General features: G+C 34.1%; 9 protein-coding genes and 1 long non-coding RNA gene across 15 annotated transcripts; 7 read left to right on the top strand and 3 right to left on the bottom strand.

Annotated features, from left to right (window-relative positions):
• Positions 1–10,459: 10,459 nt before the first annotated feature.
• LOC108475718 (PLASMODESMATA CALLOSE-BINDING PROTEIN 1-like) lies at positions 10,460–13,890 on the top strand. Its single transcript, XM_017777702.2, has 3 exons — positions 10,460–10,880; positions 10,989–11,022; positions 13,266–13,890. Exons 1-3 carry the CDS (start codon positions 10,568–10,570, stop codon positions 13,513–13,515), a joined length of 597 nt encoding a protein of 198 aa, XP_017633191.1. The 5' UTR covers positions 10,460–10,567; the 3' UTR covers positions 13,516–13,890.
• Positions 13,891–14,531: 641 nt separating this feature from the next.
• LOC108475203 (purple acid phosphatase 15-like) lies at positions 14,532–62,733 on the bottom strand. Its single transcript, XM_053026345.1, has 8 exons — positions 62,393–62,733; positions 23,707–23,779; positions 21,105–21,140; positions 17,180–17,262; positions 15,639–15,972; positions 15,151–15,559; positions 14,783–15,067; positions 14,532–14,675 (listed from the first exon to the last, which is right to left on the bottom strand). Exons 1-8 carry the CDS (start codon positions 62,661–62,663, stop codon positions 14,532–14,534), a joined length of 1,635 nt encoding a protein of 544 aa, XP_052882305.1. The 5' UTR covers positions 62,664–62,733.
• On the top strand, positions 19,174–23,239 carry LOC108484035 (dol-P-Man:Man(6)GlcNAc(2)-PP-Dol alpha-1,2-mannosyltransferase-like). Of its 6 annotated transcripts, none has more exons than XM_053026035.1 (7): positions 19,179–19,356; positions 20,742–20,957; positions 21,112–21,408; positions 21,710–21,824; positions 21,907–22,045; positions 22,549–22,695; positions 22,945–23,239. In XM_053026035.1, the coding sequence occupies exons 3-6, from the start codon at positions 21,248–21,250 to the stop codon at positions 22,560–22,562; spliced, it is 429 nt and encodes a 142-aa protein (XP_052881995.1). In that variant the 5' UTR covers positions 19,179–19,356; positions 20,742–20,957; positions 21,112–21,247; the 3' UTR covers positions 22,563–22,695; positions 22,945–23,239. The 6 variants fall into 6 exon arrangements, with proteins under 6 accessions (XP_052881992.1, XP_052881993.1, XP_052881997.1 ...); XM_053026034.1 differs by having other exon boundaries at positions 19,180–19,356; positions 22,941–23,239; XM_053026032.1 differs by lacking the exon at positions 22,549–22,695 and having other exon boundaries at positions 19,174–19,356.
• A 4,729-nt stretch (positions 62,734–67,462) lies between the features above and the next one.
• LOC108474812 (ER lumen protein-retaining receptor) lies at positions 67,463–71,038 on the top strand. Its single transcript, XM_017776834.2, has 6 exons — positions 67,463–67,797; positions 69,109–69,374; positions 69,547–69,662; positions 70,373–70,446; positions 70,604–70,667; positions 70,748–71,038. Exons 1-6 carry the CDS (start codon positions 67,707–67,709, stop codon positions 70,782–70,784), a joined length of 648 nt encoding a protein of 215 aa, XP_017632323.1. The 5' UTR covers positions 67,463–67,706; the 3' UTR covers positions 70,785–71,038.
• A 9,371-nt stretch (positions 71,039–80,409) lies between these two features.
• LOC108475336 (receptor-like protein 14) lies at positions 80,410–88,570 on the top strand. The gene is made up of 9 exons (XM_053026038.1): positions 80,410–81,096; positions 81,249–81,407; positions 81,603–81,764; positions 81,878–81,949; positions 82,728–82,889; positions 83,112–83,186; positions 83,284–83,439; positions 83,526–83,600; positions 86,324–88,570. The coding sequence occupies exons 1-9, from the start codon at positions 80,691–80,693 to the stop codon at positions 88,456–88,458; spliced, it is 3,402 nt and encodes a 1,133-aa protein (XP_052881998.1). The 5' UTR covers positions 80,410–80,690; the 3' UTR covers positions 88,459–88,570.
• A 507-nt stretch (positions 88,571–89,077) lies between these two features.
• On the bottom strand, positions 89,078–100,387 carry LOC108476005 (vacuolar protein sorting 38). The gene is made up of 6 exons (XM_017778041.2): positions 99,915–100,387; positions 98,209–98,415; positions 97,692–97,872; positions 96,331–96,479; positions 91,112–91,339; positions 89,078–89,539 (listed from the first exon to the last, which is right to left on the bottom strand). Exons 1-6 carry the CDS (start codon positions 100,113–100,115, stop codon positions 89,423–89,425), a joined length of 1,083 nt encoding a protein of 360 aa, XP_017633530.1. The 5' UTR covers positions 100,116–100,387; the 3' UTR covers positions 89,078–89,422.
• Positions 92,547–93,319, top strand: LOC128290452 (uncharacterized). The gene is made up of 2 exons (XR_008280305.1): positions 92,547–92,781; positions 93,095–93,319. It is a non-coding gene; the product is annotated as an uncharacterized LOC128290452 (long non-coding RNA).
• A 2,678-nt stretch (positions 100,388–103,065) lies between the features above and the next one.
• Positions 103,066–106,727, top strand: LOC108475852 (pentatricopeptide repeat-containing protein At1g04840). The gene is made up of 4 exons (XM_017777822.2): positions 103,066–104,424; positions 104,502–105,338; positions 106,011–106,281; positions 106,364–106,727. Exons 1-2 carry the CDS (start codon positions 103,149–103,151, stop codon positions 105,332–105,334), a joined length of 2,109 nt encoding a protein of 702 aa, XP_017633311.2. The 5' UTR covers positions 103,066–103,148; the 3' UTR covers positions 105,335–105,338; positions 106,011–106,281; positions 106,364–106,727.
• A 2,273-nt stretch (positions 106,728–109,000) lies between these two features.
• On the top strand, positions 109,001–114,354 carry LOC108475856 (uncharacterized). The gene is made up of 9 exons (XM_053026039.1): positions 109,001–109,495; positions 109,574–109,666; positions 109,794–109,898; positions 110,291–110,443; positions 111,289–111,387; positions 111,509–111,637; positions 113,037–113,216; positions 113,304–113,420; positions 113,865–114,354. Exons 1-9 carry the CDS (start codon positions 109,169–109,171, stop codon positions 114,027–114,029), a joined length of 1,368 nt encoding a protein of 455 aa, XP_052881999.1. The 5' UTR covers positions 109,001–109,168; the 3' UTR covers positions 114,030–114,354.
• Positions 114,355–114,895: 541 nt separating this feature from the next.
• Positions 114,896–120,696, bottom strand: LOC108475853 (O-fucosyltransferase 1-like). The gene is made up of 10 exons (XM_017777823.2): positions 120,473–120,696; positions 120,235–120,391; positions 119,114–119,192; positions 118,943–119,013; positions 118,708–118,796; positions 118,476–118,599; positions 118,084–118,367; positions 117,451–117,580; positions 116,640–117,342; positions 114,896–115,150 (listed from the first exon to the last, which is right to left on the bottom strand). The coding sequence occupies exons 1-9, from the start codon at positions 120,478–120,480 to the stop codon at positions 116,725–116,727; spliced, it is 1,560 nt and encodes a 519-aa protein (XP_017633312.1). The 5' UTR covers positions 120,481–120,696; the 3' UTR covers positions 114,896–115,150; positions 116,640–116,724.
• Between the last annotated feature and the right edge of the window lie 1,556 nt (positions 120,697–122,252).

Raw genomic sequence — 122,252 nt, forward strand, 5'->3', positions numbered from 1 at the left:
ACCACGCTATACTCGCTATGTTTCAGGAATTTTAGAAACTCCTTAGCCTCTTCCTCCTTTACCGGTTCATTGATGAGTACTTCAGTTTTCTTTTCCCTTTCAGCCTTGACATCTTTCGTCTTTACGGGCTCTACTCTGATATTCCCCCCGTCATAACGTTTCCCACTTCGTGTATGAGAACCTTCATTTTGCGTGCCCCTGGACGCGCTAGCTATACTCTCCCCCTCAGGTATTGTTATATTGCAGTCATAGCTCCATGGCACCCTCCTGTCATCCTTATAAGGGAAAGGATTGGGTTTATGAATGACTATTTTGAGCCTAGTTTGCGACCCCTCCTCATTATTCCCTGGCAAGGAAATAATAATTCTCAGTTGGTTGGTTCTTTGTCGTTCATTCTCCAGCACACATATTTGTCCTTCATAAGAACTACCCTCAGAAATCTGCAACTCTTTGTTAACTATAAGGCCTTGTACCATGACCTTGAACTCTTCACAATTTTGGATCATATGACCCACCTCCTATGGAACTCACAATGGTTCTCTATTCCTTCTCCTCCTTTTCTAGAGGTCAGTATACCTCTCTTCACCATCTCCTCCCATATTACCTTCATAGGTGTCTTCACCTCAGCAATGTCTTCCTTGATTTTTCTTTTCTTTATTTCATCAATGGCATTCACTCCTTGATTGCCATGATTCGGTAACGAGATTTCAGTATCAAGGGTACTATCAAATTTCACAACCCCAATTTTGATGAGCCTCTCCATGACCTTCTTAAACCCAGTGCAGTTTTCAATTTAATGCCCCGATATTCCCGCGTGATATTCACATTTAGCATTTGCATTATACCATTTGGGGTAAAGTGGCTGCAGTGGTTTCAAGTGAAACGGAGCAACGACATGTGCATCGTATAAGCTTTGATAAAGCTCACGATATGTCACAGGGATAGGAGTGAATTACATCCTCTCCGAATTCTGTCTCGTACCCGATTCTTGTCTTTGAGTATTTTGTTGCTCACCCGTAGCTGTTTTAGGTTATCCAACTGTGATTGCCCTGGAATTGAAGCTATTCATGTTGTTTACCTCATCGTCTTTTCTCCTTGGGGCCGATCTTTTAGCCACTTCCCCCTTGATTTTACCGCCTCTCACGGTATTCTCAATCATCTCACCCCCTATAACTATATCCGCGAAACTTTTTGTGGTACTTCCAATCATATGTGTGATGAATGGAACCTTTAAAGTATTAATAAATAACATGGTGGTTTCCTTTTCCAACAATGGTGGTTGTACTTGCATTGCCACCTCTCTCCATCGTTGTGCATATTGCCTAAAACTCTCATTAGGTTTTTTCTCCATGTTTTGAAGTGTGATCCTATCTGGCGTCATATCAGTCACATGGTTATACTGTTGCATGAAAGCCTGTGCAAAATCTCTCCATGAACTGATTCTTGCACGGCTCAACTGATTGTACCACCTAGCTGCCGCTCCCACTAGGCTGTCCTGAAAACAATGGACCAATAGTTGATCGTTGTTCACATAACCAGTCATTCTTCTATAAAACACTGTTATGTGTGCCTCTGGGCAAGTAGTCTCGTTGTACTTTTCAAACTCTGGCATCTTAAATTTATGAGAAAGCACCAAATCTAGAACCAAACTTAAGTCTTTGGCATCAATCCCATGATGATTGCCAGCGCCTTCTAAAACCCTAAACTTCTCCTCTAACCACCTGCAACGATCTTCCAATTGTTTTGAGGATTCAGTGGCCATTCTTTCCTTCTCCATTAAATCCAGATCAGGAGTAATAGGGTTGATCGAGCTATCACCCAAATTATTTCCCAACTGGGATGGGAAATTTATGGGGATTCCAGTATCCACTGGCCCATATTGAGGCCTTACTGTGACAGATGGCCTTCTAGGAGGTACCTCGGTTTGCGGGGGCACATGAGGCGGAGTAAAACCCGGAGGAGGACCTTCATTCTTCTCTTCAGTGATCGCCATGGGAGCTTTTCCTTTATCAGTGGCTCTTAGCACCTGAGCCATTTCAGCCATCATGTTTCTCTGAGCCTCTAGCATCTGCTCCCTCATTTCATTCTGTATTTTGGCCAACTGCTCTTGCATTTGATCTTGCATATCTTTTTTTAATTGCTCGAACTTTTGATCCATGTTCTTAGTTTTAGTACGAATGCCGTAGGGGTGTGTGATTTCCAGATTTTCTTTTCTACCTCTCTCTTTTCTACCTCTCTGGAAAGTAAACTTTAACTAATCAGGGTCTTTCTATAACCTTGAATGCAAATGATGTGATAAAATGTTATGAGATGCAAATGCATGAATGCAAAAAGAATATCGATTCTGGTTCAACTTCATTTAGAAAATTTTATTTAGAAAAAGAATATCTTTACATATAAGAGGATTACAAATACGATTTTGCCCTGAGGCCCAAAGCTTTAACTCTATCTAATAAAAGGGCTAACTTTCGTCCTACATCCGATGATGATGAATACATCAGACTCAATACGTCAGCTCGAATTGCCAAATCTTGCACATACTCAGCAACCTCTCGAATCTGAGCTATGGCTTCACCAATGACATGATCCCTTTTTCTGACCTGTTCTTTAGCCTGATGTAGCTCTCCCCTCAGATAATCCTCTTATGCCTTGAGCTGCTCAAATCGGAGTTCACCGTCATGGAATGCCACCTTCAAATCTTCAACCTTGCTTCTTAGCTCCTTTAACTCGACCGTAGAATTATGGTTTTGGTGCCAACGTAGGGATTTTCCAAGTTCCATTACCTTGGTCTTAAATCCTTTATCCTCTTCCTCTAATGCCAAATTCTGCACCTGCTTTTCTTGGAATTTCTTCTCCCAGTACTCGGCTCTAGCCTTTTCTTCTTAGACCTCCTTCTTCCACTGATTCGAAGATCTTCCTACTCTCGCCCTCCTCAAGGCTACTTGTGCCCTTTTATAATGTTCCCTTAGATCATCTCGATCTTCCTCAATCTTCCTTTTTTCTTTCATCTCTTTCTCGACTTCCATCTTTTGAACATCAACGTCCAAACTCAAGTACATCTTTTCTTCTTCGAGCTTTGCTATCCTCCTCTCAAACTCCAAGCTTTGTCTCTCGAACTCCTGTTTCATAATTTCTAACTCTGAGGGTCTTACTTGCAAATATTCCTCTATTGGTCGAGCTCCTTCCATACTTGGCTTAGGGATATTATCATTAACTCTTCTACCTCTCCATTCTATGTATTTCGGTGTCGTAGCGGAGCTAATAGCTTTTCCTCTCAATCGACAAGTCTTCTTCCAAGCACTAGAAACTTCACTAACTCTCCTCTTGTAATCGACTCCTCTATATACAAACTCACTTTGTGCCAATCCCTGAGTCTCTGGTATGAACTGTCTCAATCTATGCTGCCTCAGTATGAGCAAAGAGGCATAACCAATGGCACCCCAAATCCCCAATAGGGGTACCCAATCAAAATTACCGCATTGGTAAAGAACCTCACCAGGCATCATCCACAGAGCCCTCCACTCGACATCTTTCGACTGAAGGTTCTGAAGTAACGCTATCCAATTCTCTTCTGGAACATCAACTCTCCTGGTTAAAGCTACTATATCTTTCAACGGTGAATAATCCTCAAAGTAAACCCGACAAACCACCCTATCTATCAACCAAAAATGACTGTAGAACCAAGCCAAAAGCAACTGAGCACACCTTATAAATCTGCCAGCACCAGCCCTCCTACATGCACCTAAAGACCTAAATGTTTCCGCCAAAATTACAGGGACAGAAGTGACCTTTTTACTGAGTCGATGAAAAAGATCCGTGGTTGCCTCATCCACATATCCCAAAGCCCTAGGGAAGGCCATCAATCCATATAAACTTAGGGTAAAAACATCTATCTTCTTTGTCTCATCAGGGTGTGTCAAAATCAAATTTTTCAAAGCGCCCCACGAGATGCACTTGCACTCACCTTTTTCTTTAATTCTAGCCGTGACCCACTGCTTGCTCATCCCCGTAATAATCATCAATTTCTTCCAAAAGGTAGGGACACAAGGAGCTCAGGAATAGATCCTATCATTCTAAAACCGGGGACAACGAAGTAAAGCAGTGTACTCTTCCACAGTAGGTACCATGTCTACCTCCCCAAAAGTAAAGCAACTGTACACCGAGTTCCAAAACTGAGCAAGGGCTCTGAATAAGTGCTCGTCTATCTGAACATCAAGCAAGTAAGGTAAGTCTCCATAGTTACCGTAAAATAATTGCTTAGTCTCTTTGCCCCACTGATCCCAAATTGCCTTAAGCTCTTGGAGATTATTCTGCGTGACGCTAATACCAGTGTAATCTGACAACTCTGATATGTATCCCTCAGCTATACTATCTCCCTTTTCTAGTTGAGTTTGCTCAGACCATCTGTGGACGTTAACGTTGCCTTCCACTTTATCAAGAAGTCCGTTCTCCATAATAAAACTTATTAACTTAGAAACTGACCGTGAACCGATATCTTTGTAAATGCAAAATGACATGCAAGCAAAAGAAAAGAGATAGTCAGTATCACATGATATCAATAAATTTCAACGATAACTTATAAGGGTAATGTCTAATTTGGGCTTATATGGTCCTTTGATATGGGGTTGGTTCTAAAGTTTGAGGTACCCGAACCAGCAGATTCCTCTATCCTCACCCATTATAGGCTCATTTGAATCGAGTTCAGTTCAGGGGAATACATTTTCCTATGGCTACATGGAGATGAAAATCTCACGAAACCATAGGTACGGATGTATCCCGAAAGTGATCCACTATCCTGCACGGAGGCGAAAACCTCACAAAGGCGTAGCTTCTCACTCCCACTTAAGGGTGTGACCACAACGGTAATGCAAATGCAATGCGATCAAAATATAACATGCAATAATACAAACACATGTAATGCAAAGAGGATTAAATTTTAAAATTTTTAATTTCCGACATTAAGACAAGAGATAATCAATTACATGGCCTGACTCTCTTAACATCCCCAGTGGAGTCGCCATGCTGTCGAAACCATTTTCAAATCGAGTTTTGGAAAATGGGAATCGATTTTAAAAACGAAGACGGGATCGCCACCAATCTTTTTAGGTGTGATTGGATCACCTTTAAAACATTTTGTTTTAAAATCATTAGTTTTGGTCCACGAAATAAAAGAACGGGTTCGGGAGTCGGTTACGTACAAGAAAGGATTAGCACCCTCGTAACGCCCAAAAATTGGTACCTAATTGATTATCAAATGTCTTTAATGTCGAAAGAAAAAAAATTAAGATGTAGTCCTCTTTAAAATATTTTAACTTTGAAAATTGGGATTCACTAGCGTCAAAGTATTGACATTAAGTTATCCTTTTTGAAATTCCTATCTCAAACAAAGAAAACGCTATATCCAATAAGTTAGGACATATTGCTTTGAAATTCCAAGATAGTGGCTTGCATTTAGAAAACCTCTAAAAAAAACTTAGAAGGGTACTAATTATTCGAATTCAACAAGAAAAGTGGCAACCCAATAAGTTAGGGCACTACTTTCTCGAAATTTCCAAACACCAAGCATTGCCTTATTTGCAAAAAATCTTATTTCGAGGTAACAAATAAATGAATAAAACGAATAAAAAGATAATAACGAATAAGCTAGGAAATATTCGAGATTAAAAAAACTAGTAATAAATAAACAATCATTATTAAGACTAAAGAATGATAGTATAGTGAAGATAATAATAATATTAATAGTAATAATACAAGTAAAAATTTTGGAATGATGTGTAAAATTATATATATGTATGTGAATATATAGATAAGTAAATAATATATATAGTGAGTGAAGAGTAAAAGGTAAAATAAGTGTATTTAAAGAGTAATGGGTAAAAATATAATAATAGTGTAATAGTAGTAATAACGTAATAGTATTAGAAATATACGATATATAATATTGAAGGTAAATACATAATATATACATATTAGAAATAATCATAATATTAGAAACAACTATTAATAATACTACATAAATAGATATATATTAGTAGCATATACATGATATAGTTAAAAATATATAAAGTAAGATAATATGGGAAATAAAAAAATATATAAACGATATAATATTAGGGCATATGCAAAACAATAAAAATACAATATTAAAATATATATATATAAAATGTATACATAATATAATATTAAAATATTTACATGGTATATACATAATAATGTAAAAATAAACTATTAGTAATATTATAAATATATACATATAGTAGTAATAATAATATAAAGGTATTTCATATAAGCAGTATGCACGTGAAAAAAAAAGAAAAGAGAAAAATAATAATTACAAAAGTATGAAATCAAAATAATATGTAGAAAAGTATGAAATCAAAATAATATGTAGAAACATGTTTATTCTAAAAAGAATAACTGAAACTTAATTGAGAGAAGAAACAAAATCCAAAAGATAACTTATAAGTAAAACAAATTATTGAAAGCAATTTTGGGCTAAAATTAATTGCGTATAAATATCCGAGATCTAAAATTAAAAATGCCCCAAATCTTAAAATACCGCGCAAAGGGGGCAAATTGAAACAAAGACAGATCGCAAGGCCAATTTAAAATAATATAAAAAACTTAAATATGACCCGATTGAAGGCTAGCATAAAGGAGGGGACCAATTGCGTAAATTACCCAATTAAAGGTAACATGCATGGTCCCAAGCAAAAAAGCTGATTCCACTCCCCCCATGCTACTTTGTTTTATTATTAATCAAAACCACTCTCCATGCTATTTTGTTTTATTGTTAATTAAAACTACTTCCCCATATTATTTTGTTTTATTGTTAATTAAAACTACTTCCTCATACCATTTTGTTTTATTATTAATTAAAACCATACTTTATTTTCTTTTTTTTATCATAAAAAAACTTTTTTTAAAAAAAAACAACAAAAAAAGAGTTAAAACATCACCCTACCACCCTACATTCATTTTTCAAAATAGAGAGAAGGCTCTCAACTCTCTCAACCCTTCCCCTCCTCCAGTCATCGGACCGGCCATCAACCGTCACGCCGGTTGTCTATCGAGGCCTTTTTTCGCTTCTCTTCTCGAGTAGAGACCGGATTTGGGGTTAAAACGACCCAAAAACCTTCAAAAATTAATGAGAAGCACCCTAGAACTCAAGAATCCATTCGGTTTCCGGCCACCGATCTTGGCGGTGGCTTCCTCGATAAATCCACGATGTTGGAAAACGAACACCGTAAGTTCCTTCCCTCTTTCCCTTTTTATATTTTTTGCAAGTTTTTTTGTTAAAATATTTGTAAAATTGATAAAACGAACGAATAGAAAGAAGATAAAAAAAATAAATAAATAAAAATAAGGACAAACACCTTTTGAACTTGTTTTCTCCTTTTGATTTCTCCCAAAAATCTCTGTAATACAATCCCCTCTAATACAATCTCTTCTCTCCAAAATACCATCCATTCCCCCTGGCACAAGGAACATAGGGCTTTTATATAGCCCAAAATCCAAAGAAAAAATACAAAGAATTTTATTTTTTGGTGTTTTTCTTTGCTGTCCTTTTTTTTGTCTTCTTTTGCAGGTATAGAGTGGTGGAGGCAAGTGGGTGTACTGGTGGCAGACAACTAGTAGTGGCGTAGGTGGCCAAGGTGGGGTGACGACTAGGGTTCATCACCACTTTTCTTTGCTGAAAATTGCTTAGGTTTGGGTAGTTTTAATTTGGGCTGGTTTTGGGTATTGGGTTTGGGTAGGTTTAGTTATTGTAATTGGGTAGTTTTGATTTTTGGGGTGTTTAACATTGTAAATGGACTTGGAATTTGGTTATGTAGATTTTATTTTTTGCTTGTTTGTTTGGGCAAAAAATTGGCCATTACAGAAAATATGTCATGCGACAAGGCCATAGGTTTGCTCATTGCTTCCATTCTCATTTTGGTAACTTGTTTGTTGTTTCCATGGATGAAATTGTAAGGAGGTCCTTTGACTCCCTGTGAATTCAGCATATGTTGTATACGGAGAGGTACCCACAAGTAATCATAAAGGAACTTTATTAAAGCTACGAGGAAGAAACAACATGCGACAAGTTCATCTCTTTATTATGAATTCATATGTTCCTTTAGCTCTGGTTTTTTTTCCTTTTATAAATGTTTTTTTTTTAATTTCTAAATTTGAAAAGATGCCACCGTATCCCATTTCCATTCATTTTGTCGTATTCAAAGGTGAATCTAAGGGGCGGCAGCCCCTAAACATTTTAAGAATTTTAGCTGTTTTCTATTTTCAATTGTATTCGGCTACAAATTTGTTTATAGTTTGGATTACTCTTCCATCTAAAATATAAAATTAATATAAAAATAATATTTTAATGGATATGAATTTATGAGATAATTTTGATAGCGTTAAATATTCTTAAAAATTAAAATTACTGTTTTAATTAAAATAAAGTATTTAAATTAACTAACAATATTATAAAATTGAGATATTAAATTACATAAAAAATAAAAGTATAGAGATTAATTCTCAAATTCAAGCATAGCATAGGGGCTAAGTTTTTTTATACACTATTCTTAACTATATTTTATAACCAAGTTAAAGATTTTTTTCTCAAAGTTTCACTAGTACATATTTGGTACAGTCGTAAATACAATACAAATATAAATATATATCCGACTAATTTCTATGTAAAATTTAATGATAGATAAAGGGTGTATGTTAAGTATCAAATTGGATAAAAAATTAGATACCAAAATGGAAAAATTAGTATACTTCAAAGGTCAAATAATGAATTAAACCAATTATTTAATTTGAAAATATAGATTAAATCTATAATTGTATGCATAATACATGATTAATAATTAAATTTGACCTAACAAATTGTATTGTTACTGTTTGAGCCAGAATTAAATTTTCAAAATTTTAAAATCAAATTAAAATATAAAAATTTAATCTTAATTTTTTGGCCTCTAGTACTTAAAAATTAAATGGTAACAATTGCCGGCAATAATTAATGTAAATGAGTTGGTCCCTGTTTTCTTTTCGTTCTTTGGAAGATCTGCTACATATATACATATACTAAATTTATCATCATTATAAAAATTAAATATTTATATTATTTTTACTTTTCAATAATAATATTTATAAAATATTACATACTAATTTTAATAATTTAATATAATATATTTTAATTAATACACTTGAATAATCCTTACTGCTAATAATTGGAGGATATAATATTGAGCGTGAGGATCATACTCCATTTTGCTTCATCATTAAAGAAATTAATACAAATCTGAACATTTTATAAAATATAATTTGAATACCTTTATTTGATTAAAAATTCAAATAATCTTTTGAAAGCTAAAACAGAGATTTATAGGTAAATTACGTTCAAGGTCATTAAACTATTAGTAAGTTTATATTTTGGTCGTTCAACTTCAAACAATTACAAATTGGTCATTTAAGTATTCAAAAGTTTTTATTTAAGTCACTAGGCTGTTAAAATCGCTACTACATATGACATTTTCTATTCGCACCACCTGTACTAATTGAAAGCTCTCCTTCTCATTGTCTTCTACAATTCATTTTTTTTTCATGAAACAATTTTGAATGTCATGAATTTCTGAACCAAAATCTAAAAAACTTTCTTCTCTGATCTCTGAAATTGACCATCAAATCAACTTTAATTTAAGGTATGTTCTACTTATCGATGGATACTAATCCACCATACAAATCATTGAATCACCATTTAGAGCTCACTAGTTGGACTTTAAAAAGAAACTTAATAGCTTAGTTACTTAAATAAAAACTTCAGAATAGTTCAATGACTTCAATGAAAATTTTCGAATAATATAATGATATTTTTTAGCTTTTTAAAATTAAGCGACAGAAAATATAAATTTACTAATAATTTAATAACTTTGAGTGCAATTTAGCCAATCTTATTTAGATAATAGTAAAATGGGCCCTAAAATACTAACAACAAAATTTTCATTTAATACCCGATGAAGAAAGCCCAAAACAATTGGAGATGGTGCCTTTAAGACTAATCTGATTGGACAAACGCTTCGAACCAATCAGTTTCAAGCTCAAGGGTTTTTAAAAATGAGTTTTAAGATCCAAATTAAAACCCATGTAAACTGTGTAATAATCCGAATAAATTTTTTTTGATTTTGGATAAATGGTGAGGTGGGTTGATTTTTAAAGCTTCATTTTATGATTTTATAAAATGTTTGGACATTTGAAATTTTAAAGTAATTGAAATTTTTGTTATATATGTATACTGGTAATATAGTCTAATCGTATTATACATCAAGGCAGATAAAAGAGTGTTAAGATAATGATTAAATTGTTCTAAATTTTTTTTTAGAGAGATTAATTTATTTAATATCGAAATTGAGGATGACGGAAGAAGTATTATTACCTATATAAACAGAATAAATACAAAAGAAAAGCTGAAAAGAAACAGAAAGAGGCCCTCCCTCCAATCCCTCTATTTCTCCTTTCTCTCTCCATACTCCTCCTTTTTTAATTTTTTTCTCTTTTGCTTTACCAACTTAAACTCATATCCATGGCAATACCAGTCTTAAAGCTAGTATTGTTGCTCCTCCCATTGCTAATAAACGTCTTCTCGTTTGTTCAAGGCCAAACCTGGTGTGTGGCTCGAAGTGATGCCAGTAGCCAAGCTCTACAAAATGCACTAGACTATGCATGTGCCTCTGGTGCAGACTGCACCCCTATACAATCAAATGGCCTTTGTTTCCTTCCAAATACAATCCAAGCTCATGCTTCCTATGCTTATAATAGCTACTATCAACGTAGGGCAAAGGCACCTGGTTCTTGTGACTTTGCTGGCACTGCCACTGTTGCTAAAACTGATCCCAGTTTTGTTCTTTAAAACCCTTCAATTGTGTTTCTGTCTTCTTCTTTTTGTCATTTTTGAGTGGTTTTTAGAACTGGGTTTTCGATTATTTTGTTGTTCTGTTTTGCAGGTTATGGATCTTGCATGTACCCATCTCCTCAAAGGTATGCTTATGCATGTTTCTTTTTCTTGAATTATTAAAAAAAAAAAAGGAATTATCTTTAAATATTTTATGTGCAAAAATGAGGGTTCCACTATTTTGAACATTAGTACATTTCCTCCTTTTCCTTTTTTCCTTTTCTTTAATTGGTGTGGCTTTAGAAAGAATTTTGTCTAATTTCTTGTGGTTCACGCACTCTTTTGATAGTAAATGGTAGCTGATATTTACATTGGTTTAATAATGCTCTTAGTACCTATACTTTTTTCACTTTTGAAATTTAGTCTATTACTTTTTTGTTAAGAATTTAATCTCTCTTTATTCTTTTAATTTAATAATTGAAATTTAGTTGTTAACATAGTAAAAAAACCAATATAAGAAAATAAAGGATTAAATTTCTAGTATTAAAAGTAGAGCTATTTCATGATTATATTGATTTAAATTATTGTATTAAATATATCATATTTATGAATGGATGTTAAATTTATTCTAGCGAATTTCGTAGATTTAGTGTATTTGGAGGAGAGTAGTACTATGAAGAATGATCTTAAGATGTTCAAAGGCAGATTTAGGGGGGTTGGTAGGGCCCGGCTCCCCTAAAATGTTCTATTTTGACCTTTTAAATTTTTAAAAAATTTAAATTAGTGGAGTTAAAATTGCACTTTTACTCCCTTAAAAATGATAAAAATTTATTTAATACTTTAAAAATTATAAAGATATAGACAATTTAATTTCGACCCTATATAACTTTTTCCCGGCTTCGCCCTTGAAGAAGTTTTTATGTTGCACCCAATTTATGTTCAATGTTTATTGGGTCGAGTGAGAAGAAGTTCGATATTCTTTAAATGAAATTTTGAGTTCTATTCTTATAAATATAGAAAATTATGTTCAAAGGAATTACACCTTGAAAGAGTGTATAACCTTACTTTATTTTAGATTTAATTGAAAAGTAAACTACATTCAAGATTACTTAACTATTAGTAAAATTACATTTTGGTCAGTCAACTTTAAAAAATTATAAAATGGTCACTAAACTACTCAAAAATTTTCATTTAAGTTAGTGGGTTGTTAACATTACTATTGTATGGCTTTCTTTGTCTGCATTGCTTGCACCAATAAAAAACTTTCATTTTCCTTCTCTTTTACAGTTTAATTTGTTTATGAAATAACTTTTAACGTCACGAATCTATAAACCAAAATCCAAACAGTTTTCTTCTCCATTCTCCGATCTCCGACACTAACCGTCAGATCAACTTGGATCTACTCATCGGCGGGTATTTATCCACCGTACCGGTCACTAAATCGTTACTTGAAGTTTACTAGTTGAACCTCTTTTTTATTTAAAAAAAAAAACTTAACAGCTCAGTAAATTAAATAAAATCTTTTAAATAGTTTAGTTGCTTCAATGAAAATTTTTAAATAATTTATTGCTCATTTAATAACTTTTTGAAGCTGGGTGTAATTTATTATTGAAACCCTTGTGGCTTGTAAGAGGATCAAAGACAGAAAAACAAAAAGGCGCAAAATAAGATATTGTTTAAACCCTAATTAACAAACATGAATCAACTTTGCATAGTCCTTTGATTCTCAAGGGGGTGCGAGCCTTTCATGGTGATGTTGTAATTGAGTAGATGTCTGACAAGTGTTTCTCGGCGAGATCTCTGATCGTCCATTTTCGTGTCCTACATGCAGTGGTCACTTTGTGAAGGTTTACACCTTTAACGTTTCCAGGCTTATTTATGTCTGTTGGTCACTTCTTTGCTTGTAATGTTTTCCTACTGTCTTGTTTAGGTGGGACTTTTTCAACCGTTGGATGGGTACTCTTTTCTTGAAAGACATCCAACAGTCAAAAAACACTCGTAAATATTTGGATACCGGAGTTATACATGGGTAGTTCAAGATCAATTTGAGTTAAGATTTAGATGAAAATTCCATTTGTCTGCCTTGATTTACTTACTAAAATAATTTTTTTTAATTTTTTAATTTTTATATTTTTAAATAAAATCGAGTTCAAACAAATCGAAACAGAGAATATAAAAATAGAGTCGAAATTGAATCGAGCAAAAACTTGTCCCGTCTCACCTTGTTGTCATCTCTATCCATGGGCGCATTGCTGGGCTCCAGCAAAAGCTAATAGCTCCTTATGCCTATTATTTGAAAATTACCAACCAAATTGGATTCCATCATTATTTGTAGTTTTTGTCACTGTTATTTTATTGATTTTAACAGCTCAAGTTATGAAATTTCCAGCACATCCAGAGGGACAGCTATGCCGAAACCAGGGTCGTGGAACAATCCGAATGTGCCAACTACGACAACCACACCAATCAATGGCGGAGGTGGCGGTCCGGGGCTCAATTACCCTGGATTCAGCCCTCCATTTCTCTCTAGAGCTTCATTTGATAGTACAGTCAACACAAGCTCAATGTCTATCATGCTCTTACTTGTTCTATCATTTATTTTGCATCCAATATGGAGCTTTTTAAACCTTGATGCATGACCCCAAGGATAGGAAGAGGCGTTTTTGTTAGAAGTTGAAGCCCTAGCTATTTATGGAAGGATGCTGGTGGTATCGATCATTTAGTTGTCTACTTTATGGAGACATTGTTGGTTAATCTAGAGATCGCATTTAGCATAATGAGGAGCTTAAGCTAATGTCACGGCCGCACGATAGTGGAGCTAAAGTCTTCTTTACCAGCAATCGAAATCTCTCTATTAGACTACAACCATCTTAGCTCTCTCACAAATTCATTTCAATATTTGTGTTACTTGGAGTACTGATCGAGAATAATGGTATGTAAGCAAGCATATATTATTTTTCAAATTATGTCTTGTAATAATGTTATTAAAAAAATATTTATTTATTATTAACAAATGTGATTATTAAGTTTATTACGGTGTTAGCCATAACCGATCCGCTATTCAATTAAGACTGATTTGATCTCTTTTATTTCGGTAAGTATATAGTTAGCCAAACTATATAGTTCGTCTGTATGAGTATTCTCACCACCATGCAGACGAACTCATACTCAAGAGACGCACACTAACCCTAAAATCAGATACGTGTTGGCCTGCATAAAATTCTACTTAATTTTAGTACACCAAATCAAGAGACTTGTGTCTTATAAATAAGAAATTGGCCTCCATGAGAAAGGAACTCTCACAACAACACTCAACAAAATATTTATTTCTTTTAAGATTTTAAGTACTACATGCATAGTTACATCAAACTTATTTCATTTAACTAAAATTACGAACCTGTAAATCATATCACAATGGAATGATCCTTTTGAATCCTTAATTATTTGCTTTGCCAAAATACATGCATACATACATACGTACATAATCCATTTGTGATTTATCAGCTGTTTGATTTTGGTGTTTAATATGTATTTATAGCTTTGAAAGATATTTATTGGTATAAAAGAAATCATAGTCTGAGGACAGATGCCGAGATTCAAACCTAAACTTACTTGCCATCACTTTTTAATGGTGACTGCATATGAATCAACTTAATTAAGCTTTGGAGTTTACTTTAATTACGTCGGGTTCAACAGGGCATCTATCAGGTTGCCTAACTATATAAACCACATCACCAGTGGTCCCATAAGCATCTTGATTGCGGTACCATATCCACAGTGCATGAGTCTCATTTTTCACCTGCAAAACACTTGCTGTTAATGTTTTTTTTTTTTAATTAAAGTATCCTTTATGTCGGTTTTACTATCCATAGAAACTAGTCTTAATGAGATATCTGCATAATATACCTTGAGGATTCCATGTCCAAAGCTGCTTTCTCTATATGCACTATAATCAGGCTGCCTATCCCAGCAGAATTTACCACTTGCCGGCCCTGATGTGAAGTTAAATGCACAGAACCCACCCATAAATTTATCCGGAGTTGTCGATGGTTTGGGGCAATTTCCGGGTTCATCAGCATGTGTAATCGCCATTTTCTCTCGGTTGCCACCATCACCAATCGTAATATGAACAGGACCGCAAGGATCCAAGTTGTAGTTATACACTCGGTTCGACCTCTCGTAGGCATGAACCTATTGATTATCACCAAATGAACACGACCATCAGCTCTTCGACTGAATGTAATTGAATTAATTCATTATAAAGCACGACTTACATGTCCATTGAAGACTATATCAACTCCGTATTTGTATAATAAATCTTCCACTGCTACCCTCATACATTCAGCTTCTCTATAATGTGCAGTATATGTACTGTACCATGGAGGATGCCATGTTGCAACCAACCATGAAGTCACTTTTCTATCAACTTTTGCAAGGTCCTTCTTCAACCACTGGTATTGATCCCCTGATTTGTTATAGTCAGCGTAGCCACCGAGCATCACGAAATGAATGCCGCCTGCATTAAAAGAATAATAGAATGTCGACGATGATCCGCTCTCCTCCGATGGAAATGCGAATCGAGCACTATAAGCCGCAAATGTCTTCTTCTCAATCTGTTCTTCTATTTCATGGTTCCCTTCTATCATCATCAAGGGAACCTTAGACACCAAAGGCTGCATAAACCTGCACATTTATAACAAATACTATCGTAATGTCATGTTGTGACCGCTATTTAAATCCATGAAAAATCGTTAAAATTTACCTTCCCCAATAGTCACAACGAGGCTGATACGTTTCGTGAATAGGAGTATCGGAGAAAGCGCAAGAGTAGCAATCGGCACCGGTGCCATTGGTGAGATACAAGTTGGCATAGCTTGCATCGCCGATTAACAGCACCAGGTTCGGGTGATTGCTCATAAGGTGATCAATTGTTGAAGTTGTGTTATACGTGAGCCCCAAGTCTCCGATGATTGCAATTCTTCCCGGATAACTCCTTGGACCGGAGGCCGGCATTGTTCGGAAATAATGAACATCGCTCATTGCTGGGATTGAAGGGTCTCCACATTGATAGTAATATAAGGTGTTGGGTTTTAAACCTGCAAAAATTTCAGTTCCATTTGGAGTTGTTAAGGGTGTGAGAATTATTATTGGGTAATTATGGGATACATTTCTAAGAAGTTTAGACTCCACAATCATACAAGTATGAAATTTATTTATATAATTAATTTTAATATTTTATTACACTCTATAATACACTTGTCAAATTCTCAAACTATTTATGTAATTTAAAAACTCCACTGATAGTATATTAAATAATTTTCTATTATTATTTACTTTATGATTATATGGTACCGTTGGATATATCATTTTGTTTTGCTATAGGTAAGTATTGGTATTAGTGTGTATGGTATATCTTCCTGATAATTTGGTTCTTGGTCTATTAATTTTGGGTTTATTTTAGTTGGATTTATTTTGGTTCTCGATCTATTAATTTTGAATTTTAAATTTATCTTGATAAAATATACTTTATTTTATGACTTTAGATATTATTTTGTAAAGATTTTAAAAATAAAAAATTAATTTTTCAAATAAATTAATAACTCTTATATGATAATATTTTGAAATAATATAAAATTTGAATTATTATCACTATTTAAATATATTTTTATTTTTAAATTATAAAATAATTATAAATAAAAATTAGTTCAATTTCTCTATTTCTTTCTCAATCCTACCAATATTGTTTGGTACATATCGGTATAAGTTGGTATTAGTTGAAATAGAAGGAAACACACTAATGTTTTAATAAGAACGGAACTTAATCTACTTGGTACCAATCTAAAATCAAGATGATTAAGGCTGGAGTTAGGATTTTTTTTTTAGGGGAGCGGAGCTTGTTAAGTTAAAGTGTCATTTATCTTGCATTAACTTACGATTTCATTATTTTTGAAAGAACTAAATATAAATAATTTTATTTTTGGAGGAGTTAAAGTGCAATTTCACCATACATTAATTTTTTTTTGTGAATTACGAAGGCAAAACCCTAACAATAATGTGACTAGAGTGACTTGTACTTAAACCACACCTAAAGCGGTGGACACCCTGACTATCAAGCCAACACACGGGATTATTTCTACCCCTTTAAATTCACCCTTAAAAATGATATATATCGACTAATATTACTAATACCGAAACAGAATTGACTACAATATTGTAAATTAAAAAAGTTAGTATTAATGCGAAAAAAATGGTAAGAAAACAAATTAGCAGAAGATAAATAAGAGAAGAGATGGTGAGAAATACCAGTGAGGCGAACATGGTGAATAATTCCAGAGGTATAATTTTGGAGGCCTTTAAATGGATAAAGTTGGCTATAAACTAATGAACACTACAGGAAAATAGGGCTTTAGCGGCGTTTTTAGTGGCGTTTGGAGAAAAAACGCCGCAAATATTATACATTAGCGACGTTTGCAATAAAACGCCGCAAAAAACTGAGCAATAGCGGCGCTTTTGATCCAAACGCCGCTAAAAATAGAGTAATAGTGGCGTTTTCAGTAAAAACACCGCTAAAAACTGAACAATAGCGGCGCTTTTAAAAAAACGCCGCTATAGGTCGAGCTTTTAGCGGCGCTTTTTGAAAAACGCCGCTGGTGCTCAGTTTTTAGTAGCGCTTTTGGAAAAACGCCACTATAGATCGAGGTTTTAGCGGCGCTTTTGGGAAAACGCCGCTATAGATCGAGGTTTTAGTGGCGCTTTTGAAAAAACGCCGCCATAGATCAAGGTCAAAAACGCCGCTATAGATCGAGGTTTTAGCGGCGCTTTTGGGAAAACGCCGCAAAAAATTAATTTAGTTTATGGGTTATGGGTTAGTGTTTAGGGCCTAGAGTTTGGGGTTTAGAGGTAAATATGGTAAACTACTTAACTTGCGTATCTTAGATTTTTTTTATAATATAAATCTAAATAAGATAAATATAAATTATTATTTTAAATATATATATATATATATATATCAAAATGGGTAAAATCCCAAAAGTATACATGAACAATGGTTTAGTGTGCAATGGGTTAAATCCCAAAAGCATAAATTCTGAACACAATTATTGATATAACGTCATTTTATATGACTAATTATTTTTTAATTTATATGTTAAATATTTTCTTATATAATTGTAAAAGAGATAGTATTAATTTTAAAATATTGAATTAATTATCATTATAGTTTAGGGTTTATGGTATATGGTTAATGGTTTAATGTTTATGAGTTACTATTTTAAGCTTTATAGATTATGGGTTTAGGGATTATGGTTTATGGGTTAAGGGTTAGGGTTTAAGTTTTAGAGGGATTGGGGTTTAAGGTTTAGGGGTTAAGGGTTTATGTTTTATGATTTAAGGTTTAGGGGTTAGAGGTCGTGGATTTAGGGTTTAGATTAATTAGTAATTTTTAATTTATATATTAAATAATTTATTATATAATTGTAAAAAGATAATATTAATTTTGATATATTAAAATTATGATTATAGTTTAAATTATTTAAGAGATAATAGATAAACTTTATATATATTAAATGGTTTAGGATTTAAGGTTTACTTAAGATTTGTTAAATGATAAAATTTTTACAATCAATTAATACTTTTATATATAAATATTTAATCTAAACCATTTGATATATTTAAATATTAGATTTAAAAAATTGATAAATAAATAAAAAAGTAATGATTGATATGGGTAGGTAACTATCTATTTTGGATAGGACCAGATTATAACAAATAAAATGAAATACAAAACTAAAATCATTCCACATCAAATTCTAGCAAAATAGTTATATTTAAGTTAAGAAGAAATATCTCTAACGAAATGGAGATTAGATCGGAAAAGAATAATATAAAATCATGATTAACGTCTCAATCTTTAATAGAAATTTGATATGTGAGAGATTGATTGCTTACATTGGATAATTTTAACTTAATAATTAATTACAGCCATTTAATTATTTGTTTTCTTATTAAAATACACAATATTTATTTTCAGAATACTTGATTTTTTATCTATAAAAACTAATTTATAAAAAATAGTAATAATAAATATTTTATAAAATTATTTAACTAATATTTTTAGCAGATAAAATAAAAACCTTTTAATAGTGCAAAACGACATCGTTTTATTTAAAATAAAATAATTTGTAAAACGCCACAAAAAATTAACAATAACAACGTTTTTAACCAAAAACGCCACAAAAAACTAACAATAACAGCATTTTTAATAAAAACGCCACAAAAAAATCATTTCACTTAAAACATAAAGCGCGGTTTTATCCCCAAATTTCCCCCTCTGAAACCCCTAAATTTTCACTTAAAACATTTTTCGTTAGACAGAAGTGAGGAGAGACTGTGTGTGGAAATATAGAGTCAGAGAGGCATGGAGACTGCCATACGTGGTAGATTATCTCTCTCACCTAACACCGTCTTTAATCCTAAACCAGGTTCTTCCTTCTCTCCACTTTCTTCTTTTTTGGGTTTTCAATTTTGGGTTATACGTGAAGTTTGTAATTTTTCTTGATTTATTACTGAATAAACCATAAAACGCATCTGGGTATCGCAGCCACTTCGTTTAGCTGACTATTATTGCTTATGTTCTGCTTAGTTCCTCCGAATTATTCATCCAATAATCCAAGCTATAGATGCAGAAGTGCTTTGATTAACGATTCGGATTAAAAAGGATGGAGCTTTATGCGGATTCATTTTTGGGATGGCTACTCTTTCTCAGAGAGTTTTATTACGTTGAGATTGTGGTTTGTGAAGAATGCTTAGGAATAAGAAATATATACGAACATACATATTTTAATTACAAAATTCCTTTTGCTGGTATTATTTGACATTGTACTTTTTTAGAGGGCTAGAGCTTTGTAGGGACTTGCTGGTTTAGGAATGAAGATGGCAACTGTTATAAAATAACTCACTTTCATTCATGCTATTGAGGATGTTTCTTTTTTCTTAAAAGGGCAATTATTGATGTATGGTCTGCTTAGTTTTTTTGCTAGCTGTTGGTGGGAAAGAGATCTAGATTCTCAGCCTTTTAGCTCACTCATCATTAGCCGGAGACATTTTTCTTGTTGTTGTATAAAAAAGGTTGCAATGGCTATACAATTTATTTTGTAGTTTAACTTTGTTAATTTCTATTTCTGTTAAGGGCGCTTGCATGTTGAAAGCGGTCAATTGTTCACTTTCATGTCTGGCTGTTGAAAGCATGAAGTAGATGAATCGAGAGCTTTATTCTTTGTTTATTTTAAATTTGATCCCTTCTTTTTTATTTAAAATTAAAATTCCATTAATAACACCACTAGAGAACATCTGTTAAATCGGATTAGGTGGATCTGTTAAATCGGATTAGGTGGCATTTAAAAAAATAAATTTGATAACCTGACCAATTTGAAGCTTTGCGGAAACAATGAAAATAAATAAAGCTGCTGCTGTCATGATTGGTCTATGAATGGTAAAATATATGACTAGTAAAATAAAAAATAAAAAAAAGTATCGGTTTTCACTTTTTGCTTTTCTAGAATGAATTGAGAATGAACTATGTGATTATATTGCAAATCAGTTACTCCATTAAATGTAAACTTCAATTTAACTAATCCAAAAATGGTCTTGGCCAGCACAAGTGAGTGGTTTTTTCCGTCTTCCTTTGTCAATCTCCAGAATGATGATATATAAGTGTTTGTCATGCTTTTCCTTGTTGGTTGTAGGCTTTCAGCTGCTTCTAACAAAGTAATCAATAAATGTGCTTTTAAGCTATATGAGAATGCCTAACAAATTCTGTCTTTCTCTCAAATTGCTATATTTTATCACTGCGATAATTTTTTTCCAGGTTTTCTTCCTAGTTCATTCTCTATGTATGCTATGAGCCTCTCATCAGGGTTATTTCTACTTGAGAAACCTGCATGGGTTGTTGCTGTTGCAGCTGTGGGTGTAATCCTATTGGCCATTTTCAATCTTGGCATTTCTTCCACTGACCTTCTACTCTTTAGATAAACAATTCAAACAAGCATTTCTTTCTGGTGCTGTCACCTCAATAGCTCTTCTTGTAAGTAAATTTAATCATTCCATTTGGTTATTATATCTGGATATATTGTTTTGATATCTTAACTTAGAGTTTGACATTAACATATTTGTAATTGGTTTATATTTAGTTTTTCCATTTGTTGTTTAATTGTGAATAATTGAAGTTTGTTCTCCAGGCACTCTCCATACTCGTTGATCACTGCTACTACCAACGATGGACATCATCTGTTTTTAATCTCTTAGTATATAATGTATTAGGAGGTGGCGAGAGCCATTTGTATGGGACTGAGGGGCCACTTTTTTATATAAGGAATGGGTTTAACAACTTCAACTTCTGTTTCATCCTTGCTTTGCTTTTCCTGGGAATTCTGCCAAATTGCAAGAAAAAAGTATGCCCCTGACTTGTTTATTGTAATCTCTCCTCTTTATATATGTCTAGCATTTATGTCTCTGCAGCCGCACAAAGAAGAAAGGTACAATTAATCTTTATCCTAAATGTCTTTAGGAAATTTTGTTTATATTTTGTTTCCTACTTTTCCCTGACATAAAATAGATAAATTAATAAAGAGCATTCCAATATATGACTTTTAGAAGTTTCAAGGAGGGTTCAGAAATTGTTTTGGTCCAAAACTTTGGGCTAATTTGAATGGCATGTTTTGCAAGGAACAAAACAGAGCACATTTGTCATTGTCTCTTTACGTGTCCTGAACAATCTTTAATATCGGTCTTGCCTGCTTGATCTGTAACAGTCCATTATATTTAATTGTCATGCAGATTCCTTTATCCCATATACCCTCTTGTTTGTGTTGCTGCTTCTGCTGTCATTGAGAGTTTTACTGATCTTTTCCGAGACAAATATAATCCCTACGATAATTCTATTATAGTTATGGTGGGCATCTTCTACACCAATTTAATTCTGTATGCCTACAGCACTAAGCTCTCATTCAAATGGTATTGGCATTTTTACGCAGATGGCCAAATTTCTTAGACCTGTGGCCCTGAGCCTCATATTATGTGCCTCACATTCACATACATTCTCATTGATCAATGGCTATGCTGCTCCAATGGAGGTTTACAAGATCTTGGAGCACCATGATGATGCAGGAACTGGTAATGGATAATCTCTTATATGATGCACTGTCCCTTGTTTCATTTTATTATTAGTGAACCTACAAAGAAAAATGAATTTTCTTTTTGACAGCAATGTAGCATTGACATATTTTTATGCATAACATGTTTTATTTATATGACTCACGATTTGGAGCCATCATTTGTTGCAATTGTCATGTTAGATAGATAGAACCTAGACTATCTTACCATGCTCTTATTATTTCCTACTCAGGATAAATCCTCTACAGAAAGTTTAAAGGTTAACTTCCAAAAGGAAGTCAGACTAGAAATACAAAGCAAACATTTTTGTTGTTTGAAAATCTTAAATCGATGTATCTTTTAAAAATTTCATGCTTCAATAAATTATGAATATTCTCAATGATTATATAGGTTAGAATGAGTAAAGACCTAGAAGAATATAAAATGATATGTCTATAATCAATGACAGGAATTGTAGGAAAATATGGTTTCATTTATGGACTTATGTCTGAATTGTGTTCCAGTGCTTGAAAATTAAGTGCAAGTTGATGTGAATGACAATGTCCTGGAGATCATATGGGAAGATAATAATTAAAACATGGAGGTTACAGGGATGATAAGGAGAAGGAAGAGTTGGACTTTAAGGGTAAAAATGTGTCAAATCTAGTGAGGTTCGTCATGACATCTCCTTTAACCTTCATTTGACCCTTTGTCTTTTTCATATATGCTACTTATTTTCTTTTTGGGGCCTTTACAAGTCCATCAACATGAAACTGGACTTATGCCTGTCACTTATTTATAGTGACAGTAGAATTTACGATTAGCCTAGCATCAGTTTTTTTATTATGGGTTTACTTTTTACTGATTTCACTTTCATTACAGTAGATGGTATAGCTAATTTCCTTGTTTTGCTCAGTCAGGTGACCGAGATTCCGTTTAACAATTTTCTTTATTGCTGGAACAACTCTTAACCAAGATCAAGATCAAAGTACTTCACTAAGTTATATATGCAGGCATTGCAATGAGAGGTGATGATGATTTGGCATTATATTTTCACCAGGATGAATTTTGTTTTAGAAATTGTAATACTTTGTGTGTCTCTCTCTGTGTGTGTTTTTTTATGTATTAAATTACATATTGAATCAATGTTTATGTATTAAATTTAAATTTATTAATTTTTATATTTAGTTTTGAAGTTTAAATTTTAATGGAAAATTTAATTTAATTAATTTTTATTTATCCTTAAAAGTATATAGTTTAAAGTTCAAATTTCAAAAATTAAACATAATATAAAATTTAACATAAAATAAATATTATTTAATTAAAATAAAATAATTTTTTGAAGTTCATGATTTTTAGCGGCGTTTGTGAGAAAAGCGCGCTAAAGGTCATGGTCTTTAGCGGCGTTATGGAAAAGCGCCGCTAAAGGTCATGGTCTTTAGCGGCGCTTTTCTCACAAACGCCGCTAAAATCATGAGTCTTTAGCGGCGTTTTTTGAAATAAACGCCACAAATTTTTCCGACGCCTGCTATAGAGGCGTTTTTCGCGGCGCTTGTGAAAACGCCACTAATAGTTCTAGTGGCGCTTAAAAACGCCGCTAAAGGCCAAAAAAAACGTCGCTAAAAGTCTGTTCTCCTGTAGTGGAATGCCCCATTGCTGTCTTTGTCATTCCAAATCTCCACCTCCCATATTTTACAACACTTCCCACTGTTTTTGGATCCATTTCTTTTATATTTTCTCCTATTTGAAATTCCCCTGCAATTTCAATTTAACGATTAATGTGAACTGTACTGCAATTACATTTTTAAATAATAAAGATTCTCATGGCTTTAAATTGATACTAAAAGAAAACCCAATTTTATATTCCATTACAATTTTGAAATTTTTATAATTTTTATGGAATATTCAAACAATATGCCCTAAACTATTCCATCACAAAGTCTTAATTTTATACAATTAACTATTGTTATAGTGCCCCCTATCATTTTCCAAATCCCATAATGTCAATTATTGGTGAAAATTGAATTTATATGATAGTTTTTAATACTATATAAAAGAAAATACAAGCACCTATTGTTGTAGGCCAATTTTGGCCCAAATATAACCAAATACCCACCCCAATTTCAGCAGGCCCAACTCCCACATCAAATGACCCAAACAACAAAAAAACCTAAAGCCCACCTAGCCCAACAAACTAAACATTTTCAGCAGCAAAAAACCCTAGCCACCAAGTTTTCAGCCGCCACTCCCTAACCTTGGCCACCACGCCCCCAAGCGTCTGACATTGCTCCACCTTGTCGGCCACCACGCCCCGCACATGCCCATGCCCTTCAAGAAATAGCAGACAAACAAAGCAGAAGCAAGAATGGCAAAAATAATAAAAAAAACATGTAAACGGGTTATAAAACCTGATTCAAAAGCATTGTAAAAGAGGGAGGGATTTTGACAAAGATTGAAAAAGAGAAAACACAAAAATCCCTCCGAACTTCGAATACAAAGAAAAAAATCAATAAAAAGGTTTGCATTTTTTTTTCCTCTCCTTTTTTTTTCTCTTTGTTTTTTTCTCTTCTTTCTATATACACATATATATATATATATATATATATATATATATATATTATTAAGAAAAAAAACAAAAAGTTACCTTTTGAACTTTCGCCACCATGCACGGTGGCCGTGACGATTTATGATGCGACCAACGGCGGTGGCCCGATGGACCTGGATTCCACTGGAGAAGAAAAGGCTTGAGAGGATTTTAAGGGAGGGGAAGAGAGCATGAAAGCTTTTTTGTTTTTTTTAGATTGGGGGTTGAAAATGAAACACAAAAAAAAAATCTTTGTAATGGTGTTGAAACGGAATTTTTTTTGTTTGGTGGTTGGGGTTTGTGCACTTTCCCTAAAAGGGAAATTTATGTGTTTAGTCCTCCTCCCTCGCAACCTCATTCAATTAACTCCCATTTTTTATTTTCCTTTGTTTTTTTTTTAAATTTGGCCCTCAGATCTTGTTTGGTTTTCATTTTGATCCCTAATTAACTATCCAATATTTATATTTTTATACCCCAAATTTTCATTTGTTTTTAACCATGTCCTAAATCTATTTAATTCATTTATTAACCTTTCTTTTTATGTTTCATTTATATGTTATTTCAAATATTTTATATGTTGTTTATTTACATCATTATTGTAAATATTTTATATATACATTTTTTGTACATTTCCTAATATCTTCTTTTATTGTAGATATTATTATTATTATTATTATTATTATTATTATTATTATTATTATTATGCATATATATGGAGTATCTTTTACGTACATATTATTTTATATTATCATTACCAAGTATATCCTTTTCTTATTATTATTAGTACATGATTTGTTTTATTTTCTTTTTTTGGAAATATTATTATTATTATTGTTATTCTAGTTTCTAATATTGCATGTTAATATTTTTCATTAATGATATCATTGTTTGCGTCGTTTATCTATTTTTAAATTCTCACTTTAGAAATATTTTTTTCATGTTTTAATTAATTTCAAAAATAAGGCGATGTACCGATTCAACATTAAGCCATCGATTTCATCGCTATGTTGGGTGAATATCATTGGCTCGTGTTAAAAATGGGACGTCCTTTTAAAAAAATCGAAAAACTTAAAAATTCTTGTGTTTTGAAATAGGATATTTATTTTTGTGATTATTGGTAAGTGATCAAATTTTATTTTTAAAATGCAGATGAGGATAGGTAATTTGTCAAAATTCTAGTGTTGTAAACTTTTCGTGTTTCCAAAATTTTTCGTGTTTTTCTAAAAAAAAAAAATTCAGGTTTCAAAAATTTTCGTGTTTTCAAAATTTTCGTGTTTTAAAGTTTCTCATTTTTCAATTGGATCATGATTAAATATTAAATTGAATTCGTTCTTTGAAATTAAAGACAACGCGTGTTTATGAGATACCAATTTTGGGCGTCGCGAGGTGCTAATACCTTCCTCGCAGTAACGGACTCGAACCCCAATTTTTCTCGGCTTTTAACGTAGACCTAAATTCAGCCTCCCTTTTGTTTTAAAAATGAATCTAATAGGTATCCGATCACACCTAAGAAAAAGGATCGGTGGCGACTCCCTGTTTAACCTAAAATCAAATTTCAAATTCCAAGTTTTTAATCGCCACAATTGGCGACCCGAAACCAAAATTTTTACGTCGCTACAGCTGGCGACTCCACTGGGGACCATTTTTGAGAGTCGAGTTGAATTAAACGCGCGTTGTCAAATTTTTCAAAGTGCCTTGTTCAAATTAACATTTAGTCGTGATCCTCAAATTTTTTGTTTTCAAAAAATCATGCATTTGCATCGTGTTGTATATATTCTAACTTGTTTTATTCGGTTGTTTTTCAACTTTAAATTTTTGTGATTTTAGTTTTGGTTTAGTTTTTAAATAAAACGTAAAGGTTTATGAGTTTCTCCCCACACACCGTGCATATACATCTTTGCATAACATGAGCTCTATACCCGGGCTCTGTCCGTTTAAGTGAAAGTAAACGCTATGCCTTCGTGAGTTAACTCGTCCCTCCGCACAGGCTAGTGAATACTTTCAGGTTACATATGACTTATGCTTTCGTGAGTTAACTTGTCCCTCCGCATAGGCATAAGTAAATGTAATCCCTCGAATTGAACTCGTGAGTCTGTGATGGGTTATGACCGAGGCTTCGTGCTAATCTTAGCAGATGATAGTACGAGCAATTCGAGTACCTGTCTAGAACCAAAACCGCATATAATGAACCATACGAGCCACCCAATTAGAGCCATGCCTAACCTTTGTCCGTTTACTAGTCACCGAAATAAATACACGGGAAAAACACATCTTACCTTCTTTTTCTTTTACATTTACGCTTTCTATGCAAGGGAATCGAGTACATTGGACCAAGGAGCTTAATTTGTTAGATTTTCCACAGTTTTTCTCTGTTCATATGTGTTATGCTAACCAAGGTTGTTTTTCTGTATTTCTATTTTTCATCATGCATCAAAGGCATCTTGTTAGGAAGGTGTTGATTAGAGATTGGTTGCCAAAAATGGGTTTCTGATGGAGGAGTCAATTATATGAATGACCGAAATGTTGTGTAATAGACTCTTTTGATTAAGGAAATGCCTAAATATGGGCTATCTTGAAATTAACACCAAATTTTTGCATATTCATGACTGGCATTCATCTGTCATTTATTCATTCATCCATTCATTGCATATACATATCCCTTAATCATTCACTGAGGCTGAAACCGTATGATCTAAAGTTGTAATACCACAAGACTGGAACCACGTCATCAGTATAAAACGCGCCGACAAGCTAAAGTGATGGAGGCTGAATTCAACGAGAAAATTGAAAGGTTGGAAAGGGCTCAAAAGGAATTACAAGAGCAACTGGCCAAATCGCAACAAGAGACGAGAGACCTAATGGTGAGATCTCGAGAGGAATCACTCGAGCAAAGAGATCAAATGGCCAGGATGATGGAGATGATGTCAGCTCTAGTTAAAGGAAAAGGACCCATGCGGAGCCCTGACATTGAGGAGTCTCGATCAAGAATTCACCATGATTAGGATCCACTCTATCCCCTAGAATTCACTCCACCGCTCGCATATACAACACAGAGAGGGTATACTCAAGGGGAACCCACTGGATTGGAACATCGACCTATGCCACCTGCTCCGCCCACTAATTTGGGGCAAGGAATATTCGCGTCAAACCGAGGGCTAGTCTTGCGATCCATGGTCCCGGATCTGGATGACCCAATGAGATAGCCAAGTTGAAATCGGATAACCATGACGCAAAATATAGGGGTCTAGAGGAAAGACTCAAAGCGATAGAAGGCACTGAAGTCTTCTCCGCACTAGGTGCCAAAGAACTCAGTTTGGTACCTGATCTGATTTTTCCCCCGAAGTTCAAAGTGTCTGATTTTGAGAAGTATGATGGGACAAGATGTCCAAAGGCGCATCTGGTCATGTTTTGCCGAAAAATGACGGGTTATGTGAACGAGGATAAACTACTCATACATTACTTTCAAGATAGTCTAACAGGGTCAGCTCTTCGGTGGTACAATCAACTTAGTAGAGAAAAGATTCGATCCTGGAAGGACTTGGCGTCAGCATTTTGCGAGCAGTACAAGCATATGTCTGACATGGTGCCTCATCGAATGACTCTATAAAGGATGGAAAAGAAACCAGCAGAAACCTTTAGGCAATATGCTCAAAGGTGGAGAGATATCTCGGCTCAAGTGGAACCATCATTGACTAAGACTGAGATAACAGTCCTTTTCATCAATACTCTGAGAGCACCATTCTATGACAAGTTGGTAGGAAGTGCTACGAAAGACTTTGCGAACATTATGATATCCGGGGAACTTATAGAGAATGCCATCAAAAATGGAAGGATGGAATGCCCTGAGAGCTCAAAAGGGTAGCACCCATGAAGAAAAAGAGCCAGAAACCCATGTGGTGGGAATAGGAAGCCACTATACTTCTAATTCGTACCCAAATTCCACATACTTGGGAGTGTTTTGAATAATGGGACAGTGGAAGAGATCTGTGTACTTTTAAAGCTAATCTAGAGTAATATTCAAAACATACTTATTGCCTTAAGACCTAGAGGTGATAAGATTTCTTTTGAGAAATAGGTTTCGGTCCAAGATTTTTATTTCAATGAAATGCATCTTTTTGAGTAAATTTTATTCTATTTATAGATTCTTTTATTATTTATTCTTTTATTTTACATTCATGATCATCTTATACAAATAATCATCCTTAGAATCATTTATTCTCTAGAATTTGCCTTCGCACCTACAGCAGGTCCCCAAATATCAATGTCACGAGCGACGCATTACTAACTCCCTTTGGAGTAAGATATGTGTCTAGAAGGATCTCGGACTTGAAGATGACAGAGATTGTGTCTATCTTACGACTCGTGAAGATGATAGAATGAGACAAAAGACAGACCCTAACTTACAAAGGGTCAGCTGACATTGTGAGCTTAGGAAAGGGATGAAGATCGAAACCTAGCCCACCGCAGAAATAAGGTAAGACTATTGAGTTATTTTCAAGAATTCAAGGATGTTTTCGCACGATCATATTAAGACGCACTTACGAACATCTTGAAAGAGGTCCATAAGGGTGTCTAGAGAACACATGACAATGGTTCTGCAATAGCCAAGCTAATCAATAAGGATCGGATGTTGTTGGTCCACCATGGGAAGGGAATAGCATCAGTTATGACGTCAAGACTCACGTGCTTCTTTCATCTCTTCACAAACTTTTCAATACGTGGGGCATAGATGTCCTGGGGATAATCTCGTCAAAAGCTTCCAATCGACATCATCGTCGTGGCCGTCAATTGCTTCACTAAGAAGATGAATGTAGCTTCATATGTCAATATTATAAAGTCGACAGTCATGAAAATAAAAAGAAAAAAAAACAAAAAACAAAAAGAAAAAAGACAAGAAAAAAACAAAAAAGAAATCAAATGCCAGAAAGAATCATGTTTTAATGCGTAACTGTACAATGTCATATCACAATGCAACAAAGGCTGCGAAAAGAAAAATACAAAAATCAAGAAAAGTTATAGAAGGTGACTGAGACTTGTAAATATTGGCATAAGAAGCTACCTTTTACTCTTTGTGCTTATTAAAGTTGACCAGGACCTTCACTGGGGCATTAGAGGTGTTTCTGTCCAGGGAAATTAAGATTCTTTTTCTCTAAGCTTTGATTGAATCAAGAATTGGATGAAGTAAAATGTCTTCATTAAACTTGACTGCAGAAAAGGGTTTGAAGGTCAAACGTGTATGATGCTGAGTTATGGTGGAAATGGTTCACCCAAAGGAATTTCATAGTTGGAACTTGGTATTGCGGAAGATCCTTTCTATCTGAAAGGATTTCAAAGGAAATGGATGCTTAAGAACTTTATGAGGTAAAGGAGGCTTCCCAGAAAGAACACCGATCCAATCCTAAATTCGGATTCATCGAAATACTTGAAAAGGAGGGCCAAGGTGAAAACCATAAAGGCGCCTTGTGACCTTCATTCAAAAAAAAAAAGAAGAAGAAAATGGAGAGGTCAAGGTGAAAACCCGCAAAGGGCACCTTGAGACCAAAGGGGTTTTGAGTTGAAAACCTGAAAAAGGCAGCTCAAATTTTGTTCAAAGGTGGAGCATATGGTAGTCTTGCTATACTTGAATTGACAGTGAAGAAGTATGCTACGTCTTGGGGCATCGACAAAGTACTTTGAATCCCCTAAACACATGTTGAACTCAAAATGGTCTCAAAGGAGTTTGTACAGAGAAGCTCAGGCTGTGATATTTGGGGCACTTAGCTTTCCATTTTACCCATTTCTGAATTTATCTTATTCTTTTCAAAATGGACTTCCAATAAACTTGCATTTACTCTCATTGTTCAACTTGTTTGTTTCGAGCTATGCTCTTAACCGATTTTCTTCTTGTCCATCAGTTCGATCCTTTTCAAGCATTTCGCATTGAAATAATGATTAATGGACTAATCATACTTTTATAAAAGGAATTTTGCATATTACTCTAAAAGCTTCTAAATAGTACAGGAACCTGAAACCAGTCAGTTGTTCAAGAGCTTACCAAGTGTAAGGGTTGGAAATATTTGAGCTCAAATTGAGTTTATCTCCTCAGATTTTCTGTCAAAAATATCAGTTGATGGAACAAATTACAGATCATATACCCTTGAGTTACAGTAGGATACAGATCCTATAGCCAGAAATTGCAGTGGAATGGTTTAAGGATAGTGCCAACCTTGTATCCCCAAATTACAGTGGAATGGACTCAAGTTACGGTGGGCAAACGGTTGAGCAAAACATGATTATTTCTTCGGATTTTGGGTCAAAATACTAAGCGAGCATTAGGGCGTTGTACTACGTCGATAATAGAGTCTGATGGGCAATGAGTAATGACGCCTTAAAAAAAAAGAGAGAAGAATGTCGAGATGAAAACTTGAAAAGGCGTCTTGATAAACAAAAATTAGGATGAAAACACGAAAGGGCATCCTAATGAAGCGAGTTTGGGCCCAAGGAGTAAAAAGATTCAAGAAACAAGTCAAACAAAGAAGACTACAACATTTGAAGCATTTTCAAGAACTCAAAATTTCTATGCAAGGAGACATACTCAAAAGGATTCTTGATTAAGAAACGTGGAAGAGTTCATGCTCCAAACAAAACAAATGTTGAGTATTACCCGGATGAGAATTTGATAAGTACAAGAGCCTCAAAGCAAGGACAAAGCTCAACCAGGGGCAAAAGAGTGATATCTGAGAAATACAGATTATTCGTGAAGCTTGAGGACGGGTGCGGGTACTGAAGAGAAAGTCAAGAGTCGAAGCAATGAACACAGATCATCAAAAATCATGATGGAAAAGGACATACGACAAACATGCCTAAGGCGTATAGCATAATCATGTAGGCATAAAGGCATTTAAGACAAACATGTGCATATCATGATAACATCATGCGTGACATATACAGGTACTCCAGTAGAACAAGAAGATGTGATGATAGAATTAAAGGAAAAGACACCTAGTTCCACCAGACGACAGGTTTTGATATGTTGATGTTTTATTTCTGTTTTCAAAAATCAACTCATATTGCGAGAGGTGAGTTGAGCCTCAGGGCATGTTGAGGTAATTTCAATTTCTGTTTGTCAAAACTCAACTCATATTGCGAGAAATGAGTCGAGCCTCAAGACACGTTGAGGTATTTTCAATTCATGCTTTTCAAAAAAATCAACTCATATTACGAGAGGTGAGTTGAGCCTCAGGGCACACTGAGGTATTTTCAATTTCCGTTTTTCAATTTATGCTTTTCAAAAATCAACTCATATTGCGAGAGGTGAGTTGAGCCTCAGGATATGCTGAGGTAATTTCAATTTCTGTTTTCTTCAATTTATGTTTTCAAAAATCAGCTTATATTGCGAGAGGTGAGTTGAGCCTCGAGGCACGCTGAGGTATTTTCAATTTTTTGCTTTTCAAAAAAATCAACTCATATTGCGAGAGGTGAGTTGAGCCTCAGGACACGCTGAGGTAATTTCAATTTATGTTTGTCAAAAAAATCAGCTCATATTGCGAGAGGTGAGTTGAGCCTCAGGGCACGCTGAGGTATTTTCAATTTTTGCTTCTGCTTTTCAAAAAAATCAACTCATATTGTGAGAGGTGAGTTGAGCCTCAGGACACGCTGAGGTAATTTCAATTTATGTTTGTCAAAAAAAAAATCAACTCATATTGCGAGAGGTGAGTTGAACCTCAGGGCACGCTGAGGTATTTTTAGTTTATGTTTTAAATTGACTCATATTGCGAGAGGTGAGTTAAGCCTTTTAATTTTTACTTTCCTAAAATCAACTCATATTGCGAGAAGTGAGTTGAGCCTCGGGGCATGCTGAGGTTTGTTTTTAGTTTATGTTTCAAAATCAACTCATATTGCGAAAGGTGAGTTGAGCCTCAGGACACGCTGAGGTAATTTCAATTTCTGTTTGTCAAGAATCAACTCATATTGTGAGAGGTGGGTTGAACCTTTTAATTTCTACTTTATCAAAATCAACTCATATTGCGAGAGATGAGTTGAGCCTCAGGACACGTTGAGGTAATTTCAATTCTGTTTGTCAAAATCAACTCATATTAAGAGAGGTGGGTTGAACCTTTTAATTTTTACTTTTTCAAAATCAACTCATATTGCGAGAGGTGAGTTGAGCCTCAGGACACGCTGAGGTAATTTCAATTTATGTTTGTCAAAAAAATCAACTCATATTGCGAGAGGTGAGATGAGCCTCACGACACGTTGAGGTAATTTCAATTTCTGTTTTCAAAATTTAACTCATATTGCGAGAAATGAGTTGAGCCTCAAGACACGTTGAGGTAATTTCAATTTATGTTTTCAAAATTCAACTCATATTGCGAGAAATGAGTTGAGCCTCAAGACACGTTGAGGTATTTTCAAAATCAACTTTTCAAATTAAGTTTCAAAAAAATTAACTCATATTGCGAGAGGTGAGTTGAACCTTTTAATTTTTATTTTTCAAAAATCAACTCATATTGCGAGAGGTGAGTTGAACCTTTTAATTCCTGTTTTTCAAAAATCAACTCATATTGCGAGAGGTGAGTTGAGCCTTTTAATTTCTGTTTTTCAAAAATCAACTCATATTGCGAGAGGTGAGTTGAGCCTCGGGTCATATGTCGAGTTTTGCGAGAAATGAGTTGAGCTCAGGATCACACACCGAGTAAAGAATAAAGACCGGAGCTGGTTGAAGATGCCAGATTTTGTCTCTTCGAAGTTGCAGTGGAGCTGATCGAAGATATAAGATCTTGCCTTTCTGAAGTTGCAGAAGAAAAGACCACAAACCTCGCTTCCCTGAAGTTGTAGCGGAACATATTGAAAATATCAGATCTCATTTCTCTGAAGTTGCAGAAGAGCAGATCACGACGGATCTTACATCCCTGAAGATGCGAGTAGATTGAAAACACAAGTTTCTATCTCTTTGAAGTCACAGTGGAATGAACCAAAGCTACAAGATGCTCTAGACTAGTAAGAGACTGCTCGGAAAAGAAGAGCGCCAAAGAAGTCAACGATTGGCAAGACCGGGCAAAATTGGCCTTTCATTATGTCTTTGCTCTATTCCCGTTACACGATAATGAGCAAAGAGAGGCAGCTGTTGTAGGCCAATTTTGGCCCAAATACAACCAAATACCCACCCCAATTTCAGCAGGCCCAACTCCCACATCAAATGACCCAAACAACAAAAAAACCTAAAGCCCACCTAGCCCAACAAACTAAACATTTTCAGCAGCAAAAAACCCTAGCCACCAAGTTTTCAGCCGCCACTCCCCAACCTTGGCCACCACGCCCCCAAGCGTCTGACATTGCTCCACCTTGTCGGCCACCACGCCCCGCGCATGCCCATGCCCTTCAAGAAATAGCAGACAAACAAAGCAGAAGCAAGAATGGCAAAAATAATAAAAAAAATATGTAAACGGGTTATAAAACCTGATTCAAAAGCATTGTAAAAGAGGGAGGGATTTTGACAAAGATTGAAAAAGAGAAAACACAAAAATCCCTCCGAACTTCGAATACAAAGAAAAAAATCAATAAAAAGGTTTGTATTTTTTTTTTCCTCTCCTTTTTTTTTCTCTTTGTTTTTTTCTCTTCTTTCTATATACATATATATATATATATATATATATTATTATTATTATTAAGAAAAAAACAAAAAAGTTACCTTTTGAACTTTCGCCACCATGCACGGTGGCGGCGATTTATGGCGATCGACCAACGGCGGTGGCCCAAAGGACCTGGATTCCACCGGAGAAGAAAAGGCTTGAGAGGATTTTAAGGGAGGGAAGAGAGCATGAAAGCTTTTTGTTTTTTTAGATTGGGGTTGAAAATGAAACACAAAAAAAAAAAAATCTTTGTAATGGTGTTGAAACGGAATTTTTTTGTTTGGTGGTTGGGTCTCATGCACTTTCCTAAAAGGAAATTTATGTGTTTAGTCCTCCTCCTCGCAACCTCATTCAATTAACTCCCATTTTTTATTTTCCTTTGTTTTTTTTTTAAATTTGGCCCTCAGATCTTGTTTGGTTTTCATTTTGATCCCTAATTAACTATCCAATATTTATATTTTTATACCCCAAATTTTCATTTGTTTTTAACCATGTCCTAAATCTATTTAATTCATTTATTAACCTTTCTTTTTATGTTTCATTTATATGTTATTTCAAATATTTTATATGTTGTTTATTTACATCATTATTGTAAATATTTTATATATATTTTTTTTGTACATTTCCTAATATCTTCTTTTATTGTAGATATTATTATTATTATTATTATTATTATTATTATTATTATTATTATTATATGCATATATATGGAGTATCTTTTACGTACATATTATTTTATATTATCATTACCAAGTATATCCTTTTCTTCTTATTATTAGTACATGATTTGTTTTTATTTTCTTTTTTGGAAATATTATTATTATTATTGTTATTCTAGTTTCTAATATTGCATGTTAATATTTTTCATTAATGATATCATTGTTTATGCTGTTTATCTATTTTAAATTCTCACTTTAGAAATATTTTTTTCATGTTTTAATTAATTTCAAAAATAAGGCGATGTACCGATTCAACATTAAGCCATCGATTTCATCGCTATGTTGGGTGAATATCATTGGCTCGTGTTAAAAATGGGACGTCCTTTTAAAAAAATCGAAAAACTTAAAAATTCTTGTGTTTTGAAATAGGATATTTATTTTTGTGATTATTGGTAAGTGATCAAATTTTATTTTTTAAAATGCAGATGAGGATAGGTAATTTGTCAAAATTCTAGTGTTGTAAACTTTTCGCGTTTCCAAAATTTTTCGTGTTTTTCTAAAAAAAAAAATTCAGGTTTCAAAAATTTTCGTGTTTTCAAAATTTTCGTGTTTTAAAGTTTCTCATTTTTCAATTGGATCATGATTAAATATTAAATTGAATCCGTTCTTTGAAATTAAAGACAACGCGTGTTTATGAGATACCAATTTTTGGGCGTCGCGAGGGTGCTAATACCTTCCTCGCGCGTAACGGACTCCCGAACCCCAATTTTTCTCTGGCTTTTAACGTAGACCTAAATTCAGCCTCCCTTTTGTTTTAAAAAATGAATCTAATAGGTATCCGATCACACCTAAGAAAAAGGATCGGTGGCGACTCCCTGTTTAACCTAAAATCAAATTTCAAATTCCAAGTTTTTAATCGCCACAATTGGCGACCCGAAACCAAAATTTTTACGTCGCTACACCTATAAATACATTCACATTATCTTTTTATTTGAAAAAAAAAGTCTCTTAAACTATTTTTTTTGGTCGAATCGAATACTTTTACCATTATATCACGTGACACTTTTTGATTAGTAAGAATTATTTTTTAACGGTAGGGATCAACTTTGATTACGAGATAAAATTTAAATATTTGATTTGATTAAAAAATAATTTAAGAGTCTCCTGTTATATAAAACAAATTCATGATTTATCATATCATGTGGGCTAACTTTATTGTCTTTTAGTAATGTAAACTTGGCGAAGAAAGTTCAATTAAGTAGGTATTTAACTTAAAGTATGTGCTTTGAGATTTGAGAAATGTATTATGTGTATTATTTATATATCAAACAAAACATTATATATAAGCTATGGTCTATGGATAATTAATATAGTATACATGCATTATGCATATGCAACATTTTTTTATTGAGGGGGTGGTGATTGGTTTTCAGCTTTTTAGGTAAGAAAAAATGTATCACTATCTTGATTATTGAATTAAATGTTTAGATAAAAAATTGTTGTTTTTGAAAGAAAACAAAAAGGAAAGAAATATTTCTAGAAAATATATTTTATGAAAATTTCACTCAAAATTAACCTTTTATGTGTAACTTTGAAAGGAAAATATGGCTTTTGAGCTGTGACCAACTAATGCATTTTTCCATTTTTGGAAGTCAAGCTATGCTTGTCAGTGGTTTTAATGCAAACAAATTTCTAAACTGTCATTACAAGTAAAAAGATATTGTTTTCTTTGAATACTATTGGGTATATTACATTAATAATTATTTAATTATAAATTTATTGTTATATAATTATGAAAAGTTACAAAATAGTTATTTAATTATTTAATTTTATTTTTTTTGTCATCTAACTATCTTTTTTGGTTTTAATAACCGTTATAGAAGGTTCCTAGGCAATACCAAAATCATTTGGTTTAGCGGGAAAGATGCACCTCAGATTTCCTTAAAGCTTAAAGGGCAAAGTTAGAAAATTATTTTAGGGGTTGTTGTAACCATCTTTTTGAAAAAAAACGGGAATCGACTTGGATTTTGAAAATAAAAGAACGGGAGTCGCCACCGATCCTTTTTGACGAGGTGTGATCGGGTCACCTCATAAAGTGATTGTTTTAATAAATAGTTTGGTTTATTTAAACAACAATTTTGGTCTCGAGAATCAAGAAAAAGGTTCGGAGTCGGTTCGCATACGAGGAAGGATTAGCACCCTCGATCGCCCAAAATTGGTACCTAGTTGATTAATTAGTGTCTTAGTGTCGAAAATTTAAAAAAAAACTTGAAAGAATTTTAAAATACGATCCTTCTTTATAAAAAGCTCAAGTGTTAAAGACTCTCTCGTCTCGAAATGTAAAATGTCACACCCAGTAAGTTAGGACACGACATCTTAAATTTTCGAGAGCGAGCTTGCCTTTTATGAAATTTGTGTATTTTATTAAAAGGGTATTCGATTATTTAGAATGAACGTGAGAAGTCGAAACCCAGTAAGTTAGGGCACGTTTTCTCGAATTCTCAAACACCGAATATTGCCTTTATTTCGAAACAAAATTCTTATTTCGAGATGACAAAATATCATACCCGGTAATTTAGGGCACAACACTTCGCATCTTCGAGAATAAGCATTTTTCAAAACTCGTATAGTGATTTGAAAGAGTATTCCGTTTTTTAGATTAAATGAGAAAAGTCGAAACTCAGTAAGTTAGGGCACGATTATCTCGGATTACCTAATAACGAATTTTGCTTTTATGAAAGAATTATTTTAAGGTATCGAGTAAAGAATATAATAAGATGCATAGTAAAATATGAAAGCGAATTATGATATTAACAGTAACGTGTAATAATAGGTGACAATAACGAGTAGTTGTAAAGGATGAAATAATGGCAAGGCTAGTAACATGCAAATATAAACAAATTCATGAGGAAAATGAAATGATCGAATGCATAATAGAAATAAATAGAACGTGGTAAAATGGAGCTGACAATGATAACTAACGATAATAATAATGACATGAATAATAATAGTATAATGTAAATATGAAGTAATGGGGGAACACGTATATGTAAAAAGCGTAGTACTAGACTAAAAAAAATAATATTTATTGAAAACAGTGATATATATACAATAGTAACTAATAATAATAATACATAAGTACAGACATGCAAGTATTGAAATATATACATAATAATAGAAATAATAATAAAAATATACATGGTATTAAAATATATGTACATGATATAGTTTTAAGAATATACACAACATGCATGGTATTAAAATGGTATTAAAAAACATAATACATACATATAAGTATTGATAAAAAATGCTAATACTAATAATGGTCATAGTAATTACAATAAGGATGATAATAATAATATTAAAGGAAAGTAAACAAAAGTAATCCCAGATATCAATATATATATATATACATATATATACATGTAGTGAAAATACATACTACTATATATAATAATAATAATAATGATAATAATAATAATAGTAATATAGAAATACAAAGAGCAAATATAATAAGAATATTAAATAATGAAAAGCAATGCTATATATAAATATATACATATATACGTGTATGTACATAAAAATATTCACTAATATATAATAATAATAATAATAATAATAATAATAATAATAATAATAATAATAATAATAATAATAATAATAATAATAATAATATTAAAAGCTATTAATAATACTATATAATATAATATATATATATACATACAAGCATCAAATACATTAATAATAATAGAACACTAAAAGATATAATAATAACAACAATAAATGTAATAGAGTGACTAATGTTAAAATTAAAATAGAATAATAAAATAAAAAAATAAAAATAAAAATAAATAAATAAATAAATAAAGAAAAGGGACGAAATTGAATTGGAAATAGAACTTTTGGGACAAATTAAAATATATAAAGGAAAAGGGGATTAAATCGCATGCGCAATCAACCAGGAGGGACTAAAATGGGGAATAACCCATCGTCTCAAAACGCGCAGCTTCAAAAGGACCGAATTGGAGAAGAAATAAAAATTCTGGGCATAAATTAAAAGCCAAGAGAATGAAATTTAAAAGCAGAAAAATGCGGAAGGGCCGATCGCGCAATTAGACCATCAAAAGAAAACACGCGGATCCTCAGACGACGGGTCGGGTCACACGCGGGTCAAACAAAACGACGCCGTTTTGGCGTTCAGACCCTAGGCACAAAAACGGTGCCGTTTTACCCTGTTATAAAAGCCAAGTTTTTTTTTTTAAAAAAATCATTTTCCTCATTCTTTTCCAAAAAAAAGCTAAAAACTCTCCCCCAAATCCTCTCAAACTTCTACTCTCCGGTGGAGCCACGATTCTTGGGACCACCGCCGTCCGTCAGCCGCCGCCGTCTCCTCAATCCTTGACACGATGGCCGAAAATCACCCGTAGGTAGATTTTTCTCCTCTTTTTTTATATTTTTATTTATTAAATATATGTGTTGTTTTCTTAAAAATGGGGATAATATATGTAAGAAAATTCGAAAAGAAAAAAAAAAGAAAATAGACCTTAGGCTTGCTGTTTTGGTTCTCCGATCTCTGATATGGGGTATTCCCTGCTTTTGATGTGGCTAAAATCTCTATTTTTTACTTGAAATCGAATATTGTTTTTTTTTTATTTCTAAAAAATCCCAATGTTACAATGGTTTTGGGTTCAGCCTTTTATAGGCGTTTTTTTTCTACAACTTGTTCTTTGTTTTCTGTCTCTTTCTCCTTTATTGCTGCAGGTAAATGGTGGTGGAGCAGAGGGGGGGAGCATGTGCTGACGGCTAGGGTTTCTTGGAGGAGTTTAGGATAGTGGGTTAGGGTTAGGTGAGGTTTGGGCTTAGTTGGGCTGAGTTATTTGGGTTAGTTTGTAATTGGGTTTAGTGGGTTTTGGGTATTGGGCCCAAAATTGGGCTTGTACAGCTGCCCCTCTTTGCTTGTTGTCGTGTAACGAGAACAGAGCAAAGACTTGAGAAAGACCAATTTTGCCCGGTCTCACTATGTCTGGACTTGTCTAGCACTCCTTTTCCCCAGGTAGCTTCATTCCAATCTTGTTGCTTCACTCTGCTTCACTGCTCTACTGCAGCTTCAAGAAGGCAAGATTTATTTTAATCTGCCCCACTGCAACTCTATGGAGATAAGACATGTGACTTCAATCAATTCCGCTGAAACTTCAAGGAGATTTGCTGTGGCTTTTAGCTGTTCCAACACTATTTCAGGGAGAAGATATTTGATTTTCAGCCTGTTAAGGCTTGTCGTCTTTGATCTGTTTCCCTACTGCTTAGGGTTTTAGATCTGTAAACTCAACCTGTCACCCTACTGCCTAGGGGTTTAAGGTTCTTCATCTTCGATCTACTCCACTACTGCTTAGGGAGATAAGATTCACAATTCGGTCTGTTACCCTACTGCTTAGGGGTTTAGGATCTTATGAACATCAGCTTGTTACCCTACTGCTTAGGGGGTTAAAGCTTGGTGGTTTGAATCTACTTCACTGCATTCGAGGAGGCATGATTCGATGTATTTGATCTGCTCCACTGCAACTTTAGGGAGGTGAGATCTGTGATTTTCAGCCTATTACCCTATCGCTTAGGGGGTTAAGGCCCATCTTCTTTGATCTGTTTCCCTACTGCTTAGGGTGATAAGATCTGCAATTTACCCTGTTACCCTACTGCTTAGGGGTTTGAGGTCTGTAAATTGAGCTTGTTACCCTACTGCTTAGGGGGTTAAAGCTCATTATCCTTGATCTGTTTCCCTACTGCTTAGGGTGATAAGATCTGTAAGTTTAGCCTGTTTCCCTACTGCTTAGGGGGTTAAGGCTTGGTGGTTTGAATCAGCTTCACTGCAACTTCAGGAGGGCAAGATTCACCATCTTTTTATCTGCTTCCCTACTGCTTAGGGTGATAAGATCTTTAAAATTTAGCTTGTTACCCTACTGCTTAGGGGGGTAAAGCTTGTTGTCTTCGATCCATTTCCCTACTGCTTAGGGGGTTAAGATCTGTAAATTCAATCTACTTCACTGCAACTTCAGGAAGACAAGATTCGTGGGATTTGATCTGTTCCACTGCAACTTCAGGGAGACAAGATTCACGGGATTTGATCTGTTCCACTGCAACTTCAGGGAGACAAGATCTGTAATTTTTTAGCTTGTTACCCTACTGCTTAGGGGGTTAAAGCTTGTGAACTTACTAATTTTAGGGATATGACCTGTAGAATCAGTTCCAGGTATCTAGGCTTATGTCAAATGACTAGGATGCCATGGTCAAATCAAATGCTCCTAACTAGATGTGATGGATGTGTCAAATAATTAGGATGGTATGATCGAAATGAATCAAATGCTCTTAATTAAACGTGTTATGAATGAATCAAATAACTAGAATGCTATGATTGAAATGAATCAAATGCTCCTAATTAGATGTGTTATGAGTGATGTATGAATGAAAATGTCTTTTTTGTTTTTGCCTAATTCGGTGTTACTCGTTGTTCATCAACGTATTATTCTGCCTTTCCTTCGACTGGTACCTCTGGCAGAAAACCCCAAGAATAATCACAATCTGGGCTATTCTTCCTCTAACGTTTCTAACCCTTAAATTTGGGTAATGCAAACCAATTAGTCCCGTTTCAGGTGCTTGTATCATTTAGAAGCTTTTCAGAGTAATATGCAAAACTCTTTTGTGAATATTATTAGTCCATTAATCATCATTTCAATGAAAAATTCTCGACAAAGGTTGTCGCATTAGACAAAATAGAATTTTATTTGAGAACAAAACTCAAAATGAATAGGGTAATCAAGATAGTAAATTTGCTAAGATACAAAATGAGAATTAATGAATTAATCGAGATAGCACATTCTGCCAAAAAAATGTAAAATGAATGAGATAAGAATAAGTGTCCCAGATATCGTAGTATGAACTTCTCTGCACAAATTTCTCAAGGACCCTTTGAACTCGGTATGCGTTGAAAGATCAAGAGTATTTTGCCGATGCTCCAAGGTGTAGCATCTCTCCTTCTTGTCAATTCAGAGGAAACAGGACCACTGCATGCCCCCAATCTTCGATTAAAATTTGAATCGCCCATTCCTGGGTTTTCAACTCAAAACCCCTTTGGTCTCAAAACGCCCTTTTACGGGTATTCGCCTTGGCCTCTCCGTTTTTTTTTTTAGGTAAAATACCTCTTGACCGAATCTGAATTCACTGGATTAGGCAAGCTTTTACCATCCATCTCGGTCAAAATCAGAGCCCCTCCAGAGAAAGCCTTCTTTACCACATAAGGTCCCTCCCAATTCGGCATCCATTTTCCTCTGAAGTCCTTTTGTATGGGAATGATCTTTTTCAATACGAGGTCTCCTTCATGGAACTCTCTAGGGCGAACCTTCTTATTGTAAGCCCGCATCATTCTCTTTTGATACATTTGACCATGACGGATAGCCTTTAACCTCTTTTCCTCAATCAAGTTCAACTGGTCGTATCGAGACTGGATCCATTCTACTTCATCTAACTTTAGTTCTGAAAGCACACGTAAAGAGGGAATCTCGACCTCAATAGGTAGAACCGCCTCCATTCCATAAACTAAAGAGAATGGTGTTGCCCTGGTAGATGTTCTGACTGACGTCCGGTAGGCATATAGGGCAAATGGTAACTTCTTGTGCCAATCTTTATAGGTCTCAGTCATTTTTCCTATGATTTTCTTTATATTTTTATTGGCCGCTTCTACTGCACCATTCATCTTTGGGCGATACGGTGACGAGTTATGATGTTTAATCTTGAACTGGCTACAGACCTCTACTATTGTGCTATTATTCAAGTTCAGTACATTGTCCGATATGATTCGCTCAGGCATCCCATATCGACATATGATTTCTTTCTTCAAGAACTTACTAACTGCCGACTTTGTGACGTTGGCGTAAGAAGTAGCCTCTACCCATTTGGTGAAGTAATCTATAACCACAAAGATGAAACGATGTCCATTAGATGCCTTTGGTGAGATTGGCCCAATGACATCCATCCCCCACATGGAGAAAGGCCATGGAGAAGTCATGACGTGAAGGGGTGAAGGAGGTACATGAATTTTATCTCCATAGATTTGGCATTTATGGCACTTTTTGGCATAGTTGATGCAATCTCCTTCCATAGTAGACCAATAATACCCGAATCTCATGATCTGTCTGGCCATGGTGAAACCATTAGTACGCGTCCCACAGACACCTTCATGAACCTCTTCTAGGATTTGCTTAGCCTCGACAGCGTCCACACATCTTAGGAGCACTTGGTCTTTTCTTCTTTTATACAGAATTTCTCCATCCAAGACATAATCACTGGCCAACCTTCTTAATGTCCTCTTGTCATTCTCAGTCGCTTGGTCTGGGTATTCACGACTCTTCACATATCGTAAAATATCCTGATACCAAGGATGGTCGTCTTTCTCTTCTTCTTCTTCGATGTTGCAGCAATGAGCCGGAGCCTCATAAATGCTCGTTTGGATAGGCTTCATATCCTCTTGCTTGTTCACTTTGATCATAGAAGCTAAAGTTGCCAAGGCATCAGCCATCTGGTTTTCATCTCGTGGGAGATAGCAGAAAGTGATATCATCAAACTCCTCGATTAACTCAAGAACCAGTCTTCGATAACTGATCAGTTTGGGATCTCTTGTCTCCCATTCACCTTTAAGCTGATAGATTACTAGCGCAGAATCTCCGTATACCTCTAATACTTTTATTTTACGTTCTATGGCTGCACGGATGCCCATGATGCATGCCTCGTATTCCGCCATGTTGTTTGTGCAGTCAAAATCTAATTTACTGGCGAAAGGATAATAATCTTCGTTTGGGGATACCAAGACTGCCCCGATTCCATTACCTGCAGCATTTGAAGCTCCGTCAAAATTCAGCTTCCAATGGTGGCCTTCTTGAGAGTCTTCTTCTGTGGTTGCAACATACATTAGATCTTCATTCGGGAAATCAAAGCTCAATGGCTCATAATCTTCTAGAGCTCTACTGGCCAGAAAGTCTGCTATTGCACTCCCCTTTACAGCCTTTTGATTCACGTAGACTATGTCGAACTCAGAAAGTAAAATTTGCCAACGAGCCATTCTTCCGTTCAAAGCGTTTGATTCCATCATGTATTTCAAAGGGTCCAGCTTTTGAGATGAGCCAAGTTGTGTGGTACAACATGTATTGCCTCGATCTTGGTCATCGAGATCAAAGCACAACACAACTTCTCGATCGGCGAATATCTCATTTCACATTCAGTGAATTTCTTGCTGAGATAGTATATTGCTTTTTCTTTTCTTCCAGTCTCATCATGTTGGCCTAGCACGCATCCCATGGAATTCTCGAACACCGTCAAGTACAATATCAGTGGTTTATCCGGACAAGGTGGCATCAGTACTGGGGCATTGGATAGGTAATGTTTGACCTTGTCAAAAGTTCTCTGGCACTCCTCATCCCAAACACCTGGATTATGCTTCCTAAGGAGACGAAATATCGGATCACATTTTTCTGTCAGTTGTGAGATGAACCGAGCGATGTAATTCAGCCTTCCTAGGAAACCTCGAACTTCTTTTTGAGTACGTGGTGGAGGTAATTTTTGTATAGCCCTGACTTTATCTGGGTCGATCTCAATTCCTTTTTCAGTGACCACAAATCCCAACAGTTTTCCTAACTGGGCTCCAAATGTACACTTTGTGGGGTTGAGTTTTAGTTGGAACTTCCTTAACCTTAAGAATAGTTTCCTCAGGACCTGCACATGCTCATTTTCTGTTCTGGATTTTGCAATCATGTCATCGACGTAAACTTCGATCTCTTTGTGCATCATATCATGGAATAAAGTTACCATGGCTCTCTGATATGTTGCTCCCGCATTTTTTAGCCCAAATGGCATAACTTTATAACAAAATGTTCCCCACGTGGTTATGAATGTGGTCTTTTCCATGTTTTCCGGATGCATCTTTATCTGGTTGTATCCCGAGAAGCCGTCCATGAACGAGAAAAGTGAGTAACCCGCCGTGTTATCCACTAATGTATCAATGTGAGGCAACGGAAAGTTATCTTTTGGGCTGGCTTTGTTTAGATCCCGATAATCTATGCACATCTGTACCTTCCCATCTTTCTTAGGAACTGGGACTATATTGGCCACCCATTCTGAGTACTTGACCACTTGTAAGAAACCGGCGTTGAACTGCTTCTTGACCTCTTCTTTTATTTTCAGCAAAACATCGGGTCTCATTCTTCGGAGTTTCTATTGAACTGGCTTGCATTCTTCCTTTATAGGGAGTCGATGTATCACGATATCGGTATTCAATCCGGGCATGTCTTTATATGACCAGGCGAAGACATCCTTGAATTCTCGGAGTAACTTGATGAGGTCTCGCTTTGTTTCTGCAGCGATACTAGCTCCAATTTTCACCTCTTCTCCTTCTCCTAAGCTCACAATTTCCACCGACTCTTTGTGAGGTAAGATTTGTTTCTCCTCTTGTTCTACCATTCTTAACAAATCAGGAGATAGGCCACAATTTTGGTCATCTTCAAAATCCTCCGTGTCCTCTATACACAAGTCTTGTTCGAAAGGAATCTCTGAGTCATTGGCAACATCGCTCATATCATTGATATCTGGGGACCTGTTATGGATGAAGAAAGAAATCCAAAGAACAATGAATCTAAGAATATTTTATTTGTACGGTATGATTATGAATGAATTGGAAAGAATAAAAGAATATTCACTCAAGATGATACACAAAAATGCATTTTTCATTGAAATAACGATATTTGGACATATGCCTATTTCATAAAAGGATTCTTACTACCCCTAGGCTTAGAGCAATAAGCTTGTTTTGAACATTACTCTGAGTTAACCCTAAAAGTTACAGGGATCTCCTCCACGGTCCAATTGTTCAAAACGCTTCCAGGGATGTAAGGGCGAATTCCAGCTAAATTTTCTTCGGTTTTCCTTTCAGATATGGCGTTAATGCTCAAACTGTCTAATATTTCTTCGACGGGCTCTTTCCTTGTCGATCTTCCTTTATAGTGAATAGTCCCTCCTGAGACGAATGTTTTGGATAAATGAGGGAAGGTCATCGGCTCCCACTTGACCTCCTCACCGCACAAACGCGCTCTCCTTATCTCTTGCCTTTTCTCCAGCTCTTTCTTCTTTTGCTTCACATCTGGCTTAAATCCTAAGCCAAAGCGGTCTCGTTTTTCCTTCAACGCTGGTACCTCGATCCTTCCTTGGAGGCATCTTCCAAGTCCTTTTCCTGGCAAAGCTCTTTTGCCAACAGTTAATCGTAGGCCCATCCTTGTGGTTTTGGATATTCTAGGTGCTGAGATCTTGTTTCCTTCAATGATGAATGTAGCATTGACAAATTCTAGTGATTGAAAAGAACACTCTATCGCCTCATCGTCTGTACCTACGTACGGTGCATCACTGGTGAGAGATGCAATGATATCTTCCTCCGCGTTTATAGTTACCAACCTACCCTCAGTTACCAACTTCAACTTTTGGTGTAGGGACGACGGCACTGCCCCTGCCGAGTGAATCCATGGTCTCCCCAACAGACAATTGTATGATGGCTTGATGTCCATTACCAAGAAGTCTACCTCGTATGTATTTGGGCCAATCAAGAGAGGTATCTCGATCCTTCCCATCACTTTTCTTTCCGTACCGTCGAATGCTCTCACGACGTTTTGACATGTCTTCATGTGAGAGTTATCCACTGGCAACCTATTTAACGTGGACAAGGGCATGACATTCAATGCCGATCCATTATCAATCAATACCCCCGGTAACGTGTATCCTTTACAGTGAGTGGTAATGTGTAGGGCCTTTGTAGATCCCATGCCTCCCGATGGTATTTCATCATCATTAAAGAAAATAAAATTATCCGCGCTGATGTTATTGACTAGGCGATCGAGTTTGTTGACAGAGATGTCATTCGCAACATATGCTTCATTTAAAACTTTCATCAATGCACTTCGGTGAGTATCTGAACTCAAGAGCAAGGCTAGTACGGATATACGAGCTGGCTGTTTGTGCAATTGCTCCATAACACTGTACTCGCTGTGTTTTAAGAATTTTAAGAATTCCTTAGCCTCCTTTTCAGTTACAGGCTCATTGACGGGTGATTCAGGTCTGGTCGTCTTTTCCTTTTCTTGTTCAATGACCACGGATTTTTCTTTAGCTGATTCTGCCTTTGTGTTCGGAGTATAACGCCTTCCGCTGCGTGTATAGAAACCCTCGTCTTGACCTTTATCAAAAGCGACAACTGGATCCTCCCCTCCCGGGATCGTTACATTGGAGTTGTAATTCCAAGGAACCCTTTTGCTATCCTTATAAGGGAAAGCAATGGGCTTTTGAATTATGACCTTTGGCGCAATTGATATTCTGACTTTACTGACTCTTGGTCGAGATATAATTACGACCGGGTGATTGACCCCTCGGACATTGTTGGTTGGCCCTTATTCTGACGTGCACACATCTTCTCCCTCGGGGCCCCCAGTATGCTCAAAGAATTCAATCTGTTTATTTTCCATCAATATCTGTACCATTGCCCTGAATTCATTGCACTCCTGGATCTCATGACCCTCTTCGTTGTGATATTCGCAGTAGTGTTTTGCTCTTTCGGGCTTCTCCCCTAAACCTTGTGTAAGTAAACCTTCTTCTACCATTTTCTTCCAAACCCACTTCAATGGAGTCTTTACCTCTGATATATCTATCTTGGTTCTCCTCCCTTTATTTTCGACTATCGCGTTTACCCCTTCATCTGAATGACTGGGTAACGGATTTCCCGCCGCATTAGGTCCTGTAGGATCATCGAACTTCACAATGCCCATCTTTATGAACCTTTCGACTAATTTCTTGAAAGCCGTGCAGTTTTCAATTGTGTGTCCCGAGATTCCTGTATGGTATTCGCATTGAGAGTTTGCGTCATACCACTTAGGGAATGGAGGTTGCATGGGTTTTAGGTAAAATGGGGACACTACATGTGCGTCGAACAGGTTCTTGTAAAGCTCATTATACGTCATTGGAATTGGCGTGAATTGAACTCTTTCTGTGTTAGGCCTTGGGTTGGAATCCTGCCTTGTAGGGCCCTGATGGCTAGTAGTCACTGCCCTTGGTTGGCTCACTGTGACTGGCTTGGAATTGTATATGCTTGCATTGTTTACTTCACTTTCTTTCCTTCTAGGAGCCGATCTTTTGGCACTTTCTCCCGCTTCAATTTTCCCACATCTCACCGTGTTTTCTATCATCTCCCCAGACATTACTATGTCCGAGAAGCTTTTAGTAGCACTTCCTAACATGTGGTTAATGAATGGGGCCTTTAGAGTGTTAATAAACAGCATGGTCGTTTCCTTCTCCAAAAGGGGTGGCTGGACTTGCATCGCTATTTCCCTCTACCGTTGTGCATATTGTCTGAAGGTTTCACTCGGCTTCTTTTCCATATTTTGTAGGGTGATTCTGTCAGGTGCTATGTCCGTCACGTGACCGTATTGTTTCATGAAAGCTTGAGCCAAGTCCTTCCATGAACCAATTTGGGCACGGCTGAGCTGGTTATATCACTTGGTCGTAGCTCCGTCGGTATCTGAAACAGTGGATCAACAGCTGATCATTGTTAACATACCCTGTCATCCTTCGGCAGAACATCGTAATATGAGCTTCAGGGCAGCTCGTCCCGTTATACTTTCGAACTCCGGGGTTTTAAATTTTGGTGGGAGCACCAGATCTGGGACCAAGCTTAAGTCCTTGGCATCGATCCCGCTACAATAATCAGCAGCTTCCATTGCTTTAAATTTTTCCTCAAGCCATTTGCACCGACTATCGAGTTGTTTTGCCATATCTACTTTTTCTTTCTCCATTTCTGCCATGTCATCAAGGTCCGGGACAAATAGATTAGCTGGATTATCCCCGGGATTAGAGCCTGATCCCATAGGAATGTTTATTGGTGTCGAGGCATTGGCTTGGTATTGCTGGGGCTTAGTAGTGGCGGATACCATTCGTGGATGCACCTCCGATTGTGGTTGAGTGTTTATCGGAGCAAAGCCCGGAGGATAGATAGGGTCTTCATTATCGTTCCCCATGGTGCTCTACCCCTTCTCGCGTTCTCTAGCCAAAGAATCGTGCTAACCGCCTATTAGATTATTTTGGGATTCTTCCATTTTTTCCTTCATATCTTGTTGTATCTTAGCCAGTTGCTCTTGCATCTGTGCTTGTAATTGCTCTTGCATTTCCCTTTGCATTTGTTCTATTCTTTCTAATCTCTGATCCATTGCTTTGGTTTTATGGCGGGTACAGTAGCTGTGTTCGGTTGGTTGATTCTCGTTGGTTTCCAGATTAACTGAAATAATTTTGTTTAATCAGGGTTTTTTCGCGAACTTTAATGCACATGATGAAATGTAATGCAAATGAATGAATACAAAAAAAAGCGTTGATTCCGATTCAATTTCATTAGAAGAACTTCACTAAAAGAAAAATTTCTTTACATAGAACGGATGATTACATATACGACTTTGCCCTAATGCCCAAAGCCTTAATTTTTCTAAGGAGCCAAGCTAGTTTTTGGCCTCGATCTGACTCTGACTCGTATTTTAAGCTTAATACATCAGCTTGGACTGCCAAGGTTTGCAAGTGATCGGCTACCTCTCGAACCTGAGCCACAGCTTCGCCCATGACATAATCTCTATCTCTAATCTGGTTCTGAGAGTGGTGAAGTTGTTCCCTACAATGGTCGTTGTCTGCCTCAAGCAGTTCCACTCGAATTTTACTATCTCGTAGTGCAGTCTCGAGTTCTTCTACTTTCCTTTTCAACTCTTCGGTCCTGCTCAGACTAGCTTTCAGCTCAATTACCGAATTACAGCTACGATGTTGATGAAGTGATCTTTCCAATTCAACCACCCGGGTACGTAACTTCTCCTTTTCGTTTTGGCTTTCTAACAAACTCTTTTTCAGAGTGCCCTCTCGTATTCGGGCATCTTGAAACATTTTCTCCCAATTGTCGGCTCTAGTCTTTTCCACTTTGATCTCTTGACGCCATTGCTCTGACGTTTTACCTAAACCGGCAGTTCTTATTGACATACGCAGCTTCTTGTAATCGGTTTTCAAACTATCCAAACCTTCCTCGGCCTTGTTCTTTCCTTTCCTTAACTTTTCAGCCTCTAGCTTGTGGATATCGATGTCTAATCCCAATTTCATTTTCTCTTCTTCTAGCTGTTCTATCTTCTTCCCCAACTCTGAGTTCTTTTTCTCAAAGTCTTGTTTAATGATCTCTAACTCAGATGGGATAACCCGTAAATGCTCCTCTATCGGTTGAGTGTTCCCTTGATTTGGCCTAGGGATGTTGTCGTTGACTCTCCTACCCCACCACCATTCATACCCGGGGGTGGTCATCAGGCCTGTGGTAAATCCTTTCATTCTTCGAGCTTGGTTCCATGCATCTGATATCTCACGAACCCTCTTTTTATAATTATTGTCTTTATAGGAGAACTCACATTGTGCCAAACCCTGTGTCATTGGTATAAATTGCCTTGATCGATATTGCCTTAACACCGTCAGTGGAGCGTATCCAACAGCTCCCCATATTTCGGCCTGAGGGACCTAGTCAAAATCGCCGCACTTATATAAGATCTCATCAGGAATCAACCACGGAGCTCTCCATTCAACGTCTTCGGCCCGTAAATTCTGGAGAATAGTTATCCATTTCTCTTCTAAGATGTCATCTCGCCTCGGTGTGGCCACGAATTCCTTTAATGGGGAATAATCCTTAGAGAAGACCCGATAGAAGACCTTCTCCACCTTCCAGAAATGGCTGTGGAACCAGGCTAAAAGAAGCTGAGCACAACCAATAAATCTTCCCTCGCCCGCTCTCCGGCATGCATTCAAGGATCTGAAAGTTTCTGCTAGTATTGCTGGAACAGGTGAAGTACCTTTATCAAGCCGGTCGAATAGATCTGAGACCGCTTCATCTATGTGTCCTAGCGCCTTGGGAAAGATGATCAAACCGTAGAGGCTTAAGGCCAAAACATCAACCTTTTTTTCAATCCGGTGCGCAAGAATCAAGTCTCTCAAATTCCTCCAAGGAATACACTTACTATCCCTTTTTGCTTGATGCGGCTGCAACCCATTGCTCGCTCATCCAGTTACATTCATCAACTTCTTCAAAAGGAGGGATGTTGACAGTCTTGAATAGGCCTGTCGGCTGAATCTTTGGGCAATTAAGTAACGCCATGTATTCCTCCACAAGAGGGTACTAAATCAACTTCTCCAAGGTGAAGCAACCTATGTGAGGTTCCAAAAGCTGCGAGAGCCCAAACAAGTACTTATCCACCTTTACATCGAGCAAATAGGGTAAATCGCCGTAGTTACGGTAAAAGAGTTGCTTGACTTTGCCATTCTAACTATTCCATATATCCTTTAACTCTTGCAGGTTATTTTGAGTCACACTGATGCGAGTGAAATCCCACAACTCTGATTCATATCCCTCGGTCAAACTATCTCCTTTCTCTTGTTGCGTTCTCTCAGACCACACTCGGACGACCGCATTATCCTCCACTCTATCAAGAAATCCTTTTTCCATGCTAAACTCTTCTATTTAGTAATCGAACGTAAATCAACACCCTTTTATGATGAAATGCCATGCGAAAACAATCAAAACACAACAAGTTAGCATTATATACAAAGAATAGAATTCGACACAAATAAGGAGTAAATAAACGCCTAATAGGGTAACCACTAGGGTTCGGTGTAGTTCTACCTAGGGTAAGCTCCTAGGTTTCTCTATATGTGGTTCGGTTCTAGAGTAAAGGTACCTGAACTGGCAGATTCCTCGATCTTCACCCATTATAGGCTCATACAGACCGAGTTCAGTTCAGGGGAATACATTTCCTTATGCCCATGCGGAGGTGAAAACCTCACAAAGACATAAGTACAGATGTATTCCGGAAGCGATCCCCTAGCCCATGCGGAGGTGAAAACCTCACGAAAGCATAGTTTCTCACTCCCACTTAAAAGGTGTGACCACAACGGCCATGCAATGCAATGCGAGAAGATATATGCATAAAAACTTGAAACGATTAAAGAAAATAGGAATAAAATGATGAAAACAGTACGAAAAACGGGTGAAACGCAATGAAGAGATCGTATATCAAAACCAAATTCTCAATTTTTGAAAAAAGACAAAAGTTAATCAACTTGTGGCTTGACTCTCTTATAAAAGTCCCCAGTGGAGTCGCCAAGCTGTCGTAACCATCTTTTTGAAAAAAAACGGGAATCGACTTGGATTTTAAAAATAAAAGAACGGAAGTCGCCACCGATCCTTTTTGACGAGGTGTGATCGGGTCACCTCATAAAGTGATTGTTTTTAATAAATAGTTTGGTTTATTTAAACAACAATTTTGGTCTACGAGAATCAAGAAAAAGGTTCGGGAGTCGGTTACGCACGAGGAAGGATTAGCACCCTCGATACGCCCAAAATTGGTACCTAGTTGATTAATTAGTGTCTTAGTGTCGAAAATTAAAAAAAAACTTGAAAGAATTTTAAAATACGATCCTTCTTTATAAAAAGCTCAAGTGTTAAAGACTCTCTCGTCTCGAAATGTAAAATGTCACACCCAGTAAGTTAGGACACGACATCTTAAATTTTCGAGAGCGAGCTTGCCTTTTATGAAATTTGTGTATTTTATTAAAAGGGTATTCGATTATTTAGAATAAACGTGAGAAGTCGAAACCCAGTAAGTTAAGGCACGTTTTCTCGAATTCTCAAACACCAAATATTGCCTTTATTTCGAAACAAAATTCTTATTTCGAGATGACAAAATATCATACACAGTAATTTAGGGCACAACACTTCGCATCTTGAGAATAAGCATTTTCAAAACTCGTATAGTGATTTGAAAGAGTATTCCGTTTTTAGATTAAATGAGAAAAGTCGAAACCCAGTAAGTTAGGGCACGATTATCTCGGATTACCTAATAACGGATTTTGCTTTTATGAAAGAATTATTTTAAGGTATCGAGTAAAGAATATAATAAGATGCATAGTAAAATATGAAAGCGAATTATGATATTAACAATGAATGTAATAATAGGTGACAATAACGAGTAGTTGTAAAGGATGAAATAATGGCAAGGCTAGTAACATGCAAATATAAACAAATTTATGAGGAAAATGAAATGATCGAATGCATAATAGAAATAAATAGAACGTGGTAAAATGGAGCTGACAATGATAACTAACGATAATAATAATGACATGAATAATAATAGTATAATGTAAATATGAAGTAATGGGGAACACGATATGTAAAAAGCGTAGTACTAGACTAAAAAATAATATTTATTGAAAACAAGGATATATATACAATAGTAACTAATAATAATAATACATAAGTACGTACATGCAAGTATTGAAATATATACATAATAATAGAAATAATAATAAAAATATACATGGTATTAAAATATATGTACATGATATAGTTTTAAGAATATACACAACATACATGGTATTAAAATGGTATTAAAAAACATAATACATACATATAAGTATTGATAAAAAATGCTAATACTAATAATGGTCATAGTAATTACAATAAGGATGATAATAATAATATTAAATGATGCGATCGTTGAGAGCACCAAAATATCCTATTCCACAGTAAAATAATGAAAAGAAATAGTAAAAGGGAAGTAGGGTTGAATCCTCGGGGACCGGATTATACTGAATGCTTGTCTCTCGAAATCTCAGGCGTAATCGTGCCCAAGAAAACTGTGTTCTGAAAAAATAAAAAATAGAATTTAAGAATTGATTTTGGAAGCGAAAATAAAATAAAAGCAGAATTTAAAGTTTATCAAATTATGATTACGAAAATAATAAAAATAATAAAGAGAGTTTTAAGTGAAAAGAAATTCTTATGGGAAAGTTCCGACCTCTGTTGTCTTATTTCTCCTTGGGCTCAATCCTTGGCTTTTGGATGATCCTTCTCGACTCAAGTAAGCCGGTTATAGTGGAAGAGGACGCCTCGACCACCAGCTCCAAAGATTAGATTTACGATTTTAGGGAACTGACTCTAGCCATAATCTATGCTAGATCAACGCTTCTCAATGGCGAATCCCACGCCATTTTGTCTCTTTGGCTCGCCAACCTCGACGCAATAAGTTAACGAACCGACTATGCGTCCTTCCAAAACATACAAAGCGGCCGCCTTTGCATATGCTTGAAAAGCTTACTTAAGGGCCATGGATGGGCGTCGGCCAGTAGTCTTGAGAAGCGATGAATACTTGGCGAGAAGGCTAAGTACGGATTCTAGGCCTCAAGACCCCTTTTTGGGGAAATATTGACAACTTTTGGCTAGAAAGGTTTTTAGTGGTTCATGATAATGGAGGGAAAGCAAATAAATAAAAATATGGAAAAAGAAATTTTATTGAAAAGAAATATGAAAGAACAAAAGACTTTTGGGGGAGAGTGTTTACAGAAAAAGATCCCCAAATAGAGTCACTTCACCCCTTATTTATAGTGCTAGGGAGATAGTCTAATTGAACTTAAATTCTAAAAGATAAATACATTTAATTAAAGATAAACAAAGATAATTAAAATAAAATCCTAAATTTGAATAATCCTAATAATTATCTTAATATTAATTATCCTAATAGAATAAAAGAAAATAGAGTCTTCCAAAATAAAATCTCTTCTATTTGCTTTTAAGTCCTTGTGCCTTCCATGTTCGCACTTTTGGCACCATATTTGTCCCACGTTGCATATTGGCCCATTTAATCTCCAAATTGACGCTTTTTCCTTGAATTTACTTTTAGCCTCCAATTTAGTCCCTAAAAGATAAAAAGACATAAATAGCTCAAATTAGTAGGCTCAAGCTCAAAATAAACACATGATTAATATATAAAAACACGTCATTTTAGAGTATTATCAAATTCCCCTACTTAGCCCATGCTTGCCCTCAAGTATGGTTCCTATCGATTGTGAAAGCTAGATTCTGCCATAAAAGAAATACCACTCCAAAGTTTCATAGAAATTAGTTAAAAACGCATATGAAAAATAAAGAGACCTCTAAGCTTGCTTTAAGTAAAAGCAGAAAAAGTATTCCAATTATTTCACACAAAATTAAGATCGACTTGAGTTATGCCATTTAGGTAAATTACCAAACCTACTAAGACACCTTAATTATTTCCTCCTTTAGTCCACAAAGTGCAACTTTATTAGTACTTATTTTTTTCTTTTTTTTTCTTTTTTTTTCTTTTTTTCTTTTTTTATTTTATTTTTTTAAATTTTATTATTATTTATTTACTTAGGAATATATTAAACCTTTTGACGCTAAGAGAGATGACAACCCAAGCACCCCACCCTAAGCATTTCATTAACATACGCCTAAAATTATTTATTTCAGGTTAGCGGAGTTTTACCCAACACGTCACACAACCTTTTGACGCTAAGTAGAATGACAACCCAAGTACCCTACCCGGTTACTCGATCGATCACGATTTGAGCCATACTCATAACCTCGGCTAGCGGAGTTTTACTTGTCACGTCACACAACCTTTTGACGCTAAGTAGAATGACAACCCAAGCACCCTACCCGTTACTCGATCACCACCACGATCTAAGTCAGTACTCATAACTATGGAAAACATTTATTAAAAATTAAACGATATTTAAAATTCTTGAGAACTCGGAAAGAAAAAAATTTAAGTGTCAAAAATAAGTTTCAATAATCACCTAATAGCCATGAACATTAATTAAGCATGCAATCATTTTAAGTGTTCACTTTATATTAAACTTGATCAATTTTACGAAAAGCAAGATAGAATTAACCCTATTAATCACAATTATTTTTAGCCTAATAAAAATAAAACAGTGGAGATGGAATCAATTATGGGAAAAATCATAACTTCCTTAGAAGGTAAGAATCATGCATAAAAGTCAAACAATATGACAGCGAAAATAGCAGATAATAACAGTAACAACGAAGAATGCCTCCCCCCCACTTAAAACACATAGTCCTCGATGTAAAAGTAAAAGGAAAACAAATAGGTGGAGAAAAAAAAAAGTTTAGAAAAACTCCCCATGTAGTTACCGTCGGTTGGCGCACATGGTGGAGAATAAGATGGCGAAGCGGCAAGAGGTGGAGACGGGGTGAGTGATATGTGCAATGTTGGTTTGGCTTCGGGTTCTCACCATGGTGGCTAAGAAATCGGTGGTGGGTGGTGGAGGAGAAAGGAGTCGGCGGTTATGGAGAAATTTGGGGAAGAAAAAAAAAAGTAAGGTTTGAGGGTTTTATTTGCTGAAAAGGGGTGTTTGGCTACATGTTTTGGGGATTCTAAGGCTGGAATAGAACTGTTTGGTCTGCAGAGATATGGTATTACAATTTGGAATAGAAGCTGCTTGACAACATGGATAGGGTTGTTTTAGCGCACACTTTCATCTTTTTTTTTCTTCAGATTTTCGCTCCATTTCACCTAGATCAAAGAAGAGAAATTTATTAATATTTAACTAAAATAAAATAAAATAAAATAATAAATATTAAATAATAAATAATAAAAGAAAATAAAGGAAAATAATAAATAAAAATAAAATAAAAATAAAATAAAAATAAAGATTGGGTTGCCTCCCAACAAGCGCTTGTTTAACGTCGCTAGCTTGACGCCTCAACTAGTATTGAAATGTTCAAATTTGAATTCTTTTGTTCTTATGAGCTTGGAAATTCTCATTTTTAACACGTCCACCATATTTGGGTTTAATTGTCCTTGCGCCTCTTTCTTTGGTTCTCAGATTTTCCTCCAAGGGCTGATCCCTTTTAAGTTGGCAATGGTCTCATCATTCTCCAAAATGTGCATTTGAGATGTTCAGAAGTGGATTTAATTTCAGATCTGGTGCACACTGCACAACAGAGGTAGAAGTTTAGTATTCATGAGAGCCAATAATTTATTAATGATTCAAAATCATCAAACATCATTTTGGTTTATCTCCATAAGATGACTCAAAAGTTTTTCTCTTGATGAGTCAATTATGTCGACACAGTTTACGTCCAAGACTTCACTTGGGTGACTAATAGTGCCATAAGCGTTAAAGCGCACAATCTCCCGTCAAACTCCATCGTGAGGGTTCCGCTTGTACATCAATCTTAGTATTCGCAGATTACTAAGGAAAGGTCGCCTAACAAGATGTCGAAGACCGAGTGTTATCCTCCTCCATTTTTATCACATAAAAATCTGCAGGGAAGATAAGCCCATTGACTTTGACTAATACGTCCTCGAGGACCCCTTCGGGATGCACAATAGACCTGTCTGCCAACTGAATGGTAACACCTGTCTTTGTCAAAAAACCCGCATTAAGTGATTCATAAATAGAATAAGGCATTACATTTATGGAGGCCCCTAGATCACACATAGCTTTCTTAATTCCCAAATGGCCAATTTTGCATGGAATAGCGAACATACCCCTATCTTTGCATTTAACCGGCATTTTCCGCTGTAGAACTGCGGAAACATTCTCACCAACACTTACCTTTTCATTACCTGTTAGTTTTCGTTTGTTGGTGCAAAGTTCTTTGAGGAACTTGGCATACCGCGAAATCTGTCTAATGGCATCTAACAGTGGTAAGTTGATCTCAACATTCTGAATGTTTCGAGGATCTCTTTGTCTTCCTTACTTTTTCGATTAATCGATTTAATCGTCACAGGAATGGAGGTTGGATTTTTGGCGATGGGGGTTTCGCTCGGATCGTTAAATCGTTTCCGGAGTTTCTGGGCGATTTCTTGACCAAGATTCTTGCCGAGAACGGTTCCGAGATCTTTCCGCCAGAACGCGTTCTTGCATTCGCATTCTACCTCGGGTTTGGTTCTGTTTGTGATGGTAGTTTCCTTTGAGAGTTTAATTTCTCAATTGATGTGGTCAACTCCCTTATGGATGCTTCAGTTTTCTGCTGAAAACCCTTCATTTCTCTTTGGAAATTGAGAGTTTGCTGTTGAAAATCAAGGACATTAGTTGCTAATTTATTGACCAAAGTTTCTAAAGAATTACCTGAATCTTACGACTGTTGTGGGGCTTGATTTTGGTATGGCTGGTTATATCGTGGATTAGCCCTATAACTAAAATTAGGTGGTCCTCCATCCCAGGTTGTAGGTATTGGCGTAAGGGTCGATATCGTCTTTGTGGTGGCCGGAAAATTTCCCACAAAGATCTAAATGGGCCATAGAATCGTCACACGACTAGGGCACGATCGGTCGTATGTTCGGTGTAGCACATATTCCACATACTCGGCTTGGTTTGATTTTTCTCGTAACAAGGAATTCACAATATTAATAAGTCTATCAAGTCTATCTTCAATTGTAGAATTACTTAGCTAGTGAACCCTTCTAGGGGGTTCAGGATTAGCTCGAAATTGCTGGGAATTTGCAGCCATTGTAGAGATTAAGTCCCTTGCTTGTTGTGGAGTCATGTTGACTAACGCTCCTCCACTCGCGGCATCTACCATATTCATCTCCATGGGTTTCAAGCCTTCATAAAAGTACTGGAGCAAAGACTGTTCCGTTATACCGTGTTGTGGGCAACTTGCACACAACTTCTTAAATCGCTCCCAATAGTCGTATAGAGTCTCTGCGTCTTTTTGCCTTATGCCCACGATTTCTCTTCTTAACTCAAATTTCGTGATGCGGGAAAAACCTATTAAGGAATAAACGAGATAGATCACCCAAGTTGTAATGGATCCAAGAGGTAAATAAAATAACCATTCCACGTTTGAATCGCTAAGGAAAAAGGAAAAGTCGCAATTTAATTTGATCCTCGCCACCCCGAGGTTTCATACTCAAACAAACCATATGAAATTCTTTTAAATGCTTGTGGGGTTTTCATTTTGTAACCCACGGAAAGTTGGCGATGAGTGAATTAAGCGACTTTAATTCAAAATCAAGATCCATAGTAGGATACGCGATGCATAGTGGCGGTTGTTACATGTTGCGCTTGACCGATTGCGAATTGTCGAGCCATAAGTTGAGGTGTTAAATTAGGGTTTTCGTCAACCCTAGTGTTCGAAACTTCTTGGGAATCGACTTCTTCTTCTTTACTTTCTAACGTTTGATGGGGTTTTCGTTAACCCTAGACTCTACTTCGTCGTCGATTTTAATTTTTGGCGGTGGATTGCTTTGAGTTCCAACCACCATCGATCGCTTTTTCCTTAGTTTTGTTTCCTTTCGATTAGCTTTCAGCCTTTTCGATTTACGAGTCGAACGCAAGAGTACCGTAGCAGATCTGGTCATAGAAAACAAAGAAAAACAAGATTAGTATGTTGTCGGTCCCCGGCAACGGCGCCAAAATTTGATGCGGTCGTTGAGAGCACCAAAAATATCCTATTCACAGTAAAATAATGAAAAGAAATGGTAAAGGGAAGTAGGGTCGAATCCTCGGGGACCGGATTATCTGAATGCTTGTCTCTCGAAATCTCAGGCGTAATCGTGCCCAAGAAAACCTGTGTTCCTGAAAAAATTAAAAAAAATAGAATTTAAGAATTGATTTTGGAAGCGAAAATTAAATAAAAACAGAATTTAAAGTTTACTAAAATTATGATTACGAAAATAATAAAAATAATAAAGAGAGTTTTAAGTGAAAAGAAATTCTTATGGGAAAGTTCCAGCCTCCGGTTGTCTCATTCCTCCTTGGGCTCAATCCTTGGCTTTTGGATGATCCTTCTCGACTCAAGTAAGCCAGTTATAGTGGAAGATGACGCCTACGACCACCAGCTCCAAAGATTAGATTTACGATTTTTAGGGAACCTGACTCTAGCCAGTAATCTATGTTAGATCAACGCTTCTCAATGGCGAATCCCACGCCATTTTGTCTCTTTGGCTCGCCAACCTCGACGCAGATAAGTTAACGAACCGACTATGCAGTCCTTCCAAAACATACAAAGCGCCTTTTGCATATGCTTTGAAAAGCTTACTTCTTAAGGGCCATGGACGGGCGTCGGCCGTAGTCTTGAGAAGCGATGAATACTTGGCGAGAAGGCTAAGTCACGGATTCTAGGCCTCAAAACCCTTTTGGGGAAATATTGACAACTTTTGGCTAGAAAGGTTTTAGTGGTTCATGATAATGGAGGAAAGCAAATAAATAAAAATATGGAAAAAGAAATTTTATTGAAAAGAAATATGAAAGAACAAAAGACTTTTGGGGAGAGTGTTTACGAAAAAGATCCCCAAATAGAGTCACCTCACCCCCTATTTATAGTGCTAGGGAGATAGTCTAATTGAACTTAAATTCTAAAAAGATAAATACATTTAATTAAAGATAAACAAAGATAATTAAAATAAAATCCTAAATTTGAATAATCCTAATAATTATCTTAATATTAATTATCCTAATAGAATAAAAGAAAATAGAGTCTTCCAAAATAAAACCTCTTCTATTTGCTTTTAAGTCCTTGTGCCTTCTATGTTCGCACTTTTGGCACCATATTTGTCCCACGTTGCATATTGGCCCATTTAATCTCCAAATTGACGCTTTTTCCTTGAATTTACTTTTAGCCTCCAATTTAGTCCCTAAAAGATAAAAAGACATAAATAACTCAAATTAGTAGGCTCAAGCTCAAAATAAACACATGATTAATATATAAAACACGTCATTTTAGAGTATTATCATTAAAGGAAAGTAAACAAAAGTAATCCCAGATATCAATATATATATATATACATATATATACATGTAGTGAAAATACATACTACTATATATAATAATAATAGTAATATAGAAATACAAAGAGCAAATATAATAAGAATATTAAATAATGAAAAAGCAATGCTATATATAAATATATACATATATACGTGTATGTACATAAAAATATTCACTAATATATAATAATAATAATAATAATAATAATAATAATAATAATAATAATAATAATAATAATAATAATAATAATAATATTAAAGCTATTAATAATACTATATAATATAATATATATATATACATACAAGCATTAAATACAATAATAATAATAGAACACTAAAAGATATAATAATAACAGCAATAAATGTAATAGCATGACTAATGTTAAAATTAAAATAGAATAATAAAATAAAAATAAAAAATAAATAAATAAATAAATAAATAAATAAATAAAAGCACGGACGAAATTGAATTGGAAATAGAACTTTTGGGACAAATTCAAAATATATAAAGGAAAAGGGATTAAATCGCATGCTAATCAACCAGAGGGACTAAAATGGGGAATAACCCTCGTCTCAAAACGCAGCGACTTCAAAAGGACCGAATTGGAGAAGAAATAAAAATTCTGGGCATAAATTAAAAGCCAAGAGAATGAAATTTAAAAACAGAAAAATGCGGAAGGGCCGATCGCGCAATTAGACCATCAAAAGAAAACACGCGATCCTCGGACGACGGGTCGGGTCACACGCTGGTCAAACAAAACGACCGCTTTTGGCGTTGAGACCTAGGCACAAAAAGCAGTGCTGTTTTACCTCATTATAAAAGCCAAGTTTTTTTTTTAAAAAATTCATTTTCCTCATTCTTTTCCAAAAAAAAGCTAAAAACTCTCCCCCAAATCCTCTCAAACTTCTACTCTCCGGTGGAGCCACAGTTGCCGGACCACCGCCGTCCGCCGTCGCCGGCTGTCGCTCCGGCCACCGTACACGGTGGCCGGAAATCGCCCGTAGGTAGATTTTTCTCCTCTTTTTTTTATATTTTTATTTATTAAATATATGTGTTGTTTTATTAAAAATGGGGATAATATATGTAAGAAAATTCGAAAAGAAAAAAAAAACAAAATAGACCTTAGGCTTGCTGTTTTGGTTCTCCGATCTCTGATATGGGGGTATTCCCTGCTTTTGATGTGGCTAAAATCTCTATTTTTTACTTGAAATCGAATATTATTTTTTTTTATTTCTAAAAAATCCCAATGTTACAATGGTTTTGGGTTCAGCCTTTTATAGGCGTTTTTTTCTACAACTTGTTCTTTGTTTTCTGTCTCTTTCTCCTTTATTGCTGCAGGTAAATGGTGGTGGAGCAGAGAGCACTTGCAGGCGTCGGTGGTGGAGCAGAGGGGGGGGGGAGCATGTACTGACGGCTAGGGTTTCTTGGAGGAGTTTAGGATAGTGGGTTAGGGTTAGGTGAGGTTTGGGCTTAGTTGGGCTGAGTTATTTGGGTTAGTTTGTAATTGGGTTTAATGGGTTTTGGGCATTGGGCCCAAATTTGGGCTTGTACAGGGGTCAAAAGCTAATAATAGATTTTTAGAAAAGATTAAAATGTAATTTAACCATTATATTATTTTGTAATTTTATAAATATTAAAGAAATTATATGGTGAATTTACCTTTTTTGAAAGGACAAAGCTAGTGGCAACCCATGTCTATGCCGGTGCTCAAAGCGGAAATCTTTTAGGTACTTAAATAAGAGGCTACCTATTTATGTGTAATGATGACATGAAATGGAAGTTCCTAAATCTTAAATTTTTTTGGTAAGAAAAAAAGAGAGAAAGAGAAAGAGAAATAGACCTGTAATCCAAGAAATCCAGACATAATCATGGGTTGATGAAAGAGAGACAAAGATTTGTTCAGGCTCCCAACCTGTAACAATCCTTTGAACACGAGGATCATTGTCAGGCAAGTCCACAGCATGCCCTCTGAAACTCTTGTCTAAGGGGACTGTCACCGGCTTGAATGGTCCATCAACTGTACTTGGAATTGCTGCCCCAAAGCTTAACCTTCGCATTACAACTGAAACAAACACGGCAACAATAAACACAGAAACTGGAACTGTCCCCATGTCTCAAACTTTGAAACCAAAGATGTCATAGAGAGACACAAAATAAAATGAAAAGAGTTTAGACAAGTTCTCTCTCTCTAGATATATAGCATAAGTAAGTTTCAAAATACGAGCGTTTTGCACTGATCATATGAAAAATACATTAGGCAGTTGAAAAGGAAACCATTTGTGCATTGAGTGAAGAAAGATTTATATAAATGGAGAAAGACCATAACGAACCTCTCTTTATTTAAAAAAGGAAAATTAGATGGCTTTTTTTTTTCTAGCCATGGTACTATATATGGATTCATATTGGGTAAATATATATTTTGGTACTTGAATTTGATCTCAAGATTATTTTTCGTTCAATTGGGTATCTGAATTTGGTTTTTTTATTTAAATTGGTACCTGAATTTGATTTCATAGCTTAATTTGGTTCGAATAGCTAAGTAGTAATTTGGACCAAAAAGCCAAATTCAAGTACCAAATTAAACAAAGAAACCAAATTCCTGACCCTAGTTGGATTAAAAAAAATCTTAGGTACCAATTTGAATCCTAAAACCAAGTTTAGGTACCCAAATATATATTTGATGCATTTGCATGTTATAATTTTATATATCATTAAAAACTTTCAAAACTAATTTTGTTTATTGTAAAGTTTTGGGGTTTCTTTATAATTCTAAATTGCAATTTAAGTTGTACTTTTGAATGAATTGGCCTATATTACTTAGTGTATTGTATTTTTGTCCTTTCCTTTGAAGTGTTACAAAGCTTGTTTAACAGCTCATTTGTAGCACCCCAAACCCGGCCTAGAAGTTATGGCCGGATCCGGCATGTCACATCAAAAACGTAAAAAAAAAATTCCATTCTAAGTCCAGAAAATCATACTTGATGTTCAAAAGATTAATTCATTAAAGGTTAAAGTGAATGGAAGCTGTGCACCAGGTAGGAAACCGGAAAAGAGGTGGTGAGTCCATCGGACTGTTTAAGTACCAAGCTCCCTTCGGATCCAATCCTAGACATGCATACCGCCATTGCCACACTTTAACGTCATGGATATTTCTAGGAAACCGATTTGATTAAGTCATTTTTAGGAAAAGTGATTAATTTTGGAAAATACTTTCATTGCAGAAGCTTTGCTTGTTGTCGTGTTATTTTGAAATCAACTGTTGTTTTTGAAAACGCGCCCTAAAGCTATCCAATTTCAACAGTTAAAATAAGTATTACCTATCTTAGTAATACATATTAAAACCATCAAAAATAAATAAGCGGCCTTATTACATTTAAAAGCCCAAAACCTCAAACGTAATTAAAAGGATGTCCATTCACGGAAGAAAATCAAACTTTCGAGCGGGTGGCCACTCAAATTCCCTCACGACTCCAAGCCCACTATGGTTGGGGATTTCTGCGTGGATGAAAATAAAAGGGTGAGTTTGGGAAACTCGATGTGTAAAATAACCCAACCATAGCCTATATCAGCTCAAACCACGAAATAGAATAAGTTGGCCTTAGCCCGAGCGAATTCGAATAAAGCCCATAGGCCCATAATGAGCGAGCAGATATTACATGTTTATGCGAAACCCAACCATATCCAACCGTATACACCCCCGTACCAACCTTACACCGTGTGGGGAGACAACTCGACCCACCCAACCGCTACACACCACAGAATTTGCAGCATGGCTGCTAGAACAGATAATGTGACAGAGTCACTAGATACAGATAATCGTGGCAGAGCCAACAGAACAGATATATGTGGCAGAGCCACCAGATCAGATATTTGTGGCATAGCCACCAGAACGCTTCCTCCATAATATAACCCATGTCCCCATGTAACAGATATATAATCATGGCATACATCATACAGAATCAGATCGTTATGCTTTTCAGTCAAAATTAACCCTAGGGTATAACGGTAATTTTGCACCTAGGGGTATAACATAATTTTCCATACATAGGGTATTATAGTAATTTAGCTACTTTTAGGGTTTTCATGCATATCCTAACTATTTACGTACTATCGAACACTTACAGCACATACTTACCGAATTGGGCCCATTGGCCCATGAGCGATCTTTGGCCCATTAAGCCCAAATTATCAAAATGTACTGAAATCGCAGCGTCTTGCGGTTTATTACTTTAGATTACCAAATATACAAACCCAACTATTTTACGAGCATTCGCACACTCATAAATTCTCAAAATACCGACTTTTCGGCATTTCGACTTTTCGACTTTTGCCAATCTAGTCTATGAGAGGGTGTCGATTACACACATTTTTTTATGACGATATCTTGTGAGATCTACACACGAACCGCCTACAATTGGATTACTAACACGTTAATCTAACTATTCAAATACAAACTACGTATTAACCCCTTACAATATTTGGCCAACCGCACCTACAGATCATAGTAAGCTTATAAGAAATCAATAAGCAACTCATTAACAAATTTTTGTCAATGTTTACCACATAATCATAATTTCACTGCAAGGTGTCTTCCTGAGCAACAGTCACTAAATTATTTATAACTGGAGCTACGAAACTCCAAATCAAGTTCCGTTAATTTTCCCTAAAAATAGACTCATATATCTTCTATCCATAAAATTTTCAGAATTTTGGGTTTAGCCAATCAATACCAGATTTTTCTCAAAGTTTCCCATGTTTCACTGTTTGACTAATCTGACCACTCTTCATTACGAATCAAATTTCTCATTGTACAGAATTCAAAATATATTCTTGTTTATTTCATTAGAAACTAGACTCAATAATCTTTAATTACATAATTTATTCAGCTTCTAATTCATCTCCCACAATTTATGATGATTTTCCAAAGTCACGTTACTGCTGCTGTCCCAAGCAGATTTATTACCAAATTACTCTTTCACACATACCTTGCATGCATGTTATTTAAACATGTATATCACCAATCAATCATCACATATCTATGATTTTACTTAAGAATAATCTCCATTTCATCGTTTTAAAGCACAACATGTTAGCTGATTTTTCCCATTAACATCTAAGGCACATGCATGCTCATTTGTTTGGCTCAACTTCACCTATCTTCCATTTTTTTCATCAAAAGAACATGAAACAACAACCATTTCCTTCATTTTAACTCATGACTAAATGCTCACAACACAACTAAAAACCAAAATATGCTTCAAGAGTTAAGGTAGAATCAAGAAGAACTCATGAACATCAAGATAGAAGCCAACTACCATGAACTTACCTTCAATTTTCTTCCCCAAGTAACCGAACACTCAAGAGCTTTCTCCTCTCCTTTCTCTTCTCTAACTTTCAGCTATGATGAACAAAGATGGACAAAACTTTGTTCTTTTCACCCATTTTTCTTTTAATAAAACTTCATATTTCATCCATTTAATTCTTTAATACAAAAGACATGAAATTCTTATCATGAAACATTTACCTAACCCATTATCATGAAACATTTACCTAACCCATTATCATGGAACATTTACCTAACCTATTATCAATTTGTTTCAATTTGTACCATAAATTATGGATATCAAGTGTACATTTGGTCTACAACAACATGATGGCTGGCCACTTTATGTAAAATGGGAGGTTTGTCATGCAAATCCTCCTATTTTACACTTCTATTTATTTGGTCACTTCAATTTAGCTTATAGCATTTTCAAACATTTTCACATAGGTCCTATTTCGTAATTTCACTCACAAATGACAAAAATTAAACCATGAAATTTTGCCAACATTCACAGAATTCCCGAAAATTGGGGCGTTACATCATTCGCTTACCTTTCAACCCTCCTTTGCTTTTTGGCGTATAATTCCTTTGGATTCGTAAGGGATAACTCCTATTATTTTGGTATCATTTTCTAATCATGTGACTAGGAGTTTGATCTTCGTTCATGAGAATAGAGTACATTTCATAAATAATCATTTATTTCTTTTAAAAACACCTATAGTAAAAAGATTAATTACTATTACTAGAGATGGATACCTTAATTACAACAAAAGATTAAAGTTTAGAAGTAAAATGTTAATCTACATTCAGAGTATATTTATTAAAGGACTACATGACAAAGAAAAGTAAGAGGCATTGGAACTTATGATTTAGAATGCTCTCGGACATAAATCAATATTTCATAAAAGAAGGAGCAAAGTAGAAGACTATAATAGTGACATTTAGTTAGTAGGAAGGACAGATTTTACCTAACATAAGTCAAAGTTTAGTACATAGTTGATCTTTTGCCTATCTATTGCTCAAATCTATTGGTTAGCTCAAATTTATTGGTTAGCCAAAGATTATTTGTGTAAAATTTTCTCTAATTATAAATATATAGATCTTTTTCGTATCACATAATTTTATCATGTTAACAAATAGGTTTCGAGTCTTAAAAAGCTTGAGCTCTTATTAACTAACAATTGATTGATGCCACATATATTAACAGATCTCATTCTATTCACCCATGTCATTTGTGTAGAATTTTCTCTTATTATTGATGTACAAATTTTTTCCGTGTCACGTATTTTTTTTAAACTTTAAATAGTATGAAGTTATGTAAATATTATGGAATTGGAACTCTTTTTGGGTCTTTCTTCATCCTTACATAGAATTTGATATATTTTTGAGTGGGCATCATAAAATTGTAATTTTTATCAAATCGAAAATTAAACGATAGTTTAGATACATGGAATTAACCCTAATCTTTAATTAACTTATTGAATGTGTGGCACAAAAGGCTCAAATTGAGGTCCCTATCCTTGAATTAATCCTCTTAGCTATTGTAGATTCAAAGCCCAAACAAGGGCCCATTTAGTAAATACACAATTCTTTATTTTCATTGATTTTCTTTCATTTTCCTGCGTTACTTTTCTGGGCAAGGAAAGGAAATAATTAATTCGCTGAAAAAAGTTAAGAAATTTCTGGATCAATCTGAGATTTTCTGCTTCTTTTTCTTTGCAGAAATAAACTTTCCCGGCTGATTCTCACACACAAAAAAAAAAAAATTCAAATTTCATTCTCTTATTTTATTTTATTTCATATTTTGGGAAATTTAGAACGATAAGCGACAATGAATATATTCAGATTAGCAGGGGACATGACCCATTTGTTTAGTGTTCTTGTTTTGCTTCTTAAGATCCACACAATCAAGTCTTGTGCTGGTACGTTCATTTTCCAAATGTTTACTTTAATTTTTGTTTCTGGGCTCAGTTCATTTTATGTTGTACTCTTTTCCCAGTAATTTACTGCTTAATATAAAAGAATCGAATATTTAGGTTAAATTGTGTGTGGGTTTTTGCTAGTTTATTGAATACTCAAATTGGAGCCATGTAAAATGTGGAAACTTTAGCTGAATAGAAAATGTGACCCTTTTTTTTTATTTTTAATGTATGGAATATAAATTCTTGTATTTTGTGAATTTGTTTTTAGTAATTTGAATTTGTATGTATGTTCATTGGAAGTTTAGAAGCAAGGAGGTCGGATCATTAGGACTTTATGTGATGCATCTATTTTGAGTTAAAGTGTAGTTAGTTGTTGGATTTAGTGTCACTGTTGGCATCTTATTTTAGCTGATTTCCTTTCTATTTGTACCGATAAACCTCTAGAGGTTTTGAAATTAGCAACTGATTATTTTTTATGTGTGAGAGTTTTTATGGAAATCTATAAGCTAATTACATTTTGTAGGATCATACAGTCGGGTTAGTGGTTTTTATCTCATGCTGGCCTATGGTTTTGAGATGAACATCATGAAATCTGTATATGATGAGAGCATTAAACTATAAACATAGCCGAGGTAGTGATATGTTTCGTATCATGCTATTTGAAGTTTTTTTGGGGCCGCAGTGTCAACTAAATTTATATTCTTTTGATCAAGTTGATTATTTCCAGTTGCACAACTAGCTTGTTGGAAATATTTTCTTTCTTTGCTCCTGTCCTTTTCACTTTCAAATTTTATGTGTGGTGTGATGATGGGAAGATTCATGGGTGGCTAAAGCCATCTTACTCACTAGAAGTTGAGGCTGTTATTTTTAGAAGTTAGAGATGCTATATCAATTGAGGATGCAGTGAGCAAAAGCTTGCTAATAATAAGTGACTGTACACATGCGCGGGTTCTATCACATGTTGATGGAGTATTTGGTGCTCTTTCTTCACAAATTACATATGTATAGATATAATTGTATAACATCTCGACCTTGATTACTGTTACGAGGGGGAAAAAAACACAGCATGTAATGAAACTCAAAAGGTAGGAATCCTAGATCCTTGTATTCATTCATAGGCATTTTACAACATTTGATTTAACTTGAGCGAGATTCCATTTTGGGCCTGGTCTTTTCCTGTTTGTTCCCTTGTTTATATACCTCCACTGTGCTATTGTGTATTTGTGTTCGACATTCAGTTCTGTCTCACAATCCCTGTCATGTCTTATGAGTGATTTTCTGGCTCTAAATATCTATGATATTTTTGTGCAGGCATTTCACTGAAGACTCAGGAACTCTATGCTATTGTCTTTGCTACTCGTTACTTGGACATATTCACTAATCATATCTCGCCTTATAACACAATCATGAAGCTAATATTCCTGGGCAGCTCTTTCTCAATTGTATGGTACATTCGGTATCACAAAATAGTTCGTAGATCTTATGATAAGGACCAGGATACATTTCGACATTATATCCTTATACTGCCTTGCCTGATTCTTGCCCTTCTTATAAACGAGAAGTTCACCTTCAAAGAGGTATCGACATCCTTCTGTTTGTTGGGATATGATAACAGTATGTTCATATTAATTACTGGTTAACTTATAAGCTCTCTAAACTGTTGATCTGTTTTATATTAATTATTCATTATTATCCTTCTGGTTATATTTTTATATATTGATTATTGTCTTAAAAAAATTTGTTGAGCAGGTCATGTGGACATTTTCCTTGTATTTGGAAGCTGTCGCAATACTTCCTCAGCTTGTATTGTTGCAAAGGACTAGAAATATTGACAACTTGACTGGACAATATGTGTTTCTCCTTGGGTAACCACTGTATTCTTTAAAAATCCTAATCAGTTGCAAGTTTTCTATTTTATTACCTTGCATGAAGGACCCTTATTTCCTGGCTCAGTTCCCTATAATGTTGCCTCCTTCCTGAGGAAACAAAAGAGAGAAGTCTCTAAAATAGAGTTGACATCGTATTGCCGCTTGGTTTCCACTGATATCTTTTTTATGAAAAGTTGATATGATTATATGTTGGACCAAAGTTGTCTATTTTCAGATGTGATTAACTGCAGTTGAACTTTGCGAGTATGACTGTTCTTGTATAACTTCTGTTATGTGCTTTCATGTGGTTTTTAGTCTTTTACACTGGGTTCTGTCTATCTCTGTTTGCTATTATAGTTAGGAGACAAGGCGCCATTAGGAGCAATGTGACCTCAAAATTCATATCCCTTTAGCCTTCAGTTCTATCTTTTCTTCCCTTTCTTTATGTAGTTTTTGGGAATTGGGGGTCACAGCGATGATAGTTGGTACATGTGACTTGAAAGATGCCTAAAAACTTCAAGAGCATAGTGTTGTATGAATCCTTTGGGGAAATTTTTTTGGTACATTGATGCCAACTTCCAACAACCCTTGCCACTACAACTGTGGCTTTGTTGGCTTATGTCTGCACTCTCTTTGTCTTTATAGGTCACCAACTTCCTAATGTCTAATTCTTGGTTATGGACTAATATAGTTCCTTGTTTTTGCAGTGCATACAGAGCATTGTACATAGTGAACTGGATTTATCGGTACTTTACTGAGGACCACTTTGTCCACTGGATAAGTATGTACTCTTCTCTGTCTCCCTTCATCTTTTACTCCAAGTCGGTAGCCATGGGTGTATGAAGAGTGTGTCAATATATCTACGCCAACACATTTGTTATGTTCTATGCTGTATGTGTTATTTCTAACACCTTGTTTACATGATTGCTGCCTTTCAGCTTGGATTTGCGGTCTTGTCCAGACATTGCTTTATGCTGATTTCTTCTACTATTACTTCCAGAGGTAACCCCCTGTCTCACACTCTGGAAAGCACTTCATACCTATGTTAATGATTGCAACTTATTTGATTATTATGCCTGCAGCTGGAAGAACAACATGAAGCTCCAATTACCAGCTTGAGATTTTCATGGTGCAAGTTTTGTATTAGCATACATGGATATAAGGTGGTCAATCTGCTTTGATAACTGTTGCTTGATATTTTATTGATTTACCCCTTTGTTTGGGGTGCTTTTAGCAAGCTTTTAAGCAACATAGCTTGGTTAAGACCCAAATTCTATATGCCTTAAGAGATTGTATTGCATAATCTGTATGTGGATATCCAAGGATTGATAACCACGTTTGTTTTTAATCTATTGCAGATAGTAATTAAAATATTTAAATTCGAATATTATCCGAATTTGTAAGATTTAAATTTACAAAGAGCCGATCAAATGTTTACAAATATTTAAATTTATATTATTTATACTTAATGTTGTGTTTACGTGAACCAATTATTTAAATAGTAGACGAAGTACAAGATTATTTAACTGTATAAATAATATAATTGTTTTATCTTTTAACTTAATAAGTAAATATTTATTAAAACAACATATTTTTGTTTTTAACTTAATAGTTTTGACTTTTAACTTTAGAAAAAGTAAATATTTATTAAAATGATGTAGTTTTGTTTTTCTTATTTGGATTTTCGGATAACTTGAATCGTGTAATTTATATTCGAGTTAAACCAAAAAAATTATTTTTTTATTCGAGTTGATCTGAACAATTTGATTAACTCAAATAATTCGAACTATTTAACTCAAAATTTAAATTTTTTTATAGAGTTTTTTGAATCGAATCGGATTTTACTCACCTTAATCATTGGCTTATCACCAGGACCAGCCTTGAATGGCGAAGTCTTCATATTTCTTTGTACCAAAGGGTCAGTGAACCGACGACCAACCAGAAGTTTAGCATCGAAAGAGACTTAAAAACATTTTTGTTCAAAAACATCCAAAGAGAGGAGACTAAGAAATTTCCAAGACTTCCAACATTTCCATGAATTGAAACCTTATACCTATATTTTAGGTATCAAATCTCACAGGTTCATGTTGAGTTCAAAATCTACTTCTTTTGAAGTGTAACGGGCATACTCCAATTGACTTGAAAGTTATGCTTCAATTCTTATAACCGAGAGTATATACGTTAATTAATTAAATATCAAGAAATTAGATCAGTAGTAAAATTGATGCCTAGACTTACATGATATGGGTTCAAATTTATCAGTATTTCAATTAATTTTAATTTCACAATGTTATATTGTAATATCATGTAAAAAGAATCATAAAAGCAAGTGAAAAGACCTAAGTTTTCCACCAATTATAACTTTTTGAAAATTGATGTCAAGCCCGAAATGACCGTCACAAGTAAGCATATGAAACGTGTGAAGAGAAGACCTTATTTTTCCACATAACTAAAGCTTTTTACACCATAGGAACTCACAAGGAAGTCACGTTAAACACACACATATCTAAAATTTATAGCAAAGTTTTTAAGCAAATATGGAATGTAGGTTTTGTTGGTATATTTTATTGTAGGGTGTAATTGAATCGATTCGATCTCAAATACTGTTAAGTTCAAGTTTAATTTGAAATTTAAAGCTTGATACTCGATCGAACTTATATTTTTAAGCTCGAAATTAAATTCGTTTATCAATTTTTGTACTCGAGCTTGAGCTCGAGCTCGCCTCAATAATTAAATTTAGGGTTAATAATATATATTAAGGGCAATATTGTGATCTAATAATATAAAAATATGAAAAGTTCGATAAGATTCGCGAACTATTCGAGTCAAGTATTATTATGCTCGAATCCGGATCGACCTACAGCTCGACTCAATAATTACCTAATCAAATTCAAAAATTTTTGAGCCGAATTCGAATAGCTTGCGGATATGGATGTCTCATTTGCACCTCTACTTCATTAGATAACAAGTGGCATTTTGAATTATTACAGGTATAATAATTACTTTGTTAATTACTTTATTAGTATCTTAAACAAGAAAGCATTTATATTTTATATATTGTAATTTATGAATAGAAATATAAATATTTGTGATTTTAAAAAGTATTATTTTACCTGCAAGTATATGTTTGAACCGTTGAGACGTTGTTGAAAGGGAATAGCTATTAACCTCAAACATAGACCATAAAACAAACATAAAGAATAAAAAAATATTATGTCCATGAATAAAACAAAAAATGAAGACCTAAAATTTCCATTAATAAAGCGAAGTCAATACTAACTTTGTGTAAGTGTAAGAAGGGCATAAATGAAACTCACAAGAAAGCCACATGAATTTTATAACCCCAACTAGACGATTTTATGTCGCCTCACACTTTTCTTTTCTTATTTTAATTGATTGAACTTGGAACTTATCTCCTCACATCAATTGCTCCATTTATTTTGTATAACCTAAAATAAAATTATAAAATTATAGTTTTAACTTTATAAAATTTATTATTTGTCTTTTGATCCTGAAGAGAGACAAATTAACATACCTATTCTTGAGGCCATAACGACGACTTGAATTATGATGGCACACATTTTCTAAGTCTTCGTTTTTGTTAAATAGGAAAGCTGATGGGCATCTCCACTAAATTCCCACCCACAAGAATATACCTATTAATTTGTTTTTCTCAATTTAGCATCATAATTTTAATAACCACATAATTTTAATTTTTAAATGTTAGAGAATTAATAATATTAGTTATTTTAATAAATCCATAACATTAATATCAATAAGAGGAACAAAATATATGAAATTAAATAATAAGAACTAAAATTTTAATTCAATTGAGTAAGTATAGGGATTAAAACTATAAATTAATGTATAATAATTTCTCAGGCATTAATTGTGAGATTATTTCCATGAGGGGGGCCTATATAAGCTCAAGGTTGACGCAGAAGTCAATAGTCAATATTTGAAAGTTAATATTGTTGTTCCAATAGGGTCGGAAGCGTGTAAATTATTGTACTAAAAAATCACACAAAGTTCAATTCCCAGGGAAGAGAGGTGGATCACAAGGATCTCTTAAATACCAAGTCTTTCCTTAGTCAGAATATCCCTTTTATAGTAATTTAATAGCACAATTAAATACTACTATTATACCCTCAAATATTGAAAGAAAAATAGGACAAGAAAGAACACAAGAGTTTTAACGAGGTTCGTAAATTATACCTACGCCCTCGGCACTAACACCGGATGATAACTTTACTATCTCCAAAATATTACAAACAAATAGAATTCCTTAAGAATTCTCAAATGGGAGAAGAGAGAAACTAAGAGAAAAGATTGGTTGGGATGGTTGAAATGAAAATGAAAAGGCCTATTTATAGTTGAAGTTCAGGGACTAACTTGCAAATGGCCTAAAAATTAGGGACCAAAAGCGCAATTATCCCATTCAACTTTTCAACATTGATGCAACTTGCTTCACCTTTTAACAAGTTGCTTCCTACCTTTGTTGACTTTTCAACAATCTCCACCTTGAAGATTTGATTAGGATAATCGCATCTTCACACACTTCCTTCAACTCCCCAAATTCGATAAAGTTATCTTTTGTAGTGCCTCCAAATGCGCTCTCGGCGCCATACACTGAAGGTGCTCAAATTCTCAGGATGTTAATCAAGTTCAAACAATGATTAAACTTGATTGTTGTTACCACTTTGGTCATCATATCTGCAGGATTATCTGCTTTGTCGGAATCTTCTCAAGTAGAATTTTTCCTTTTCAAAGACTTCCTTTACAAAGTGATATCTTACGTCGATATGCTTGGTTCTTGAATGATAGACTTGATTTTTCGCTAAATGAATAGCGCCTCGACTGTCACAATATAGACTAATGTGACTTTGAACAACTCCCAAGTCTTTCAACAATCCATTAAGCCAAATAGCCTCCTTAATGACTTCAGAATCGCCATATATTCGCCTCTGTAGTAGACATACTCATCAGAGATCGCAAGGTAGACTTCCAACTCACTGGGGCTTTAGCAAGAGTAAACAGATACCCCGTAGTTGAACGACGTTTATCTAAATCACCAGCAAAGTTGGAATCAACATATCTAACTACAAACTGACCAAGTGTTTCATCCTGCTCAAAAACTAAACCAACATCTACGGTTTTTCGAAGATACCGCAGAATCCATTTCACGACTTGCCAATGTCCCTTTCGGGATCATGCATATACCGCCACAACTCCAACAGCTTGTGAAATGTCGGTCGCGTACACACCATCGATACATCAAACTCCCAACTGCATTAGCATATGGGACTTTTGCCATATATTCTCATTCTTCTTGATTTTCGGAGATAATTGAGCACTAAGTTTCAAATGAGAAGCAAGTGGGGTACTTACATGTTTTGTGTTTTCATTTACACCAAAACATTGTAATACCTTTTTCGATATTGCTTCGATTCAAACAAAGCTTGCCTCTCTGTCTATCTCTACTTATCTCCATGCCGAGAATCTTCTTGGCCTCACCTAGATCTTTCATCTCGAACTCTTGATTCAACTGAGCCTTCAGCTTATCTATCTCTTTTTGGCTCTTCGAAGCGATTAACATATCATCAACATACAAGAGTAGATAAATGAAAGATCCGTCATGTAGCTTTTGCAAATACACACAATTGTCATATTTGCTTCTTGTGTACTTCTGCCTTTTCATAAAGCTATCAAATCGCTTGTACCACTGCCTCGGGGATTACTTCAATCCATATAGCGATTTGTTCAGCTTACAAACCCAATTTCTACCACCAGCATCTTTGTATCCTTCGGGCTGAGTCATATAGATCTCCTCTTCTAACTCACTATGCAAGAAAGCCGTTTTAACATCAAGTTGAGCTAGCTCCAAATTCAACTGTGCTACCAAGGCCAACAAAATTCTAATGGAGGAATGCTTCACAACAGTGGAAAAAACATCATTGTAGTCAATTCCCTCCTTCTGAGCGTAGCCTTTAGCTACCAACCTTGCCTTGTAGCGAACATCTTTCTTGCTAGGAGATCCATCTTTCTTTGCGAATACCCACTTGCATCCGATTGCCCTTTTACCTTTCGGTAATTGCGCCAACTCCCAAGTATTGTTCTTCAGGAGAGATTGCATTTCTTCATCCATGGCGCTTTTCCATTTATCACTTTCTAAGCTTTGCATTGCTTCTTGATAAGTGATAGGAATATCATCATCAACAACCGGAAGGGCGTAGGCCACCATATCAGTAAATCGAGCAGGTTTACGAATTTCTCTCCTTGGCCTTGCAACTGCAACTGGTTCTGGTGTACTTAATGGTTCTTGGGTCAAAACCTCTTCAACCTCTAATTCCTCCATTGTGGCTGGAGAATTAGACTTATTAACTGGAAAATCCCCATCTGCTCAAACTCCACCTGTTTTGGAGTACACTCCACCTGCTGTGGAGTATCGCTCGTCTGAATATCTTTATCTGCTACCTTTTTCAATGTGGCAGATTCATCAAAGGTAACATCTCTGCTACAGATCATTTTCTTTGTGTCTAAGCACCAAAGACGAAATCCCTTCACTCCAGAAGTGATTCCCATAAAGAGAGCTTTCTTTGCCCTCGGATCTAACTTTGACTCCTTCACATGGTAATATGCGGTGGATCCAAACACATGTAAGGAATCATAATCAGAGTGGTTTTCTAGACCATACCTCCATAGGAGTTTTTCTTTCTAATGCAGATGATGGCAAGCGATTAACAAGATGGCGGTATGTCACACCTCGACCAAAATTGCTTGCCCAACCCAAAGATTGGACAACATACATCGAACTTTCTCCAGCGAAGTTCGATTCATACGCTCTGCCACTCCATTCTGCTGTGGTGTATCCCTAACTGTGAAGTGTCGAACAATACCATACTCTTGGCACACATCGAAGAACGGATCACTTCTATATTCGCCTCCATTGTCCGTTCTAAACCGCTTGATTTTCTTGCCATCGGTTTTCGATCATAGTTTTCCATTTAAGAAAAACTCTAAGCACTTCATCCTTAGTTCTCATGGTATACACCCAAACTCTTCGGAAAAGTCATCAACAAAAGTAACAAAGTAGTGTTTTCCTCCCAACGAAAGTGTTTTGGAAGGCCCCACACATCTGAGTGAACATATTCCAAAATACCTTTTGTATTATGGATAGCAGATCTTAATTTCACTCTCTTTGCTTTCCCGAACACAATGCTCGCAAAATTTTAATTTGCAAGCCTTTGCACCTTTCAACAATCCTTGCTTTGCCGAATTTGCAAGGATTTTTCGCTGGCATGTCCCAACTTCATATGCCACAACTGCATTGAGTCCAATTCTTTGTTACCGGAAGCTGCAGCGACTGCTCCAATAACTGTACTACCTTGGTAGTAATACAAGTTATTTTTCCGATGCCCTTCAATATCACAAGTCGCCAGATGTCACTTTCAAAACCCCATCTCTCATAGTAACAACCGAACCATTGGATTCCAAGGCTCCCAATGAGATGAGATTTTCTTCAAACCGGGCACGCATCAACATCGTTAGAACTCGGTTGATCCATCTTGATTCTTTAATTGGATTGAACCTATCCCAGCAGCTTTACGTGCATTGTCATTGCCCATATAAACAACTCCTCCATTTAGTTCTACTAAATCGAGAACCACTCCGGTTAGGGGACATATGATAGGTACAACCCGAATCCAATATCCACTCATCCGAATGGAGCAGCGATGATGATGCAACCATGATAATTCGAGTCACCGGTATCATGCTTTGCAACACAAGCATCTACAGCAGACTTTTCCCTTATTCTTCACTTTGGACAATTTTTCTTCCAAAGGCCTTTCTCATGACAAAAGGCACATTCATCTTTCCGAGTCCGGACTTTGACTTTGATCTCCCTTTTGAGTTTTCTTCCGAGTGTATGAACGACCTCGGACTACTAAAGCTTCAGATCTCGATTGAGTTTTTCTGTTTGTCCTTCTTTCTCTGTTCATAATCGTATAAGGCCGCATGAGACTTCGCTCGAGATATATCACTCTGCCATGAAGTAGAGTAGCTTCTAGGAACTCAAACTCCTCGGGAAGTGACCCCAACAAGATCAAAGCCAAATCTTCATCTTTGAATGTCTCATCCATATTCAGCAAATCGGTGACTAACGATTAAATTTGGTGATGTGATCATTCATTGTGGTACTTGGGACGTAAGTGAAGCGAAACAGTCTTTTCTTCAAGTGGAGCTTATTTTGACTGTTTTCTTCAAAATTTTTCTTCAAGTGCCACCCACAACTTATTTGCGAAGTCTCCTTTGAAAAAGCATACCTCTGCTCTCGAGAAAGGCATGATCGAATTGTGCCACATGCCAACCGATTGATCGCCTTCCAATCTTTCTCCTGACATCATCTGGTTTCTCTTCATCAATGGCAATGTCTAGACCTCGCTGAAAAGGGCATCTAGAACCTCACTTTGCCACATACCAAAATGGCCCGTGCCATCAAAGATCTCCACGGCCAATCTTGCATTTGCAATTGTCGGTCTTGTCCACATGGATGATGTTGAAGCTCCTACACCGACCGTTTTCTCCATAATCTTTCAATATACCTAAGGAAATCTTTTTCGATGTGGAAGATCGGTTTAAAGCGCAACCACGAGCATACTACGATTAACCTTGACTCTTGATACCACTTGTTGTTTCAATAGGGTCGGAAGCATGTAAATTATTGTACTAAAAATCACACAAAGTTCAATTCCGGGGAAGAGAGTGGATCACAAGGATCTCTTAAATACTAAGTCTTTCCTTAGTCGAATATCCCTTTTATAGTAATTTAATAGCACAATTAAATACTACTATTATACCTCAAATATTGAAAGAAAAATAGGACAAGAAAGAACACAAGAGTTTTAACGAGGTTCGTAAATTATACCTACGTCCTCGGCACTAACACCGGATGATAACTTTACTATCTCCAAAATATTACAAACAAATAGAATTCCTTAAGAATTCTCAAATGGGAGAAGAGAGAAAACTAAGAGAGAAAGATTGGTTGGGATGGTTGAAATGAAAAATGAAAAGGCCTATTTATAGTTGAAGTTCAGGGACTAACTTGCAAATGGCTTAAAAAATTAGGGACCAAAATTGAATTATCCCATTCAACTTTTCAACATTCGGTGCAACTTGCTTCACCTTTTTAACAAGTTGCTTCCTACCTTTGTTGACTTTTCAACAAATATAATGAATTATGTGATTGTTGATATATGTAACGATATTTTCTTAACAATTTCCTCCAACTACTTGGTAGATGGTGCCATATTACATCACAATGGGTCACCAAATGTATATACATTACATCATAATTGAAAATTTTAAACAAATATTATATTTTATCTTTATCCTTAAATCATGAATGGTATAATAATTAGGACTAATATTTAGTACACTATGAGTTGAGTTTTTAAACTCTATAAGATTACTTATGGAATGTACTTGAATTGTGGTTCACAAAAGGAAATTATTATATAAAGGTTAAATTTCTACCATAGTACTAATGTTTTAGATTTAATTCCTAAACTTTAATTTGATATTTTAGACCTTATACTTTTCAAATTTTAAAATTTTAATCCTCACTAAATGATATTTGTTAAATTCATTAAGTTCTACTATTTCTAAAATTTGGTGTGACAAACATAATATTGTAAGTGTAATGTTATGTTAACTTATTATTTCCACATATTACTCACTAAAAATTTAATTAATATAAATAATCAAAAATAAAAACATTGTACATATAAGTTGGTTGGCTATCAATTTTCAGATGTCAATATCATGTTCAACATTTCAAGACTTTATTTTTCCATAAGACCAAAATTTTCTACATGATGGAAACAATTTTTTTGGGTATTAGTTAAAAGGGCTTTTTAAAATTACCCAATTTAATTAACTAATTACAAAAATAATTCAAGTAAAAATCAAAGTCATATTCAAATTACCATTTCATCCTTTTATATATAAAACTATTAAAAAAATAAAAATGTATTATAAAAGAAGTTTATATGTTTTATATTTAAATATTTTTCTAAAATTATGTTTAAATATTTTCTTGATTTTTAAAATATTAAAAATAGTGAAAATTATATAATCATATTTGGTCTAAACTTACAAAAACTTCCGGGCAAAAAAAAAAAAACTTTCAAAATCTAAAATTTCCAAAATCAAAACCTAAAATTTGCAAGAATAAAAGCAAACTGAAGACTTAAAGTTTCCATTAATAAAACCATAATCAAAGATGTAAAATTTCCATGAATAAAACGAAAAATGAAGACCTAAATTTTCCATTAATAAAGCTAAGTCAAGACTAAGTTTGTATAAGTGTAAGAAGGGTATAAATGAAACTCACAAGAAAGCCACATGAAGAATTTTATAACCCCAACTACACGATTTTATGTCCACCTCTCACTTTTCATATTTTTTTGGCCATTTATTTTTCAAGAGTAACATCAACATTAGATTTAAAATCAACGTTAAGCCATGTTTAAATTCTTTAATAGAATGTCAAGACTTGTTTTTATGAGTGATTAAAATTATGTAAACTTAAATGACTTAAATTTATGAGTGATTAAAATTATGTAAACTTAAATGACTTAAAACTTATCATTTTTGTCATCCCATCTTCTCTCCATGAAGAAATTTAAAATAAATTTAGCATTTAATGCCAAAGTCAAGAGTTGATAAGCATTCTTCTGGTCCATTCATCCTTTCCTAACGAATTTCCACCAAGAGTTTTTGCATTAAGGAATTTTCCACCAAGAGTTTTTGCATTAAGGAATTTACGTAAATAAGAAGCCTAGATTGATCCAATTTTTGAGGAATTAATTAATTATATATTATTTTTATATTATAGTGAATTAGTGGGATACAATATGTCCTGCCTGTATATAAATAAGAAGCTTAGGCTTCTTTAGATTATATACATATAGAAGTTTAAAAAAAGTAACATATAGCTGAGAGAGAAGTGAAAACAGAGAGATGATGATGATGGAGTGGAAATGGTTATGGTTTATTAGGATTGCAGTAATGTTGTTGGTGTTAGAAGGATGCAGATGGTGTACTATTGATGCTTGTTTGGAGCATGAGAGAATCGCTCTCTTGCATCTCAAGCCTTTCTTCAATTATCGTCATCAATTGCAAAGTTGGGTTGAGGTGAAGGGCTCAGATTGTTGTAAATGGGAAGGAGTTGAGTGTAACACCACCACTAGGAGAGTCATACTACTCTCCCTTAATTCTACAAGATGGGATGACAATATGGATTACAACATGGATAATAGGAATCTCAATGCCTGGTATCTCAATGCCTCTATGTTTCTTCCATTTGAGGAATTGAAGAGTCTTTATTTGTCGGGAAATGCCATAGGTGGTAACCTTGAAAATGAAGGTTGTGCCTATTAATTTTTCCTTAATTACATCTTTTACTATTCCACTATTCTCACCATTGTTAATTTACAATTACTTTTATTTTAGTTTATTTTATTTTATTAAAGAAAAGTCACTAACTGCTTGTATATATTTAAAATAACACTTTTACAGGTTTTGGAAAACTATCATCCACATTGAGTAATTTGGAGATCCTTGACTTAAGTGAAAATTACTTGAATGATAGCATTTTGTTATCTTTGAGTGAGCTTTCATCTCTCCGGTATTTAGATCTATCATCCAACCAATTTGAAGGATCAAGTCATCCAAGAGGTAAGTTAAGTTTGGTCTGGCGTTAGTTTTTATTTGTATAGTGGAGTTTGAGGATGGTCTTCTAGGCTTGGTACCTAGTTTCCCATTCTTTGTATCCGTTGTAATTCCACTTTTGCTTTAGTAAAATTTTCATATAGCTAAGAAAGAAAAAACAATTAACAAGTAATTATATATATATATATATATATATATCAGCTTTTCAATTGCTTTCAAGACTCAATAACTTGGAAACTCTTGATTTAAGTGGGAATTCTTTGAAGAATAGCATTTTGTTCCATATGAGAAATCTTTCATCCTTGAAGACTTTAAGATTGAGTGGTAATCAGTTGAAAGGAAAGCTGCTGGTTCATATTCAAGGTAGACTGATTTTACCTGTTTCTTTTTAACTTTGAAAATCAATGTATGTTCAAGTTTGATTTTATCATACGATGAATATATATAACTAATCAATATTTGGGATTGATTTTCAGGATTGAATAATTTGACAAACTTGAAATACTTGGATTTAAGTGGCAACAACATTGAAAGCATCTCAAACCAAGGTATAAGTATAGTATTTATATGTCAATTCATATTCAAGGTAGACTGGTTTTATATGTTTCTTTTTTACTTTAAAATTAACCAATTTTTGTTTAAGGAAAGTTAATGTTGGAATATGTGTTTGCTTTTATCATATCATGAATATATATAACTGATGATATTTGGGATTGAATTTCAAAATTGAATAATTTGACAAATTTAAGTAGATGGACAGAATAAAGATATAAGTATTTGTGCATAACATTCTTGACCGACCATTATTCCAAAAGGCAATGACAGAATTCAAATATACTTTCTTTCATTTTTCCTAAATGGAGTATTATTATTTATATATGTTTTGTAGTAACTAATTATATAATGCATAAATCAGTGGCTCATTAAATTGGAAATTATTGATATAAGTTGGAATTATTTGAAGAATAGATAGCATTATTTAAAATAAATTCATGTAGAAGGAAAATTAAGTGGTTGCAATATATTATTTCATTTTATCATTTCATCAATATATATAACTAATCAATATTTGGGATTGAATTTCAAAATGGAGTAATTTAAGTAGGAAGAGAATTGAAAGTATCTCAAACAAACTTACATTTATATATTGAATCAATTAAGTTGTACTTGTAAATTGTAGTTATCAATTCATCGGAAAGCTTGTAATTTGGCTCTTCCTTTTCAAATTTATGGCCTGGAGTTGTCCTTAATCTTTTTTTTTTTTTTGTATATATTGAATGATACATTTTTCCTAACTATTTATATATTGAATGATATTAATTATAGTAATGATAGATGGAATACAACTGAGGTTAACAAACTTGGAGGAACTTGATTTGAGTGGTAATCTCTTTCGGAATAACACAATTTCCTCTCTTGAAGGGCTTTCAAGCCTAAAGTCTTTGACTTTGTCCTACAACCATTTGCAAGGCTCATTAGATATTAAAGGTACTAAAGCTATCTTTAATTTTTTCTTTTCTTTATAATTCTTTCTAGAACTTTTTAAACTAAATGTTTCAAATTTGAACATTCACATTTCACGTTTGAGGATTTTCAACTTCAATTACACTTTTAGATTTACTTTTTTTCATTTTTATTTGATTAAAATATTTAGTAGAAATTAAAATTATTAACATAGTGATTATTTGAATTGAACGTGGATATATATAGGATTGAGCAATTTGATAAGTTTGAAGAAACTCGATTTAAGTTGGAATCAAATTGAAAAGTTTCAATCTTTTAAAGGTATGCATTTATATTTAATCAATTATCTAAATTCTTACATATAATTAAATTTTATGCCAATTCTTTTCAGTAATGAAATTGTGTAAATATTTTGTAGATGGTGATAGAAAACTGGAGTTGACCCACTTGGAAGAGCTTTATTTAGATGGAAATCAGTTCAATACTAGTGTATTTGCATCCCTTAACAAGCTTTCAAATTTGAAATCTTTGAGCATAAGGGGCAATCAATTGAAAGGATCAATAGATATGAAAGGTAAAAATATTAGTTTTTTTTAACAAGGATATAATAATGTTTAACGAGAATATAATGAAGTTGATTTGTTGTTTTTGTTATCCTAGATTTGGAAGCATTTATCAATTTAAGGGAACTAGATATGAGCGGCAATGAATTGAAAGATTTGGTGATCCACCAAGGTATCACTTAATTAAACTTTCTTTTTTAATTTAGAAATTTAGATTTGATGTGAGATATTATAAGAACGGTTATTGTCATAAATATTAATAAATTTATATCATATCATACTTGAAACTAAAATATGGGTTTGGTGAAACATTTTCTAAATCCTCCATTATAATGTGTTTCGACTTTGGTTTGAAACTAAAATTCTTTAAAATTTTCATAATTTTAAAATATTTATTTTGTTTGTATAAATATTTTTTGTAATAATTTATTGAATTTTATGAGATAAAAATAATTATAACAATAAAAACAATGATATTATAAATCAAAAATACATATATTTCTGGAAAAATATGTAATATAACTACATTTTAATTTCATATATTTTTAATAGTATAAAACATAAAATACATATTAGAGTTAAATAAATTGCATTTTTGGCCAAAATAAATAAATGTCGATTTTGAATAACTTCAAAAAAACTTCAATTTTATGAGATTTAAACATACATTTTGAGGTGCTTAAACTTTTTTTTCAAACTTTTATAAATTTCAAAATGCAGATGTTATTAACTTTTGGTTTTAAAAAAGTGATAGGTCTACGTACTCTTTACAAATTTGTAATTTAATTCTTGTATTTTTATTTTCGAATTTGGTCCTCTATTTTTAAATTTTAAAATCCAAGTTCAATTGTTAACATTGTTATTTTTTAAAATAATTTATTGGTATTGACATTTTGAAATAAAAGAACTTGGTAGCAATGTAACTAAAAGATAACGTAATGAACATGGATTTAAAAAATAATTTTAACAGTATTAATAGTTACACTTGAATTTTAAAATTTTATTTTGTAAAGACTAAAATATGCACATTAGATTTAAATAAAATAATTTTTTTAGTTTAAAATTTTCTATTTTATAATAGAACCATTGATTTAAATAAATGAGACTTTGAAGAATTTTCAAAAAAAAAACTAAGTAGGTGAAATTTAAATAGAGAAATTGATATGCTGAAAGTCTCTTTCGAATTCATAAATTTTAAAATTCAAAAGGATGTGTTTTGACAATTTTAGGGCAATGATTTAATGCTTTAAAATTTTGATTTAATATGGTGAATTTAATTAAAATTTATTTGTTAGATTGTAAAATATTTCTTAACATTTATAATTGAGTATAAAGTAAATTAAGTTTAAGGAAAATATTTGGTACTATTAATGAAATTCTTTTCTTTTATCAAATTTTGAAAAAAAATCTAGTTTTTTAAAAAATCGGGTGGCACTATTAATGAAATTCTAAACTTCGTAAGTAGGATTGAGATAATAACAAATATCTTATATGATATATTAAAATATTAAAAAATAAATATTTAAAAGAAATAAGTTACTGACCATTTTTAACTTCACTTGTAGAGTTAAAAAACTTCATTACTAATACCAAATAATAACCTTAAGGTTAAATGCTAAATTGATTTCAAACATATTTGAGGTTTTAAAAGAATATGGTGATATATTTGAATCTGATATGAATCAAGAAAAATTATTTTGAAAATATATTTTATCTTAGAATGCTAAAAGAAGAAGAAAAACGATTATTTTAATTAATAAAATGAATGAATAATTATGTTAAGATTTGGACATTCTCTAATAAATATTTATTTTATTGATGAAAACAAATATTTACATATTTCTTTCACTTACAGAAAATAAGGGATTGAGAAATTTGGAAGTTGTTTATCTTGATCGCGTTCAATTTTGAGGTGCTTAAATTTCCATTTAAAATTTTTATAAATTTCAAAATGTACATGTTATTAACTTTTGGTTTAAAAAATGTGGTAGGTATACATAATTTTTATAAATTTGTAATTAAATTTTTATATTTTTTCTTTTTAGGAATTTGGTATCTATTTTTAAAAAATTTTAAAATTTTTAAAATAATTTGTTGGTGTGACATTTGAAATAATAAAAAATTGATAGCAATGTAACTAAAAAAGACATAATGAGTATAGATTTAATAAAATAATTTTAACAGAATTAATAATTAAAACTAATATTTGAAATTTCAACAGAGTAAAAGAGAGATATGGTATATTTCAACTTCACTGTTTTGGGGCCAAGATTTTGTGCTTTAAAATTTTCATTCAATCCGCTGAGGTTACTTATAATTCTTTTGAATTTTATTTATTGGTGAGTAAAATATCTTTTAGCATTTATGAATTAAATGCCAGTCTGATTTCAATATATTTGATTATTTTTTATAAAGTATTGGTAAATTTAAAGGTAATATAACAATTTTAATGTAGACATGTTTTTATTTTATAAATATAGTGTTGTTGATTGGAGTTTGAAAATTATACAAATTAGCGCTATATTAGTTATTTACTTATGTTTAAAAAATAATATAAGAAAATACTAAAAAGAAAAAAAAAACAGAATAATTAATAAAATGGATGAAGAGTTATATGGTTACTTAGAATCAAATGTGTCGAGCAATGTGGAGGAAATATATCTTGACGGATCCAATCTTAGCACTAACATTTTGCAAAGCATTGGAGTTTTCGCTTCTCTTAAAACATTGTCTTTATATGGTTGTGGACTTATTGGTCCCTTACCTAATCAAGGTAAATAATTTTATGGCTCAAATTGATTTCTTTATGAGCTTTCTATAATATATTATCTCTTATTCTGTTTTATAAAACAAAATTTAATTGAAACTTCTTTCATGAAATTAAAAATTTTTCAGGATGGTGTGATCTAAGGAACCTTGAAGTGTTGGATGTGAGTGACAATGCACTTGAGGGGATGCTTTCTCCTTGTTTTAGTAACTTGACATCTCTTCGTGAGTTAGATATTTCAGGAAACCATTTTCAAATTCCGCTATCATTCGCACCATTTGCAAATCTTTCAAACCTCAAAGCCCTTTCAATTGATGAAAACAAGATGGTAATGGAACCTTCCTTTTATACCTCAATCCCAAAGTTTCAATTGGAAGCCATCAGTTTGTTGAAGTGCATAACATCTCAACAACTCAGTCTTAAACTTCCTACCTTCCTTTACTATCAATATGACTTAAGATATGTGGATCTTTCTCAAAACAATGTCAGTGGAACATTCCCAACTTGGTTGTTAGAAAACAACACAAAGTTAGGAGTTCTCATCTTGAGGGGTAATTCTTTTACAGGTCCTCTCTCATTACCGTCAGCTCCTAATTCTAATGTGTCTTTAATTGACATATCCCAAAACAAATTACAAGGTCAAATTCCGACCAGTATATGTTCAACTTTTCCACATTTGAGTCGGTTATTCTTATCCAAGAATGCTTTTGAAGGTAATATCCCACTTTGTTTAAGTGGCTTAAAGGACTTATCTTTTTTAGATCTATCAAACAATCAATTGTATGGAAAAGTACCAGAAGAGTTGATCACGAAAGGCTCACTGATCATTTTGAGGCTATCAAATAACAACCTCAGTGGAAATGTAGTTCCTGTGATTCTCAACGCAAATGGGGTGCAGAATTTATATTTGGATGGAAATAATTTTTCAGGAGAGATGACAAATGTTGATGTGTCTACTTTTGAGTTTCCAAATTCACTAAGCGAAATTGATCTCAGTAACAACAAGTTGCATGGAAAGCTCCCAAGATGGATAAGGAATGCATCGTTTTTGGTGAGATTAGCTTTGTCCAACAATGGTTTCGAGGGTTCTATTCCATTGGAATTTTGCAAGTTGAATAGGTTGGAATTTTTGGATCTTTCTCAAAATAATTTATCTGGCTCTGTACCGTCATGTTTTAATCCACCAAACATAGAGCATGTCCACCTCCACAGGAATAGATTGAGAGGTCCACTATCACTTGCTTTTTATAATAGCTCTTCACTAGTGACTTTAGATCTTAGAGGAAACAATTTGACAGGTAGTATTCCAAAATGGATTGACACACTTTCTTCTTTGAGTGTTCTTCTCTTGAAAGATAATCATTTTCACGGCAAAGTTCCAGTTCAGTTGTGCAAGTTGCATTCTTTAAGCATCATAGATCTTTCTCAAAATATGTTTTCTGGTCCTATACCTTCTTGTTTGGGAAATTTATCTCTTCCAATACAAGGGAATAAGAATCTAGGAATTGGGTTCTATGGTCTGCCTATAGAAGAGGATGAATCAACATCCATTGTGACGAGAGGAATTTCCTATCCTGAAAGCTACTTAGAAGAAGTAATAGAGTTCACAACAAAGAGTGGGTTCTATTCATACAAGGGTGACATCCTTTCATATATGACTGGGGTTGATTTATCTTGCAACAACTTCACTGGTCATATCCCACCAGAATTAGGGAACTTGAGTGAAATCCATTCTTTAAACTTGTCACACAATAAGTTGACTGGAGTTATACCCTCATCATTCTCAAAACTTCAGCACATTGAGAGTTTGGACCTTTCTTACAACAACTTGAGTGGTGAAATCCCCAATCAATTGGTAGACTTGAACTATTTGGAGGTTTTCAGCGTGGCATACAACAACTTGTCAGGTAGTATTCCTGAACCAAAAGCTCAATTTGGGACCTTTATTGAAAACAGTTATGAGGGAAATCCTTTTCTTTGTGGAGCTATATTGCATAAAAGTTGTTCCAATACCGATTCACCATCAACGATATCAACTGTATCAAAAGATAAAGGAGAAGATGGTTTGATAGATACTTATGGTTTTTGTGTGAGCTTTTTGGTTTCTTATGTAGTTGTTTTGTTGACAATTTTTGTTGTCCTCTACATAAATCCATACTGGCGAAGAGCTTGGTTTTCTCTCGTTGGGAAATATATCACCACCTGTCGCTGCTCACATGTGAGCAATTTTCTTACTTATCACATTTTCAAGCAATGTGTTTAGCTACTCAGATTGTGATTTGATTTCCACACCTAAATTGAGCGATAGTGAATATTTTGTTGATTTTTGCATTTTGAATAAAAGCTCTTTATCTTATGGTTTTATCATTTTCAAACATCTATTTTTTTTTTCTTCTATGAAATTTAATGTAAAATCATAATCCATTATTATGTATATGCAATATCTCTTTAAATTAAATTAAATTTACTGCCAAGCGTTCACTACTGCATACTGAAAAAGAAATCTAATGTAAAATTAAACCACACCTACTAGAAAATTGAATCTAAAACTGGAATATTTTGAAACCTCACAAACAATGCAATTCTTTATTCCACTTTTCCTCTCAAGTTATTTTGTTTCATGATATATTTTACATATTTGTATTATGCTTTAATTCACAATATATTTTGTATAATGTGTTATAACAATTCAATTAAAAAACAAGCAATTATCTTATTTTTGCGTACCGTATTATACATTTACATGTTAATAATTCATTGTACGTAAACATGTTCGTATATTTGAGTCATTATAATTTTACTATTTGTAATATGACATGTTTTAATTATTTCTAATATTGTGTCATGACAATTATAACTCGATTGGTAGTGTACCAAATAAATTTTCTAATAAAAAATAGTATTTTATTCTATTTACCAAATCTTTATCAACTTTGTATTCTCACCAACAAAACATACATTCAAAGTTCAAATAAGTTCCACACCCATTTTTTTACTGCAATACTCATGAATATGCTCATCAGAAATCTGAAATATTCCACTCTAATTAACATTATGATTCTGTAAACAACAAAAAAGTGTGATCCTTTTTTAAAGCTCTTTTTTTTTCTTTACTGAAATGGGATTGGTAAAAAATCCGCACGTGTCGTGTGTGAAGAAGGTCAGGTTGTCTATTCATACTGTAATAAGTAGCTAATTATAGTTGATCCTACAAAATCAAAATTAATTCAGGTATCTATATATTCTGAAGACTGGACAGACCTTAGAAGCTCCTTCAAATTTGCAAGAACATGTCGTGGTCCTAAACTCTTTACACCGATGAAATTCAAAAGTTGCTCTATATCCTGCAACCACAGTAAAGATTATGCAATCGTTTCAGAACGAATGACATAACAAGCAAAAGGCGATCAAAATACTGTGATCTCGATAATGTTCTTTGCAGAAAAGGAACATTAACTTAACCTTAAAACATCAGTGAAGGCTCATCAGATTTGCTTAGCAACCTTACATACACATGTAAAAAGCTTTGCTTTTGGATGTAAGGTGCGACTATCATCACAGTCTTTCCTAATTAGCTGATAACCCTATATCTAACATTTATCAGGGCTAAGCAAATTAACATACATGATGTAAAGGAATTTGACTATAAGATCCAACAGAAAACTTAATAAAAGATAATCAACATAGAAAGTTAGAAAGCAATGCAAACTTATTACAATGATGCAAGTGGATCAAAAGAAAGCACTTCAATAAGGAATTTGCATTTAAGGCATTGTAAACAGAAAAAAAAAATGATACAAGTTTTTGAAAAGTATTTTCAAAGAGGAGACAAACACAGGGTAGAAAAAATGTTTGGTCCTTCCTTTTTCTATTTACAATTTTAGGGTGCATTCTCTACTGTGGTGAAAAAGCCTTTTTGGGTTAAAAGTATTTTTACACTGCAGAAGTGTTTTTCCACTACAGAAGTGATGAAGAACACAGCTTTTGCAGTCAAAAACTGCTTTTGGCTTTTGCATTTCGAAGTGAAAATTATCAAAATACTCTTATTTTCATTAACTATTTAAAAGGTATATAAAATTAGATTAATTTATATTTTATATATTATTATATTAAATTGTTTAAATCTTATTTATTATTATATTTAATTTTTTCAAAATATTTTATATATCATCAATTTTACAAATAATTTATATTAATTACTTAAAAGGTATTTAAAAGTTATATTTCATGTATCATTATATTAAATTATTTAAATATATCATATAACTTAAACTAATTTTTTGCTTTCGACTATCATGTCTAAAAAGGACATTTTAACTTTCAACCGTGACTTTTGGCAGCAATGAACAACACTAAAAACTAACAAACACACTTTTCCACACCACTTTTCAACAGCACTTTTTTCTAAAAGCACTTTTGTACTAGTCCTTAGTCTATCATGCATCGACTCTTCATTTTTCCTTAACTACCCATGTCTGACTTCGAACATGGATATGGAGATATGACCAAGTCACAGTGACATAGTTTTTAGTTATGGGGAATGGGATTCGAGTCCTGGACCTCCTTTTAGATGCATGGTGGGACTTTCATCACATTTTTCAAATTTGTCTAATCTGCGGGTGAAGTTTATAGTTAGTCTTAAGTGTCTATCACTAGAACCTAGATACTGTAAATCCAATTCTTCCAAACAATTCAACCATGATATTAATAATGATGAAAGCAAGATTATCCACTATCAATGACATAAAATGAGCTGTAAATGCTGACGAACAAACATGCACTGTTTTTCCAACCTGTGGATTGAAGAGCATTGACAAGCTAACTTTGCAGACCATTTGAATCCAATAATACACATAAAAATGCCAAAGGAGAATAATTCATCTTGGAAAAAGAATTACTAATATGCAAAAGCTTACCTTGTTTAACAAGAACACAGCATATGCTGCTCTTGTCGTGTCTTGACCTTCTAAAAACAGCGGAAATTCTGCCGGCTTTACATTTGCTGAAAGTGTTGTATCCAATGACAAATCAGAAGATGCAGGGTCTATTGAAGACGCATGGTCATTAATATATGAGCGAGAACCACCCAAGCGCAGAGGATAACGCAAGGGAACTTGTAAATAGGATGCAATTAGTGAAACAGCCTGCAAATGATGAAATAGCAGGAAACAAGAAACAATAATAGGTATGATTAAAATTATAGCCTCAGCATGAGAAACAAACAATCAAGATGCAGCCCAGCATACCATATTACCATCCTAGCAATTAAAAATAACTACAGCATCTTCAAGCAACAAGGGATTGTAGATGGTAGGTCAAAAAACTTGATATACACAGCTTGATATTATCAGAAAAAACAAATTCAGTAATAAATGGTGTAGGAATATTCTGTAAATATTTTAGGAATATTTTGTAGATATTTTTTTTATTAAAATCCCTTATTTTAAGGGATCATATCTCCTATTTAGTATCTTTCCTAACTTAGAGTTTGCTAAAGTAGTGTCATAGGTTGTATATAAAAACTCTGATTTATGTTCTATTTAGTATAAAAAATACTCTGATTTCTACATGGTATCAGCTTAGGTTACGATTTCTTTTTCAACCTAGACCATGTCCGAAACTCCTTCTCCTACTTCGGAGATTACTTCAAATCCAGAAAATTTTTCTAGTTCGATGCTCCATCAGATTAAATGCAGTCTCGACTATCACCGCCATCGATTGAATGGCAACAATTTTCTTGAATGGTCCCAATCGGTTAAGATTTTTCTCTTGGGCGAGAAAGATTGGACTACGTTCTTGGTGAAATCAAGAAGCCTGCTGTGGTGATGCTGGTTTTGCTAAGTGGATGCGTGACAATGGTCAGGTTATGACTTGGCTCCTTCATTCCATGACCCCAGTATAAGCGAAACTTTCTTCTTTACACCACAGCCGCTGAAATTTGGAGTGCAGTCCATGAAACCTACTCTAGCACGGATAACATTGCTGAATTATATCATGTTGAAGATCAAGCAGCCACTCTTAAACAAGGAACCATGCTGTTACTCTCTACTACAATACCCTTACGCTCTTTGGCAACAATTAGATTTGTATGCACATTATGATTGGGTAGATCCAAGAGATGCTGCTCTTTATCAGCAAATTGTTACTCAACGAAGACTTTTCAATTTCTCCAAGGCTTAAATAAGAACACGGACGAGGTTCGCGGCGGTCTGGCTATTTCTCCTCTTCCCTCCTTCGAGAGGCTTTCTATGGTCAAGAAGGAAGAAAGCCAAGGTGTGTGATGTTGTCGATGAACCATCTTCCACTTCGAAGATCGCCTTCTCGACCCATCAATCATCTCCCTCTTCCAAACGGGGGAGACCTTGGTGTGATCATTGCAAAAAGCCCGGCCACTCTAAGGAGAAGTGTTGGAAGCTTCATGGTAAGCCTCAGGACTGAAAGTCCAAGCACTCTCAAGATAATAAATCAAGCCTTGTTGCCACCTCTGTTACTAGTTTCACTAAAGAACAGATTGCTGAACTTCAAAAACTATTTGGAAAGTTTCAAGGGTCTTGTGAGGGTAATCTGGTCATAAAAGATCCAGAAGGTAACCTTTCTTCTACTGCATTTTTCTCCTCCCAGTTGACTCCTAATTGGATCCTCGATTCTGGTGCTACGGATCATATGACTGGTAACAAGGCATTGTTTCACAATTTTTTCCATACCTTTGGTAAAGTCACAAAACGGTGATGGTACCTTGTGCAAAATAGAGGACATGGCAATCGTTATTCTCAATGAACAGATTGCACTTAAAATGTTCTCTTTGTACCAAATCGGCGTGCAATCTCATCTCTGTTAGTAAATTGTCCACAGACTTGCACTGCTCTGTAATTTTTAATGATCGTGATTGTACTTTGCAGGCACTGAACTCGAAGAAGATGATTGGTAAGGCCAGCTTGCATAATGGTCTCTACATCCTCCCTACCTCTCCTAAAATCGAGATCTCCAAGTCATTTACCGCTTTAGGAAAAGTTGATACTGTTATGTTATGGCACTTTCGTTTAGGCCATCCTAGTTTCCAATACCTTGCAAAATTGTTTCCTGCTCTATTCATTAATAAAAGGCCTAATTCTTTTTCTTGCAAAGTTTGCTCTCTTGCCAAACATACTAAATCATCTTATTTTCCTTCTACATACAAGCCTTCTTACCCTTTTGCTTTGATCCATAGTGATATTTGGGGCCCTTCTCGGGTGAAGAATGCTGATAATTGTAAGTGGTTTATCACTTTTATTGATGATCACATAGGATAACTTGGACTTATTTTGAAAGATAAATCTGAAACGCTAGTGTTTTTGTGCAATTTTATAACATGGTTCTCACTCAATTTGGGTCTAAAATCCAGCTCTTTAAATCGATAATGGCGTGAATTTTTGCTAGGTCTTTAGGTGATTTTTTAAGGAAAAAGGCATAGTTCAGATTAGTTCTTGTGTTGGAACCCCACACAAAAGCGGCATTGCCGAAAAGAAAAAATAGGCACCTTCTTGAAGTTACTCGTTCTCTTCTATTTACCACTAATGTTCCTAAATATTTGTGGGGAAGCCTTATTAATCGCCACATATTTAATCAACCGGATGCCTAGTAAGGTTTTAAAATTTCAAACGCCTCAATCTATATTTTTGCAGACTTTCCTCATTTTAAGCCTATCTCCTCCATTCGCCACTTAAAATTTTTGGCTGCCTTGTTTTTATCCAAAATATTGCTCCTAATAAGTCCAAGTTAGATCCTAAGTCTTTAAAATGTGTATTGGTTGGGTATTCTTCACTTAAGAAGGGTTATAAATGCTATCATCCTCCTTCTAAACGATTTTCACCACTATGGATATAACATTTAATGAGCAGATTCCTATTTCACTCAAAGCTGAAATTCGGGAGGAAACATGGAGTGATTTTCAGCCACAACAGTATCTCCTCCTAATCTTCATTCTCAACCTTCGAATTGCCATTTTGTTCGCTATTACTGCAGATCATCACTGTGAATGCTCCCATTGATTCTCTGTAGTACCTATGACTAATTCACCTACACCCACTTTAAACACTCTTCCGAAAATACACCTACTCCAATTGATGATCTTCAAAAACACCACCACCCAAACAACTTCGTGTCTACACAAGAAAAGAAGACATATCCACAGACTGTTTTGCAATCTGATTCTTGCCGAGAATTGGATTTGGGTCCGATTGCGAAATGGAAGAAGAAATCGAGAAGTCCACTACTCTAGATGACTTTCCTATTGCTATTAGAAAAGGGGTTAGACAAGGCACCAAGCATCCTATTGAAAAATTTATGGTTATAATTCATTGATGCCGTCTTTTCAAGCATTTACAGCAACTTTGGATAAAGAACGAGTTCCCACAAGCATAGTGAAGCTCTAAAGGATCCAAAATGGAGAAGGGTCATTGAAGAGGAAATTTGTGCACTAGAGAAAATGCTACTTGGACCATTACGGACCTTCCTCAAGGAAAAAAGGTCATCGGTCAGTAAATGGATCTTTGCTGTAAAGTATAACTCCAATGGCGTATCCAACGATACAAAGCTAGACTAGTGGCGGAGGTTTCACGCAAACATATGGGATAGACTTCACAGAAACTTTTGCACCTGTGGCAAAGCTTAACACTATTCGAGTACTCCTAAGTTTGGCTGTAAATTGCGATTGGAAATTACACCAACTTGATGTAAAAAACGCATTTCTTAATGGCAAGCTTGAGGAAGAAGTCTATATGCAATTGCCACCTGGCTCAAAGTCTATTGAAGGTAGCAACAAGGTTTGCAAGCTCAACAAGTCTCTATACGGGTTAAAACAATCACCCAGAGCTTGGTTCGAGAGGTTCACTAAAGTCATTCTTCAAAATGGCTACAAGCAGTCCCTTGCCGATCATACGCTTTTCATCAAGGTAACTTCTACAAATAAGAAAGCTATCCTAATTGTGTATGTGGATGACATCATTCTTACTGGAGATGATGAGGAAGAGATTAGCAATTTGAAGAAGTTGTTAAACAGGGAATTCGAAACCAAGGACTTGGGAAAGCTAAGGTATTTCCTAGGAATGGAGGTGGCAAGATCAAAAGAAGGACTTGTGATCAACCAGAGAAAGTATGTACTTGATTTACTCAAAGAAACTGGTTTTCTTGGTCGTAAGCCATTGATACACCAATGGAGGCAAACTTGAGATTCAATAAAGAAGATGAGTCCTTAGTAGACAGAGAGAAATTTCAAAGGTTAGTTGGGAAACTAATCTACTTATCCTTGACAAGGCGGATATAGCTTTTCCCGTAAATGTGATAAGTCAACACATGACTAATCCTCTTGAAGAGCATATGGCAAGACAAATAGAATTCTCAAGTACTTGAAGAAAACTCCGGACACGGCTTAATGTTTAAGAAGACACAAGACAACTGTTAAGATTTTTACAGACTCTAGTTGGGTGGAGATCTCACCGAAAGAAGATCCACTAGTGGGTCTGCACTTTTGTTTGGGGTAACCTTACAACTTGGAGAAGTAAGAAACAATCTGTTGTTTCAAGAAGTAGTCTTGAAGCTGAATTTAGAGCACTAGCTTTGGGGATATCTGAAGGAATTTGGCTACTTAAATTACTAAAAGAACTTGGCACAAATCGGAGGATCACTTTGAAGTTTTGTGTGATAATCAATCGCCATTCAGATTGCCAAGAACCCGATTCAACATGACCGAACAAAGCATGTTGAAATTGATAGCCATTTTATTGTTGATCAAGTCAACAAAAAGACAGCCACTCTTTCTTACATTCCTTCGAAGGACAGATTGCGACATTCTTACCAAGGCTTTGCCAAAACACATGTTCAATAAATTCCTATTCAAGCCGGGATTATACAATGTATATTCTCCACTTGAGGGGAGTGTAGGAATATTCTCAAATATTTTAGGAATATTTTGTAGATATTTTTTATTAAAATCCCTTATTTTAAGGGATCATATCTCCTATTTAATATCTTTCCTAACTTAGAGTTTCCTAAAGTAGTGTCATAGGTTGTATATAAAAACTCTGATTTATGTTCTATTTAGTATAAAAAATACTCTGATTTCTACAAATGGTAACTTCACAGAAGAAATAGAACGCACATGTGCAACATATCCCAAGGCAGTTGCAGATCTCTGAACCTCCTTTTTGTCAGTGAAAAAACTCATCTTTGTAAAAGGAAGCAAGGTGAGATTCAGACCTAAAATCGTCAACGATCCTTGATTAACAGGTTTTGATGCAGAAGGATTCCCTAGTGAAGACAGGAACAAAGGAACTTCGTATCAGTACATCACCAGACACCACCTCTTTGTGGGAGTCAAAACAAAATTCAAAAAAAAATATAATCATGAAAGTAAGAGATATGTAAAAAGTTCATAATATTCAAGAGCAAAAAAAAAAAAAAAGTTGTTTTGATATGAGAAGAGAATTGAATAGTAGATTGCTAAAAAAGGAATAACTGAATACAACCATTATAAACAAAAGAAGAGTCAAGTGATAGGTAATGGTACTCCTCAAGCTGTTTAGGAATCATAAAAGACTTGTCCAGTTGACAAAAATAACTCATTTTATTCTCCCCTAGTAAAACATCATATTGGACCAACCATATTTGATATCAAAGGATATGCATATCCAGGCATGCCATTTATAGATATTCCCCGTGTTGCAAGAAGGAATCATTCAAGAGAAGAAGCTGCTATTGTTGGTAAAGTTTTCCTCAAACCATTTCGAACATCCAAAATCTCAAGAACAAAAAAGGAAACGTAGGAGGAAATATAACAAGCATCACAATGGGTTCTCGATGATGTAAGTGAGAGGATAAATGTTAATTAAGAATATAAAAATAAACCACAAACTAAACAGGAAAGACATTGATTTCAAAACGAAGAGACTGGCTGCTAATTAAAACCATATGCAGTGTTGTCTAGGGCGCAAGGCACATTCTAGGTGCTAACCTTTATATTGCCTCAAGCGAAAGGCACAAAAGGAAGCGCTAGCCTGAGTGCAGTAAAGCACAATACGTATATTTGAGAGTTTTTGCAAGTCTGTGCGTCTATAACATAAAAAGTTTAAGATATATAGTAAACTCTAAAGTGTGGTCTGGTTTATCCATAAAACTTTCAATTTTTTTATAGGTGAATGCTGAAATATTGAGAGTTATAGACTTTGATATTATCCCTTTCTTATTAGTAAAGGTATATCAAATGAAAACAGTGAAAAATAAAATAACTTGTTGAGAAATTCAACAAGGTAGGCATTTTCTAATGCCCATCGCCTTACAAAAAAAGTGTGCCTAGGTGCACCGGGCATGTGCTTGATCAAATGGACCTCACCTGGAAGGGTCCAAGGCATTTTGTTGTATAAAACTAAGGCGTAGGCATGCCTAGGCACATGCCTTGACTACACTGACCATATGTTGCCTCTATTGCAAAGCATTAGCAATCCAAAACTACTAGCACATTACCTAATCTACAACTGCTAGAATAGGACTCAAGTTCTTGCTCCTGTGCAGGTCCAACCAAGATCTTTACAGGATACAGTAATGAAACTTGTGATATCATATATTGTTGCCTTGCTCGAAGCTTCCTTTGCACATTTTTAAGTTTAACACAACCCCTTTCTTCAGTGAGTAATCTATTTGCTTCCTGTGATAAAAACAACATATAATCAATCATGCCATGCATGCAAGACTACCAACTAACTATCTAAAAAAAGAGATAAAGAAGTAGGAGAGCAAGAAGGGGATAACCCTTGACTATGCAAAGGAATTCATAGAATGAGAATCATCTCATCTAAGCCCCTCATCCACCTTCACAGGGGGTGGAGGTGCAAAGAGAGAGGTCTTATTGATCGTAGAGGAGAATATATAACATCCAAAGCTGAATAAGAAGAAACCTTCAAATATATCATAAATTCAGCACTCATGATAATATAAAAATGAAATTCCAAAGCTAATTTAAGCTAGAATAAAAATGCTTCACCTGTAATCGCTTCCTTGCTACAGAAAGAGAGGTACCAGCAACCAACAATGATCTTACTTCAGTACTAAGCATTTCCTCCTGTTTTTTAGCATCCTCTGTTGCAACTTTGCAACGAGTTGACATGTTTGCCATAACTACTTTCCTTGCCTCTAGTCTCTCACGCATTTCCTCAAGCTCGTTCAGTTTATTCAAAGACTCATTTTTTACCTGCACAGCATGTTCCCGCCCATTAATCAGTGGGCCAATTAATTAGGTCACAGAAGACAAAACTAAATAACCACTCACCAGGTCCCCCTGAAGTGTCATATGGCTTTAACAATTCAAGGTGCAATATCTAGTAAAAGTAAAATAAACATAAAAGAATGCAGATGCAATTCTTAAACGCCTTTAAATAGACAATATGAAACAGTTTAAGAGCCCTATAAAACAGAAAAGTGGAAAAAAAATATCTGAAAAGGAAAAAAAAAATGAATTGAAACAATAAATCCATCTTGTACAAACAGCAACAAATCTTGAAATAAGCTTTGGCTTTAGCCCATTAGAGCCCGGGCATCCAGCCAAATAAACAGTGACTGCCATGTCAACTTTTTGAGACAGCAGAAAAGAGCTCGAAAATCTCAATTTCCAAAAATAAGGACATAAGAAGGAAAAAAAAAAAAGTACTTACTCTTACAGTAGAAGAGAAAAATGAAACTAAATGAAGCATGAGGGAACTGATGCGAATTGACATTGTTATTTTTAGGACTAAAAAGAATACGCAGATTGAATATTTAAGATTTTGTAAGGGAAAAGTTCCATTCACCAACACAATTATCGTCGCCCTTTATCCCAGTAAAGCTTAATTGACAATTTTTCTGTCTCGTGTTCTTGCTGAAGCATTTGAGCAACCCAACAGAAATCATTATATTTCAAACTGAAATGATTGGCTTTATCAATTTCACAACCTATACCGCCCAACCTAGTAAGTAATTTAGGTGCAGACACCAGAAATCTATCTTCTTTGCACTCTACAACTAAATAGCCTGCCACTTATCAATCAATCAAACACAGCTGAAAACTTCAGCGAGGAAACATTTTATAAACTGAAAAAACTATAACTTCAACTTGATTCATAGCTCGGCAAGTTCAGGGAATTGGGACTTCTACCACCATGATCCAGTTTGATGTGAAACAGTGATCCATATCATGCATATCGGTTTCCGGAACAAGAGGTAAAACAGCAAATTAGGTAAACAATGATCCTACTATATTTCAGAATAGCAACATTGAGCATGAAAGCTAAAATTATAGTATATTATGGGTCCTTGCTCTCTACAACTACATATAAAATTACTAAACAATATTACTACGTTAAGTATCCAGAAAAACTTTGTTTCAATTGTTGATCAGTTGATCCAACTATTTTAGAAAGTTTATTCTTCTTTTTCCTTTCCCTTATTTTCTAAATCAGGAAAAACAGTAGCATATAAACTGGATTACTACTCCAAGTTTCTAAAATTTCAGCAATATCCCTTTTACCTTTTCACTCAAGTCACTACCCCCCAATTAACAAATATATTCCCAGTTTCCCTTTCACTTCAAACCCCCTTTTTTTTCCCTACCCAAATTCAGCCTATGTTCAAAAACCCAAAATTGGTTTGCTAAAATACATTATTTTTAAACAAAAAGATAACCAAACTTAAATCAGAAAAAAAAAAAAGCATTACCTGAATTAGTGACTGGAGTTTCTCTTGAAGACTTTGTTTCTTCTCATTAGCTTCCTTAAGGGCAGAAGTTAAACTCCACAATCTAGCTAGCTCGTTGTCGAAATCTTCCCATTCAATTAGTTGCACATTTTCATGTGCAGCATTGATTTTCTTCGCGTCGGTAATTAGGGTTTTGTCTCGGGCTTGTTCTCGATTTTCCATGAAATAATTGAAGAGGAAAGCTTTCGGTTCTGTAAGTTTAGAAAAAAATCATAGATCGACCTCATGGTACTGGGTCTCGCCCGGATTGAGTGTTCTTTTTCACACCGATCGAATCATTTTCTCGGGAAAATTTGCTAGCTCGGGGTAATTTTCTCGGGAAAATGCAGGGCTGGGGGTTTGGGGGAGGGAAAACAGTTTCGGGAGTTTTTATTTGGGGGAGTCTACGGTATAACGGAGAATGACAGGTGGCGGTTAACGGAGGAATCTCCCGATTCATGTCATTTTCACTTTTCCGATTGAGAAATTGCTTAACTACTTTTAAAAACTAGATAACAAGATAAACTTTCTTTTGAATAAGATAAAACTATTGAAAATAAATAAATAAAGCTAATAGAATTTTACACATTTATCATGTGTTTTAAAATTAATAAATTAAAAATATTCGATGATTTTTAAGTAGGTAACCTTTTTTATAAAAATTTGATAATTTCTTTGAAAGTTGATATAAAATATATCACGACCCGACTTAAAATTTAATTTGTCCTCATCATGAATCTAATTCGAACAAGAGAAGATGATTTGCCACTCACTAGTTTTCTAACCTTCCAACTTGTCAGCTCTCTGTAGCAACTCGGCACTTCGCAGCACCGCCTCACATATTGTGAGATTTCAGTAAAAATATTTCTAAAAATACGTGTCGAGCTTAAGAAAGATAACGTATCATTATGCATATTATTTAGTTACCCTTAATATATCACATCAAAAATCATACTATAAAAAATAGTATCCAAAAAAAAGTCATTAACAAAAGTAATTAAGTAACTTTTGTAAAACAAAAAGATTTATTTTATTTTGAAGTAAATTAATTCTCTAACTTATATAAGAAACTTAAGTAAAACATTTTAAATAATAAGACATAATTTCTTGAAAGAAAAATCAAATGAGAGCTAATCAAAATAATTTAATTTTAGGCCAAAAAATTTACTTCAACTATTTATAAACACTCTTTAATCAAATTTCTTTTAACTCCCATTATAAATTTTATAAAAGGATAATATATTAAAATACCCTTAAATTATTAGATTTTGTATAAATAAACTCTTTTTAGTTAAATAAACTCCTAAATTATTAATTTTAGTCATGAAAATGCTGATGTAAAAGTATGAGAATACAATAAAAATAAATTATTTAAAAAATTAAAAATATTTATATACATAATACACTTAATTAAATTCTTTAGAAATTTTTTATATTCTTTTAAGTTTTATGTTAATATATTAATTCTATTTGCCTAATAAAGTGCAAAACGAGGCAATAACTTTTTTTTATGTATAAGTTAAACAACACTACAACTTCCAAAGTTAACAAGATTGTATCTATACTCACCATCACAATTACATATAGGGGTGAGTATTCGATCGAATCGAATTAAATAATTTTGAGTTAGTCGAGTTAACAAATACTATTTTAGCAACTGAACTTAATTTGAATTTTTTTTCAAATCGAATCGAATTGAATTAAAAATTTTTGAGTCAAGTCAAGCCAAATTAACGAATCTTATTATTTATACTCAACATTGTGTTTATATGAGTGAATTATTTAACTAGTAGACGAAGTACAATATAATGGTTTTGCCTTTTAATTTAATAGGTAAACATTTATCAAAACGAATTAGTTTTACCTTTTAAGTTAATAGTTTTGACTTTTAACTTTAGAAAATGTAAACATTTATCAAAACGACGTAAATTTACCTTTTCTTATTCGGATTTTCGAATAACTCAAAATGTGTAATTCATATTCGAGTTAAACTAAAAATTTTGATTTTTTATTCGAGTTGATTCGAATAACTTGATTAAATCGAATAACTCAAACTGTTTAATTTAAAATTTATTTTTTTATCGAATTTTTCAAATCAAATCAGATTTTACTCACCCCTGTTTAGTTAGCATAACTAAATTAAAGTTGGCCCATTATGCAATTGCAGGTCTTCAAAGCCAAAAAGTTGTAACAATTCAATATTTCAATGGAAATTGAAATTAATCTTTTATCATATATTAGTCAAAATTTATTGCATCAATAATAAATTAAGATAAAAACCTCAAATTTTAAAATATTTTTACCTCAATATAAAAATTAAGAGCTTCCATGTATAAAAACTAAAGGTTAGGGCCTTATTTAAGTACAAAAATAACATTAGGGCTTTTTAAATAAAGTGTGATAGTTTAAGGGCATATTATCTTTATAAAAAAACTTAAATAAAAGTTTAAATTATATAGTTAATCACTCAATTTTAGTAAGTTTTCATTTTAGTCACTCGTTGTTAATGTAGCTAATGTAAATATTACATTACACTCATTTTAATCACCTAATTTTGATAAGATAAAATTAATTTTATTTTTAGGAAAAAAGAAAAAACTCAATTTTTGCAAGCAATAACATAGATTTTTATAGGAAAAACTTGGAGTTTTATATGAAAACCTAAGTTTTACTTAAATAATTATTTTATCTTTTTATTTCATTTATTTTTCATTTTTAAAATTAATTTTAGCTTTTTCAATGAAAAGAAAAACCTAACTTTTAATTTCTTTTATTTTCATATTTAGAACTAATTTTAGTTTCTTTTCCAATAAAAGTGAAAAAAACTTGGATTTTTGCAATGAGTTTATTGGGTTTTTATGGGGGTTTGCTTGAGTTTTATGAATAACTTAATTCCTTATAAAAATCTCAAAAAATTTCTTTTAGAAAAATAAAATTAATTAGAAAATGACAGACTAAAATGAAAACTTATTAAAATTAGATGGCTAAATGAGAATCCAATAGCATTTTCGTTAGCCAAATTAACATGTGACCAAAATAAAACATTATTAAAATTGAGTGGCTAAAATGAAAAAACTATTTAAGGAAAGTGCTTTATTTAAAATATATATATTTTAATGATGAAAATGAAGACTTACTATTTACCTAAATAATAAAAAAGAAAGAAAATAAAATGGTTATTATAGACCTATAGTTAATAACATACACCCTGATTTTATGAGCAAATTCCCTTGCACAAAGCCTATTTTGACAATAACAGTTCAAATGAAAAGTCTTCGCTTACTCTTTGAACGAAACTCTTCTCCCGCTAAAACCACCTCTTCTTCCTCCAAATTCAAACGCCCAAAGCCTTCTTCCATCTCTAATGGCTCTGATTCATCACAATCATCATCATCTCAAGATCCCCTTAAAACCCATTTCTCATCTCTCATCAAATCCACCGAAACCACCCTCCAACTCCGGCGAATCCACGCTCAAATCCTGCGCCGCCACCTCTCTTCCAGTGCCAATCTCACCACCCTCTTAATCTCCGTTTCTTCTTCCCTCAAATCCATACCTTACGCGCTCTCTATTTTCAACCATTCTCACCACAAAAGTTTATTCCTTTTCAATGCTTTGATTCGTGGCTTGACGGAGAATTCCCATTTCCAATCCTCAGTTTCACATTTTCTTCTCATGTTGAGACATAGAGTTCGCCCTGATAAACTTACATACCCTTTCGTGCTCAAGTCTGTTGCGGGATTGGGTCTTCGTTTCCTTGGTCTGATCCTTCATGGGAGAATAATAAAATCTGGGGTTGAGTTCGATTCGTTCGTTCGGGTTTCGTTAGTGGAAATGTACGTGAAGCTCGAGGAAATGGGTTTTGCGTTGCAAGTGTTTGACGAAAGTCCTGAGAGAAACAAGAGTGAGAGTATATTGTTGTGGAATGTGTTGATTAATGGGTGTTGCAAAGTGGGGAATTTGGAGAAAGCTATGGAGCTTTTCGAGGCTATGCCTGAAAGGAATATTGGGTCTTGGAATAGTTTTATAAATGGGCTAATGAAAAATGGGGATTTGAACAAAGCAATGCAGCTTTTTGATGAAATGAAGGAGAAGGATGTGGTTTCTTGGACTACAATTGTTAATGGGCTTTCACAGAATGGAGATCATCAGAAGGCGTTATCCATGTTCTTTAAGATGTTGGAGGTCGGTTTAAGGCCGAATGATCTTACTCTTGTTTCAGTTCTTTCCGCTTGTGCTAAAATTGGTGCACTTGAAGCTGGAGTCCGTATCCATAACTATTTTGTAGAAAATGGGCTTCGGTTGAATAAAGCAACTGCTGCTGCTTTGGTTGATATGTATGCGAAGTGTGGGAATATCCTTTCTGCTAGTAAGGTTTTTGAAGAAACAAAAGAGAAGGACATTCGTACCTGGAGTGTCATGATATGGGGTTGGGCAATCCATGGATTTTATGGACAAGCTATCCGATGCTTCAAAAAGATGATGTTTTCAGGTGTGGACTTAGTAGTTTTCATTGAGCTCTCTTTATTCTAATCTTTCTGAATAAACTCAAATATGTCGTATTTGCAGGAATAAAACCAGATGCGGTGGTCTTTCTTGCCCTCCTGACTGCATGCTCACATTCTGGACAAGTAGATCTTGGGCTTAACTTCTTTGACAGCATGAGGTTTGATTACTCCATTGAGCCAACCATGAAGCATTATACGTTGGTCGTTGATTTGTTAGGCAGGGCAGGCCGACTGGATGAAGCAATGAAGTTCATACAAAAGATGCCAATAAGTCCCGATTTTGTGGCATGGGGAGCACTTTTTTGTGCTTGCAGGGCTCACAAAAATATTAAAATGGCAGAACTAGTGTCAGAAAAGCTCCTTCAGCTTGAACCTAAACATCCTGGGAGCTATGTTTTCTTGTCAAATGTTTATGCAGCAGTTGGTAGATGGGAAGATGTGGAGAGGGTAAGAATGTTGATGCAGAATCAAGCCGTTGGCAAAGATCCGGGTTGGAGTTATATTGAAGTCAATGGACAAGTGCATAGTTTTGTAGCTGGTGATCATGATCATAAGCGTGCAAGAGAAATATACTTGAAATTAGAGGAAATAGTGTCTGGTGCAAGAGAACAAGGATATATGCCTGAAACTGGGTGGGTTCTTCATAATATTGAGGAAGAAGAGAAGGAAGATGCACTAGGAAGTCACAGTGAGAAATTGGCGCTTGCCTTTGCCTTAATGAACACTTCTCCGGGGACAACTATCAGGATAGTGAAGAACTTAAGAGTATGTGGAGATTGCCATTCTTTGATGAAATGTGCTAGTAAGATGAGCCAAAGAGAGATCATATTGAGAGATATAAAGAGATTCCACCATTTCAAGTATGGGGTCTGCTCATGTGGAGATAATTGGTAAAATGGTAAGTAACAGCAACATTAATTTGCTTTGCTGTTAATAACACATGATTAGTGTTTCTACTTGGTTTATTTAGAATAATGCTTTTAGTTAAAACATGGATGTAGCTACAGCAACACAAGTTTTTTTGTTTGATAATTGGTAGCAAGTACATTAAATTGCTCCAATGGACCTTTTCTGCACATATGATATATGTCCCCATAAAGAACTTGGTGCTCACTGTATTGCATGACACGTAGCCATAGGTTATTGGCTCTCTTGACTGGTATCTTACATTCCTCAAGGCCCAAAAGTTCCTTCTTTTTGTCTGAAGTCCAAACCTAAGAAAAGCATTGATGGGCCTTTAAAACTTTGCTCATTTCATTACATAAACTATTGGATGTTTTGTGTTCAAATTAGTTTATGCCAATAGTGAAAGTACATCTCTTTCTCCTTATCCAGTTATTCTTTTCAGATGTCATCATCTTTCTGTGTCTTGCCTTCTGAAGTGTTTAGATGACTGCATTTCTCAATATCATTTTCATTTGACCTAACTAGTCGAAATTAAAGTCCCTTATCATGCCATTCATTACTTTGCTTCTATATGGTAGTTACTCTTCAATGTCCATGACATTGACATATATCACTGGAAGCATAATCTTACTTCTGAGCATGGGATTGACATTCTTTAATGCAGGTACTTCTGTAAGACTCAAACCATAGATGGGCAAGGCTTGAGAAAATAAAGTTGTAAGTGTTGAACCAGGAAGGACGATGTTGGCCATGTTATAAACTTTCCTCCAGAAAGTCCAAACATTGAGGAAAAGGTTCAACCATGAGTGGCCCACTGAAACGTGCTTGGTCGAACACATGCCAATTATCACCTACATGTCAAATCCCACAATTATAAACGTAGATTGGGTTCCATGCTCTGGTTAATCCATTAGATGACACGGTCCATTGAAAAGGTACTAAATTTCTGATGTTTGGTCCATATATGAATCTGTTTATTTAATGGCCAGCATTAATTGTTAATTCTCTTGTTTGCAGGTGACTTTTCCTCTAGCATGCCTTATGGAAAGAAGTATCAGTGACAACCTTTTAATCAACAGCAACTTACCCTACTAATGAGCATTTGGAGCTTTTCATATCTTTGCTATGGTGAAATTGAAGCAATTCTGGGTGGTTTTTTAAGGGGTTAATCAAAGCTTTGTGAGACCCCAAAGTGAAGCACAGTATCTTTCTAAGCTCATTTTTCTGTTCTTGTATTCTTGATTCATTTATTGAGGTATTTGCATGTATCTAATGTCAGTTATTAGAATTTATAACAAAATAGAAATAACAAAATGATTCAGTTTAATTCCCATTATAACAATTATCTTTGTGGTTGGTTCAAAGTTCATGGCTAACAAAAGTTGCAGATGTGATTTTATTTTTTTATGAGTCCTTATACTCTTTGCAGATTTGAATTTAACCCCTTCTACTTTTATTTTTAGGAATTTAGTCCCTCCACTTTTTGGGTTTACAAATTTAGATCCAATTATTAACATGATTAAAATTATTTTGTTAAATTCGTTGTTGACATTTTGAAATAATAAAAAATACTCACTTAACAGTCATATAGCAAAAAAATGACATAATAAATATGAATTTGACAAAAGAACCTTAATAAAGTTAACGATTGGAGTTGCATTTTTAAATCATAGATGTAAGGGGATTAAATCTCCGAAAATAAAAATAGAACGATGAAATTCCAAACATACGAAAAGTATAAAGACTCATGCTTATTAGATCATCTAGTCAAATCGAAAACTGATAATTTATCTAATCTTGTGACTATGAAATAACCTAATCTTAAACGAGCAAACCAATAAAAAATAAGTGATTTTATATATTTTTTTCTATTTTTATTCATAATTAATGAAATTTCACCCATCTAACTTCTTTTTAATCCTACATTTAAAAAAATTACTAAAGCATTACAACATGCAATTATATTCAACACCAAACAAGATTATATATATGATTTCAATCAATAATCATTCATATGGAACTTGGAACAGAACAAAAGTCCAAACCAATGAATACAACCTTTTGCATCATTAAAGGACCCCCCAAAGACTTTATCATAACAACGTGGATTAACTTTGAATTTTTTTTTTTTTTTGTGATGGATGTAGCTTAATCAAGTGTCCCACCTTTCTTCACAAAAACAATGTAATAATGTAAAACATGGTGACCAAAAAGTTTGTATTGTCAAAAACAACAATGTAAAGAAACATGGGTCCATGTTTCATGTTCATGTATGGCTTCAAACACATAAAACCAACCTCATCTTTTCAAAAAGCAACAGCTAATCTCAGTGTCTCTACTCTTTTTCTTCTGTTATTGTGAGACTCTTTGTTAATGGATCTTTCTTATGGCTTGGATATCTCAAAGGTATCTTGTTTAGCTGTATCTAATGTTTGTGAGTAATGACTCTATTTACTATGTAAATGTTGCTGGAAGGTCGGAGTTTCATACCCTCAACCAAAAGTATTGTTTCGACCAAAGGTCGATACCACCCCTATTAGTCCGATTTTATTTAAATAAATTATTAAAAAATTATAAAAAATAAAAATTATTAAAATATTATAAATTCAAGTACCACCGATGGTTCAATCTATTTTTTTCTTAGTTCAACTAGTTCAAATCAATTCATGGGTCAATTATTTTTTGCTTTACTTGGGATCAAATTATCGATCGGTTCTCTATTCAATTTGATTTCAACAACATTGCTTTTGAGTTTTAGACTATATTTTAAAATTAAGTTATTTCAAGTTTATAAATTATTAAAATTACAAGTGTTGGACGTTAGGTGTAATGGTAATATATATTTCACTTCTAAGAGGAGGATTTAAGTTCAAACTTAATGCGTACTTTTACGAATTTTGATCGGATTAAAATACTATTGTTTTGTTTTTTTATCAATTCAATTTTATTTAGGATTAACTCTTTGTTAAGCTTATTTTTCTTTTAAAGGATTAAAATCACAGGAGTGGATACCATCTTTATATCGATCGTATTAGTTGGCACATATCATTCTGAACTTAAAGTGGTATCAAATAATTTAAATTTTATTCTGGTCAAATTTTTTATGTGTTTTGATTTTTTTCAACCAATTTCAATTTTGTACTAATACATACCGATTCAATGACTGTACCAATTAATACATAATTTTAATATTTTTATCTTAACTATTTTTATAATTACATTTTAAAATAAAAAAACAATCAGTTAACTAAATTATTCAACTTAATTAATTTAAATTATATATATAATTGAGCTATATTTAAATATATATATATATATATATATAAAAATATTTAAAAGTTACTGATAACTCAATTTATTTAAAATTTTATTTTGTTTTATTTTTATCTTTAACTATCTTGATTTTTTTCAATTGATTTTTATATGAATTTTTATTTATTTTTAAACTTCTTAATTTTTTTACACTTCTTAAAATTTTTTAAAAATTTTACATTAACTTTTAACTATGGACTAAATTAGTTATTAACTTTAAAATTAAGGTGCGATGTTATTTTTGAACGAAGATATCAACCAAGTGATAAAAATATATCAATTTGTTAATATTAGTGATTATTATGTAATTTTTGAAAATTAGGTGATCAAAATATAATTTTAAATAAAGTTTAGGGACGGTGTAGTTTACCCATTCCAAAATCAAACCCTGGAACGTTCTTCGACTTTAAACACCCGATTTTCACAACCTATTTATTACAAATTTCTCAAATTTTGATTAATCTAATTGTTTATTTCTTTGAAAGATCAAATCTCGATTCCAATCTTGAAATGGTGAGGAAGCGAGTACCTGATTGGCTCAACAGTTCTCTCTGGTCTACAACTCCGGCCGACGATCGTCTCCACCACTATTCCCCTTCTCCCACCACCACCACCTCTTCCGCCACCGTTTCCGAGCCAACTCTTCAGCCTCCGGCTCCAGTGCCTCCTCCCGCCGCATCCTCGAAACCTCAGTCCACTCCTACTTCTCCGAAACTCGAAATCAGAGATCCAGTTAATAGAAATAGTAACAACAATAGCGGTGGTAACGATCAAAACGGCGACTCTTCTGTCGTTTCTCCCGATGATATCTCTCGCCAGGCTCAGCTCTTGGCCGAGGTTTTTAACTTATTCTCCTTTGCTTACTGATTTTCTCCTTGTCCTTCTTTTTGGTTCTAATTTCTATTTTTTTTTCAGTTATCTAAGAAGGTGATAAATATGTGGGAATTACGGAGGATTGCGTCGCAGGGGATTCCTGATGGTGGAGGAATCAGATCTACTGTCTGGAAGGTATTCTTTTTCTTTCCCTTTTTGCTGTTTGTTTGCTGAGAAATTTGAAAATTGCGGAAATTCCTAGGAAAATATGGTTATTTTTTGGATTAATAGTTCAATAGGAGTTGTTTGGTTGTTGTGGCAGTTGTTGTTAGGCTATTTACCACCTGATCGTTCGCAGTGGTCTTCTGAATTAGCTAAGAAAAGGTCTCAGTACAGGCATTTTAAAGAAGAGCTCTTGATGAATCCTGTAAGTCATTTTCTTTACCTTTTTAATGATAAAATAGTGTATATAACCGTGTATGCTACTATGGCCTTCATTATGTGGCTGTGCTAGTAAGTATGATATAGTTAGTTGCTTTGATTAATTCTAATGTAAAATTCCAACTTCCAACAGCATTTATATTGCATTAAGTTGATAAGGAATGAAAGAAAACTGATAGTAGCAGAAAACTAATTTGGCTGTATTTTTTTTCTCCTAATAATAGAATGATTTCACTTGAGTATTTTTTTATTTCTTTAAGTTCTCTAGTTTCTTGCATTATCGTCCTGAAAAGTACTGTTATCTTGTGTGGTTGTTGCTTTTCTCTTCCTTTTTTCTGTATGAGTTTTGGGTTTCTGAATGTTTCTGTGGCTAGTCAGTCAGAAATCACAAGGAGGTTGGAGAAGTCTGTGGGTTGTGACAATGATGAATCAAAACCTGAAGGCAGGGGTCTGCTATCAAGATCACAAATAACTCATGGAGAGCATCCTTTGAGCCTTGGGAAAAGCAGTGTCTGGAATCAATTCTTCCAGGTACCTTCTTAGGCTTGATTGAAAACAAGTTTTTTTAAGCCATACTTCATCTCATGTGTTTTTTAACTTTTAATGTTGAATGCATGAAATATGACATTGTAAAAACTTGGTTCGCAATTTCCCATCAAATTAGTTCATTTCTTTACATCAGAGCCTGACTTCTAGGGCTTGCTTGACATGGGGAAAGAATAATTTGACTGATAGATAGCAATTATACATTCAGAAGCTAAAAAACAATTAAGTGGTATTACAGTTAATTAAAATGTCACTGTTATGAAAATGATTCAGTAATGTCTTGCAAAGTGGGACTCTGAATTCTCTGCAAATAAAAATAATTCTCACTCTGTCATGTGTTGCATTTGAAAATCTATCATTCTAGTTTGCATTAATTAAGTTTTAACACATGAGCCAGTCCAGGAGTCTTTATGCTAGCTATTCTGAGTCAGTTTCCGCAACATGCAACCTTTAGAATATTGGCTTTACAGCTTCTGTCGGGTACCTTTAGCTTTAATTTACCAAGAATATTGGTCTCTTTGTTATTGGCTCTCTGTATTATTATTAGAGGTTGGGGTTTGGTATTTTTATTGTTATTGTTGTTTACCAATATAGTAGGAATGACAACAGCATCTAACTTGCAGCTCAAGCAAATCGTTTTCTATCAATGCTTAGTTGAGCATATATGAACTGCATATTATTTCCATGTTCTTATACCAGTTTATACATGACCGCAATGTAAGGGAATTCTCATTTTCAGTTAATAGAATCTGTGAATGGAATTTTTATTGATCTCATGCTTCCCCCTTTTTTTTTTTTTTTTTGGGTTCTGGGGGTGGTGTTATTTGTAGGACTCGGAAATCATAGAACAGATTGACCGAGATGTGATGCGCACTCATCCGGACATGCACTTCTTCTCTGGGGATTCGCAGCTTGCTAAATTTAATCAGGTAAGCATCTTCCTTCTTTTTTTTTTTTTTTCTCTTTAATGTGATTGTTCCACTGTTTTTTTACTTTAGCACGGATGTAAATCGAAACCATTTCCGACTTATATGTCTCTTGCTTATTCAGGATGCAATGAGAAACATATTAATCGTATTTGCCAAGTTAAATCCGGGTATAAGATATGTTCAAGGGATGAATGAAATCTTGGCACCTCTATTTTATGTATTCAAAAATGACCCTGATGTGGAAATGGCGGTAAGGTCTCATTATCTTCCCTGTGCAACTCTTTTATATCAAATCTCTAACATGCTTGTTTTTTTCTTTAACAATATTTCCTGTTTTAGTAAACGGTATCTAAATAGACTAATCTATTAAATTATAAAGAATATAATTCAATGTCTCTATGGTATCATTGCCATTTCTCCTTTTCTTTGTCTGCATTATTATGGGTGCCACTGCATTTTTGAAAAAAAAAAGAAAAGGACATACATGTAAAAGAACAGTCATAGTTTTGATATTCATGTATTGAATATGGAAGTTTCAGAAATGGATATAAACAAGGAAATATTTTGATGAATAAAAGACTGAAAGAAAATGAACCTTTCATTGTGCAATGAGTAATCCTCACAACTCAGCATTTACTAAGCCTCTTTGTTTTGTGTCCTTAATGTAAAAGGTTAAATTCTGCTATTAGTCTCTGTACTTTGCGAAAGGGGTGGATTTAGTCCCTATAATTTTATTTGATCATTTTCAATCTCTGTACTTTTCGTTGGGGCAAATTTAGTCCTTGTGATTTTCAAAATTTGAAATTTTAGTCTTGACCCAAACAGTAGCAGTTAAATCCATTTGGTTAAATTCAATTACTAGTACTATTCAAACTGTTGTAGATTTAGTCAATTTTCTCCAACTGGATCATTCTAAGTTCCTATACTTTTCAAAATTTAAAATTTCAGTCATAACATAAAATGACTGTTGTTAATCTATTAACTGGATTTTTAGTGAGTAATATGTGTGAATAATAAGCTGACATGACATTACACATGATAATATGTGTGGCGCATCAGATTTTGGAAATAGCAAAACTTTACTTAATGAATTTAACGATTATTGTTTGGGGAGGATTGAAATTTTAAAATTTGGAAAGTACAGGGACTAAAAATGACCATATAGAAGTATAGGGATTAAATTCTAGCTTTTGCCAAGTACAGGGACAAATAACAGAATTTAACCAATGTAAAATGAATCTTCCTCTTTTTTTCAGTTTTAACACTTACATTTCCTTAATCCACCAAGGCTCTCACAAACATAGCTTGATAATTTCTTTCTTGTTTCTGTTTGCGACTCCATTGCATCAACTGTCTCTTTTCTTGCCCCAAGTAACCCAAAAAGTTGTAACGAACCAAACTTCCAAATAGATTTCAGGTTTTGGAAAACGAAATATGGTGATGCTCTTCAATCATTATTGTCATCAACTTACCTGTGTCTGAATTTTTTATTTGCACCAAAACTTCTGGAGTATATACACCAACAGATAGCCGTAGACCAATTACAGAGTACCTTTGTGAAAATAACATGGATTATTTTCTTTGTTATTATGATTTATGATCAGAGTTTTGGTGTGTTTTCTTCTTCATTTTCCATATTTGAGTTGCAGGCTAATGCTGAAGCCGACACATTCTTTTGTTTTGTTGAGTTATTGAGTGGATTCCGAGATCATTTCTGCCAGCAACTTGACAACAGCAATGTGGGTATTCGCTCCACAATTACTAGGCTGTCACAACTCTTGAAGGAACATGATGAAGAGCTTTGGCGTCATCTAGAGGTCACAACTAAAGTAAGATATCATTGCAAATTTTAATCATCATTAGCGGATGGTAAATTTTTTGGCTTAAATGCTAACCGTTGTGTAAAAATATCACAGGTCAACCCCCAGTTCTACGCATTTAGGTGGATCACTCTGCTTTTGACACAGGAGTTCAATTTTGCAGATAGTCTTCACATATGGGATACGCTTCTTAGTGACCCTGAAGGTCCTCTGGTATGATTGAAAATTTTAACTCACTCTTATCTCTAGAACATTGCTCGAAGCTTGTTAGCTTGCTGGATTAAATGTTCCAATTTTTATCATTATTTAAATTTTTTTTTTTTGGGAAATCAAGGGAGGAGATATGTGATTAGTTGGCGGTGCCACTCCCCCAAAAATGGTGAAATTATAGTTTGGTCCCTTTAGAAGCTATAAAGTTATAAGTTAAATACAAATGATAAAATTGCATTGGCCCCCAAAAAAATTCTGGCCTCGAGGAAAACTTTTTGGCTTCACCCCAGATTTATTTAGGTGTAAAAAAAAAAAGTATAGGAGAGATAAAATTTAGGTGCCTTTTTTTTTTAATAATTTGTCATTAACACTTGATTTTTGCTGTTTTTAGATTGTATTTGAATTTATTCAAACACCAAACTGAACCAAACATGGATGTATTTGCAGGAGACATTGCTTCGGGTATGCTGTGCGATGTTGATTCTCATCCGTAGGCGGCTGTTAGCCGGGGATTTTACTTCAAACCTTAAGCTACTCCAACACTATCCGTCAGCAAATATCAGCCATTTGCTGTACGTCGCGAACAAGTTGCGCACACAAGCCATAGGGTAAAAAAGCTTTTAGTAACCACGGATTTGTGTCTGTTTTCTTCATTAGTCCGTCCCCCTCCCCTCAAACCCCATTTGTTCTTTTATTTGAGATAGTGAGAGAAAAAAAAAAAAGCAGTCAGTGCTTGTAATGTAAATTGGTGGGTGTAAATTGGTTGGGAGTAACAGCTAACATGCAGGCAGGGAGAACATTTTCTCTTTCTGTTTGTGTTTCATTAGAATTGTTGTGTTGAAGTTATGTAGTGTTTTGTTCTTATGGTGGATTGATTCATTTTTGCAGTGTAAGAATTTATTTTATTTTAACAATGCTTTTATCATTGGTAAACAAAGTAGTTTGTGCTTGCAAAATTTTCAGATTTGGCATTAAATTTTTCGATGTTGATTGGAAAATTTCTATTTCGAGTGTGCACAGAGAATTATATTTTCTTACTTATTTCCATGTAGCATAAAATAAAAAAAGACATGTATCTAGTCTGTGCAGTTCTTAAATGTCAAAATTTCAATTTTGACTCAAACAAAAAACAATTAATGAATAATTAAATTCACTAAATCAAAATTTAGCACGTCTCTAACCAATCCATAAGTCATAATTTTAATCCTTAAATAGATTTTTCCTGTGAATATTATAAGAAACAAGTTAATATGGTATTATATATTACATTAAGATTTTAAAATAATAATTTTAATAATAATTAAAAATATCAAATTAAAATATAAAGATTAAATCTATAACTTAGGTAAAAACACAATTTGAACATCTAACAGATTTAACTTAAGTACCTCAATAGTATTGAAGTCAATTCCTTGTCATAACATAGTCCAATATCGTTTGCTTTTTGTTCTTTTTCATTTGCAATAGAGTAGAGCATCTATTAAAATTTTATGATAGCATATATGTGGGTGATATACAAACTCAATAAATATTTAAGAAGCACAATCGTAATTCTGAAGATATTTTAGGTCAATCAGATATCACACAACACAATAACTCTTCTTTTTGGTGGAAAATTACGGTGGTAAAGTTCAGTCGTAAAACAGTAACTCGAATATACCTCCTCATTTACAAACTCCAACCAATTTGCTCCTACGACCTGTCAGTGTAGTCCACATTGCGAGTAAAATAGCCTGCAGAGCCCAATGATCTCTCAGCATCTCCAACAAAATATTCAGAAAATAATTACTAGCTATTCTATCAATTTTTAGCTTCTCTTCTCACTATATAATGTGCTAAAACCAATCCTTTTAGGTAGAATCAGTCCAATCATTGGTCTGAGTGATTCAAACTAAAAAATATATATATTAAAAAATTAAAAGATCATTAAAACCAATTCAACCAATCAATGCCAGTTCGCAAGTCAATCAATTTTATACCTTTCACCAAATCGACATTCATTTGGTCCCTTACTGTTAATGACCATGACAAGAAATGGGAATAATATAACTTTTGACCCTTGAACTTGGCAAGTAAGTCCACATCGGCCCTTGAACTTGACAACTAAATTCACTTTAGTAACTATACTTTTTTTCCACTGACACTTGAACTTGATAACTAAATCCATTTTGATCCTTGAACTTGAAAAATCTAAATGTTCGATGATGTGGTACTCTCGAGTTTGAAAAATAAAAATTTTTTAGATGATGATGTGGTAAAATTTCAGAGTCATATTCAGTACTTTAATAACTAAACCGATGGTTGAATAAGTTAGATCACCAGTTCTCTATTCAATCAGTTCAACTGTTCAACCGCCAGACCAATAATAATTAAATAAATAATTATAATTTCATAAAAATCTAAAAAAGAATAAAACCGGTTTTACTTCGATTTTTAGATTTTTATGAATTTTTAATTATTTATTTAATTATTGTTAATACGACGGTCGAACTGGTTGAATCAAGAACGGGTGATCTTACCTGTTCAACCGTTGATTCAATTATTAAAACATTGAATATGACATTCTGAGATTGTATGACATCATTATCTAGATTTTTTATTTTATTTTTCAAGTGATGATATGGCACAATCTCATAGTGTCACATCTTCAAACTTTTAGATTTTTTAAGGATCAAAATGGATTTAGTTGTCAAGTTTAAGTGCCAAGGTGAATCAAAAAAAAGTACAGGTACTAAAGTGAACAAGTTCTCAAGTTCAGAGGCTAATGTGGACCTACTTGCCTAGTTCAGGGGCCAAAAGTTACATTATCCCAATTTTTTTTCACGATCATTAACAAAATAGGCTTAAATGAATAACAATTTTCAAATTTAGGGGTTAAAGTGAATCAAAAAAAGTTAAGGGGTCAATGAGGACCTACTCACCAAGTTCAAGAGCCAAAAATTACATTCTCCCTAAAAAAAAATCAAGAATCTGAATTCATATTTGAATTGACACTAACCAAATGACCCAAACAATTAACTTGAACTTAAAGTGACAACACCACAAAATAATCCGAATCCAAATAACCTAAAGTTAAAAATACTTGACTCAAAATAACTAAAAATTTTAAAATCCTAATTGACCTCAATCAAAACTAACCCAACCATCCATATTGACAGATTAACTTGCAAACTGAAAAATACTACAATGGTGCATTAAGGAGATATCAGTCATGAAGCTTACCTCAAAAATTCAACATGGCCAGATAAATCACTTCCTTTCTCTAGTTTCTAAGATGAATGCCACAGAATAATTCAACGCAAAATTCTCATATTTCCGTTCTACGTGTTGAATTTGTTTCCATCAAGGCTTCTAGGTCTCTATTCACTTCATTCTCCAACTGGCTTTCTAAAATTTCCAAAACATTATCCGGAGGGCATTTGTCTGCAGGATTGCTAGGTGATATTTGACAGAAGCATTCCGGCCAAGAATTCGTATAAAATGATTCCGGTGGCACACGCTTGTGAGGCCCACCGAAATTCGTTTTGAGCATGACACGCCTAACTGCTTGTTCAAAACCAGCAGTCTGTCCATTCTCTCGATCAATGAATATTGGAGCAAGACCTTTTCTGTCTGGTCTTATTGTAGTTCGAAAGCCATAATAGAGACGGTGACCAAGTAGGTTGTTGGCAAAGTTGCTCGGTCCATCATACGTTGGCATAAAAATGTCCGAAAGAAGACAAACCATGTAATCAACAGCCGAGCCTAACAAACCCCGTGTGTTTGCAACTAGTTCCTCTGAAGAGTCCACAGAACTGTGATTCTCAAGGCGAGGGAAAAGATCCCGAAACGGTTTCATAAAACGATCTCCACCAAATAGTTCACCAGCGGCTAAGTATATCCGTGTAGAGTTGTCAAATCCCATAGCACGCAAGACAAGACCAACCTGCAGTTCAAACATTCATTTATGTATAAGCATCATCTCTCTATTGGCACTCTGTGTATAATAAGTCGAGAGAGGGAAATCATTGGAATGATTAACAAGATAGATTACCTCCTCTGGAGTTAGAGGGCATTTGCCAATGGCCCTTCTTTCATTATAAACAAGTCTTTTCTCTGCAAAATTGTCCTTTCTATACTTCTTCAATATACTTTGCTCTTCTGGGCTAAATATATCAAAGCACCTATAAAACATTCAACCCCATCAGCCAATCAAGTTCATTATGTATATCAAGAGATTTGTTATGTCAACCTATGGGTTTTTGTCAATAATCATTTGCATGTATGACTTTCACAATTAATTTGGGGTTTATACATGTAAATGGTAAAGATGGCTGTATTGGAAAATAATTCACAGAAAAAATTAACAGATTGGATCCTAATCCAAGTCATTGAGGATCCAAAAATAATGAAAAATTAATCTAGCAAAAGCGCATGTTTATGTTGTTATTTCGACCAGACAGTGTGCAGGAATAATAATCATTTTATATGTTTGAACAACAGGTGCATGCATGCCTGTACTACCCTTGCCGCCTCATGTCAAAAGACCTCTTACATTATATTTTATCTAATGTGTAAAGATAAGCACAAGTCCTGAGAAAAAAATTATGATCATTGCCCTCAACCTATGGCAGCTATAATGAAGTAAAAAAAAAAAAAATACACTAAGATATGGGAAATAACATACCCGGCAAATGCAAGCATATCCATCTCAAAACGAAGATGTATCGACATGAAATGACCTTGTGCACGGAGTTTATCAACTATTGACTCACTTAACCTCATAATATTTGGCTTGAACCTTAAAGCATGATAATTAACTCTACACCTCAAACGTTGATACTCAGCATTGTCGATTTCTTCGGCAAGGCGATGTGAAAAGGGAGTTAGATAAATAGCACCGTGTTCCTTCATTTTCTTGAGAGCAACTGTTGTATACCAACTTATAGGAGCATCCCTAGGGGGGCGAATCTAAACAAAGTGAGAAAGAAGGAAGATCAGAAAAAGCAAAAAAATTCAACAACTTTGAAGATAAAATTATCTGCATGATTAATAACATTAAAGCTATCAATATTTCACCTGATGCGCTTTTATCTTCTTGGTTTTGCCATTCTTGTGAATTTCAGGTATGCTTTCCACAATTCGTACATCATACTTCAGTGTCTGGATAAAATGCTCAACATCATAGATACCTTGGAAGCCACTGGAGAAATAAAGATGGTATCAGTACATTAAATTTGCAGAAGATCCACAAGGAACAAAGACAAGTGGCCATCTAATTTCAAATAAATTGAAAGATTGACAAGATTACCTGTCGTCATGCCAAAAAGAGTTTGCATCCAGCTCAGGCAGTACAAGTGTGGCATTCATGATTCGTGCAGCAAGAACCGCATTACAGATCTAAAACATCAAAAGTGATAAACTTACTATTTTATTGAGGTACACTGTTGAAGCAGTATCACCAAAATCTAATTATAGTTTAAACTTGGAAAAATTTAACATAGCAATTCATCAGATTAGAGTTTTTGGACAAATTTAAGACGAACCGCACTGCGTTGTTGATTCAGACCGCCATTGCAACGAACTCGAAGATAACCATTAGTTTCCTTTGGAGGAGCTGCCAGAATATAACAATTAGAATTCTAAGAAACTTGCATCTTTAGCAAAAACCAATTCAAATAGATTTGTTTTTCTTCGAGAATGTTTTGAGCAGTTACGGGGCCAATCAGATCGTGGAGCAGATGATGGCCTCCAGCCACCAGACTTGGCACTTTCCCAAAGTTCTTCGACATTAATCTGAATAAATTTATCAGATGAAATAAGGATCAAAGGGTCAACTGATCAATACTGCTGCTGAACCAGTAAAAGTTAGAAAGGATGAGAATATATCCTAATCATTGGCTTAGCTTACACATGCAGAGAGTTCAAATTAATACAACAACCACTCTCATGCACCATTATCAGAGTACAGAGCACCTTAAAATGGTAACAAAAACCTATCAATAACTCTGGTTAGAGTAACCATGAATAAAAACAACTTAAGTTTCAGAAAACTGAAAAATGATACTCTCATCCTTGCAATTAGCATAAGCACAGACTAAAGCAATAGATAAAGCATTTTTACTTTGACAAATTTCATGTAATAAATAGGTCAATGCAAGAATTATATGCAGATTACAAAAGCCTATAAGAGACTACCAGCCAAATGAAGGTTTTCACAGGCTCCATCCAAGAGAATCTCCTATAGCATCTATTGAATGCATTACATAATAGAAACCCTCTCTTTATATTTAGGTCCCACAATCTAATAAATTTATGATCTTGACTGGGACCATAAATAATTAAATAGAAGGGTGGGTTTCAAAAGAAAAAACTGAGACATTATCTAAAAATTAAAACCGCCGTTCAAACTGTCGAACATCATAAGTACCAGGCTTTCTACCATCTTTTTAGCATTGAATATGACATTAGCATTACTTAATACTCATTACAGTAAACCTAGCTGCCAATTACAACAAACAATTCATTTTAATAGCATTTCTATCTTTAAGTTTTAACAATCCAAAAACAAACTCAATACACTTTCTAATCAAACAGAGGAATTAAAGCTACAAACAATCACTAAGCAACATATCAAAATCAAATAAACAAGAACAAGAAGCTTAAATTTACTCCATTTTAACTCATTAAATTTCCAAACTGAACCACAGACATCATTGCAAGTTCAAACTCTGTGATCTTTCGCCTAGCATTTTTCTCAAAAAAAAAAAAACAAACAAACATCAAAATCCACAATCCAAAAATCAAAACAGATCACACTCTAAACACTACTGCTAACCTCAGAAGACTCGAGAGATGCGCGATTTCCACTAATCGTAGCCGAAAAGAAAACCGAGAACGTGCAGATCAAAAGCACCACAACAACAACCGTTAGCTTAGCGTAAATTCCCTTCGATCCTCCTCCTTGCTTCCAATGCTGCCTATGCAGCCCCGGCCTACAAAAGAAATAAAAAAATGAATGTTCAACAATATGCCTGTTTGGCTCAATGGAAAACGAAAGAAATAGTTAAATTTACCTCCGCATAACTAGGAATGGAAAAAGAGAACAGTGTTTCCTCCAGATCTGAAGGTTTTAGATATTATGTTGAATGTTATTTTGGATGGGATTTTAGTAGTCGCAGTGCATTTTGAGTGTAGTTTTGGAGAAGGTAAGGATGGTAATTTGGCGGTTGTTGGGTAAATGCGACAGTTTGTTTAATAGGCCTTCGTTTAATGGGCCGGGTCGGAATTTTACCCGTAGCCTTCAAATTCAATACGGGCACTTTATATATAACACTTGTCACTAGATAGGTGGTGCTGAGGATTATATAGATTCGGATTTGCTATAAGAGCGAAGCCAGAAAATTTGTTTAAAGGGTCGAAATTAAATTGTAATATTTAAGATAGTAAAAGTATAATTTTATCATTTTAATAACCTCTATTTTTATAATTTTTTAGGGATTAAATTAATTTTTTATTATTTTTAGGGGCTAAAGTATAATTTTATCTTTTCTAATTTAATTTTTTAAAAAATTCAAAGGGCCTAAATAAAAATTATTCCATTTTAAGGGGAGCCGGGCCGATTCCTCGGTTTCACCCCTGATTGGCTAATTTATTAAAAAAATTTATTCTTCCTTGAAATGAATTTTAATCTAACTATAAAATGTATAAATATCAATGTAAAATGACTTACTATCTTATTATTTTTTAAAATTATTTGATTTAGTCAATTGAGTTTTTGTTCAATTGGTACAGATATTGTTGTCAATACAAGAAAACGTGGGTTCGAGTAGCGTATTATCTTCACGGTAATAAAGGGCTATAGATAATTCTAAGCATTATGTTTAAAAGAACATATATGATCAAAACCTATGATGAAATTATTAAAAAATTATTTGAATTATAAATACAAATTTTGTTAAAATTTTATAATATTTTAAAAATAAAAAGTAATAAATACCTTAAAAATCTGATAAATCGGTTGGTTACCTTTACTAGCTACATTTAGTTGTTATTTTTGTTTAATATATATTTTATTATCCAAGGTAGGCAGGTGTCACAAGTGAACATGCAGTCATGCAACCACTATGCCATACATATACGGTGGATATGGACCTTCTTGACTTACGTCATGAGTTGTGAAGGCTCCATTTTTTATTTAATGAATGGCCTATTATTCCTTACTCTCTATACAACATAAATGAAATTATTCTCAAGCCACCTCCTAAAATGATAATTATCAAAGTAATATATTAAAAATAGGAATAATTTGTTAAAAGTATAGTAGAGAACCCTATATTAGGGTAAATTGCATTTTGTTAATTTAGTTAGTAATTCAATAAATTAACTTTTGTATGTTAGAAAAATGTAAATTAGTATTTTTGTTAAAATTCTATTTATATGTGCGATTAAGTGATGATTTGGATTTTTTAAATTTTTTATGTAAGTGATGTTAGATTAAAAGATGAGTAGGTTAAGTAAAAGAATCATGGAGACACTTCTATTAGAAGTCGGATTGAATTTTGTTCCTAATTAAAAAATGGGTAAATTAATCCTAGTACTTTATACAAAGAGTAAACATGTCATTTTGTTAAAAAAATCTATCTATTTCTACTTTTAAGTGATGACGTAATTGATGGAGCAACTAGATACGTATGCATGGTTTGCCACGTGTCTCATGCTAATGTGGTAGATTTTGTCACAATGCCACGTCAGCAAATATTTAAAAATGATTATAACTGTTTGTTCAAGATCATTTTGGACTTTCTTTATAATTTTAATAATTTTAAAAACTTTATGATTCTTAATAAATTTTAA

The sequence above is a fragment of the Gossypium arboreum genome, chromosome 3 (genome assembly GCF_025698485.1).
Source record: "Gossypium arboreum isolate Shixiya-1 chromosome 3, ASM2569848v2, whole genome shotgun sequence".
In the NCBI taxonomy this organism is placed as follows: domain Eukaryota; kingdom Viridiplantae; phylum Streptophyta; class Magnoliopsida; order Malvales; family Malvaceae; genus Gossypium; species Gossypium arboreum.

Coding starts and splice junctions, on each gene's coding strand:
- LOC108476005 (XM_017778041.2), bottom strand. CDS start 100,115: ATGGAAAATCGAGAACAAGCCCGAGACAAAACCCTAATTACCGACGCG. Junction 98,416..99,914: donor AACTCCAGTCACTAATTCAG/GTAATGCTTTTT, acceptor CATGCTGTGCAG/GTAAAAAATGAGTCTTTGAA. Junction 89,540..91,111: donor CTGTGTTCTTGTTAAACAAG/GTAAGCTTTTGC, acceptor CTGTGGTTGCAG/GATATAGAGCAACTTTTGAA.
- LOC108475852 (XM_017777822.2), top strand. CDS start 103,149: ATGAGCAAATTCCCTTGCACAAAGCCTATTTTGACAATAACAGTTCAA. Junction 104,425..104,501: donor CAAAAAGATGATGTTTTCAG/GTGTGGACTTAG, acceptor TCGTATTTGCAG/GAATAAAACCAGATGCGGTG.
- LOC108474812 (XM_017776834.2), top strand. CDS start 67,707: ATGAATATATTCAGATTAGCAGGGGACATGACCCATTTGTTTAGTGTT. Junction 67,798..69,108: donor CACAATCAAGTCTTGTGCTG/GTACGTTCATTT, acceptor ATTTTTGTGCAG/GCATTTCACTGAAGACTCAG. Junction 70,447..70,603: donor CCACTTTGTCCACTGGATAA/GTATGTACTCTT, acceptor GCTGCCTTTCAG/CTTGGATTTGCGGTCTTGTC.
- LOC108475853 (XM_017777823.2), bottom strand. Junction 118,797..118,942: donor TGAATCAACAACGCAGTGCG/GTTCGTCTTAAA, acceptor TTGATGTTTTAG/ATCTGTAATGCGGTTCTTGC. Junction 118,368..118,475: donor AGAAGATAAAAGCGCATCAG/GTGAAATATTGA, acceptor CACTTTGTTTAG/ATTCGCCCCCCTAGGGATGC.
- LOC108484035 (XM_053026032.1), top strand. CDS start 21,248: ATGGGTTTAACAACTTCAACTTCTGTTTCATCCTTGCTTTGCTTTTCC. Junction 21,825..21,906: donor ATAATTCTATTATAGTTATG/GTGGGCATCTTC, acceptor ATTTTTACGCAG/ATGGCCAAATTTCTTAGACC. Junction 22,046..22,944: donor CCATGATGATGCAGGAACTG/GTAATGGATAAT, acceptor TTGCTCAGTCAG/GTGACCGAGATTCCGTTTAA.
- LOC108475336 (XM_053026038.1), top strand. CDS start 80,691: ATGATGATGATGGAGTGGAAATGGTTATGGTTTATTAGGATTGCAGTA. Junction 81,765..81,877: donor GCTGCTGGTTCATATTCAAG/GTAGACTGATTT, acceptor ATTGATTTTCAG/GATTGAATAATTTGACAAAC. Junction 83,187..83,283: donor AAAGTTTCAATCTTTTAAAG/GTATGCATTTAT, acceptor AATATTTTGTAG/ATGGTGATAGAAAACTGGAG.
- LOC108475203 (XM_053026345.1), bottom strand. CDS start 62,663: ATGGGGACAGTTCCAGTTTCTGTGTTTATTGTTGCCGTGTTTGTTTCA. Junction 15,560..15,638: donor CGTTGTGACTATTGGGGAAG/GTAAATTTTAAC, acceptor ATAAATGTGCAG/GTTTATGCAGCCTTTGGTGT. Junction 15,068..15,150: donor ATATAGTCTTCAATGGACAT/GTAAGTCGTGCT, acceptor GATAATCAATAG/GTTCATGCCTACGAGAGGTC.
- LOC108475718 (XM_017777702.2), top strand. CDS start 10,568: ATGGCAATACCAGTCTTAAAGCTAGTATTGTTGCTCCTCCCATTGCTA. Junction 10,881..10,988: donor TGTTGCTAAAACTGATCCCA/GTTTTGTTCTTT, acceptor TCTGTTTTGCAG/GTTATGGATCTTGCATGTAC. Junction 11,023..13,265: donor ATGTACCCATCTCCTCAAAG/GTATGCTTATGC, acceptor TGAAATTTCCAG/CACATCCAGAGGGACAGCTA.
- LOC108475856 (XM_053026039.1), top strand. CDS start 109,169: ATGGTGAGGAAGCGAGTACCTGATTGGCTCAACAGTTCTCTCTGGTCT. Junction 109,899..110,290: donor AAGAGCTCTTGATGAATCCT/GTAAGTCATTTT, acceptor GTGGCTAGTCAG/TCAGAAATCACAAGGAGGTT. Junction 113,421..113,864: donor GTGACCCTGAAGGTCCTCTG/GTATGATTGAAA, acceptor ATGTATTTGCAG/GAGACATTGCTTCGGGTATG.